The sequence below is a fragment of the Parasteatoda tepidariorum genome, chromosome 1 (assembly GCF_043381705.1).
Source record: "Parasteatoda tepidariorum isolate YZ-2023 chromosome 1, CAS_Ptep_4.0, whole genome shotgun sequence".
Lineage (NCBI taxonomy): Eukaryota > Metazoa > Arthropoda > Arachnida > Araneae > Theridiidae > Parasteatoda > Parasteatoda tepidariorum.
In genome coordinates this window covers 68,565,765-68,709,943 of record NC_092204.1, presented here as the reverse complement: position 1 = coordinate 68,709,943, position 144,179 = coordinate 68,565,765, and the positions used below count along the sequence as shown (strand labels likewise).

The following is a 144,179-nucleotide window of genomic DNA, read 5'->3' as shown; positions in this document are numbered from 1 at the left end:
CACCTATTCTACACCTATTTCCGCTTCTTTGAGGTTTCATTAAATACTGTCAATTCGGTATTGGATTAGATACTTAAATAGTATTTCAAAGGAAGTTTGCTTGCTTGCAGAATTAAAAAAAATAATGAAACTCAATTTTCAAACTAAAGAAAGAAGACGACAACCAAAAATTTTGTTGCTGTTGTTATTGTTAATTTACGTCGCACTAGAGCTGCACAATGGGCTATTGGCGACGGTCTGGGAAACATCCCGGAGGATGATCCGAAGACATGTCTTCACAATTTTGATCCTCTGCGGAGGGGATGGCACCCCCGCTTCGGTAGCCCGACGACCTGCGCGCGAAGTCGAGCACTTTACGGTCGCACAGTTCAACGAGGACCAATACCACACACCCTCGGTCCCTACGCAGACTGATCCAAGTGGTCACCCACCCGCACACTGACCGTAGCCAGTGATCTGCTGGGAACCGTGTCTTAGCGATCAGTCCACTGCGGGACCTCAAAAATTTTGTAAGATGTTGAAAATTAAGAGAAAATGCTGTACTGGGTTCCTTAGCACACCCTGGTTGGAATTGTTCACCCTTTTCTATGGTGGTTAGAACTTCGGATTCAAAGGTCGTGAGTTTGATCCAAGCCGGCGGCCAGCGAACATCTCTTACACAATCTTCAACATTGGTGACCATGGACGCAGGACACGTAACTGTTAAACTTTTCTGCAGATGGCAGCACTATAATTGACTCGGTAAACAAACCGCTATAGCTCGAACTGAGAACTGTAATGGGGACTTTAATCAACCGGGTACACTTCCTCAAGTCTCGTGAGTCCCGCAGTGGACTGATCGTTAAGACACGGTTCCCAGCAGATCACCGAAGTCAAGCATCACTGGCTGCGGTCAGTGTGCGGGTGGGTGACCACTTGGATTAGTCTGCGGAGGGACCGAGGGTGTGCGGTATTGNCCGGGTGCACTTCCTCAAGTCTCGTGAAACGCTTAGGACGGACAAGTCAGTCTTTATCGTTCACTGAAGGGGGAGTGTGTGGTGGCCATTTAAAAAAAATTCCTAACTCTAGTTAAACACAAGAGGAGACCACTTTAAACTCAAATTTATTGTTATAATGTGATGAAATAACAAATAGCGAAATTAATTGTTATTTCACACTGATGAATATTGTGAAGAGTTTTAACTTTCGGCTGCTTTGAATCCAGAAGTGCGGAAAAGAAATATCTCAATAAATTTTGATCTGTTTGAGTTTTCACGCGCTTCTTAAAGAGTAGTCGTAATCTGGAAAAAAAATAATCCAATTAATTAAGGTAGATAAGCAGTAAAAAAATAATGAGCCTCTTATTGATAGTTTCATTTATTTATTTTTTGAGTATTTCTCCACATCCTTGAAATTATTTTTAGTGAGTCAGGGAAACTTCGGCGTAAGATATTAAAACTTGGTAATCCAAAGATAATTAAGTTTTATCTACAAATATTATCATTTTATGTTATTCCGTTTCATTTAATAACAATTGAAATTTTTAAAAACGCAAGATATTGGGGAGAATCGTGTAGGACCGAGTAGTCAGGTGAGACTGGGTTGCTATTTTCCAATCTAAGGGCCTTTAACGACCTGCTCTTCTGCTTGGCAATTTCTTAAACAAAGAAAAACTTGATTCTTGACTTTTGACTTGATTTTGATTTGATTTTGATTCTTGACTTGATTGTTTAGGTAGTAATATTTAAAAAACGAAAACAAAAATCAATGCTTGCATTATAATTGCGACCAACCACAGACAAGTCTAAAATCTCTATAAAAATAGTGCGTGTCGTTAAATGTCGCTGGATTGCAAATTTGCGACTGGGTACCTTGATTGTGTCGAATTTAGTTCGGTTTTCTACTGAACAAAATTCGGAATTACATTTCACTAGTTAAGATAAGACCTACCTTTTTGGCGTGTTGTTGTAGATTAATTCGGGGAGGGGGCTGGGGTTCGTCTGTGTAGATAAGTTCGTTTTACTATGTCAACGCTGTAATGTTCTTTTGGTTTTAAGCTAATTGACCGTTTCAGTTAAAAAATTATTTTTACTCCAGCTTATTATACGTCTACTAAAGATTCATACCCTAACAAACGATAGGGATTTCGTCCAGTGGTAGCATTATTCTTATACGTTTTGATAACTTGTAAGACCTGGTATTACACAGTTTTGCCGCCTTTCCCATTTATATGTGTCTGTGCTGGGCCCACGAAAGCTGCAGGCTGCAGTGCAGCGTAGGAAAAAAATAACTACATCCAAGATTAAATAAGGGAGGACGGACCCAGGACAAAATTTATTCAATGCCCTTTCCTCAAAGCATATTTTGTAGAACTTGTGAGGAATTTTTATACAAAATTGTAGGTTTTATATAGATGTAAAGAAGTTCTTTGAAATTTTCTTTAAAAAAAAAAAAAAAAAANAAAAAAAAAAAAAAAAAAAAAAAAAAAAAAAAAAAAAAAAAAAAAAAAAAAAAGAACCGATTAAACAATTTATTTTTGTAAGTAATTTTGGTTCCCTCAGTGGTTACGGAACAATTGTTCCTCTACAACCAAATTGCAAACAAACATCCAAAAAGAACTGATTAAACAATTTATTTTTGTAAGAAATTTTGGTTCCCTCAGTGGTTACGGAACAATTGTCCCTCTACCCCTTTCTTCTTGAGTACATAGTCAAATAAAATAGCATTTTATTGTCACATAAAAAGAAATTAAATTATTAAGTGCATATCTTCCATTGCGAAATACCGAATACGTCTAGAAATGGTATATTTATTCAGATAAAGTGCGCGTTTGTGCCCGATTTTGTTGTCTGAAATATCATCTCGACACTAATTATTTTAGCATTAAGGAAAAAAGAAGTAAATTAAGAAATTAAATAAACCAACAAATATAATATATATAAATGAAATAAATAAGGCAAAAATACAAGCTACGGATCATTTGACTTGTTGGTTGAAAAAGACAAGTTAGAACTTCTGAGACATTATTTTTATTCAACTTTTCCTAAAACTCTAAATTCAAAGTCTAATATAACGGTCTTATGTAAATAGTGGTCTAATTTCTCTTCTTATTTAGTTATTTATTATTATTATTATTTAAGCAATGGAGTTAGCCACTCATTTATGCTCAAAGAAGTCACTTCTAACTAATAAACTTACAGTTTTTTTTCTGCTGACAGCTGACAAACAGAGGGCACCACAATTCAAACACGAAAATGCATTTTAAACTAAAGCTCTGTATCGATATTCAAACATAGTTTTCATAGTGAGTATTTTTAAATGATGATGATGAATATTATGAAAATTTATATTAATTTTACAAATACATTACATTACATTTTTCTGCTGTATTCACTTAGAATCGATCAACGGTAAGCAATTTTTATTTTAATCACATGACTAAATGCAAAATATTACCTGAGTTTTATTGCCAATGATATTCAACGGCTAGTAATATTCCGTATAACATTTATAAATACTATATCAAACTGAAACTTTTTGAGGCTTGTTGATTAGTTAAAGACAATAAATCGTACGTAGGTAGGCTATAAAAAATTCTAAAATCAGAAAAAAAATTATTATAAAAAAATTCTGAAATATCTGAATCGATTTCAATTGTGAATTTTATTTCGTCATTTCTTATGTAATGCTTCGATTATAATGCCGAGACAATAATCCAATATTTGTTTACAAAAATTGCCTTTCAAATCTTATAATTTTGTTTGTTTTTTAAATGTTGCTTAAGTGAATATTACTTAAAATTTGTACTGCGGTATTAGCAAACTACAAACAATCTAGTCTTAAAATTATTAATTACAATAATTAAATAATCTTTCGTTACAAATAAACAAGCTTATCAATACTGTAATTGTATTTAAGCTTCATACTTGCCACATTGAATAAAATTAATTTTTTAGTCATTTTAACATATAGGCAATAAAGCAAGTTCCAGCAAGAGCTACAGTTTTAAAAGCCTCAAAAGTTTATCATCATATTAGGTTTAAATGTCGAATTTTTTGATGATATCAGATCTGCGTTAGTTTCCCGTAGTAATTTCAGTTTTAATTATCAAGCTAATTGAGGCACATAATATGTCACAATCAACTTTAGAGAACTGTGTATAAAAATTTCATTCAGCCCATGTCTCTATTTTCGGAATTTTAGATGTACAAAATATGTTTCGGATAACTTTTTGATGTATAATTTCTTAAAATCATTAACTACTATAGAAATGAGTAACAAAACACAATAAAGATTACATTTTCTTTTCAATAAATTGTTTTTATTTGAAGATAATACAGAACTGTACAAGTAAGGCAAAGGCCACACCGGCAACAAACCATTATTTACACACCTTATTCCAAATAGAATGTCCCGCACCCTTTGCCAGGATTTGTGCGATAAAAACCATTTTAACAATCATGGACGGAACTATGTATAAATAACATATTCTATAGAACAATAACACGTTAATTAATAAATTAATATAAACAGTGTTTGTGAGAGTATGATTTTTGGGTCGCAGAATGAATATGCATATCATGAGATACCATCTCCTGCAGTAGGCATTTTGGTCCGCATACCCTTGAGTCATACTTTCATTGCTTACAGCGAAGCGAGATAGAAGTATTCACTAAGGAAAAAAGAAAAATATATAATACTTTAGAAGATATTTTGGTTATAAATAAGAGATAACAAAGCTTTTTATTTCTTCCCTTTTATATTTTTATTGGGCAGTTAGGCATAAATCACGTTGATGGTATCATAAAAAATGGGTGATGAATCGGCAAAAAGTATTTCGTGGAGTGCTTTTAATGTTAAAATCCGTCACATCTGCGCCGAGTATAAAGTAAAACGACGAAGACTTAACATAGTTGCATAGTTAGTTTAAAAGTCTTGATACTCAATTTCATAATCAGACTACAATTGACTTAGTGTAGGGCCAGGATAGCCTGGTTGGTAGGGCACTGGGCCCATTTCCAAGAGTTGGTGGGTTCGAACTCCGCCGGCCGAAGATTCCCCGTGTAGTAAAATGGTGACTGATGCGCGTTAAATTTGTCAAGTCGCAAAGTCCTCCATGTTCCCATAACAAATCATCCCTTCTGGGGGTACTAATCCAGAAGTTTCCTTGTCTTCTGGATTGGTTCAAAATTACAAGGCTACGGAGTTGAACATTGGTAGTCGTAAACTCAAAATTGGGTAGGCTGTTCAACGACGGATATAAAATATAAAATTAAATAAAATTGACTCAGTGTATGTTAGCTTTGTGGACAGCGAACCCAGCTATAATCGTAAAGATTTGCACTCGTGTCGCCTATCTCGAGGGGTTGTTCACATTCCTGGTGGAGTTCTGGTGGTCGTGGATTCAAACCTGGCGGCCGCCTAAAAAATCTGCGTTTTATGCAGCAAATTGTACTGTTCTGACTGACTTTCCTATGGTTGTTTATGAGTTAAAGTTTGAAGATAGGGATATCAGCTCACGTACTGTCTACTTCATCTAGCGGCATTAAAATTACTTGGCGTGAAAAGACAGATCATTGAAAAATGGGGACAGGTATCAGAGCATGTTTGGGTGATGTGACGTTTAGTTAATTTCCTTCTTTAGTTTTACCAACTTCATTCTACAAATATAGTCATGCTTGAGCAGCGAGGTTCTTGTAAAGATGAAAGAAGTTAACAAGAGGGAAAAGGGAGCAACATGTCTTTAAATGTTTTTACTCTCGAGCTCTTCCAGCTACCACAATAATGTAAAAATATTCAATTACAAATTGTTTTATTATAGAACATTGAAGTAAAATAAGTTCTGCTTGTGATTATATTTGATTTAATGGCAACCATTTTTAGCAAACGAGCCATAGTTTTGATAATTGGATAATTACACTCCAAGAAGAAGACAGCTAATCTTTATCAGCAAAATGGCGTATTAAAATTGAGCTCAGTTTCTCTACATAAGTTAGAATGTTAATTAATGTTAACGTAAATAAATACAGAGCTTTATCGCACATCGAATTTGTTGAAATATAATTCTTTCTCGTCTACTTCTTTTACCTAACTTAGATTTATTATTTGTTTATGTATTTTATTATAACCGTGATATATTTTTGTTTTGTGAACCTGCCAACTTCGATGCATAATTAGTTTATGTTCTACATGGTTTCATGCCTGTTATTGTTAAGTAAAAAATATATAGTGAAAGAATTGAAATCTTCGTGTAAGAATATAAAATGCGTCACTTAAGAGAATTGATACCTCACAGGCTTGGTTTACTCGAAATAGAATGGAAAGAACAGTTGCTAACGTAAACAAATGCCCCGTTTCCACAACCAATCAGGATCGAGATACCACACTACGTCACTTGCAGGTATCCCATTAAGTAAAGAATTAAGAGTTGCTAAACGTAATAATTTTCTCGAAATAATTTATTAACTTTCTCTTTTTTTTTCAAAAATAAGTTAAATATAGTTTATAACGTTTCAAGCATATTTTATAACCACAATTATAATCCCATTAAGTAAAGAATTAGAGTTGTTAAAGGCAATAATTTTCTCGAAATAATTTATTAACTTTCTCTTTTTTTTTTTCAAAAATAAGTTAAATATAGTTTATAACGTTTCAAAGATATTTTATAACCACAATTATAATTCATTTTATTATACGAAATTTTTTATTAATGACTATTTTTATAAGCAAGGAATGAAATGCGAAATAAAATTATCAAAATAGCGGCAATGTTTTATTTGTTTCTAAATGCCCTTTTAAGCTACAATAGTGTTTTATATCATTATAATTGAAATGAAATTTTTAAAAAAGACCTGAAATGGCCATTAAATAATAATGTTTTTCAAATTAATTAACATAACTTCTGTGTTGCTAATTTAAGTGCATTATTCTAATGTAACAAGTATAACTTAAAAGAAATTTTTTTTTGCATCATTTTAAAATAATGAGAAACTACGATTATATTTTACTAATTAATTTTAGTAAAATAAAAAGATTCGTTGTTGCTTTGAAATAAATTTAGAAAATATTTAATAGGTAGTAATGTATGAAATATTAATTATTTTGAACTTAATAAACTGTATAATTTTGTAAAAGCAAATGTATTTACCACATAATTTAAGTGTGATTCAACTAACATAATTTTCCATTTTTTTCAATTATAAAATTTTTTTACCAGTGTGTAGTTTTTAAACATAAATTGATACCGGCGGTATTACAACTTGCAAGTTAGTATTTTGAAATTTATTTTTCATACTTAAAACTTCATTTATCCTTAGCACCATTACATTATTATCAGTAGTTTAATTTTCTATTATTCAACCACTATTAGAGTAATTTTCAATTATACTATTGATTTGCAGTTGTGAAAACTTTTTAGAAGAAAATATTCTAAAAGCAGTTAAGAGACTGAACAATGATGCATTATATTTTATAAGTATCATACTTTTTTTTATATATATAACCGTCGTTGAACAGCCAACCCAATTTTGGGTTTACGACCACTAATGTTCAACTCCGTAGCTTTGTAATTTTGAACCCAATCCAGAAGACAAGGGAGCTTAGGATCGAGTTTTGGGGGAAATTTGCCTTCGTGGAGGACTTTTTGATGGGACTAACCCGCATTTGCGTTACACGGAAAGGAAAATCACGAAAACCTCCATTGGTTAGCCTGATGGCAAAGGGACTCTATACTATCTGTTCTTACTGTGGGAGCAATGTTGGCCCACCTGATATGGTGCCTCTGAGAGAGTGGCCCACAAATCTGCCCTACTGATACTTGAATAACGAGTGTCAATCTTGTCGACATTAGAAAAACAAATGTATGTTTTATATGAATTTTTATTTTCATTAAAAAGTGACAAAAAATATTGTCGGTGCTACGTTGCAAAATATTTTGTATTTAAATAAAAAGTTTGTTTACAAAACATTTGAATTCTACACAAAATGGTTTATTTATAGCAAAAAGACAAGAAAAAAATATCTCTTCTCCGCTCTAAGCCGATTAGACTTTTCAGTGTCGTTTTCGAACGGTATCGTCAGAACAGTTTGGAGCGGGCTCCAAAAGTTCTGTGCCAGAGAACTGACCTAATAGTTTAAAAAAATCCACAAACTTACCATAAAGCTTATATTCCATAAAACCTAAATATTATATTGTCTAATATCGGGGATATCCACCATAGTGAGGAGCTGGAGCTTGGTAGTGAGCTGGGGAAGCGTGTACTTGAACATCAGCAGGGTTTTGATTATCAGTTCCTGGTTCGTTGGTCTTGACATTAGCACGGAATCCGTAAGCATCAGCGACGTAGTCTACTTGTCTGTAGATACCGTGAGCATCGGTATATCCGTAGCTACCTTGGACATTGCCTTTGCCATCGCTGGATTCTTTGCGAGATTGCTTGAATTCACCATAGTCACCGGCGATGTCGTATCCGAAGTCATATGGGGTTGGTACAGCCTGGAAGACAGATAAATTAATTTAAGCTTTGATGTCTTCAATAATTGCATATTAAAATAATGTATAATCATAATACATTGAGAGGCTATTTAATTGGGACCATATGGCAATTTTGTGCAAATGATATTGAATAGTTATTCTAATCAGTTAATATTCAAAAAAGTAAAAACTAATATAGTGTATGTTTTTGAATATAAATTACAAAACATAAACATAAGCTTGATTCCAATGCAAGCACATTTAAAATTATTGTCAACAATTGTTATAATAATATGTAATTATTGTAATAATTATTAAAAAATATTGTTTTATGCTCTAGGGTCTATACTAATAAAGATAATATAACGTAGAACAATCGCATAGTTATGCAATTCCATACAGATGTTACATTGAAATTGACAAGTATCCTATGAAATAACTAAAAAGAAATGAATTTACCTTTTTTTATAGGGTTTTGTATAGTTATTATCATATAGGTGTTTCGTCGCTATAGATAAGCATCATATAAATGATTTAAAAAGAAATTGTATTTCTTTGCTTTCTGGTTAAAATAATATTTCCGGTTTAAAAAAAAAAAAAACTCAAATCCCGATAATAAAAACCAAAATATACGGTATTTAAACCGTTCATTTAGTAATATTTTCGTTCATATGGTTACGGTTTATCGGTAGATTTGGTTTTCAAAATTATAGTTCTTGTTTTTTTTAATCACACATAGAACAATGCATAGCTGAAGAGTAAATTTAACCGAATAAACTGTTTTTATATCCTGCTCCAAGGTATCATGATAAAATTAAGAAATTTTGTCACATTCGCTAAATTTTTTCACATAATATAAAACTATATTTTATTGTTAATTGTACCAAAATTATAACCAAAGCGCTTTGGTAAAACTTATCGAGATTTTTGGTGTTTCCACAGAGCCAGAAACACGGTACATGTTACCATATACCATAATTTTTTCTCAGTGTAAAAAAAAAATCGTGCTGGAGTGGTATATGTTAGACAGCAATAACAAAAATATTGCATAGACATGGTAGTTGCGTACAGCTGTTTCGATGCTATAGCTAGACATCATAATGAGAACTCGGAAGAGTTTATTTTGTTTATAGGTTCTTATCTATAATCTTCTGGTGCTATTTTTTACATTTTTTATAGGTTTATTTTTTTGCCATTTTAAGACTTTCATCATTGTGTTAGATAATAGCTCTGATCCTTTTAAGAGTGATATAAAAAAAGTTCTTACGTAATCATATGCTGGTGCTGCGTAGGCAGGTGCACTGTATGCTGGTGCGCTGTATACAGGTGCATGGTATGCTGGTGCAGCGTAGCTCCTGCCGTAAGCAGGTCTTCCGTAAGGCCTTGGGGCGGCCACGGCTACAGCGACTAAAACAGCGACAACGGCGAGCTGAAAAATTTTATGTTATCAACACTGTTATTTACTTGAGACGACATAACTTATTCAAATTTTACAGTTATAAGACTTTATAAGAATTATTATTGAAATGTTTCGAATCCTTAAAAGCAACTTACTAAAGTTTGAAATTTGCGTCTTGGAAAGTATTTAAATTAAAAATTTAAATCTAGATAATATTTAACATTATCAAGATTTAACTCGCACCACAAATTAGTTTTTAATAATTTGTGGAACGTATATCTGTTTAATTATTTTTAGATTCGTTCAATCAGTATAGAATTGTCATGTAAGGCTACTGACAATGTCAACCGTCATCTATCAAAATGCACCACCAGATAGAATTGAGTGAACATGCCTTATATAATAGTGAATTGGAACTGAACAATTGAAATGGTAGCTACACTACTATACTCTCCCGCTAGAGTTTAATCTGGGATGGAATTGGATAACTGGATATCTCTAGGTGATTCATTGTTGTTTTGTGAGACTCCAGGAGAGCTGTATCAAGATCACAGGGCTTTGAGTGCTGGTCGTGAGAGTCGTATTAAGATCACGTTTGCGGGCGTAGTTGTTGCTGTTTTACAATTAGCAGCCGAATGTGTATAAGCCCCCGTTGTGTGTGCGATCCAGGTTGAGTAACAACAGCGTGAGGAGGTCAATGTCGGAGTCAAAAATAGCAGGTGAATTGTTTACTGTGTTCCATCCATCATCTCGAAGAGGGCTTTTCTGTTGAGGTAAACGTGTTCAGATAACGTCCGGGTCTAGAATGTGGGCGAAAGCTACCGACAATGTCAACCGTGATCAATCTAAAGGTTACTCTGAGATATAAAATCGAGTCAATCTGTCTTATATACTTGTGAATTGGAATTGAATAATTGTAGTGGTGGCTACGCTACCGAATCAAATGAGAGTAACCTTGCCTCCTGCAACAAATTTCAATTTTATGAATTGGCTGTTCAGCCTTTTGACGCATACTGGATACTGGTGTCACTCTTTTCAGATATAAAAACAGTCTGATAGTTACTAAAAATATCTGTTAGATTATCGGAATTATATTTCTAGTGAAATATGAAAACCAAAAAAAAAGCAGTTTGAAACTTTTTTTTTCCATTCATATTCAAAAATTGATTTTGTAATTTAACTGATAAATAACTGTTTCTCTTTGCATCTAAATAAAAAAAAATGGCTGCAAATTTGAAAAACTATTGTTTTGAAGTGAGTCATGTTTGGAAGAGTTTGCCTTTAACACAGAAAAAGAAACAGACATTTTATGATGTATTTCATAACCATAAATTATTAAAATGCTAAGAACAATACTTTTCACTTATTTCGATCTAAATTAATACAAAATGAGGAAAAAAGCATGAAAAATATGTTTAATTAAAATTTTGCGCCAATGGGTTAAGGATGATGGTAAATTAGAATTTGGTTGAACTCTTGATTAAACTATCTAACATCCAATATTCGATGATAAAAATGTTTTTGAGATTGCTATACTAGTATATCCATAAACAGCAAGTATTTTGTGTATTTTTAAGTACATCATTAGAAAAGAAATTCTTTGCTCCTATAGTTCTCTACAAATTTTTAGAACCGTTATATGCGTCTAATGCAAATTATAAGCATTCTAATTATTGAATACAAATTTTGTTTGCCTTTGAACTAATACATTATAAACGTTTTTAAGATTTTTCGTATATTTCAAAAAAATATTCAAGTTAAAGATAGCAATTGTTAGCAAGTATTTCGTGATATTTTGAAATTCACTATTAAAATTGATAACTATTTAATTTCAACAAAATTAATATTCAATTAATAAACATTCTCAATTATAAAGAAAACTATTAGCCCCATTTTAACATTTTACTACCATTATCTTCATCTATTGCACATCATAAGCATCCTAATTATTCTGTATGAATTTTGTTGTCTGTTTTTGGAATGATGCATTATCTAAGTTATTTTGATTTTTCGCTAAAGTTAAGTTATAAATAGCAGTTGTTAATAAGTATTTTGATATATTTTGAAATTTACTCTTAAAATTGATAACTATTTGATTTCATCAGAATTTCTATTTAATTAAAAAAATATCATTAAAAAGAAAACTGTTTGCCTCTATTGCACTTCATAAATTTTTACTATCATTATTTTCATCTATTGCATATTACAAGCAGCATACTAAATATTCAATACAAATCTTTTTGTTTGCTTTTGAACTGATGCATTATAAACGTTTTTGTGATTTTTCATATATGATAAAAAATAAAGCCAAAGATAGTAATTGTTAATAAATATTTTTTTGATATTTTAAAATTTACTCCTAAAATTGATTTGATTTCATCAAAGCTTCCATTCAATTAAAAAATCTTTAATTTAGAAATAAAAGTGTCTGTCGCTATAGCACTCTAAATTTTTACTATCATTATTTTCGTCTATTGTATATTAAAAGCATTCTAAATATTCCCTACGAATTTTGTTGTTTGCTTTTAACCTGATGCGATATAAAAAATATTTAATTGAGTTAAAGTCGTTCAAATTGAACTATATCGAAAATACAGCTATATTGAAGCCATATGACTGAAAATATCACACTAATTCAATAAAATTTTATCACCAAAGATCAGAATGAGGCTATATTGTATAGGATAATCCTAGTCAAGTACCGTAAATAATCCAAATGATTGGCGATTGAGTTTTGGTAGTCAAAGTAATTTAACTTACCTTGAACATGCTTACTGATTAGGATGTAAGACCAATATGATATTGGATAGCAATCGGCTTCCCTTTTTATATATCATCTGAGTTGGTGTATGTCGGATATTAACTTGCGTAAAAAATTCGAGGGAGGATGGCGGGGGAGGGAGAAAGTAAAAGAAAAGTTTCTATATTCTTCAATTTTTTGATATTTTTATTTCATTTTCACTTTCCCTAGGTCGTGGCCTCATTTGGTATATTCCCTTCGATCTAGTTGTGGATATGGGCCATGCCTTGGGAGTGGTGTAACTACTTCCTGAATTGAAGGGGTGCCACTAACTTCTCTTTTTCTGTCCTAACACCACACCCACCCTTGGAAAAAGTGCTCGAATTTATTGAAGATTACGAATGATCACGATCTTGTCTCGTGAAGGGCTTTTTTTATTCGAAGTTTATTTTGTTTTTATTGTCGAGTGGAATGTTTACAATGTCGGTATACGAGTGCGATTGTTACCATAAGTTTCTCGATGCAGTGTGTAATTGAGTGCTAAATATCAACTTTTGAGTTTAAAAAGTTTTTTTTTCTTACTCGGTGTATTGTAATATGAGGTGTTATTAACGGTTTGAATGGTTCATGAATTATGCAATATGTATATTTTACTGTAAAGTGTTGTGTGGGGAATTACTTTATCACAAAGGTGGTTGTTGATAAAAAGTGAATAAAGAATTTTTATTTTATTGAATTTCGGAGAGATTGAGTCATTGTATTGTGAAAATACTTTTAATATTTAAATTTAAATTGTTGAATGTTTATTTGGTAGTTTGTTTGACTGAGAATGGTGATGTTAGTGCTAACTACTTTAATTTTTTTAAAAAGGGCATTAAGCTTAGTTGAACTTATCGAGTAAATTCATAAATTATTTATATGAAAAATATGGCAGTCTGTTGAGTATGTTTTTAAACAGAATGTTTTTAACCTTTTATTTTTTGAGATTTAAATTTTCCAAGAAAAAAATTCTTTTGAAAGTTTTTTTTACTTTTAAATTCATTTAAAAATATAATTTTCCTACCATCGTGACGTTGAGTTTAAAGTTCAATTTTAAATCAGTTATATTCTACTCAATTTTAAAATATAAATAATTTTTGATTTTGTGTTCATGTATGCATCCAACATCCTCAGCCAACATGCATGCGACATGTATCTACATATTATCAGAAGCCATATGAGTTATGGGAAATAACATAATATTTGTCAAAAATAGTAAATGTTGAAAGTTATATATAAAAAAAAAAGATCAAAACTGATTCCTTTCAAAAATTATTAATTTCTGACAAAATAGCTTATATCCCAAATTGAGGAATAGATTTATCAACGAAAGCTAAGATGTTTTGTTAACTTTTATTGTTATCTATTTCAAAGACTACCAATCAAAAGATTGGTATTTAATGAAAAACCAATCGTTAAATGACATCAGATGTATTTGCAGAAATCTTAAGAGATTTTTTCTTTCCATTCAACTTTAGAACATTCATACAGGGGGAGTGGGCTAAGACCAGGTACTTGGATAAGACCTTAATTGAGTAGCAATTAGTTGGTTTCCAGCGGACAAACTTTGATTTACACTTTATTAGTCAAGAAGAAGGACCTACCATATTGGCATGTTGTGGTTGATTAATTCACGGTGAATGAATAGATGAGTTAGTTTTACCATGTCAACTCTTCAATGTTCTTTAGTTCTTAAACTAGCTTTATTTATTGATTATTGCAGTAACAAAATCCAGTTTATTATACGTTTACTAGAGATTCATACCTTAGCAAACAAGAAGGATTTAGTCCAATAAAAGTCTGTTACGTTTCAATAACTTCTGCTCTTGGGGTAAGAACAGGTACTACCAAGTTTCACCCCACCCCCTTGCTGTGAGTCTTGATGCCTACGAAAGTGCTGCAGTGCAGAGGATGAAGAAGTTAACTACATCCAAGAGTAAACAAAGGTTTTGCGGGCTTCTTCTCAAAGCACAAAAAGCCTTATTTTTTATATTTTGTCGAATTTTTGAAAACCCTTCATACAAAATTTTACTTTATTTTATAACCGTCGTTGAACAGCCGAGTCAATTTTATGAGTTTACGATTACCAATGTTCAACTCCGTAGCCTTGTAATTTTAAACCTAAGCCAGAAGACAAGGGAACCCCTGGATTGAGTATTGGGAGAAATTTGTCTTCGTGGAGGACTTTTTGAGGGAGCTAACCCGCATTTGCGTTACATGGAGAGGAAGACCACGACACCTTCCCACGGTTAGTCTGACGGCAAGGGGACTCTAACCCATGATCCGTCTACCACTGAGGATATTTCACGTCAGCACTGTGGTAGGTGCAAGCCGGATGCAGAGTTCGTATCGTCTGGGATTCGAACCCGGTTCGCCTCATTGGAAGGCGAACGCTCTATTCCCTGAGCCATCGTGGCTCTTCATACAAAATTGTAGTTTCCATGTAGATTAAACGCATTTTTATTTTAAGAAAGCTAATTAATAAACAATATGTTTTTTGAAAGAAAATTCGGTTGGGCCCTCTACTACCCCTGGCCACTGGATAATTGTCCTTCTCCCTTGAGTACTGCTTTGACATCATTAATTACATGTAAATTACATTCACACTTTTCGTAAATAGTCACATAAAATAGAAATTCTTGCTATTTTTTCACTAAGATCTCAGCATTTCTAAACTTTACCAGAGAAGTGTTCTGGCCTTACTAGGTGTTTCAACTTTTTCTAGGAGAAAATCATTTATAAGAAAATAAAAGATAACATTTCAAGAATGATATATTGTACACAACTAAACAATTAATATCTTGTATAAATTTGACAGTTTCTAAGTCGAACAGTTGAGCTCCAACAGGCTTTCAAATCTTAGCTACAGATTTCGATACATAAGATATATATAAAATATATACATAAAATATCGACTATACATAAAATATGTAATTTAATAATTTGAACTTTAAATTACATTTTTAAACATAAATAATTAAATTTGTTTGTTAATGATTTTTCTAAATTTTATGGTGAATCATATAAAGACACTCAGGTTCTTGAATTCTGTGGTAAGACACCATATATTTTTTCTATTACTTATTCACATGAAATTTTTTTACTTCATACACTCTTTAATAAGGGAATCTGGACTGTGGGAACGCACTACCTTCTCAATTAGACATGAATGGCAGTACCACAGCTCTGCTCATCGCCATACGACTCATTGTAGGACAAACTCTAATATTATCCATCATTCAGTTGGAAGGCAATATTAGACCATCTGATCACGGTTATATGTAACTTAAAGAAATTCAACTCGCCTTCTACACAAAGTTGGCAATTTCTTCCAGAAACGTTATTGGCTTTTGATAGGAAGGTTTTTAAAATTTTCTGAAAGATTCAGTTTAATTTCAGGAAATTATGTTATTGACTTTAAGTGAGAAAATATTTTTAAACTAGTGGGCTGCGCCCCCTGCTCGCTAACGCTCGCCAACCTCCGAAAATTGCTACGCGATCTTATATGGTTTGCTTCGCAAACCAAGCTCGTTTCGCTCGCTACTAACTTAGGTACATTGCAAATGCAAAAAATTCTAAGAATTCAAAACAATCATTCAAATCCACATAACAACTTTCTTTTCTAAAACAAATTACATCTTTTTAGTAAATACTAAGTCATTAAAATAAATTTGAATTCAAATAAATGACATGTAATTCGTTAAACCTATTAGAAATGTGCTATAGTATAAAATCTTAAAGCGTAACAGCACGACTCAGATTCATTTTTCACTGAATAACTAATAACAATTATAAAACAAATAAATTCGTGATATAAATCAAAAATCGTCAAATAAATTCGAAATATATAAATTCTTGAAAAAAAGCGCTTTCGACAAAATACTAAAATAGAGATCTATCGACAAAGACTACTCACTTCTGCCTAGCTTAATAGTATGATATTGCCGCAGTTCATAGGGTGAATTTCGGAAGAGATCACATTTTGTGAGAATGCTCTCTCTGGTTCTTTCAGTTTCCGTTTTTAAAAGCGTTATGTTGAGCCACCTCAGGTAGATTTGGCATGTGACATTTTTAGCGGCAATCATTGGTCGATTTTCTAGCGTTGCTATTCGGGGAGTAGTAATGAGCCTTTTTTTTGTCGCCGCGTAAGAGAAATATATATATAGATTTTTATTTATATTTTTTGATGTTGCCAGAAATGCTACTAGTGTAAATTAGGCATATAATTTTTCAGAAACATTCTTCTATTTAGTTTTACAGTGTACATTGGGCCAATCTGTAGGGGAGAGTGGGGTCAATTGTAACAGGGTACAATTGTAACAGAGCAAAAATTTCGAGTGTCGGGTGCTAGATGTGGTTCCTAGGTGGCGCACAAGGTGTATTTAATAAATCTACATGTACACCCCTGNAGAACCTCCCACGGTTAGTCTGACGGTAAGGGGACTCTAACCCATGATCAGTCTACCACTGAGGATATTTCATGTCAGCACTGTGGTCGGTGAAAGCCGGATGCGGAATTCGTATCGACTGGGATTTGAACCCGGTTCGCCGCATTGGAAGGTTAACGCTCTATCCCCTGAGTCATCGTGGCTCTTCATACAAAATTGCAGTTCTTATATTGATGAAAAAGATTTTTCTTTTAAGAAAACTAATTATTAAACAAGATGTTTTTTGTAAGAAAATTTGGTTTGGCCCTCTGCTATACCGGGTCACTGGATAATTGACTGGAATTACTTTCACACTTTTCGTAAATAGTCACTTAAAATAGAAATTCTTGCTATTTTTTCTCTAAAATCCTAGCATTTCTAAATTTTGCCAGAGAAGTGCTACAGCCTTACGAGTGATTTAACTTTCTCTAGAAGAAAATTATTTATTGAAAAAATAAAAGATCTATGACATTTCAAGAATGATATATTGTACACAACTAAACAATTAATATCTTGTATAAATTTGACAGCTTCTAAGCTTAATCACTATAAGTTCTAACCAATCAGGTTAGAGTTCTCTTACTGTCGGACTTACTATGGGTGGTTATGGTTATCGTTTTATTCTCCTTGCCATACAAATACGCATTAGTTTCACAGAAAAAGTTTCTCATGAAAGCAAACTTGCTTTTTAATTGTTGTTAGATCTAAGAGTTACTTTAATTTTGAGGAGTAAAAAATCACTATTTAGGGATAGAATCGTAACATTAAGAATTGTAAAACAGCTCTATAAATTTTCTGTTCAACATTGGTTGTAAGATAAATTTTCTCATCGAGTATTAAAAAGTTTAAGAGATTGTATTGAGGTAGATTGTATGGCCAGTAAATTGTATTAATAGTTATCGGATGATTAAAAATTAAACCCTGATAGTTAAAGCATTTTTCATTCCATCATTGTATTAAAATAATTTTTAAATATCCTACGTTTAACAGAGTCTACATTAATAAATGCTATTTAAAATTTTAGTGAATCAAATGAAAAAATAATTAATTACAAAGTCTACTATTAGCAGATATCACCACTTCATAGGAAAGATTTAAATTAATCATTCCACATCTAAACAGCCATCCCAAATTCTTTTTAGAAACTTTTTTTAGAAATTTAGTTTAAAGAAATAAAAAAAAACCCTAATTATTTATATAGAGGCAGAATAAAATTTCTTAGAACTATATCGTGTAAAATATTGGTACGATAGAAATTAGTAGAATTTTTATGTTGTTTTGTATAAATGTTAGAATACTTGGCCGGGTAATAAATTCAAATTTTACCGGATATCCAGAATAGGTCAGGTAGAAGATTCAAATGTCACCGGGTACCCAGACTTGGCATAATTTCAGAACCCGGTATTTCTCTAGGCATAACATTAGTAATAACTCAAACTATACTTAAGCTAATTTTTTTTTCGCATTCTTTATGAAATGTAGCTCAGAAAAAAAAGAAATCAGTGATAAACTTTTCAGAATATTATAATATATTTTTTTACAGCCAACATTATACTTAAGCTGTATAACCATTAAATATTTCGACAGCTGATACAGCAGGACTTGCTCGTGAAAAAAATCGATTGAAACTGTAGTTTTTGTTTGGTGTCCTTTTAAATCTGGAGAGTGAAAATCAGGCATATTTTGCTTTTTTAACAATTAAAATTACTTTTTTTTAACAATTTAACAAGTAAAAATACTGCTCAAGCAAGAAATTTTTTTTATGTGATATGCATGGAGAAGATGTATTAATTGTACTCCCGTGCCAAAGCTGATTAGCGAAATTTTGATCCGGCAATTTTTATTTTGAAGATGCACCACTTTCTGGAAGGCTAGTTAAAGATGACGAAGGCGCAATAAATGCACAGACCGGTGAAAAACAACTTGCGAGATAGTTGAGCAATGAAATTTATCGAATTCGATTGTTCAATGGATTGGAAACGTCTAGGTTTAATCTCGACACACGAGTTCTTCATGCTCTTCCGGAAAGAAATTTATGTCTTCGCGTTGCGTGTCAAGCGTCAAGAAAATTGTCCATTTTATAACTACATCATCACTGGGAATGAGAAATGGATTGACTACGACAATATTCTAGTCTAGTCCAACACCTCCTAGAAGAAAGAAGGACTCAGCATGGATCAATTTAGTAGTCCGATGTAACGAACATAAACTGTGCAGTTTATGAAAAATGAGAAAGATCGGGCTACTAAGCTGCGAAGTGATGGAAAATACGAAAGATGTCATTACGTTTGGACTACTAAGGAATCAAATTCTTGTTTATGGCGACCCGTGTTGAAGCCTTCTCTTTTTTGTGAGGTATTTTCTAGTCTCTAGAAAATGTTTTAGACAGTAAAACCCTTACACGAATTGAGGAGGTTAAAAATCATCTGGATCAGTTTTTGCCAAAAAAGAACAAAAATATTATGAGTGTGTAATCATGCTACTGCCAGAACGATGGCAAAAGGTATCGAACCAGAATCGACAATATATAATAGAATAGAATATTTATTCACAGTAATAAAATTGTCTTTCGTGTTCATAGAAAGAAAACAAAATTACTTTCCCAACAACCCAATAAATATAGCGAAGAATAGTTGAATAGGTTTCAGTGATCGAAGTCTATAATCATTTACAAGTCTTTTGTTTCTTATAGACACTAAAGTCGTGAGTTTTTGAGTCGGATAAACATCTTTTAAAAAGGAAGAAATGATGGTGAGTTTTGAGATCGGTAGTTGAGGTAACAATTATGAAATCCAATGAAAATTATACCTTCTATATATACCCTTATATTTGCTCCCATTTTAAGCTTTAATTTGAGTAAAGCGTTTCACAGTGGAATTATAGATTTCCAATTGTAGATATTGCTTATCAGTAGCGCAATGCTTTAATTCTAATCGAAGCATTTATAAGTTATTTATATTCCTGCAGCGTCTAGTTTGTAAAGTTTTCTAAGGAAAAAAAACCTTTCAAATTATATTTGGTTGAACTCAAAAATATTTTTGTGATTTTTAAGAAGTACGAAACATTGGTTCTTTATAGAGTATTAAATGATGCTTATGAAGTGTTTTCTATTACTTCACAGTGATAATTTTTAGTGAAACCAGGCATATTTAATTACACTTTTGAGAAAAAAAAATTTGCGAAGACAGTTTGAAAATGTTACAATTTTTGAAAGTTAATTTTGATTACAGTATGCATCAAAATGAAAAAAATACGAGATGTTTATTAAAATAATATGTTATAAAAATGTGTCTAAAATTGTCGAACATCATCGTAATATTTTTTTTGAGAATGTGTAGATATTTGGATTGTGTTTTTTTGGCAAAAACAGAAACTCTTGACAGTAAAATAATAAGAATTTAATGTCCTGAAAAGAGTACGAATTTCATGATGCATTAATCAATATGGCTCAATCAATCGTATAATGATATGATCATAATGTATATGATGGATTACTTAGAAATGCAATAGTCAAGATTAAATTTGTGATGTGTGGTACATCAACAGATTCGTAAGATGGTTTTAAATTTGATAGTTAAGTTTTGAAGGTTAGTTTTTTTATCGTAAGGTACTGGTTAAATTTGTTACCGTAACTGAAGCTTTTAAAACAGTTTTATCATAATTAAATGCATTACTTATTAAAATTTTGTGAAAGAATACAAGTTGATTCTTACGAGTTGAACCTTCATTCATTCACTTCCACAAATGTCATGAGTTTTAGTTTAAGAATATCATCTTTTTGATAGACAGAGCATGGAATGACGCAAAAGCCATGGAGATGAATGAAAATGTAATCTTATAATATAAGTGCAGAAGGAAGTTCTTTTTTACTGACGAAGAAAAAAAAAACGCATGTTACGGTGAGTTGAATTTACAATGAAAAAATAAGTGTGATCAAAACTAACAGAATGCGGTAAAATTCTTTGTGCTTCTAGTCTCATGGGAACACCAAATAGCTTGGCAATTCATATCGAAGTGCTTTTGTAAAATTAACAATAAAAAATGGTTTTATAATATGTGATAAAATTTGATAAAAGTCGTAAATCGTAAAAGTTGCAATTTCATCGTGAAAGTTTAGAATATGGCATAAAACTATTCATTCGGTTAGATTTACTTTTCAGTTTTATATTTTTTGCTAAATGGGTCGTAATAATTTTAAAAACCAGAATGTCTTGTAAACCGTAACCATCTGAACGGAAAAATTACCAAATGATTAGTTTTGTTAAGCCGAATTATGGTTCTCTTTACCATATAGTACGTTAATTTTACCAGAATTTTTCTGCGAATTTTATTTCTGTGAATCTTTGATGAAATCAATTTAATTTAGAAACGAGACTTTTTTTCCAGCCCTCACAGAGTAGTTGTTCTGTGATTATTTAGTCTTCTCTTGGTAACTAACTCATGAAATGAAATTAACTTTTTTCTAAATAAAATACATCTTAACGATTTAACAATCAAGGAATTATATAACAATATTTTCTTTCATGCTCAGGTATTAGTGTCAATTATTCTCAATATTCCCGCCTGATGATGTTATTCTTCAAAATATGCAAAATGATAAATGTCTCCAAAAAAGCATTACGGTTAAATACTTGCTATGATCAAACTAGGACCTACATACAGTTGAAAATTGTTAAATAGAATCAACTAGAGCGAATAAAAATATAAATATGGTGGGGTTTAAAAAATTATGACTGGGAGCCTGATTTGCGGCTAGATTTAAATATTTAATTTTTCGTGTTTCAGAACCTATTATTAAAGGAGTCAAAATAATTGGTATAACAATAAATTATTAACTTCTTCTGGTTAATATTAAAATTTAAATTTTGCTGTCGTTTGAGAACGGCTTGAAAGTTATTATTTTTATTTTTTGAAAAATGTAATGTTTATAATAGTTTTGTTACGATATTTGAATTTTTATGTTTTTCTTAAAATTTTGGGACGCTCTGTATGTGGAAAATGTTAATGTAAAAATCTTCATAGTTTAAGATTTTGTAGTGCTATTTTAGTACAGTGTAGATCATAGCACAGCTTTCAAAACAGAATTCCTTCGATCTTTTCATTTTGTAGTTCCTTCTATAAAGAGAGTTTCTTTCGAGTTTCCTACGAAATTTCAAAATTTTTTATTTCGTTTTACCATAAAGACCAAGAAAAATGTTAGTACCAGTACAAGTACAGCTTTTAAAATAGAATCCCTTTTTATGAAACAGTACAGTTGCGACAGTCAATACTTAGTTATTTACCTCTCTTAAAATTGTTTCAAGAAAAGTGGAAATATATTTATTCATTTAAAAAATGAAGTATTTTTATATTTTGTATAAATCATTTTAACGTACCCGTAAAACTAGAGCTCCATCTTTTATTGCTCGTTGAATGACGTTACATGTATGAAATTGTGTTTATAGATTTTCTTTTGAAATTTCTAAATTTTGTTTTGTTTAACTTTCAAGAGCAATAAAATTCTGTTTATATGCTTTTTACGAAATTCCCAAACTTTTGTTCTAATCAATTACTGCGCCGTTAAATATTTTTTCCTCCTTTGTTAATTTTAATCCTATATTGCTCTGTCCCCAGTCATTATTGTATCTTAAAGCTTGTATAACAAAACATTAACCTCTTTAATAACTTCATAGCCAGAGGATCTGCTTTTATCACTTAGTTCTCTATATTTCTCCTAGTTCTTCCTGAATTACGCAACTAAACTTTACTCATCAATAGTTTAAGGCCCTGGAGCGATCATTGTCTTCTTTGTTTCAAGCAAGCTACATAAAATGGCAATTTTTCTTCTATAGATATGAAAAATGGGTGACATTCTGGTTTTGTAAAAACTCATGGGAGATCTGATTTACGATATTGGGTGCCATGTTCTTCTAGTTTCTGTGGATTAAGCGATAACTGATTGATTTTCTTTTCTCTTTAAAGTGTTGTAACGATGTCAGCTTGTTCAAAGTCTCACTCAGTAATTAATTATTTTGTTCAAAAGACGTACTTGAAGGACTTGTAATTAACAGATTGTAATTGCTTATCTTTTCACATACCGTTGCCAAAGCTATAAATCTAATTGATCAGTTAGTAACTATGATCTTAGGTAACCGATAATTGAGTTTATTCGAAATAATGAAACGACGGAAGTTCTTTACATATAAATGAGATTTGCATTTCATTCCCCTCAGTTGAAGATTAACAATCTATTGTGATGCCAAAAGAATTTTTTTTAAAATGTGAAGCTAACTTGACATAACCAGTATGGTTTTGAATAATTAGCATAATTTCGAAGTGAATTATAGATTTGATAGAATTTTCAAATTCGAATAAATTCTAGAACTTTTAACATTTAATTTACAAATAGTTGGAATTTATTATTAGTTATATAAAATTGAAAGTATATATATATGTTTAAAAAAAAGGATAACAAATGTGGGTTTGTTGTGTTAACTTTTTCAATCATGCCTAAGACATGGATGTGTATTAGAAAATTCAAAATTATAAATTGCTTAAATAATCAGCCTTTATCATGGATATTTGAGAATTATTTTACTTAAAGTTCTGAGCAGAAATCTTGTTCTATATGAACTTTCGTTCATAGCTATTTGCACCAGTGTGTGTGTGCGTGTGTTTGCGTGCCAACAATAATGCTAACAACATTAAAATCAAATTTTAAAGTGAGGAAATATTTCGGTGCAGTTTTTTGATAACCTTGCTATAAAAAATATATTAGATATAATCAATGCGGTTAGATTACCTGGGGAGTATTTTTTTAAAAAATTTTTCTGTTGCATGAGATTTTTAACAGATATTTTCGTATTACTGATTTCAAATCTGCAAGCTGTTACAGTTTTTTTAAATGACATTTTTAGTCTACTTTTTTATCGAAATGTACAAGTTTAAAAGCGTTACATTTAACAGGGAGTCGCTTAAATGTTGCGACAAATTTCTAGGGTAGCTAGGGCATATCATCGGAATCAAAACTGCATGGGAACTCATGCCCGGAAATGCCATCATACTAGGGCTGTTTCTCTATTATGAACTGTTTCTTCCTGGATTTCGGAACAGGCCAATGTGTCGTAAAAGAAATGTCGTCGTAAGTAGCTAGGGGCACTTTTCTTTATTACGACCTGTTCAGAAGTACACGATGAACCAGTTCTTTATAGGGAAGCGTCTCTAAACGCGAAAGCCAAGATTTCCTGGCATGGGTTCACACGCAGTTTTAATACTAATGATGTGCCCTAACTCCCCTAGATGTTTGTCGCAACACTTCCGATACAACTTGCTATTTATTTTGCTTTTAAGCTTGTACATTTTGACAAAAAAATAGACTAAAAGCGTAATTTTCTTAAAAAAATTTGTAGCTCTAGGAAGAAAATTAATTTTTATTTGAAATTCCTGAATTATTCAAGATCAAACATGTGGATAAATGCAACAAAAAATTCGCTTCTCAGTGTTATTATTTTTAATGTTTCGAAATTTATTACAGAGGCGAGGATTGTTTTGGTAGTGCAGATCTCTAAAAAGCAATATTATTCAGATATTTCAATATGTCTAATTATTTTATTGTAATTATTATATTGTAATGTAGGTTGGTTGAAGATCTGTAGAATCATACTAAAATTCGCAAATACGAGTTATTTGCAAATAGTCATCGTTTTCATCGTGATAAATACTATCAGTGTGTTACCAATTATATTCATCATTTTTCATTCCTTGCAAATTCTTATGTTTCATATACCTTTCCATGACTAAAGTGTTTTAATAAACATGCATGAAGACCAAGAGGAAAAAACGGTTTATGTCTATTTTTCACAAAAATGACGATTTCCATCAATCGCTCCCATTACCAAGTTTTGACTACTCAATAACGTGAAAAATCAGTTCTCCCCGAGAGTTATTACACTTTGCTGATGGGCCATTCTGGGGAAAAATGGTTCATGTCCATGCGTAAACAAGGCGAATAAAGAAAAGCACAGTGAAGAAGACGACGGGAGTTCGATTGGGGAAGTATTGACTGGAGAATAATTTCGAAGAAAAACTTGTCCTACCTGATTTTCAAATTTCATTTTTCATCAACATCAAAAATTGTGAACTTTGTTTTGAACTTTATGGGGGATGTAAATAATGCTTGTGATGTTCATATATATTTCAATTTTTACGATTTCAATCGTATGCTAGCTCCTGCATTATCTCAAAACTTTATATTCGTTTTTTTCACAGAATCAGCTCTTGAACACAAACCGTTTCTCTCTCTTTGTTTCCAGCTTTATTAGCAAAGCTAAATTTAAATACTATAATACCAATTTTATAAAATTAGCTAAGAATATTGTGTGTCATTTTGTTTAGCATTATTGAAGTAAGTTTTGCTCTTAATTGAAAGAAAATTGTTTATGACATTAATTCCAAATTATTAATATTAATGGTTGAAGCCTATGTTAATGAGCAATAATTGGTCTATAGAACAAATTAGTTTTGTCCTTCTTTATGAAATATTTCCAGTAAATGTATAAATATAATAAAAAAATTTTTTCATAGTTATAAGCATAATTTCAAAAAGGTCGAAATGGTAGTAAACAATATTTTTTTTTATAGATGACATTTTTGTTCTTATTGTTTATTACTCTCGGACTAGTAGTTTACAAGTTTTTTTAAAATTTTAACTAAGCAACAGCACATTATTTAGTAACATCAAATTGCCTGCACAGAAATGATGGTTCTTTTCTCTCAAAATACTAGCTAACTGGAACAATTTGAAAAAGTTGTCTTATCATTATCTATGTAACAAAAACATTCCATGTAACGAAAACAAATTTTATTTTCTAAAACAATACTTAAGGGAAAAATGTTCTAAACTAATATCTAAGGGGAAACGCTATAGTGAATATTTTGAAAGAAGTTTTTTTGACTATTTGTATCATAGACGCGTTTACAAACAACTGTCATTCTTTCATAAAAACATTCTTCATACTAGTAGACTCAACAACTTTTTCAATTTTCATCCGTATAATTTATAAATTTAACAGCTGTACATTACCAACTAAGTTTGGTAGAACGACCAGGTACTACATGGCTGAGAAACTCTAAATAAGAATATAATTTCCGAGTAATTTCGATATCGGGAGGAATGAAAATTGAAGAAGTTATTGAGAAAGCAAATGTTTTTAGAGAGGAATTTTTATTAAAGAACAAGAGCATTTAGTTTCAAGGAATTTCTTTTATTTGCTGTTCAAAATGTAGGACAAAATGTAGAATTATGCTAAATCAAATATATTTGATTTTATTTCTTATGTAATCAAAACATTTTCTAAAAGAAACAAGACCTTTTCAAGTCGTAAACAGAAGTGTTTTTTCTTATTGCTATTGAAAAAACAAAATAAATAAATAAACAGAAAACTCATTTCCGACTTTTAATTTTTCTATACCTATAGAAATGTTTTTTCCAAAACAATTTCACAAATTCAACTGATTTAGAAATTTCAAAATAGATTTTAATTTTTGGCAATCACTTTAAAGAATGTAAGGAATTTCATATCGTTTGCAACATAGATTCTATTAACTATTTAAGCTTTATTTAGTCTATTCAGAAGAGGCAGTAGACCACCCAAAAAACTGTGAATGCTTCCTCCACCGCGGGGAGCATCCTTAATTTCCTGCGTTAAAATGTGATAATGTGTTTACCCTTTGGGGTATTAAAAAGTAGATCTCCAACTTGGGTGATGCAATTTACTGCATCTTTTTAATTAACGGTTTTGATTTAAGAGGAATTTTCTACTGTAAATTAAATTGGCTGGATATGTAGTATATTATTTCGCTACTTGCAAATTAATGCCTTTCATTGTCAATAAAAATACAATTTTTCTTTGTTCGACTTTAAAGGCGAGCGGAAATTCAGAACCATTAAGAAAGCTGCTAAAAATTGCGAAACTTGCTTTAAGCGTATGTTGCTTTAAGCGTATGTTTACAATTTAATTGCACAGCTAATAAATCCAGCAAAATAACGAATAGGTCAGAATTTTACTTTTCAAATATGCTTTTTCTAGAACAAATGAATTTATTAATCTTCAGAAAGTGACACCCTTTTTTTGCTATTGTTACGATGTTTTTAACTGTATCAGAATTACATTGGAATTTAATTTATATTTTAATTTAATATTTATATTAATTCCACTGTTTATTTACTTGCCTTTTCGTTATTTAAAGTAAATGTTTAAGAGAAAATGCTTTTCCGGTTCTTCCCTGTTTTTGGAACACCTGTTTGGGGTCCGTTATTTATATTTCTGGACTCCTAAATTACAATTCCAACCCCTTAATTCGGAAATACCAATTAAGGGGTTGAGGTTAACCATTGACCAGCTGACCAGCAGGGTTTAATTTGGGTGGATCATTGAACTCTCCTTTCTAATTCAGTATTGGTGAAAGATATTTGCTTGATTAAAAACTTTATTCACATTAAAAATATACAATTAATAACATACAATTAATACTGTACAATTAATAATATACAATTAATAATGTACAATTAATAATATATAATTAATAATATACAATTAATAATATACAATTAATAATATACAATTAATAATATTCAAAAATATACAATGTTGGTTCCCATATTAAACTATTTAGTTCTTCACTAACTCTCCATAGTGTTTGGAAATGCATTTTACACCGATTTGCTCCTCTCGGCTACTGTGGTGTTTCTTGTTCTGTTTTTCATCTGCTTTCCTATCCTGGCTACTGTGATTCTTCCAGTTTTGTTTTTCACTTTATTTTTCACTCCGTCGTTGGAAGCTATAACGTTTTAGATTTCAAACCACTTTCATTTCTTCTTCACGTCTGCAAATCTTGAAAATGGGTGCCTATTTTTGTGAACTTGAAACATATGGACTGTTATTTCAAATTTGTATATTGTTGAGGCGAAGGAAGTTTTTAATAAATTATTATCATACCGCTTCAAATTCTTGGGATTATTTCTTCAAAGATATTTTAGTTTATTGGATCTATACTTTTAACCTAAGATGATTGGGTTCTAACTTTTGAGGGAGGTGGAGTTTTGTATTGGGCAGTTAAAAAAGGATTCTGGGAGTGCAGGAGAAAATCGAATGGAATGGAAGATGTTTAGTTAAAAAATACGAAGAGGAGAATGGATTGTAAATAAAAAATATTTTAATTGTATTTAACAAAAGGAAAGAAAGCGAAAAAGAAGATTCCTACATGATCTTCAAAGTAATAGCGATTAAGTAGTTTCCTTTTTAATTTCTGAATATGATATCTATTAAAGAATTTTAAATCATTTGGAGGGAAAGAACTATGAATTTTGTATACATTCAATTTTCTATTTATTACTTATATTATTTAAAATAAAACGTATGTTAGATTGTAATTTTGTGTAGTTTAATATCGTGCGTAGTCCTTTTGTTCCTCCACTAGTCATGCCAGCCACGCCACTCTATATTTATTTTTAGTGTATTGCTCAAACTAAAAAATCTGAACATCAAGAGTAACTGTCTACATAATAATCGGTTAAACGGATGTATGTACTGACATGCAGACATCATAGTACTTGGCATCGTTATTTTAACTAATGCAAGCGATATTTCAACTAACTAAATCGGGTATAAAAACATAACTTTTCTCTGAATATAAATATGCCTTTTAATCAATTTCTTATGAACTTATCTAATTGTTACGTCTCTGAACACTGATGAAAACTAGTTAAAACTCAAACAAAAAATAACTTTAACATCAATTTATTTTTTCGTATCTGCTGTCATTGAATTGAATAGTTTTGTTTCTTTACAGATTTGAGTGCTTTCGATTCTTTCGAAATACGTAAAAGGTGAAATTAACATTAAAGTGTCCAGTTTTTATCTGCTCTTCTGACAAAGTCATCGTGAACATATTTTTCAGATTACGACGCCCCCCCATCGATAAATTATCTCTATTTTGAGGCTCAAGAATCTGAATCCTCCGGAAAATAGATATATTTATTCGAGAAAGTATGTTTTTGTTTCCGATTTTGTAACTTTAAACATCATTTGTACTAATTATTTCGCATGATTAAGTTTGGGCTCATGAGTCATTAAAACTGGGTATTAGTACGTAAAAATGCAATCGAAAGTTTTTCAAGGTGTTCACTTCTGTATATCCCGCACTTTACAAATAACCGGAGTAAATCATTAAAGTTCGGTTGAATTTGCAAAACTCAGAAGCTCTACTGCGTTAGCTCAACAAATTAAAACGCTAGTAAATCAGCAACATCTAGAGAATGTGTCCTAATATGAGATAGTAACAAAGCATAAAGTGGGCTTTAACTGACTATGTTTAGCTGTAAATAATTTTATAACAAAGAAGAATATGCGAAATATAACAATGGATTCATTCGTATTTGAATAAAAATGATTATTTTATGAATGATAAATGATAAATGACAATTTTAAAATATCAGCGTGTTCACTCATTGGTTTGTCTTCATAATGGGAGTCAGTTTTAAGCGCTCAAAATATTTTCTATCATATCCACCTAAGCTAATGAAGTTTTTTTCATTGAGATGTATGTCTTTACACTATAGTTTTCTCATTTCAAACATCGTGACAGGTTTTAAAAATTTCTAAAATACATTTTGTGCTCGAATATCGTATTTTGTGTAAAAAAAGGTTTTCTAAAATTTAAATCAGTTTTCTTAATTGCTTCATTAACATTCAAAATCCTTAAAAAAGAACTTAATTTTCAAAGATTATCCAAACATTTTATAGAATAAAAAGAAAGCAATTAACCATACGATTTAATCGAATTTTAAAAATCCAAACATAATGTAATATAAATGTATTTATTGAATTCACAAATTATGCATATTCTAAATTAAAAGTCGGAACAAGTGATCATTACTATACAAAGTATTTTGAAATCTTCAATGTATCAATACAAGGAACAGTCACATAACTTTATTGAACTCTTTCAAAATAACCATTTACATCGACTTCATGAAAGAATGTGATTCGAAATCACGGAATTTAATAGATTCGAACAAAAATAAAATTAAGTTGTCATTCAAATTACTTTTGTGAATAGTAATCTACTTTATCAATCTCGCATTTACTTGGGAAAATACCATAATGTACTTCTTTGCCCTTTAGAAATGTTGGGCACAAAGCATTTTAGGTTAATGTTGTGCACACAATAGCCGACCTCAGGTCAGGGTTAATGTTATCTTGAAAATTTACTTGTGTAAATAAGAATCCTAAATAAGGCTTTTACTCATATTTTGTCTAACTGGGAGAGTGATTGATGATTTTAACGAACAATAAATTAAATTTACAAAAGAATTAATCTTTTTAGAAGGTTAATGGTTGTAAAACTTGCTCAAATAAAAGCAATTAACAAAGAAATGTTAAAAAAAGAAATACCTAAGTCAGATATGATAGTTTGTTTTACAATAAAATGGCTTCTTTCAAATGGTAATTTAGTTAATATTGATTTGGTTTTTCATATAAGTTATTAATTTATTAATTTTAGAAATATATTCCATTTTTTTAAAAGGAAATTCCTATTATTAAGCTTACAAAAATGTATTTCTTTTTTAAATTTCTTATAGTTTTAGGTTTCTTGAAAAGGGTTTAAAGAGTCTAAATTGGGTCAATTACAAGCGATAGACTCTTCTTTATGTTTGAAAAACCATGTTACCAAATTTATGTTACCAAATTTAACTAAGCATCATTGAAGCCAATAATAATATGGCGATTTTTTATGGTTTTCCTAGACGAAAAAGTAACTTCGCTCAATTAGTTCAGTTTTTAAGCTTGAAACTTTTTTTCCTCTTCCATTTGTATCATTTATATTTTATAACCGTCGCTGAACTGCCGACCCAATATTAGGTTTACGACTACTAATGTTCCACTTCGTAGCCTTGTAATTTTGAACCTGATCCAGAAGGCGAGGGAACTCCAGGATCAAGTATGGGGGATAAAATTTCCTTCGTGGAGGACTATTTGATTGAATTAACTTATATTTGCGTTACATGGAGTGGAAAACCACGAAAATCTCCCACGGTTATCCTAACGACAGCGGGACTCTAACCCACGATCCGTCTATCACTGAGGATGTTTTAAATGTGATTGGTAAGAGCCGGGTGCGGAATTCGTATCAATCAGCTACAGCTGGGATTCGAACCCGGTTCACCTCAATGGAAGGTGAACGCTTGAACGCTCTATCCCCTGAGCCACACTGGTTCTAAGTTAATTCATTGTAATTCTCGAAACTATAATTAGTATAGACACTAATACCCTTACAATAAAAATATTTTAGAAAATTATTATCGGCGAATATTTTGGAGGCCGTTAGAAAAATCGTCCGAAATATTATTGACTACAGTGATGCTTAATTAAATGGGGATATTAAATACTACTGATATTGTCGTTGTAGGTGCTCGCAATGAGAACCTATTATACTAATATAGGTAAGGTGGCAATAAATTTTTCACCAAAATATCATACTATATTTTTATGGTACCTAACACAAAACTCCATTTTTTATTTTATTTATCACATATCCCGGTGCAGCTTCATACAGTTAGATTTACTATAATATGAGTTATAAGTTCAACTCACCAGAAGAAAGATTAACAATACACGTAATATCATTTAACCTGTGATTTTTAGAATTTACCACACTTTTCTCATGGCTTAATAGATAATTTTAAATTTATTTTATTAGTTGTTTTCCAGTTACCAATATTTAAGTTTATCGAAAAAGGCTTTTAAAACGCCATAAGTATCAGCATAAGAAACAGATGGCTTTTAAAATACGAATTCGGAGACGTAGTCACCATTTGTCTCAAATTCATTAACGTTGATTTTACTTGTGATATCCTCACATAGAAAAAAGTAAATAATTCCTAAAAATGTGTGATCGGAAATTTTTTTTATTGATCGGAGCTGCAGTCTAGCAAATGACTTGTATTATAAAATATTTATTGAATACTATGGAAAACTCTTTTGTCGGGATATTGCACGCAGACAGTTACGTCTACCATCACTTTGAACGTATATATACGTACTTTAGTGTAAATTAGTTAAAAATGCTGATTTGTATAAGATACATACACACATACATATAAAAATTTTGCTTTATTATAAAGATAAGCGTTTTAAAAGTGTAATAACTAAATGACAATCGAAGATATATTAGTAAGTTTCAAAATGATCGAATTTGTGAAAGTTGGTGAAGAATTTGTGAAAGTTGGTGAAAATTGTCTGAAAGATTTTTTTTACTACCGACCAAGCACATTGAAGGAAAGGTTTCATAAAATGTTATTTATAAACAAATATACAGCAACTATAGATCAACTTTTGCACGTGTTTGAACTTGAAATTGCTTGATTATATTAAAGGTTAAGTGTATAAGTTACGACGTTAGATTCGTAAGCTTCCTTTCCCCATTTATAATCGTCTGCGTATAGTGCATGGAACAGATAACATCATTATTATACCCACATACCGTTTGTAAAAAAAATAAATAAATTCCGAAAACCTTTTTTGGTTTTCCACTATAACCTATTACAACCATTTAAAAACAATTTAGGTGAAGACAAAAACCGAATAGCGTTATCACCGCACAAAAAGAGATAAGAAAAATTTATAGACTCTTAAAGATTCCGCTGACATTCAATACCCAGACACCTGCGGTGAGAGAAAAAACAACAAAACCATAAATTACTTTAATCTTTTGGCAACAGCAATTCATTTCTAAGGCACAGGCTAACAGTAAATGTCAATCCGCGTCGAATTTCGTGAAAGAAAAAAGTTCGGGGAAATGTAACTCATTTTCTGGAGGTAAGAAATCAATAAAGTAACGCATAATATTGACAAGCTGACCCAGAGGACAGACACACCCCATAACAATGCACTAAGTTTACATCAGGTGAAAGAATTATAACAAGAAGGATAATTATAAAAGCTGCTCTCATTAAGTCAGTTCACGGGGAAATTTTTGATTAAAAAACACTTGCCACCTATGCCTTCAGGTGAAGTTGTAAGAAAATGGTAATCAATTAGATCGGGGATCTGAAAAACCTTGACTTGCTTTCTGCTTACAGACCGATCACCTAATTTGCATTCAATAATAGGTGATAATCACAACCCCTAAAAGGAATTTCAGCTGTGCTGATGATTGTTTCAATATTTGGTCATATATGCTTCTGTGAAAAGTAACTTTCTTAAAAAGAACATCTGGGAAAAGAATATTAAGAACATTTTAACATGGAATTATCGAAGCATAAAATTATAAATTGCCAGAGAATTTAATCAATCAAAAATTAAGTGCATTTAATGCACTTGTGAACCATTCATTTGTCTGTCGCAATTTTTGTAATTTTTTTTTTATTTTTAAAAACTAATAAGGAGTGCTAAAAAATTTAAATCAATCGGATCTAGTTCCTCCTCTTTCCCCTTTACTTATACTGTTTTGAAACTTTTTATAAATTAATATAAATTAATCAATATTTACTTAATAGGATACCAAAAGAAATATAGAAATATAATTAGAGAAATTATTCGAAAATTTCATCAATTCATCAATAAGGTGCATTTAAAAAGACTTACAGCCTATTAATTTAATATTCAAATGGCAGGTGACTTATTAATTGTTTCAATCTGTATAATTTTTTCAGTGAGAACTTATCAGTGATAGAGGTAATAAAGTATAAATCAATCGGAACTAATTCTTTACTCAGTCTACTTCTCTCCGATGTTTATAATGACATAAAATGTCGAATCTGTTTCGAAGTTTTAATAAGTGAATAATATATTTCTTTTATAAGATACCAAAAGTATAACTACATTTAAATAAATTTTCTTACAGCAGCGATTTTCCAAGATTTTACGTAAAATTTTTTGATCATATATGTTCTTAACAGTACTTACTTCTGTAGAACTCAAGCTCAAGTATCGTTTTTAATCTTGAGTATGATACATGAAAAGATGGTGAGCGAATTTTTTGATAAATGTTGTATTGGAGTCAATTTAAACTTTTGTTCAGACAATGATATGTAGTACATTAAAAGATAAAAGTAGTAGAATATGCATTGAATGAACATGATCGTAATTTTTTAGAAATGGTGCTTTGTAGTCATACTAAACTTTTGTTTGGATCTCGGAAAGTAGTACATTAAAAGATAGCTGTAGTAGACCATGCAGTGAAAGAACATGACCACCATTTTCTGGTGTACTGGAGTCATGTTAAACTTTCCTTTGGACCATGACAAATAGTACATTAAAAAATAGTAATAATAGTTGAAAGTATATTGAAAATTCATGATCACAGTTTTTTCAAAAATTGGTGTATTGGACTCATGTAAAGCTTATGTTGGATCATGAGAAGTAGTAGAGGTAACAAATCAATTTTATTTTAAATAACAGTTCCTTTTTGTTCGTAAATAAAGTTTTTTGTACTCATTCAGATTATTTTCATTTGTATATGAACTAAGCGATATATTTTATCTAAAAATCTTAAATAAATTATTTTAAGTATAAGGAATAATTTTAGAATTTTTGTTATTGAAAAAGAAGAAAAGTTTTTAACTTTTTCGATTTATTATTGTAATTTTTTTTCGATAGCATTTCTGAAATGTCATGGCAGTAAAAAGAGACACTGCATTTTGGATCATGCAGTAAAAAGAAATGTTTATTCCCTTTTCTACACTGATCAAAATGACCAGAATATGGTAAAATTCACCGTATTTTTGGCTCTATGGGAACAACTAATAGATCGCTAATTTTTATCAAAGCGCTATGATAATGATTTCGGTAAAATTAGCAGTAAAATATTGTTTTATAACACTTGATAAAATTTGTCATGTTACCTTAGAGTATGGCATAAAAATCATTTATTCCGTGAAATTTACATTTCAATTTTGTATTTTTTACTAAGTGTGTAATAAGATCTATAATTCTGAAAACCAGCAGCATTTTCGTAAACCAAATGGAAAAATTACCGAATGAATGGTTCAAATAACGTATATTTTCGTTTTATTAACTGGAATTATTTTTTTTTCGTACTAAAAACGTAGTGTGGTAATTTTACCAGATTTTTTTTCCTCCACGCATACATCAGAAGTTTGCATATTAGCTCCATAGAGTCAAAACAATTAGAAACTTTTATTTGGTGCTTTTATTTTTTTTCTTAGATTAGTTTTACATTCTTGCTCATTAAGCTTATACATGGAGAAAACAATTTTAAAATTTCTAGTCAGTTTTTTTATATTAAAGCATTAGACTTTCGTATGTTTAAAAAATCAAGATAGTCAATTATTATGCTGCTTTTTTATTTATTTGTTATTGTTATGCATACTAATCTATTATAACTCCATATTGAGTTTTTGAATATTATGCTACTCTTCTTTTACTTATATGATAGAGATTTGCATCATGTTTGGATGTAATAAATAATATTTATAATTGATAATTGCATCATGTTTGGATGTAATAAATAATATTTAAAATGATAGGCTACTTAAGTTTTAACTTGGACGTGAAACTTTTGTATATCAGTACATAATACCTTCACATGTCAGAAATATATTAAATATTGCGTTGCTTTTCTCAGTGTATCATACTTCCATAGGGTCAAAGCAATTATAAAATTTCTTTTTCAACATTTCAATCAGTGACGGTTAATTTACAAAACGCGTAAAACATTTTGAAACTAAATCAAAATGACGTCTTTTTAATACTGAAACACAAAACAACCTTCCATTGAATCATTATTGACCGCCACTTGATTAAAGCCAATCTCGCTAAAAAATCAGTTAAGTAATACAGAAACTCAATGACACAGTTTTTCCTCTGAAGGGGGATAGTGCGCGTAACATTTTCATCTGAATTAGTCAACATTAAGTTTTTCCTTACTCTAATTAAGTCAATTTCGGGACATTGATAAATGACAAGGTGGTGTTGTCCTTGCTAGCGGAAGATGGGGTGAGGAAAAATGATGAAAGGTTGGGAGCGAATTGAATCAGTTGATGAATCAGCTGAATATCTACATTAAACGAAAAGACTCATCATTATCTGCCTTAGGGTAAACACGTTTTAATCCCCAAAAGTGATTTGACGTTTCTTATCGGATTTATCTGTCGTTTATCCGATGGTCGTTTATGAGACGTTTATCGGATATGTTCTGAGAAATATGAAAGTGCTATTTCGTAATCAACACACGTAGCGAGTTTGTTTTTTTAAAAATAAAAATGAAATTAAATTTAGTTTCGTTTTAGCTTTTGTCTTTTACTGATTCAGATTTTATTTTCATTTGTATTCAGCTCTTTTTTGTGTGTCTTAGTTGGATCAGTTATGATTAATTGATCATAATAAGTGATATGATTGATTAATCAAAATAAAGATTTATAGATTGAAGACAGGTTTTTCAGTTCAACGAAATATTATTGAGGAGAATATTAATTTGTTGTTGTAAGTTTAATGTAAAAATTTCTAAATGACAGATAGTACAATTCTGCACTTTTTGAATATTTCGTCATTTATAATTTGTATAGCTCTAAATCTAAAGGGTTGAAAGTTTGTCTTTTATTTATTTGCTTCGAGTTTAGTATCTGCATATTTAAATACTTTGTAAAAATATTCGTGTATCAGAGCACCAAAAATGGGGATAACTACTTTACATCGAAGTTTGGTCTTATAAGCATACAGGCACACCCATGCTTTTTTTTGACATATCAGAAGACAGCATAGAGGTGAAAAAAGTTTAGATAAGTTAGACTTATGTATACTAATCGAAAAAATTTGTTTGAGAAAGCCGCAGATCGTATAAAATTGCTAAAAAATGCACGCTTTATTCATTTTATCTAATTTTAATAAAATCAGATAAGCTATAGACAACAGTTTATATAAATGTTCACAGTGTTACGTGGAGATTAAGTCTGATGGAGAACAAAGTAGCGCTCTGGTGACGCAGTCCGTCAAGGCACCGCTTACGCCACTGGTTGAAGGGCTGAGGATAGTGAGTTCGATCTCAGCAGCCGACAAAACAACTGGCATGTATACGCATCAAGGTGCATGCTAAATCTGTTGTGACTGAAAGTCCTCTCTCTGGAGGAGGTGTAGAGTTTGGAGAAAGGGGAACCAGCTCAAGAGCTGTCCATGCCCTCTGACCAGGGTCAAAATCAAAAGATAGAGCCTTAAAAATGAGGCTACGTGTTTGGCCATGGTTGGGTGATGTTAGGAACAAAGTCTGATTTTACTATCAAGTGATAAACAGTGTCTCTCTTACCCGAAGACGTTTCCATATTTTAGTGGCACATACTGGGCGTCCTATTCGTATGAAAAAGATAGAAAAATAAGGACATTGAATCGACGAGTCATGAGTGATTTTAAGAAAATTCTTGGATAGATGATTGAGAAAGATCTTTTTTTGATAGAAAGGAAAATAAATAAACATTAGATTTGGTTACATAATGTGTGTTCCTTGAAAATCAACTTTTATTTTTGATGAATTTGACAGATTCGACAATTATTAAAAAAAGTTGATTTTCACTGTCTGCGTTTGCTTCTTTTTCGTGTACTCATAAGCATTTTGATTTCATGGAAAAAACTTTGTCACTTGCAAATTTGATAAGTTAGGTTTCTACAGTATGATCGAAAGTGAAGTTCTACCTAGTATTCGTTGGAAGAAGGGTCTACTTCCATCCAAAAAATAACAGGAGAAAAAGTGAGTTATTGTTTGTTTATGGAAACAACTCCCCTCGCTACAAGGCTTAAAGTCGTCTACCTCTACGGATACAAGAATAGCTAATTTTAAAAAGGGTAGGTTCTAACTAACCCCGATTCCTTTTCTCCTGCCAATCCGAGCCAATATTGACCCAACACCCCTTTTTGAAATAGTCAATCCTCGTAACCATAGTCCCCACCACTGCTCCAGACAAATGGCGAAGGAAAATTTTTTCATACACAGACTATTTGTGCCAAGATTATAAACTTATTCTATGAAGTAAGAGTGAGGTCACTAGTTCTCTAGCTGTTAATTACAGTGAGGGTGCTCATTCTGAAGGAGAGGGGATTTTTGTGAGGGAGATTATGAGGGTGCTCATTTTCTTCAAACACTATGCCGTGTCTTTTTTTCTAATAACGTATGTAAGGCGGGCACTTGAATCACTTTTTGAAATAATTTTATACATATGTTTCTTTTTTTTTGTTTCATAAGTATCTTTAATCACCATTTAAGATAGACGTAAATGCAATCATTTAGGCTGAATAACTGGTTGTTTTATTTTCATTTTGTTATATTTTGTAAAAAAATTTTTTAACTATGTCTATCTTTCCCCTCCCCCCCAACCACCCTATATATTGTTCGTATTTAAAAAAAAATAAAAGTATTAAACTTCCCGTTCTTAAATTTCCTTCATTTATGTGCGCTACACGATTAAATATCCTTTAGTTTCCGTAAACATAATTTGAAAATTCACTTCCAATTAATTAGGGTAAATATTTTTTTGGTTATACACTTATCCACAACAAGAAAATTCTTTTTTATATCCTAAAAGAACTCGGCATTGTAATTGATATGACGGAAATAACTAATATATACACATCTGACACTTTCAAATCGAACAATTTACAACGCGTGAAGAATAATAAAATATTCGATCAACATGCTTTGTATTTTTCAGAATACAGAGAAGATCGATTAATGCGTTAAATGCACCATATCTTGTGTCTCTTAAATGTGTGAAGTCTTTTATGACAGGTGAGATCTTATTTTTGAGATAAACGACTGCTTAATTCAATAATTTGGGTTAAAACAGTGCATGTTCTAGTTTAAAACAAACGCGTGAGCTGAGAAAGTGATTGTTAAATCCTTTATTAAATTGATTGCGATAATTTTTGTTGTTATTTTCTGAAAAATTATACATGGAGCTGAATGCTTCAAATGAATTATCTACTGATTCTCAATTTGAAAGACATTTCAAAGGTAATGTAAACAAAATGAACAATAATTAAGAAATACATTTAATACATTTAACAAATACATTTTACATAAAATTAAATCTTAAACTATTGTTCTGCCAAATTAAGCAATTCCAAACATGAAGCAGGTTATTTTGAAACCAAACTCATACATGATAAAATTATAAAAATATGATTTATATTATCGTAGGTTATTTTTTCGTTTTTATTATTCCAATATTTATTAAAACATTTTAATGCAATACAAAAGGATAAAATGAAAATAAACGAGTTCTTATCAGTGACTGAATTTATTATTTGAAAAGAATTTAACAAATAAAAAATTATATTTAAAAACAGACATATGTTTACATAATGTTACTCTGTAATGTTACTTTTTGTATTTTATGTACTTTTCCGCTTTTCTTGATTTTAATAAGCATTTACCCGTATGCCCTAAATTGGGGCAGGTCGGGGTAAATATTTCATACTTAAAAACAGAAACAGAACAATGTTAAGTTAAGAGCAAGCTGAGTTGTTTAAAATGGTAAATGGGTTAAATGGAACTAGAATGGTCCATTTTGTAAAGTTGAAATTTTTAGCCTATGAAGTTGGACATAATATTTGAAAGGTCTCAAAGTTAAATGAATATTTAGTTTTTATCTGTTTTTTCTAGTTTGTGGTCTCCTTTGTTTGAAAATAGATATAAGCTGAGGGTGTTCTGATTTTAAAATAAGATGGAAATTACTAGAATGAATATACAATATTCTTTTTAAGAAAACACTTGATCGCAGAAAACCTTCAGTATGGCAGCGGGCACTCCAGATTAATTTAATAATCTGTAGATCACAACTTCTCCAGATTATTTTTCACCTCAGATTCATTAAACAAGCCTAAAATATTACTGAGACAAGAAATAGAAAAATAGTTTTTAATTCCTAAACTTACTCAATTTACTAATAACAATACTAATAATTTCTACTACTAATAATAATTTCTACTAATAATAATTATTTACTATTAATAATAATTTACTACCAATAATAATAATCTGCAGAATCACAGCTTCTGCGGATTATTTTTTACCTTAGATTCATCAAACAAGCCTAAAGTATTATTGAGGAAAGAAGCAGAAAAATCGTTTTTAATTCCTAAACTTATTCAATTAACTAATAATCTAATATATATAATTCTCTTACATGGCTCCCAAATTTTGGCTGTATTTCTTTTCCGCTGGTGGCAACAGTTTTCATTTTTAAAGAAGTACTTTGTACAACTAAATAAGATTCTTTTCACAACACTTAAATATTCACTTTAGTTTCCTCATATATACAGAGAACAGTCGGCAAAGAATTCTTTAAGGTTAAAAAACATTTCGCTAAAAAAAGAAAGAATTCTAAAATAAATAAAAATAAACAACTTAAAAAATAAAAATGCTGTTGCCAGACATAGATTTTTTTGAAAGTCAACTTAGCAACATAAATCAAAATGACATAGAAGTGCAACTAGAACGTATCCAATGAGCGAGCAAGGCGAGCATTGGATTGCGAGCAATCCGAAATGAACTACGAAAGCAGTTCCGGGGGATGGCGAGCGCCAGCGAGCAGGGGGCGAAGCCTCCTTGTTATACTAATAATTACTACTACTAATACTAAAAGTTATTACTAATAATAATTATTACTATTTATAATTATTTACTAATAATAATAATTTTCTACTAACAATTATAATCTGCAGAATCACAGCTTTTGCAGATTGTTTTCCACCTCAGATTCATTAAACAAGCCTAAAATGTGACTGAGAAGAGAAATAGAAAAATCGTTTTGAGTTCCTAAACTTACCCAATTTACTAATATTAATACTAACAATTACTAATAATAATACTAATAACTACTACTAATAAATAATTTACTACTAATAATAATAATCTGTAGAAGTTGTCATTCTGTAGATTATTTTTCACCTCAGATTCATTAAATAAGCCTAAAATATTATTGAGAGATGAAACAGAAAAATCGCTTTTAAAAGATAGAAAAAGAAATAGAAGAGATAGAAAAATCGTTTTAAATTCCTAAACTTACTCAATTTACTATCTGTTTCAGATTCCAAATTGCAAATATATTAGCAAAATAAAATTAATGATGGGAAAAAATTAATAAATGAATTCTTAACATCCGAAAATTCCCGTTGCTTATTGATATTTATAATAGTTATAGACTGTATAGGGATTTACTTGATTTTTTAAATTTTAATTATTCTATCTAATTAAAGTGCACAACAATTTTAATTAAAAGTTTAATTGAAAGTAATTCTTGGTCTAATCAATGAGTCTTCAAATAAGAATTTTTCGGTATTCATTTCTTGTAGTGTAAGGTGCTTTCCTGAAACTAGTTAACTAAATTCCGCTAATTAATTAAATTACGTATTATTACAAATTAATTAAACACATAAATAAGAAATTATGAGTAACGAATTTATAATACTTGAAATATTATAACACTAGCCGCCTAAGGCGGCCAGCTGTCCGCCACGCTAAAGGTTTTCACAAATTAAGTTTTTTAAAACATAGCAGGAAATCTGAAGATAAGTGGACAATTAAAGTGTTCCGGTCCTGCAATTTTGACTTAAATTCCTATTTTATATATTATATAGCTACAACGCTTAAGAAAAAAAACTAAAATGCTAAATACATGAAAAGAACACGAAAACGATTTAATTGTTTATTGTATCAATTTCTATTTCTATATAATTTTTTATGGTATCCATTTCTATTTCTATATAATTTTTTATGGTATCAATTTATATTTCTATATCGCTACAAAAATTATCGTCTTCGCTTGAGAAAAAAAATAGAGAGTGGAAAGAAGAAGAATAACAACTTATTAATACAAAAGTTAAACTTTTCCCCACTTTGATAAATGTAAACTAATGCGAACCATACAATTAAATTATTAATTCCTTCGTATATTATTGGTTTAAGTTGTCGAAAATTAATATTTCAATTGTGAGGTTCGCATTAGCATACATTTATAAGAGTGGGGAAAAGTATATGCATTTTTAATAGTTTTTTGAATATGGCTCTTTGAAGACGAAAAAGCAGACGAAAAGCATAGACTTACAAAATGACTGATAACTAAATAACTAATCAAAATTTTTGAAAAAGAAAAAAAGTACTTCTTCATTATGTCAAAACACAATTATGTGCCGAGTTTCGTGCCTGGGCGAAGCTTCTGGGGCGATATATTGTGATTACAGACAGACAGACACACACACAGCCGCATTTATTATTATGTATATAGATGTATATAGATGTATAGATGAGTACATCAATAGAGTATCAGCAATATCATTTTGGACATATTTCAATAATTAACGCTCAATTAAAGAAAGTTTTAAAAAACTTTTGAAAGATGGTTGCAGACTAAAATTATTTTTATAATTATTTTAATTATATTAATAATCAATGGAGTTTAATTTCTAAAAAATATATTTATACACCATTCTAAATTATGTATAATCGCCTATAGAAAAAATCATTCAAATAATTTATAAAAAACATTAGGATAATGGAAAATTTTGTTCCTGGATCAATTAAAACTATTAATTGGCAACACTATAGTTATCATTTCCTTTGCTAGGTTGTCTTAAGTATTAATCTAAATGTTTTTTTTGCAGAAATAAAACCTTAGTCACGAAGCAATTATTTAAATCTATTTTTTATCCTTTCAAAATGGCTGTAGGAATTTTGAGCATTAAACGGTGCTATGGTGTCGCATACAGCTAATTATTGATGACGGAGCTTATCTTTTTCGAGCAATAGCAGATAAATTATTCGATACTCAAGTAATGGCTCGAGTGGAGCGTGAGAAAGTAGTGCAACACGTAACGGAGCATTTGGATGATCTTATCACACGGCAGAGATGAAAATAATTATAATATGTTTATGACGATATATAAATGGACTGTAATTTTAATGATTGGTTTTAATAAAGGACAATACACCATAGACCACAACAAGCGAAAGAACGATATATTTTAGTTGATATCTAAATTTTTTATTATAGTAGGATGCTCGTTATAGCGCATCCTCAGCGAACAACGAACGAAGTAATTATCAACACAAACATTAAGATGCGTTCGCCAAATTGGCGAGCTATCGCTACATGGCGAAACAACACATTTAGATACATGACATTTAACATAATACTTCTGCTGTTTACTATGCTAAAATGTACTAAACTCATGCTTACGGTAGTTTGCGGGATTTAAAGGGTAATTTTAAATTATTACTGGCATCTTTGTCTTAGCATCCTCTCCACCGTTTCTTGTAACCCCAGTCAGTTGAAAATTAATTGTTGATCTTATAGCATAGCGTGCTCGTAGCACCAATCATAATAAAATCTTAAATACAGTTCATATCTATTTTAATCATTTGTTAACAAACGAACCAGCATAGAAATCAATCAATTGGTATCGAACAATTACTAAAATTCAATTCATAACTTTGATAAGATCACAGACATCTCCTAAGAAAAAGTTAAAATTGAAATCAAAGAACTTCCCCGGTGTAGCCGTAGGTCACAGCTAGACGGTGAAAAAATTTGGTTAGTTGTTTAAAACTAATTATGGTGTTAAAATTAAAGAAGGGGTGGAAGAATAAGAGTATTTAAATCTGAAAAGTGCCTTTTTTAGATTCGAAAATTTTGTTCTTTACTGCTCTCTCTCTCTCTCTCCCATTCTTTACTGCTCACAGTCTTCATATATATATAAGTATATATGAAGTTTAAAAGTTAAGTAAGTTTTAGAGTGCATATACGTCGATTTTCCTGTAAATTCCACCAATTCTGGAAATTACATTAGGAAAAGTACATTTTTGAATCAAATATCATTATTTAATTAATATTATAATTTGATTTCCATATTGCATATGATCGCTATAAATCATAAATTACACAACACACTACCTAATAATTTGAACATTTGGTTCATTAATATTCACTTTTGGCTTTAGGCTAACATGATGTTTTTCCTCATTTCACACTTCTTTATCGATATAAAGTAGTAGGTTACTACTGAAATGGGAGCTGGATAAAATATGGAAGATTCTTTTAAGTGTCTATTATATCAGCAAATCACCATTTTAAACACTAGGTTGGGCAATTTTATTAGTTTTAAAATCAAGTAATATACTTTGAGAGTGTTCTTCTTCACTATTTAATTCATCTTGCCTGAAGTCATAATCTCCATAATGACTTGTAACTTGAAAGGGAAGCCATAAACAAAATCCGGATGCCACTGAGAATTGCCACAAATGAGCATACCCCCTTTTACTATTTTCGATCTTCAACTGACACCAGCAGACCACGGTCATTTTCTTCGCAGGTGCGGTTGTGATTACGCAGGTCAACGATGATAATAACTGGAAACTCTTAAAGCAAAAGTAACATCGATTATACCTTTTTGAAATTGTATACAAAGGTCCACCACAGGCAACTCACAAACGAACAGGGCGTTCACTTTTTTGGTTCAAACACTGATCCTTTATCACAAGTATTTAAGGTACGCCTACCAAACTAAACGCTCATGTTTATCAATAACCCTGTTGAATACGCAATGAGGTTTTAATGTGTGAGAATGAAAGCAATAGTGAAGAACTGCCTTTGTTTATTTTCTTTTTTGAATTAAGAAATGAAGAATGGCAACCGGGAGTCCAGTGGAAAAGCGTGGTTTATTTTTGCTGTCATTGCGATGAGAGGTTATGAGGCTTTAATAAATATAATTATAAAATTTTACGAATAATAAATAAATAAACTTGATTAATTACTTACGTAATGAGTCATCTTGGTTTCGCAATTTGCATCTTAAATGGATTTTATTGTTAAGGCTTGTCTGTTTTGTTTCTCGTTTAGAATATGGCTATGGAATATTTTAAATATAACTGACAAGATTTATATGGTACAACAGCATAAGTCATGTAACGCAATAAAATGGATTAGTACATTGGGTTATCATCAAATAATATCGCAATTAATTCAGTTTATTTTGCGAATAATAAACCCATCAGCATGTAAGCAGTTCAGAGCTGCTTGTTGTAAGTCTAATAGAGTTATAAATTGTTTAAAGTATAATCAAATTAGGTTAGTAAAATAAATTCCTCTCCATTTTGATTTTTTAAAAATTTACATTTTTAATATTAATTCAATCGTGAATGTTTTTTAGTGTTTGAAATTGATGAGGAAATAAGTTTGAGAAATCCATCATGTTAATTCACAGACAGAAACAGCTCCAAAGCATCATGTATGAAAAATTTGCGTGTCATTTAAAGTGTCGATTTATGGTTTTAAAAATAGGGTTAGGTACATAATTTCGATATAAATTTGGTTGAGGTGTTTGCTTAGACAGCTTCAAAAACTACAAGACAAGATGGTAAACCATTCATCTTTTTTAAAAAAATAAGAAACTGCCTTTGAAGTTGAAAATTTTCTTTTCAAGGAAATTGATTTCACTATGAGAATACACTAATTAAAGAAATTAACATTCATTTTAAAATAATTTAAGCGAAATAAATATATAATATCTTGTTTCTGTAGTTGTTCTCTTGTTATAATTTTAATTTGGAGGAAATTAGTTAAAATACTCAATCAATATAGGCTCAAATCCATCGATAGTAAATTATGGTTTGTGATTCTATATCAAAAGTGTTATCGGTGGGAGCGAGGTTTTGGAGTAGAGTTTGCTGACCATTGCTCTGGTCAATAGGCCACTAACTGTTTTATTTTTCTGCTCTTAAATGAATGACTAATAAGGAATATTACTTTTCTTATCGAAATATGCAATGATATTACTTTTATAAATAAATTTTATATTTGTGACAAAATTTTTAACCTTAAACGAGTGAAGTTTGCAGTGTCCTCAATTTGATGGAATATTGAATTGGAACTTTTCTGAGGAGGTTTGGTTTCGTTCAAACTGAGGAAGATTCCGTGAAATATGAGCATGAATTTTTTTTTTTTACTGTGCATTTACAAATTCTGAAAACTAATGATCTGGCACATATACTCTCCTATAGGCTAAAAATTTACTCTTTTATACAAATACACGACTACTGGCACCACGTAAGCACATTTTTAAAATTTTCATTCCTGCATTCTGCCTATATCCCTTTTTTTTTAAAAAAAATTATTCATTTTCCTTTTACTATTCCATTCATTCTTCAATTAAAGATAAACTACAACTTTTTCAAATTGAATGTTTATATAATGAAATAATTCTGTCAGATTTCCCCCAAAATCATAAGAAAGTACTACTATTTATGTAGTCTATCAAAAATTGCATATTGATATTAATATAAATCCATGCATATAAAAATAAAACAACTGCCAAATATTAAAATCAGAAATTATAAAAACCTTCAGGTTCTTAGTAAAATAAGTATTTAGACCGTTTTAGGTGATATTTATTATTGTAATCAGAAATTAAGCAAACATCTTGATTTTTGACTGCTAGTTAAAACAAATATTAAATTTTGATTCAAAAGTTTATACATATGTTTTTTTCAAGACAGTTGACTTATTCTTAAATTGCTTATTATTATGAACACATAGGTTATTCCGTACTCTGGAAAAAAGTATGGTACGAACTAGCATAATATGGAAAAATTTAGCGTGTTTCTAGTTTTATGGAAACACCAAAAAGTCCAGTGATTTTTCCCGAAGCTCTTTGGTAATGTTTCTGGCAAAATTAACAATAAAATATGCTTTTTTATTGCTAAGCTAAATTTGGTAATTTGTTCATAATTTATTAGAGTATGACGTAAAAACCATTTATTTATTGCTGTATGTGGAGTAATAAGAACTATAATTTTAAAAACCAAAATTTACGGCAAACCGTTACCATTTATACAGAAAAATTACCCAAAAGAATGAATTAAATACCGTATATTTCATTTTTTATTACAAGAATTATATTTGTTTTTAAAATACAGAACGGTAATTTTACTAGAATTTTTTTCCGTGAAAAATTTCTAAAAATCAACACTGAGTATAGTAATTCTGTTTTTCTGTGTCGTCAATGTTTTTTTAAATTTTTTTTAACAAATGTTAATGAAGAAAAAAAGACTTGTAACAGACCTTGTAACCCTTTTTGTAGCAAATTCGATACCGCAAAAAATTATTTAAAAAAAAGTGTAATTTAAACTTATTTATGTTTAGGTAATATAAGGCTTGAAATATCCAAGTACTCAATACAAATTTTATTTTATTTTATAACCGTCATTGATCAGCCAACTTAATTTTGAGTTTACGATTGCCAATGTTCAACTTCGAAGCCATTTAATTTTGAACCCAATCCAGAAGACCAGGGAACTCCTGGGTCAGTACTTCCAGAGGTATTGATTTGTTATGGGAACTTGGAGGAATTTTTGACCCCGACAGATTTAACGTGTCCCAGTCACCATTTAATATATGGAGATTCTTATCGGCTGGAATGGAACTTTCGTTCTTATGAACACGAGTTCAACGCCCTACCGACCAGGCTATCCCTGTCTGAATATGATTGTAGCTCAAATCATTTATAACTTGGTACTTTTCGTTTTTTGTTGTTGTTGGTATTCTTCGTTTAGCCGGGAGCAAACGAAAAATCGTCAAAAAATGTTGGCCACCGACAACTTTTTTTAAAATTTTTTTAAAATTTTATTTATTTTTTGAAACACACGAAAATTAAATAATATAATAAATAAATTGACATAAGTAAATAAATAAAATTAATTAAAAAAAATAACTAGCTGAATTTTCTAGTGCCCATCTTACTGAAAAGTACCCTTTTTTTTAAATCAAAAATAAAAAAAGCTTTCCTAAAATATTTTTTTAAAAAAACTAACATAACCGTTATCAGAGAAAAAAGGAACATTTTAATCAACTGATCGTAATTCTAAACGGGAAACTATTTACAAAACATCTTATTTTTGAGTGACATTTCCTTGTAAATTTTAATTTCAAATGAGACCAAAATTAATATTCTTATCTTAAAAGAAATAAAGTTCCAAAATGTAGTTAAATCTAATGAATAAATTTTATTATTTAGAGTTTGATTCAGAATTATCATTTACTACATTTAAAGTAACTCATACAACTGGTTTTCTCATAATTTAAACAAAATTAATGATTTTGTAATAAGTTGAGTAAGCATTTGACATAAGAGGTTACATTTCAATAACGTATGACAGGTTTATAAAATAATACGGTACTTCTTAGACGCGTCGGCGACTTAACGCTTATTGAACTGGTGGGCGATTAACCTACAAGTCAAGACCTTTAGTTGAAAATATTTTAAGGAGCATTTACTTAAAAAAAAGAAAATTAAAGAGTGTCTATCAGTGTACCGCCTCAATAAATTTCAACATTATCTTCCTACACTATTGTTACAGGTTCAAGAAAAGATTTCTTCAGGCTATATCTGATCATATAATACAACAGAAACCCACAATTTATAATAGTTACAACCCAAATTTGTTAACTTCACTTGGAATCAGCTTTCATATTTTGAAGCATTTCAGAAAGCTAGATTAAAATAGACATTCATAAAATGATGAAAATTATTTCTAGATATAATTTAATTACATCATATGTCCTGCAGCACTCTTATATTGCTACGATTTGCTACTCTCATAAAGCTAAGAGTAGCGTTATATAATTTATCTAAGCTAAGAACTCCTCCCGCCACAAAGTGTGATGCCGTCTGGTATTATGGAAACAAGAATGGCGCATTTTAGGGATGGTAGCTTCTCTCTAGGACTAGCACAATAGACAGAAGAGATTCCCTTTCTCTCGCAGAGCCGAAACCACTCCAAAACAGTGACACCGCACCCCTACTTGAAATAGTCATACCTCGTTACCATAGTCACAGCCACAGGTCCAGACGAATCTCTGGGGGAGTTCTTATTTTAGACAAACTATAAGAGAGTTCTATATTTATAGTAGTTGCTATCCGATTTTGTTACCATCATCTCAGCTTCATATTTTTAACATTTCAAACAGCTAGATTAAATTAGACACTTGTAAAATGTTGACAATCATTTCTATACATAATTTAAAGACATTATATGTCATGTAACACTCTTATATTGCGATGATTTGCCACTCTTATAGAGCTAAGAGTAGAGTTATAAGAGATTTGTATTTGTGTATCATTAATATTTCATTGCATTTACATTCCAATTTTTGAATTTTTAATTGTTTTTTCTTAGTTAGTCTATCCATTATGGGGCCTCGGGGCAGATTCAGTTTTGGTATTACCACTGACGACAGAAAGGCTTCTGTGTGTTAGCAGACAGTGTGTCCCCTGTGCTGTTTTTGCTAATATACATATCTTTAGGAATTCTTTCTTTTTGTTTGATTTGTGTTTGTAACTTCCTAAATTGTAAAAATAAGACAAATTCGGTTTTAGCTGCTTTTAGCGCTTTTCCATTTTGACTTATTATTACTTTAAAAGTTATTTTTTTTATTTTGCTTTTTTCAGAATTTGAATAAATCAGTTTCATTCTTTAAATAGAGAACTCTATATATATAGTAGTTACTACCAGATTTTTTTTATCACCATCATACTTTGTAGCATTTAAAAAATTTAGTTTAATCTAGACGTTTATAAAATATTCAAAATCCTTTCTACCTATTCTCTCACACTTATATATAATTTGCCAGTCTTATAACGCTAAGAATAGCGTTATAAGAGATCTCTATTTATAGTAGTAACAATCTGATTTTGCTACTTCCATCTAAATTTCATATTTTAAAACATTTCAAACAGCTAGATCAATCTAGACACTTATAAAGTGTTGAAAATCATTTCTGCATATAATTTAATGACATCCTATGTCCGTTGACACGCTTGTATCGCTACGATTTGTTACTGTTTTTATCCTTAGAGGATCATTTTAAGAGAGTACTTTATTTATAGTAGTTACTACCTGATTTCGTAACCTCCATCTCAGTTTCATATTTTGAAACATTTCAAACCACTAGATTAATCAAGACATTTATAAAATGTAGAAAATTCTTTTTACATATTTTTTAGTGTCACCATGTGTCCTGTAACACTTTTATATCGTTATCATTTGCCACTCCTACGAGGGCTGCTATTTATATTTCTGGTCTTGGCAACAGTAAGTGTTGCTAGGCGACCGCAGACGATTTTAATCGAAAGTTTGATATTTTTAAACATAAATTCAGCAGACGATTTACCATTATAGCTTCATTTGTGTTGTTGACAGTAAATTGAAAAGTTCTTCTCTTTCAAAAAATGGAATTGAATCGTGAACATTTTCGTGCCATTATTTTTCATAACTTTCGACGTGGATTGTCAAGACAAGAGTGCTTCGATGAACTTAATTCTTTATTCAGCGATAAAGCGCCATCCTACAGCACTGTAAAAAATTGGTATAACGAATTTAATCGTGGTCGATGTTCGATCCAGGACGAATCCCGTGCAGGTCGTCCAAAATCCGTTGTTGTGCCAGAAAAGATCGATGCTGTGCGTGAACTGATAAAGCAAGATCGTCATGTGACATACCGTGAGATAGAGGCGTCTTTGGACATTAGTATGACTAGCATCAATAAAATATTGCATGAACATTTGAGCGTAAAAAAAATTTGTTCGCGTTGGATCCCGCATAATCTGACAAACGCTCAAAAAAAGGCTCGTGTCGATTGGTGCAAGGAAATGTTGGAAAAATACGTTCAAGGTACATCAAAGGCTGTGTATAACATCTACACAGGTGACGAATCATGGATCTATGCATATGAGCCGGAAACAAAACAGCAATCAACTGTATGGGTCTTCCAAGACGAGGCAAAACCAACAAAAGTTGTTCGAGGAAGAAGCACATCGAAACAAATGATTGCCTGTTTCTTCGGCATTAACGGTCATGTGGCAACAGTGGCGTTAGAGCAACGCAGGACGGTCAATTCTGAATGGTACACGACCATTTGTTTGCCAGAAGTCATCGGAGAAATTCGAAAAAAGCAGAAGAACAGGCGAATCATTCTTCATCATGACAATGCGAGCTCTCACACATCGACTCAAACAAAGGTATTTCTGACGGAGCGAAAGATCGAACTGATGGGTCATCCGCCGTACAGCCCTGATTTGGCACCCAATGACTTCTTCTTATTCCCACACATCAAAAATAAATTACGTGGACAACGATTTTCGACCCCCGAAGAAGCGGTTGATGCATTCAAAACGCATGTTTTGGAGTTACCTCAATCGGACTGGAAAAAGTGCTTTGAAAATTGGTTCAAACGCATGCAAAAGTGTATTGATCATCATGGAGAATATTTTGAAAAACAATAAAATCAATTTCGATCCTACATATTCGTTTTTTCATTATTAGGCCAGAAATATAAATAGCAACCCTCGTATAAGGTTAAGAGTAGCGTTATAAAATGTAAATTATCATTTTAAAGATTTACACGAATAGAAAGTGCTTATTTTAACAAATTTAAAGTACCGTGGTGAAAATTTTTTAAACAATATTTTTTATTGTTCATTGTATAATTTTATATTAAGCAAATATTTCTTGAAAAATTAAGCATATTGTCATCATTTAAAAGATGGACAAAAGTAGAATAATTTCGTATTAAAAATTAAAAGTTCCATGTTGCAAGATTTTAAATTTTTAATTCAATTTTAAATGTCAGTTGTATAATTATTATTGTATTAGTCTTATTTTTCAAATAAATATGCATTTTTTACTGACATTCTCAAATATTTTAACTTTGAAGCAATGTAAAAGGAAAAACACAAGTAAAATCCTTTTATATCAAGAAACCAAAAGTTCTATAGAAAAATTATTTGAATTGCTTTTTAAGGGTATATTGTATCAGTACATATTAAACGAATCATTTTAAAGGTATTAAAATACTAGACCAATCATTATTAAAGTATTTGACCAATTTTTAAATAATAGACCAATCATTAAAATATTAGATCAATTCGAAGAATGTTATACCAATAAAATATTACACCTATTATTTAAACTTATCTGAACTCATTATTTCTAATCTTAAACCACCATTTTAGGAGAAGTTTACAGTGTTTAAATACAGCGAGAAAAAAAAACCCCGATTACCCTGAATAACTTTTGATCTAATGATCAAATATTCACGTTCTATGACTCAGTATTAATGGTTTGAGGGGGTGACCTCAAATATCCTAATTAATAAGTGCAGACGATGTTTTAAAATACGAAAGTAATGTTAAGTTCAAAGGAGTCAGATACTTAAAATTTGATTTCTCAGTAGCTATTCGAACGATTTTGCTCAAATTTTGTATTTCGCCATATAAAATTATCTTCTTTATAAGTACGTAAAATATTGTATACCTTACAGTTCAAATTGTTTTTCAAAAGTAATAAAAAATATTATTATGAAATTTTTAAGTAAATTATTAAACAAAATAATAAAAAATAATAAATATTTACTGAAAGTTATTTTCTGCGCGGAATTATCTTTATATAAACTAATTTTATAAATGAGTGCAAAAAGTTTTCAATTCCCTTAAAAAATTCTGCAGTTATAATGAAAAACGTTATAGTGAAAAACGCGAAAACTAAAATTAACATTAAGGGGTTTAAACTTTCGGGCAACCTCCTGACCAAATTTATGGGACCATATTTCCTAGATAACGGCTACCCCCTATACTTTGGGGGTCAGAAATCTGAATCCATCGCATGTTTATTCAGAGAAAGTAAGTTTTTGAGTCTGATTTCGTATCTTAAAATATCATCTGCATTTATTAATTAGTATGTTTGAGGTCACTCATTTGAGCCATTAGGAATGAGTCTTAAAACGTGAAGATTCAATCATTAGATCGAAAGTTATTCAGAATGGTTCGTTTTTATGGCGTACTGTACTTGAAAAATAAATTATATTGATTTGAATGAATAAATGCTAACAATAGTGTGCTGTTAACATAAATATATATTGAATCACAATGGCACAATGTCAATCACAATTTGAGCTGGGATGGCTCAGAGGATAGAGCTTTAGCCCTCCAATGAGGTCTACCGGGTTCGAATCGCAGTGATGGCTGGTCGATACGAATTCCGCATCCGGCTTGCACCGACCACGCTGTTGACGTAAAATATCCTCAGTGGTAGACGAGTCATGAGTTAGAGTTCCCTTGCCGTCAGATTAACCATGGGTGGTTTTCGTGGTTTCCCTCTCCATGTAACGCAAATGTGGGTTTGTTCAAAAAGTCCTCCACGATGGCAAATTTCTCCCAATACTCGATACAAGAGTTCCCTTGTCTTCTGGATTAGGTTCAAAACTACAAGGTTACGGAGTTGAACAAGAGTAATCGTAAACCCAAAAAATTGGGTCGGCTGTTCAACGACGGTTATGAAATAAAATAAAAATCATAATGGCCAAGGAATTGCTCTAGAGATAGCTTGTAACTTTTGTATTCATCTGTGATACACTATAAAAAATTCTTGATCAAATTATGATATAAAGTAACCGCTTTGGGTGAGTCATTCCTAAAATTCATTTTACCGTAAATTATTATACCGTAATTTTTACAGTAACATTTGTTTATTTAGAGTGATGCAGTGATTTTACGGTAAATATTACCATAAAAATTACAATGTATCAGATTTTTTGTTCAGTAATAATAGGTTGAGGTAAAAAGTAACGGCTTCCTGAGTGTCAATACTTTTTAAGGAAATTTGATCCAGAATAAAATTTCTACTCAACTTATCATATCTAATCTTATCATATCTATTAGGAACCAGAGTAAATATTAGAAAATTGATACGGAAATTTAATGCAAAAAAAGGCATCTTTAAGCTTAGAAACGAAATATAAGGTACCATCATAATGATAGTAAATAAAAATGCAAAGATAGTAACTTTTCTTTAACTATTAATCATAATTTAATTAAAAGTTTCTATCTATAAAATGAGATAATAAGTTGTTTGTTTAAATTGTTACCATTAAATTTGCGGTTTTATACTGTTTAATTTTATCTTTAAATCTACTCTTATTAAATCTTAGCTTGTAAATATTAAGACTGCTCATATTACACATCCACATATTTGGCTCATAATAGGAAATTTAAATTCTTTTTACAGCTAGATGAGTTGATTAGTTTTGTTAATAGAAAGCATGTTTTAAGATAAGGTAAGTGATATTTTTTTAAATATTTTTTTCGTAAGATTTTTCATTTTGATTAATTTTTCATTTAAGATTTTTTTGGCTGACAGGGGAAAGGAGAAATCAACATCTGTTAGTAATCAATCCATAAAACGTTGAACAAACAATTAAATAGTAATTTGATTCATATGTAGAAGAAAGTTATATAAATTTGACACATTTGAGTGAGAAGTTAGTGGCAAGTTAGCTTTTAGGAACGTTGAATTGACATGTGAGCGTTGAACACAGAGGAAAAAAAAATCTGGTAAAAGTACTGTACTGTATAGTAACGACATTTTTGGTAAAAAAAAACAACAACATAATTCTTGTATTAAATACCAATATATACGGTATTTAAACCACTCATTTGGTAATTTTTTATTTCCAATGCTCACGGTTTACCGGATATTCTGGTTTTCAAAATTATAGTTCTTATTACCACATACTTAGAAAAAAATACAAAACTAAAAAGTAAATTTAAACGAATAAATAATTTTTATGCCATTTTCTTAAGTATCATAATAAAATTACTAAGTTTTACTTCATTTTCCAAATTTTATTGTATACTATTAAACCATGTCTTATTGTTAATTTTACGAACACTAAGTGTTTAGATAAAATTACCGAGGTTTTTGGTGTTCCCATAGAGCCAGAAATACGGTAAATTTTATCATATTTTAATATTTTGACCATACTTTTTTCTCAGTGTAGTAAATATTTCTTTTAGCTTTTGTATTTAATTTTTAAAAGTAATATGTGAAACCCACACCAGTTTAAATCCTGCACAATGTAATAGATTCACTATAAGAGTTCATCATAGAATAATCTCATAGCTCATCATAGAATCTTTCTTTCATTTTTGTTTAGACATAGTTATTGATCCTACCACATAAGAAATCGTTCAATCTAAGAAGGTTCACATGATAAAGTTCAGTTTATTTACTTATCTTCAATGACAGAATAAAAACACAAATTGTAAATAAATAATTTTATTTTGATTACTTTTCTTTTTACAAAATCCTAATAATAAATAACAGCAGCTTTGATACAAAGCTAAGCACTTTTGAAGATAGATTTAGCAAAATGTGCTTGGCGAAATGTAATAAATATAACTAATTTTTACAAAATATTAACAACAATGACTGTTTTTAAAAAAGAATTTGCGTTCGTTTCATCCATCTCATTCCAATGTGTGTACAGCTTCTTATCATTCGCTAGATGACATCCTTTCCAATTTCTTAGAATTTCTTTAAATTTTAAACCTGTAAAAAATAATTCAATGAGATCATAAAATTTAAAAATTATTTTTATGATTATTCAAAATTTTTACGAATTTTTAAATTAATCATTTTGATTTCAATTCTATAAAAGCTCTGAAAGCTACTTCTGAAATAAGAAGTTGATTTTAAGTAATTTGAAAGAATGTAAGTAAGAAATACACTGTAAGATCACTGTAAGATCACTATAAGATCTTTTTTCTCACTCGGCTATTACCATTTTTCTAGTTTTGTTTCTCACCTTTATTTTTTATTTTTTGTTGGCAACTTTTAGTTTTATATTTCAAATCATTCTTATTTCTTTCCTTTCTCGTCTGACAAGTGTTGAAAGTGAACGCCTGTTTTTGAGACATGTCGACTGTTATATCCAAATTTTATATTTTTAAACAAGTAATACTATAAGATCTTTAGTCAAATAAAAACACAGATGGTTAAAGTTTGATTTATAAAATACCAGTGTGTGTTTATCTGAAATATATTCTGCTTAAGATTTCTATTTTGAGAAATTTTTAAATAATATTCTCAATCAAATTCATGGATATTTACAAAAACAAACGATATTGCGACATTTTCGTTATTTTCAAAATCCGAAAAAGTATTCTTGTTATCATAAGTATTAAATTTGATTCAATTTTGATGTTAGACATTTTACAATGAACAATGAGAATAATTAACTGATTCATATTTTTAATAATTGCTTTGAAATATTATTTTTATCTTCTTCTTGTCTTTGTCTGAATGTGTGTCAGTCTTAGAATAAAACGATGAAATATATGAAAAAGTATTCAAAAATAAAGCTGTTTTTATAATTATTATTAAAAAAATTTAGGAAAGTCAAAGTTATTCATTGTGAAGTTATTCAAAGTAATTTATTCAGAGTTTTTTAAGGAGATAAAAAATGAACGTTAAAGTAAATCAATTTAAAATTCATTTAGAATAAAGAAGAATTTAAGAGATTAAAATAGTTTTATTTTCTAAATTTAACTTATAAGAGCCCAAAATAGTTATTTGTGTAAGAATAATTTAGTTTTCACCAGATTAGAATAATTTGTTATTTTATGTAAATTTTTTAAACTAGATTAAAATAATTTAGAATATACCTAATTAATAATGTCCGTATCCATGTCGTGGAGCAGAGTATGATGGTTGGTGGTGGGCTGGGTTGGCATGGAGTTCAACATCAGCGGGGTTTTGGCTTTCGGTTCCTGGTTCGTTGGTCTTGACAGAGGCACGGAAACCATGTCCATCAGCTACGTAGTCAACTTGTCTTTGGATTCCATGGGCATCAACGTAGCTGTAGCTTCCTTGAACGTTGCCGTGTCCATCTCCGTGCTCTTGTCTGGTTTGTTTGAATTCACCATGGTCACCGGCAATGTCGTATCCATATTGGTATGGGATGGGTTGATGCTAAAGTATAATGAAATAAATATTTATTGGAATTTAATAAAGATCGTGCAGAACTATGACGTAATCAATGACGTTATTTTATTAGCTTTGAACTGTACGTTTAAAACTGAGTTTGAGAGAGATCACTTATACAATGAAAAAATTAAAAATTGTGCTTATGCCATAATTAATTTTCTATTTAATTATTATTATAAAAATATAAAGTGTAAATTTTGCAAGAATGTATTTGGCATTCTTCACTGAGATAAAAATAGGAAATTTGAAAACATTTATTTATCTATAATTTTCTCTGAATAACTTAAGCATATGCCTTAAGGATATTACCCTTAATAAATACGATTAATTAAAATAGAGTATTTGCAGTCATATAATAATTAGAGTAAATTTCAGAATTAAAAATGCGAATAGTGAAATACTGGATATAATTCATGTTTTACCAAGCTAACAAGTGTCACAATCTCTTAAAAATTTTTTTGAGAATCAGTAAATATAAATTATTTTATGAATATACTAAAATAATAAACTTTTAAAGAAAATTAAATGTAACAGTAAATTTGCATAAGGTTTAAGTAGACATGAAGCCTCTAATCAAGATTTCAAATATATAGTCAAGATTTTGCTAACATAAATATATGATAATAATAAAAACTTAATTAAATGCCAATGGATTTTATTATGCATTGATTCTTTGTTAAAATGTAATAAAATATATTTCCAGGAATAAATTATTTAATCTTTTATTAATACATTTCTAAAAAGAACTTCGTTTATGATCTTTAAGAGAACTCAAAATATTCTTACAACAAAAAAGACAGATTTTCAAATTTAAGAATTAATTTGGTCTTTGAAGTCAAATAGAAAAATTATTATTTTTTATGACTAAGAAACTTTATTTTTCAGTTTTAATTTATGATTATTTATTATAGAAAGTCTACTTACGTGTGGTTCAGGTGCATAACCATGTCCATGTCCATAGCCGTATTGTGCTAAAGCAACGGCGGCGAGAGAAGCAATAAGAAGTGCCTGGTTTTAAAGAAAATTAAACAAATTTTTATTATATAGTATAATAGTGTAATAAATGCTATAAGTTGCACTCGGCAAGAAATATCCATTGAGATTGACGGAGTATGTTACTTGAGATAAGATTTTCGGATGGTAAGATTTCCTCATTTGTAACAGAAATTTAACTTAGTTATAAATTTTAGAAGTTCTGGAAGTCGTATTAGTCCCAATATTTGATTTAGAAATATTTGTATCTCTGCAAGTCAATACATCGAATTCAATACGTGTTTATTAATGATAATGAACAATATAACATGAACAATGATAATGAACAATGATAATGAACAATATATTTGTTAGATTGCCTTAAATAATAATTTAAGTAAATTATGTGCTGAATAGTTAGTTATAAGTTAAGTATCTATTTAGAATAATTTTTTTTTCTGTCGAAACTTAATTTGCAAAGTAATTTTTTAGATTTATTTTTGATCCTTTCTAAAATGGCTGTGGAAATCTTTACATAAACGTTGCTGTGGGGCCGCATACTTTCATACCAATTACTGGGGATAGAGTTTGCTTTTTTTGTGCAATAGCATATATAATATATGATTCTAAAGTTATGGCTTGAGAGGAAGTAGTATAGCTCGTTATGGAGCATTGGGATGATTTTTCTATCCTATCTCACCACAGAGATGGAAATAATTTTAATACTTATGCCGCCTACTGTGCTGAAATGTCCTTAACTCATACTTACAATGGATTATCTGATTTAATAGCTGACGTACAGATTTTAAATCATTACTAACCTTCAATATATAAAGAACTCACACAATGTCACGAAAATCTATTGAAAATAGTTAAAATTAAAACCAAAGTACTTTCGCGCAAGCAAAGCTAGACGGTGAAAAAATATGTTTAATATATTGTTAAAGTATTCGGATTAGAGAGAGAGGTTGAAGAATATTTAAATATAGAGCTATACATTCGACTTGGTTACCAATAAAATTTATGTGTTGTACAAGATAATTTTTAAAAACGGACAAGCTGATTGCCAAAGGCTGGTAGCAATATTATAAATGTAGTGTTCCATTATGTGGCTTTAAAAGATCACCGACAGAAAAAGTAAAATATAAGTTACGTCATTTAAAGTGTATTCTTTACTATTTAAAATTTTTATTTATGAACTCAGAGCAACTTTTTGTCTCTGACGCTTAGCCATGAGGCCATTTTGGTTCATTTATTGTACCAGCCGCAAGAAATGGGTTAACAAATTTTGATTTTTCATTATCACATAAAGGAGCATATAAGAGTTTAATGAGTATTAATTTTTATGTGTCTTTTTTATGAAATTTTACTCATCTAAATTTCTAATGTGATCTAATAAAAAATAATTTGTTACCCAAAATTATAAAACAGTCAGAATATTTGATAATTTAAAAGATTTATAGAAAATTTAAATTATTTCTCTCTGTAGTAACAGCGTTGCAGTAAGTTATCATAACACTAGTTTGTACTATACATTTTTCCTGGAAATTAATTATCAAGTCAGAAATAAATGCATACATATTTTCAAAGAGTATTTAAAGATATTCTATAAATATATCATTAATAGTTATTAACTATTAGTATTATCTGCATTAAAGTTTATGTTTAAAACATTTTTACGGACATTAACGTTTATATATAATTATTAGCAAATTTTTCTACTGAAGAAACTTAGGGTAAATTAAAAATTGTGAGCTCGAAAATGTGAAACATTTAGAATAATTAAAAGTGTTAAAGGTACATAGAAAATTTAAATATTATGTTCTATAACTTTATTGCAAAGAAAATGATAAAAAGAGTTTATATTCTTCATTTTTATTGGAAATTAATTATCAAGCCGAATGCAACTGCATACATATTTACAATGGGAATCAAAGTATATACAGTAAATAAAAAATTAATAGTTATGAATTATTAATATTACATCCATTAAAGTTAATATTTAAAATATTTCAACGATATTCACGTAATTATTATTGAATTTTTCTTCAGAAAAAATTTAACGTAAATCAATAATTGCGAGCATGAAATTTTAAGACATTTAAAGTATCTAGGTGTTAAAAGTTTATTAAAAATTTAAATATTGTATTCTATAACATTATTTTAAAGAAATATAACAAAAAGAGTTAATACTTAATGTTCACTGATGTATTAAATTAAAATGTTCACTAAATGTATATTTCAAAACAGTCATTTTTACATTCAGTACCTTTAACATTAAAATCTGCTAAATATTTAAAACATAATTTTAAAAATAAAAAACAAAACTTATGAGATACTATATACTTACCTTAAACATCATATTGAAGTTTAAATGAGTGTTGTTTTCTTAATGAAAAGAAAAGTAGTTTTACGAGCAGAACGATTCGAATGATTTTCACTCCATTGATCAAGATGTTTATATACTACTTCGGAAACTAAAGAAAAATAGTAAACTATTTAATTTTTTCTTTTTGATCTCGTGACATTAAAGTGGGGAACTGTCACACCCTATTTTGATAAGGCTGTTGGGCGACATTTTGTAGTCCAAATTGAACTTTTGAACAGACTGGGGGAGAATTGGAATAATCGAGGAAATAACTTGTCTGAGAGGGGAAAGTTTATTGATGGGTAGGTGTTAACGGTAATTAGACAACTACTTTCGATTCTAAAGAGTGAAATATTAATTATGCATTAAATAAACTAATTAAAATGCAGTTGTTTTAAACGTCAAAATTTATATTCTTTATCTGAATAGAATATATATAAAATTAAAAGGAAAGTTGCGGCTCTTTAAATACTAGGAAGTTAATTATTGTTTTAAATCAAAATGAAAAAGTCCCTCAGGCTGCTTTTCTTAAGAATAATTTTAATTTAAAAAAAAAATGATCCGAAATAAGAACAGTTTGATTTAAGCTGGACCGAACGTTTGATAATGCTTGGACTACGTTTGGTCTAAACAAGCTTAGAACAAATTTAAATTGAAATACTTATAAATGTAAAAAAGAAACTTTTATATTTTTGTAGAATTTCATCATAAATTTTTTTAAAAAAAAATGTACTTTAAATTAAAATTTTCGGAATCATTTTGTGTGATATTGGTTCTGAACTTATATTTGTGATCAAAAATATAAAAAAAAATGAAACTGTCATTTTGTATATTACTTTTTTACATTAATTTCAATTATATTAATTTATTTGTTACTAACTGAAACACATTTTTTTGAAATTTTGAATATAAATATAACTTGTATATAAATATAACTACTTTCAGAAAGTTTTTTGTCCAGATGAAGATTGCTTAATTTTGTACAATCAATTAATAACACAAATTTACGTTTTGTTCCATTATTTGTGCTTTATTCAAGATATCTTATACATGTGTAGCTGATACAAAAAATTTGGTTTGTGTCACGGTTTTCATAAACGCAATATAGTCATAAAAACAAAAAAGTTATTTCATATAAAACTGAATAAGTTTTGATATTTTTTTATTCAATAAACTCGGTTTTGAATCTACGCATTCCAGTTGCAAACACTTATAAGTTGTGTGACAAATATGAATAAAATAATATCAAGTATTGTAAAATGTCAGTATTAATATATTTTGACATTATAACCATTTTGTTTGCCCATATCTTATTCAGATTGCATTTTTATTTTTGAATTTTTACACCTAAACATTAAATTTTAGGTATTTTATACCTTAAAACTGTGATGTAGTACTTATCCGAATTTGATGTTGAAAAACTCTAAAAATTATGTGAATGATTACTTTATTTCAAGTCAATACCAAATCGGACGTTCGTACACATTTCAAAGGATGTTGTTAAATCTTAACACCACTAATTGGTAAAGCTTATACTAATTAGCAGCTGGTTGCTGTGAGCTCCGTGAATTTGGCGAAAAGTAAGCGTTTATTTAAATTATTTAATTATATTCTAATGCGAAATGTTGGTAAAGCAAGTTTTAAACCTATAACAACTGCTATTGGACCATTATTTGCTAAAAGTGATTATTTCAAAAAAGGCGAATAATTCAAAATATGGTAGACTAGAGGGCGGGTTCTTTGCATGATGTGTACTTTTAGTCAATTATATCTTGTTGGATATAATTGACTAACTCGTCATGTAAAGAGCATTTAATACCACGTAAGTATCAATCCTTTTTCTTGATTGATTCAGGAGATCGATTTACAAGATATTTTATTTTATTTTATAATCACCGTTGAACAGGTGACCCAATTTTGGGTTTAAGAGTATTAATGTTCAATTCCGTAGCTTTGCAATTTTGAACGGAATCCAGAAGACAAGGGAAATCCAGGATCAAGTATTGAAAGAAATTTCGAGGAGGACTTTTTCATGAAATTAACCTGCATTTGCGCTACATGGAGAGGAAAACCACGAAAACATCCCACAATTAGTCTGACAGCAAGGGGACTCTAATGAACCGTCTGCAACTGAGGGTATTTTACGTCAACACTGTGGTTGATGCGAACCGGATGCGGAATTCGTATCAACCAGATATCACTGAGATTCGAACCCGGTTCACCTCATTGGAAGGCGAACGCTCTATCCATTGAGCCATTACGGCTCTTACAAGAGATTTGTCGAAAATGTGAGTCCCTGTAATTTTTGCCCTCTTTGTAGTCTAACCTTATATTTATAACTATTGGGATGGCAATTAAGTTCCCACAGTTTTTTTCTTCTAAAGTTTAAAATGGGTGAGCATTCTATTTTCACTGCTAGTTGTTCTCTTGTTGTTTGATGTGGATTTTAATACTAAAGCTGATTTAATCGCTCCCCTTCGAATTCAACTTGATCCCAAGAAAGAGGTGCGTCTTTGAGGTCAAAACTTCCATTTAAATAATTGGCATATCAAGCACGGCTCATTTTTCTCAATTTCATACTTCATTATAATCATATTAAAATTAACATAAATTATCTAAAAAAACATAGATAACGGTAGTTTAAAACATTCTATTTCGAATGATCTAAAACATTAAGCCCAAAATATTTGATTACATGCGGAATATTTAAAAATATAAATAAAACCGTTGAAACTTATTTACCAACCCAATAATTAAACAAATTTAAAAAGGACAGATTCATAAAGTAACTTTTATAATCACTTATAATTTCGATTTAGTTACTCATTAATGATTAAAATCTTTTTAAATGTTAAAATATAATCCCTTTTTTTCTGAATTTTAAATTATATAGTGGGAGGTTAGATAAATCCGGATCTTTATGTTTTTTTTTTTTATGAAACTCCATGAATAAAATTTCTTAATTTATTTTGAAATAGAAAATAGCTATTTATCTAAAAGGAAAATTATTTAATGAAAAATATATATTTTGGTGAATAAATTAACCTAATTTAGGATTTTTCAGGATAAGTGAAATCCCGATTTTACACGATCTGGTCAGATAAAACCTAGTTTACGTGGAAATAATAATAAAAATGAGTTTTTTCTATTGAAATATTTATTTATATTTAGCAATATATAAATTAAAAAAACCCTTCTATGCTAAGAAATATAAAGGGCTTTCTTATGAAAAAAAATATATATATTTCAAATTCATCGTAAAATAAGTCACTTGATCAGGTCTAAGAAAAAAAATCTCACTGTAAAAAATTCCAAATTAAGTTACGGTAAAAAGTGCCAACACTTTGAAGGAATATACTTTTTATCGTAAAATTTTACGGAACAAAGAATGTGATATACCGCAAATTTTACAGTAATATTTACTAAAAGATCATTGAAATCACTGTAATTAAATACTGTAAAAAATTAGGGTATAAAAGTTTACGATGAAAATGGATTTGGCGGATATTGTACCAGGGATGTCAATATTTTTTACCGTAAATTGATCCGGAATTTTTTATAGTGAACAAATAAAACTTAGTCTACGCACTTTTGAAGTTGAAAGATCCAACCTTCCAGGAATTCTGAAGAATTTATTGAAAAATGTGGAAATTTCATGTAGTTTTTTTTTACTTGCATTTTTTGCTATATACTGAAAATAATAGACATAGCAAGTGAGAATTCGTTGAACAAGTGGAGAAGGCGAAGGAAATAACTTTTTCTAAATCTAAAGAGTAAACTATTTATGAGCTAGATTTTCCAAAATTAAAATATTTCAATTTTTCGAAGTATTACTTTAACTTAGCAGTTCATGAAAGGGCGCGATTTAATTTCTATAAAGCTCATTAATAACTATGATTGTGCTCATAGCAAGTACAGTGATTGTTACATCCAAAATAAAACTAGTATTAGTCTTGATTTCTAATTTCAAGTGTCTTAAACAAAGATTTGAGACAGAAACTGTTAAGAATTTATGTTTTTTTTTGTTATCATACGTTAGCTTAATGTAACATATAACATAAATAACGTTTACTAATATAAAATATACCAACAGCCTATATACCTATAATAGCCTATATAACTACTAACCAACCGAATACCAACGTAAATACCAACACATATAGAATGAATCTAAAATTATGGGATTAACTTGGAGGGGTGGTTGGCATATCAGAAGGATTAAGAATTGGATCATAAAGATTAAGATTGCAATTGCCATCGTAAGCCTCTAGTGGCTCTTCCATAGTATGACTGTTTCAATGTGTTTCTTTGAGTATGTATTTTTTGTCTTAATTATCTTGATTTCATCTAAATGTTATATTTTCTATATATTTTCTATATATAATGCTATATTTTCTATATATTCTTAATTTCATCTAAATGTTATAATTATTGTCTCCATTTGCATTTAAATAGGTTACAATATCAAATTTTTTAGCGTAATTTAATGATCTGGCTATCAATTTGACCAGCTTGCCAAATCATTGAATTACTATCAAACAGTTTCAGAATCAACATACTTTGAGTGAGTGGGGAAAATAACAGATTTGCCAATAGTTTTATTTGTATCAAAGGGGGAAAAAAACCAATGAGAAAATTTCTTTTTCGAAGAAAAAGTTTCTTTTTCAGACAAAATTCTTTTTTTCAAAAATTTCTTTCTTTCAGACATCTCTTCCTAACGATTTAAATGAACTTTTAAACATTTTTTGAATAATATAACAATTTTTAAAGTTCCCCTTGCACCCAGTGCCGGCGGAAGATGTTGTCATGCCCCGGGCGATATATATATATTTTAAAAAATATTTAAATTAATTTAAAAAATATTTAAATGCATTTTTTTAAAATTTTAAATGACAATATTTCTATCAGATAATTATAAAATCTATATCAATTCTAAATATTGATTTAAAAAACATGCTAACAAGATAAATTACAATTAATGTATTAAAAGTTAAAAAAGAATTAGTTTAATTAATGAGAATATTATCTCAAGTATTCTAGAAGTAATTTATATTATATGTTACATGTTTAATGAACATAATCTTTTATGACATACAAATTTATCAGCATAAACATTAGAATCTATTTTTTCCGTGCTTTAGTAGCCGCAAACAGTTTTATAGACTCTTCAAAATCAGTTGTTTTTGTGGTTTCATTACAATAGACATTATCTTTGTAATTTTCATTCAATCTGGCCGCATTTTGTTAAAAATTATTTTGAAAATGAAGAATTTTGTTGTCGACTTCCGGATATCAATTTATTTTATGCATTTTTAATGATATTTTTCATGCATTTATAAGCTCATTCATTCATTCGACTACTCACTAAAATGTCCTTCAATGATTCGTTTATAAACAAATTCACTGCTATTTATTGCTGACTCGTACTAATTCTCCTATTCACTGATCCATTTATTGGTATCTTTTCATTTCTCATTCTTACTTTATTCACCCGCTGTACCTAAAATTGTTCATGATGACAGTTTTCGTGACGAAGCGAAAGAAAATCTAAAAAACATATAAAAAACAGAAATAAATTGTAATTTGCTTAAAGGAATAAATTGTTTATGTAATACACTGTCTTAAAAATAAATTAAAATTGACCTCGTATAAAACAAATTAAGAACGGACTGTCGTCATAGTAATATTAAAATATCAAATGATTATTCCTTCCAAATAACTTTTGGAAAATATTAGTTATTCTCTACTCGGAGTAATATTGGTATATAAAAATAAATAAATAAAAACCTACGAGCAATGCTTACTACTACAATAATAGACATTTAGATAAATCAGATGAATAAAGAAGTTATTGAGCCAGCTATTAGAAAATATTTTTGGAGAAAAAAGTCTTACTTCAGCTTCCCAGAAAAATCTTCTAATAATTATTTTAAATGCATATCATAGAGCAAAATATGCAAAATATTGTAAACGCGTATAAATGTTTCTTGCTGCTAACTTAACATTTACTAAGATCTTGGTGATTATTTAATTATCTTAGAAATTAGCCTTTTTGTCTTGTTTCTAAAAGTCCCAATATCTCATAAAACCCAGTCAAGATTTGAGTAAGAAACTGAAATTTAAATTACATTTTAAGACGAAATCGAAGTATGTTCTACATAAAATATAAATATTTGTATCAAAAAATTCATATTAAATTAGGAGTACTGAACCATAAATCTCTACAGAAAAGATCCTTCCTGAAAAATACGGAGCTCATTCTATTCAATGTCAAGCGAGTGGTTTTTCTGCTGCACACTCTTCGTTCCATCTTAAGTAAAACTTTTTCTTAGAAAACTTTAACCATAAAAAAAGTTAACCTAAGAATATATAATTTATAAAAAATTATATATAAATATATTTTTAAAGCAAATAACACTTTAAAAAAAAGGAGGAAATAAATAATTTACGGAACATTACTCTGGGTTTTGCTCGGCACCACCTTTACCTGTCGCTCTGGGCGGATCGCCCGCCCCTTTCACCGGCCCTGCTTTCACTTTCTGATTAAATTTTTAAGGCTAATTACATAAACGGTTCTGGAGCTATAAGTGAGACACACAGGCGAACTCTTCAGTTTATTGTAATGGATCGATATAATTTTTAAGCTATTTTTTTTAGGAGAGAAATAAAAATCATAATAAATTGAAATTTAACAATGTTTTTTTAATGGATTAACAGATCCTACGAATCTATGATGAATAAGGAAAGTGAACTGCTATATGTCAAGCAAAACATTATATCAGAGAACTTATCGAAAATTATATACTTATTTGTATTGAGACAAACGGTGGTCTTTTTTTTTTTCAATTAATAAAATTAATATATTTTTCTTTGGGTGTGCCTGTCTTCATTTATTTGAAAATTATTGCCAATTTAGATAACTTCCGCTTAAGATCGGAAATAATAATTATGTCTGAAGGAACTTCTATGATATCTGATTGATTACTAAGATTATATTTGTAACCTATTTAGGAATATTGAATTGAATAATAATTCCGTTTTCTAACAAAATGGGAAGAATTTATGAAAAATCAACAGTCACACAAAGACAGCCATTATTGATTATATCGCGCACGGAAATAGAATATTCGCGTTTCTAAATTTTGCATACAATAGAAGGTGCGCTTTTTTTTCTTTTTACTTTCTTCTCCGCATGTTTTCAAATCAATTCAGAAAAAATGCTTCGATTTTCAAAGTTTGATATTAAAGATTAAGAAAGGCAATTATTCAAAAATAGTAAAGAGGAAAAAAAATATTGATTTTTCTTTTAAACTGTGAATCGTGATTTGCAAAAGTTAGTTTTGGTAATGCACTGATTACAATGTTTGTTCAGGATTCTGAAAAAATATCTATATAGGACTGTGATAATGGAACAACTTGTATAGATCTTGAATTGGAGAATAGTTTATATTCAATATTGCTTTTTAAAATTTGTGTGTGATTTGAAAATTCACAATTCACAAAAAAAAGTAGTTGAACAACTCATTCGACGGTAGTAAAAATTCGACCGAGTGGAATTCTTATTTTTGATTTTCTAAACACTATACACTAAAACTGATAGGAGCCAAATTCTCATCTCAAGATAATGTGGGGGTTAAGAACTTAAAAAAAAAAAAAAAAAAAAAAAAAAAAAAAAAAAAAAAAAAAAAAAACTATGCAAGAAATGTAAATAAACAAATACTTTTATTTGTCTATAAATCTTATTCATTTTTAGATCGGTGTCTGTAATGATAAAGGAAATACGAATGAATTAAATTATTAAACCCTTTAAGAAATTTTTTTGAAATTTAATAGCATTCTTCGCTGTATCTTTTTAAAATCAAGTATAATATTCTTATCCACATTTATTCTCTGTTCTTCTACTTTCTTAATTCGTGGCACCATCTATGTGTGGTTTTAGAAAGAAGTTTTTTCTTCTTCCGCGCTGTTCAGTTAATTATTTCTGTCATAAATGTAGAAATATTTGCTTAATTATGGTATTCCTTTTCGTAAAAAAAAATCGAGACATTTGTAGTCTTCAAGTAGCATGATTTATAAAACTTAAAACACATCAACAATTTTTAAAGAAAATTTGGAAAAGGAAAATATAAAACGATGAACTTTTCTCAGTAATCATTGATTTTATTTAATATAATGTTAAAAGTTCTGGATCAAATTGCGGTGAAAATTACCAGCACTCATGATAATGGTACTTTTAACCATGAAATCCATATTACTGGAACATCTTACGGACAAAAAAAATCTGATGAATTGCAATTTTTACAGCAATAATTACGTAAAATACTGAATCACTGTAATTTAATAAATATATTGAAAAAATAACGGCACAATATATAACGATAAAAATGGATTTTACGGATGATCCACCCAAAGTTCCGGTACTTTATAACGTAATTTGATCCGAAATTTATTGCAGTGTATTTTACAGCGAAATTTATAACATTTTGAATGCTCAATATTACTTAATTGATGCTCAATATTAATGAATGCTCAATATTACTCAATATATTACTTAAAGTGACAGAATTTTTTAGAGAGACAGTGTACATTTTAAAAATTTTGAAATTGATAGCTTCAAATCGTCTAAAATTTCTCGAAATGTGTTTAACTTAATAAATTACAAATAAATTCTATTGCTGAATAGTATAGTCAATAAATATATGCCACAATTGAAAATAAATTAATTTATTGAACTAAATATTTACAAAATAAGGTGATAAGCCATAAGGCTGTTTTTGTTTTCATGCAAAATTAAAAAATTAATTCTTGAAGTTGATTATAAACGAAGGATTAGGCTTCATGAAATAAATAGAAGTGTTGATCACACGTGAGAAATTCCACACTAAATGATCCTATTTTAGAATAGCATAGAATTCTTTTGTAAATTGTAAAATCCTAGATGATTTATCTGAAAAGAAAAAACACTTAATTATTAGAAATATTTTACTATAAAACTCAAACAGTATTCCATTTTAGAACTCTCAAATGTAAAACAATTCTGTAATAATTATAAAGAATATCGAATGAATATTTCGTGTGTTTTGGATACAGATTTTGCTTAATGAATCTGATTTTCATATTGCCTTAATATGCTTAATGTTAAACTTTTACATGATATTTAACATTGCTATAAAACTTTTAGTATGAGGAGGGGATATTTACTCTATTACTGTTAAAACACTAAAGTTGCTATTAGTGAAATTATGTTTTTTTACCATATTTTCTTTTTGTATGTTTTTTCTACTAAAAAAAACCTTCAATTTTGGAAGTAGCATAAGAAAACAAAATCAGATTTAATTGAATGCATCAATCAAATTGAATGCATAAGATATCAACTTTAAATGGTATTGAGAACTAACTATTATGATTTTATTTAAAACTTTCTTTTAAATATCTGAAAAAGTTCTAGTAATTTCAGTAAATTCAAGAAAAATAGTAAATTTTATCATATTCCATAACTTTGGTTGATAGTTCGAAGGCAAAATACTATTAAATAAAAGCAATTTTATATTTAACATGAAAAGATTAAAAAAATAAAATTTTTTTATGCAAAACCTAATCAACCGAATTAAAGCTTAATCAATTTATGTAAAATTTACCCAGTTTTTGTAAAGATTGAAATTATTTTGTAAAAAATACAATCAACTGATCAAGTCAATCAACTCAAGTAAATTAATAATCAACTTAGTAAAATATTACTCATCAAATCAAAATTTTAAATAAACAAAAAATTTAATTTAATTATTTCTGAATTTTAGATCAAACTTCAAAAATAATGGTTTTATTGAATAAGTGAAAAAAATTATCAACATTTTACAATTGTATAAATTGCTAAATTCAAAAATATCTTTGTGGTAAAAATGTTTAATTATCACGTTTTACCTCTTTGTCAGAAGTCTAGTAGTACAAACTCAAAATTATTTCTTCTAACGAAAGTCGAGTTGAATTGTTTTACAGCAATGTGGGGCCCCTAGTATGTTGTCAGAAATTGTTTTTGATCTCTAATAAAAAACAGACTGCTAAAATTAATTTTAAAATAATTAATGAAATAAAATTAAGAACTAATTAAGAAATTAAGAACTAAGTTTGAATTCTAAATTAATGCACCAGTATGGTTGTTTACATTAAGACTGTTTAGTCAAACACCTCATGTTAACAATAAATAAATAAATAAATTTTTCATCGAAATCGTTAATAAAATGTTTGCGTTTCTATACCTATACCTATTATATACCTACATATCATATTTGTTCATACCTATTTAATAGTGTCCGTATCTTGGTGCAGAGTAGGCTGGTTGGTGTACTTGAGCAGGTTGGGCATGGAGTTCAACATCAGCGGGGCTTTGGTTGTCAGTTCCTGGTTCGTTGGTCTTGACGGAGGCACGGAAACCATGTCCATCAGCTACGTAGTCAACGGGTCTTTGGATTCCATGGGCATCAACGTAGCTGTAGCTTCCTTGAACATTGCCGTGTCCATCTCCGTGCTCTTGTCTGGTCTGTTTGAATTCACCGTGGTCACCGGCAATGTCGTATCCATATTGGTATGGGATGGGTTGAGCCTAAATTGTAGACATATATAATTTATTTAAGAAAGACTAAAAAGTTTGAACCAGAATCCTTAAAATATTGAAATATCAAAATTAATAAGAATTTAATGGGGTTACTTCGCGTTTTGCGATCAAAAATCTCATACCTCATTTTTTATTTTATAAGAAAGTACAATTATTAACGATTGTACATTTTTTCCTCGATATTTCTCCTTTTTTGTCTTATATCTATAGATTCTATTCATCTTTATTAAAAATATATTTAATTTAATATTCAAAATATTATACTCCAAAAAATATACAAAATTATATAATATAATATTTAAAAGCAATAAAAAAATTATATTTAAATTTCACAGTGTAATTAAAATTAATTAGCGATATACATAAAAGCACATTACACTGTAAGAAATTCCGAACAAAATTTCGGTGAAAAGAACCGGCTCTCAGGGTGTGGTTAATTTTTACCTTAAAATCCATTGTTACTGGAACATATTACTGAATAAAAAATCTGATATACCTAAATTTTTACAGTAATATCTGCGTCAAATTATTGAATCACTCTAATTAAATAAATATTACTTTAAAAATTACGATATATTTTCTAAAAAATGGAACGGGTAAAAATGGATTTACCCAAAGTGCCAGTACTTTATACCATAATTTTAATCGGTATTATTGATAGTGCAATTAAAAAAAGTCATTGGAAGTGAATTTAATAAAATTTTAGCTACGAAATAAAAAAATATTTGATAAGAACACTTACGAACTATTATCAAAGAGCTTCGATAAAAATTATGGAGCTTTTTGTTGTTCCCATAGAGTCAGGAACACAGTAATTATTGCCATATTCTTGCAGTTTTAACTATATCTTTTTTTCAGAGAGTGTAAATGCAATTTTTATAATGGTATTTGAACTTTTTACTCATTGCTTTTCTATAATTATACTTTCCGTTTAAAACTCGGTACTTTTATTCCAGTACTTGTACTTTACTCGTTACTTAAGAAAAAACTCTTTACACTAATACTCAACTGTGTTATTTTTCTTTTAACAATTTTTAACTCTTTTTTCTTCAGCAAATATTCGAATAAAGTATATTTTTTCATATCTTTAAAAATATCTTGTTCAAATAAAGTAAATAATTAGGAAATGAAATTGTATATTTTTTAATTTATGTAACTAAAATTTTTTCTGCTTTAAAACTGCGAAAAACTATACTAGCAAATGCAGACTAGCTTTAAAATTTAAATATGGAGATCTTTTTTCAGTTCTTTATGTCTAAAGCTTATTAACGTCCGCTACGTACATTCCGAATATAATTAAAACTTATTAAAACTCTCACAAATAATTTATTTTTATACAAATTCATGAAACATCGAATGAAAATCATAAAGTAAACTTACGTAGTCATCATGATGACCATATGCAGGGGCGTGACCATAGCCGTATTGAGCTAATGCAACTGCGGCGAGGGAGGCGATAAGGAGAGCCTATTGGAAAAATATTTTTTTCATTAATAATTAAATCAGTTATGCTGCATTAAATGCTGATCAAATGTTGACTCATTTTTATACAATTTTTTCCTTTTTATGTCTATGTATTAAAACATATGTTAATAAAATGAAAACAATTTTTTCAGGAATACGAAAAAAAAGGTAACGGATATTTTTTTCGAAACTTTTAAATGAGAAATAAAAATAATAAAACTTTAAAAACACAGTCAAAATTATTTTTGAAGAAGGAAACTCTTAATTATAATAATATTTCTAAAATTTATTATCTAAAAAATTGTTTTAGCCCTTTCTTAAAAATGGGACGCTGTTGTCCCTCAAATATATATATTTTTTTCAGAAGCACTAATTACAAGTAAAACTATTTTTTGGTATTTTAAATTATAAAAAAAATCTAATAGTTACTAAAATTATTACTATATTTATTCTAAAATGTGAAATCCAAAGAAAGTAGTTTAAATTGCTTTTTTATTCATAATCATAAATTCTTCAATAATTGAATTCGTAAATTAAAGAAATTTCAATGATAAACAATTGTTTCTCTAAGATCTAAATTACAGCAAATAAGTGTGATTTTGAAAAATTATTGTTTGGAAGTGTTTAGAAAATTGAAATTTTTTACCTTTAACGTTATCCTAAGAAAATTTTACCTTTAACGAAAAAAGGACACCGTTGTCTGAGGCCGTATTTCATAATCAAAAATTTTTAAAATACTAAATACAATACTTTTTAACCTATTTTGGCCTTAAATTAATACAAAATAATGAAAAAAGTACGATAAATATGCTTCATGAAAATTCTGCGTCAAAGGGCTGAGTAAAATTATTATTACTATCATTATTATTTTTATAATAGTTTCTGCCTAAAGAAACATTACATTTTAGTTTGTAAAAATATTGTGCGAACCTGCGAATGTAGTAAACTAAGTAAGCAAACTATAGTAAACTATAGTAGCAAACTATAGTATAAAAGCTATAGTAAGTAAACTGAAAGCTAATTGCCATCATTGAAATTATTTATTAAATTTATTTTTTCAGACCGTTTAATTACGTATTTTAAAAATCCATTTTTTAAAATCATGATAAACCTTACCTTGAACATCATGTTGTATGCTTAAGAATGTTTTTCTAAAGAAAAGATAAACTTCAGAGCTGTTGAGATTGAATGATTCTGAGTCAATCGTACGAGAGTTTATATACCTACTTGAAGCAAGAAAAAATTTAGAAAATAATTTGAATATTTTGATCGTGATCTTGCGACAGTTAATTAGGTAACGTCACACCCATATTTCTCACAAGGCCGTCAAGCGACCTTTTCCAATCCAGGTTGAAATAAAACTATAAAATTAGAAATAACATATAAAATTATTAAAGAATCAAAACGAAATATATAAATTTACAATTTGAATATCTTTGCACTAATTCAGTAAAATATATATTTATTTTTTCATTTTATATACCTCGCAGATTGATTGTTTAACTTTCATCCGATTGATAAAATTAACATGTTTTGTTTTTGAAATTATTTACTAAAATAAAATATTTACCGTGCAATTTTATAAATACCCAAATAATATATTTCAATCAAAGTGAATCCATATAAATTTAAGAGCTTTAACTCTTATGTTTGTGATATTGATGAGAGTATAAGGTAATACAATTAAAGACAAGATTATTTCTGAAAATATTAATGCTGTTCAAGTGAGTTAATTGGTTTTATATTTATAATATGTTTTATAAGTACTTTTCCTTTTCGCCAGTGCTGGCGATAAATTCACCAATGCAAAGTTACCAAGTGCAAATAAATTCAACTGTTTATTTTGTTAACATTTGAGGTGACAAACTATTAAAAAAAGACATAAAATAGATGAATTAAATATCTTTATGTACTTTATAGGGTAAAATAGTACGGTTTTATATTTAATTGATAAACACATTGTCATTTTATTTAATATTTTAAAAATTAAACCTCAATTTTGAAATATTTTTAGATTTTGTTATTGGCATCTAAAATTATAATTGAGATTTCATTTTAAATTTAACTAATTGTACTTTAAGTTTTCGTAATTTTTTTATTCTAAAAGAGCAAATAGCAATTGGTATTGATAAAGAAGAAAAAGATTTGAAATATTGGGGAAACTTTTTCTTTAAACACGATAATAATGCCCATAAAATTCTTTTAAATTCTTCAAAATTGATGGGTTAAATTCTCAAATTATACCACCCTTTGAACCTCATAAAAAAACGACAGCAAAAAATTGCAGCAGTTTATGAAAGACAAAATGATAAAGTTTTAACTTATAGATAAGGTATTATTTCCAGTGAATAGAATAAAAATAAAGCATATAATTTCAGAGAAAAAAATAAAAATGAATAAAATGTTAAAAATTATGATATCTTCAAGAATAAGAAAATATTGATCAATAAAAATTGCGTTTAAGAACAGAAAGTCCGGTCAATAAGATGGTGTGTCGCTACTTAATCTACGTATCCAGGGCTTTAGACTGTTCAAAGACGGTTATAACATGAAATTTATGAAAATGCATTCATAAATAGAGAGAATATCTTTTAAAATAAAAAAAAAGTGTAATCTTGTTCAATTTAATATATTGTTCAAAGATGATGTGCTTGGTAACTATTCTCAGCTATCCCATCTCAATTTTCGAATCATCTCATGCAATCAAGTCACATAAGTTTGATCTTTCCAACTAAACGTCAGCAACCACCTGTGAAATAGTTCTTATTTTCAGGTTTCTCTGAAATTTTTCAATAGTATAAAGGGTAAGTAAAAAGTTAAAAATACCATTTTTTTTCTTCAGCAAGCCGTTTTTTTAAAGCATACCATTTCTACATAAGTAATTCGTTTTTAATAATATCTAAGAATGTTGTTTGCTAATTAAAGTGTAATTTTTTTGATTTTTTTTTTCAGTATTTCTGTTTCAGTTCAAATAAATTTTGTTCATCTTTAGTAACTGTTGTTTTGCTGTTTTAAAAATTTGTCAATTATTATCTCTCCTTTCTCTATTTTATTTTTTCTTAGGTAATTCCAATTTTTAAGTGAATTTTTTTCCTTCAAGTTGAAAAAAAATATGCACGGAATTCCTTGTGTCTCTTATATTTTCGTATTAAATGTATAACTTAAAAACTACTGAAAAAATAAACTTCAAAAATAACAATTTTACTGACTTAAAACAATTAATATTTGTGATTTAATTGAAGATGTAATTATTTTTCATTATTATTGAAACTTAAAAGTTAACGCACTTTAATGGTCAGTTCAAATGAATGAAATTTCAAGCAGTTTTTTTGAAAGAACAAATGATAAGGTTTTTGGGTTAACTTAAAGGTTTTAAAGAGCAGTTTTCTTTTAATAATTTGTATTTTTTAAATTTCTGTAAATCACGCTTAACTGGAATTAACTATTTTAAACATTGTGGCATTATTACTTAATCTATTATCAATTTTGATTAATATTTGATTAGCTGGACCTCAGGCAATACAGATATTTAGACTGTACTATACTGTACTGAACAAGTAATATACCGAATTAATTTTGTAAAAACATAATTCTGATTTAGGAAGCATAACTAAATAAGATCGGCTCTTCTTTCTTACTCTAATTTCCTACTTAAACATAAAACAAGGACTGTATATATTCAAAATATTATTGGATAAATGACGCGGCTGTACACGGTAGCAAGGGCAGGGATGCCTCTAATGCTAGTGGGACATCCGCCTAATATTCAAATAAATCTTTCCTAATACTTTCCTTATAAAATGGAATATCATGAGTTTTTCTTTGGGGGGTGGGGGTAAGTGAGACCATTTGTAATATTGCATCAATTTTCAAAAGAAATTTAATGAATAATTTTGATAATTTAATCAATCAACTAAAATTTAAATTTAAAAGAAAAGTGACGAAGCTTACATTATTATTTCCGAAGCCTACTTATGAATTTAACTTTCATTGAAGTATAATGAAATAAATAATTTAAGTAAGACAATAAATGACTTCCACCTTCAAATGATTTTATTCATTGTGAAAACTGTGGTGTATCGCGATCGCAACGAACTATAGGGGGCGCTGTTGTATGAGATGAATACTTGCGATTTCTAAATGAACAGTCATTCAGTTACTCTGGAAACGTCTTTAATGTAGCGTGTAGCATTGTAACGTTTCTTCTTTATTGTGGCTTATTAAATTTAAAAAAAAAAAAATGCTTGATATTCTTTCTTATGCAAACGGAAACAAAATGGNTATCTCTTTTTTTTTTTAGGGAAGGAACATCCAAAACACATCGGAAAAATATTTGTAAATAAACAGGAAAGAAATATGTATCTTCTTATTAGAGTTAAAACCTCCTGAGAAATAGTTTCACTAAATTTAATGATATAACATGAAAAGCCTATTTAAACTTTACATTCCATAGTTTTAAGAATCATATTACTTCAAACATTAAAAAAAAGCAAAAAGTATACATAAGCCTCAAAATCTTACATGCAATTTAATTTTGTAAAAATAGTTTTTTGACAACAATTTTAATAAAAATCATTATTTAGAAACTAAAAAACCTAAAATAAAGAATGATTACGAAACAAACGAAAAAAACAATTCTAAAAATTCTTCACATTAAAATAAAAAAACGTTCATGTTTTTGTTTTATTAATAATCGGACGTAGAAAACCATTCTATAGAAAACTATCATCAAATAAGATAAAAAATTATTTACAAGTAAAATTTTTTATTTTATAAATTATAACACTTACCTGCTTTATAAATCCGGAGAATTCCAAAATGATATGTTCTTCAATTTTTGACTCCATTTTTTAGTGCTACAAAAATGCGTCTTTGGGATTTGCCAAAAATAGAACAAGATGCAATTTTATTTTTTCAGGAGCGAAATATTTTACCGAAAAAACGTACCTATTCCCNCGAAAATGTACCGATTCTTATGACATGAAACTTTATTATGGTAAACGTACGTTTTGGAAATGTAATTTCATTTGGAATCTTATTTATTAGAGTTCATGTGGCGACAGCATGAGGTGAAAGAAAATAGAGATTGTTTAGAATCTATGTTAAACTCTATATCGGCTCATTTTCCACCGAAATCCGATTAACTACTTTGATTTTAAATAAAGTGTTCTGAATTTTGAAAGTGTTTTGATTTTAAATAATAAAGTGTTTTATTTTATGATTTGTCGCAAAAACTTTAGGTGTAGATGCACTTAACAACCACCAAATCTGTAGTTGCGGTGGCGTTAATACGCAAGTACCGAATTTTTATTCCTTATTTTTCTGAATCATATTACTTCAAACATTAGAATATGCACGAAGTTTACATAAGCAAATAATGTTATACCATTTAATTTTTCAAAAAAATTATTTTAACAACAATTTTTATCAAAAAATTATAAACTAAAAAACGTAAGAAAAAGAATTCATAGAATAAAAAGACGATTTTAAAAATTCCTCATACTGAAATAAAAAACTTCCATATTGTTTCTTTTTTTTTATTCTTCTAGTTTTTAATCAAACGTAAAAAATCATTCCGTAGAGAATTATCATCAAATAAGAAAAAAAAATTACTTGCAAGCAAATTTTTTATTATAAAAATCATAACACTTACCTGATTATTATAAATCCGGAGAATTCCAAAATGATATGTTCTTTGTTTGAAAACTTTATTCTCCAATAATATATACATAGTTTATCCCTTCATTACTTTTAGATAACAAACCACACAGCAAAATTTTATAATTGTAAGATCTCGATATGAATTTTAATATGTAGCTTAAAAACAGAATAGCTGAATTCTAGTTGAAATTATTCCTTCAAAACTAAAAGACACTTACCAAGAAAACGATAAAAATGTATGAATAATCAGTACAAATGATACTATTTCAAGTAATTCTGATAATTCTTCATTGTTGTTTTCCGAATTATATAGATTCAGAAATATATACTATTCTATAAAAAGAAGAAGAATATTCTATAACTATTACAGTTCTGTACGTTCTGAATTCACATTTATTCATTGGAATATAGAAAACAATATTGACTTCACTTTAATTTGTAATGAATTGAAGACAGCAGCAATGTATTTTTCCGTAATACACATCTGTAACAGTGATCAGCGATCCCGAAATCGGAAGTTATCAGTTGCAAGTTTTTTGATAATAGAAGATAAAAATTGTTGAGGAATTTTTCTTCAAATGTTTGACTTGTTCTGTTTCTGAAAGATTTACCAATATTCTGGAGAGTTTTTTCAAGTTCTTTCGCCTTTTCCTTAGGGGAATTTTGCTCCTTATTTGCTGCTAAGAAAATGGCGCCTGATTCTGCCAATGATTTCGATGGAACTAAATGAAAACTTAGTAAATTAATGCTTGCTATTTTCAGACTCCTGCTAGAGGGCGTACTCGAGCGTTGCGGTCGCGAATTGCGCATTGAAAAACTATAAAAATTGTGTGAATGCTTACTTTCTTTCAAGTTAACAACGAATCGAACGTTCTAGCACAATTCAAAGGATGTAGTTGAATATTTAGACAAATAATTGATGAAGCCTACTCTAATTTATAGCTCATTGGTAAATAACAGCAGACACGATTATGAGTTTATGACTATAAATGTTCAACTCCATAGCCTTGTAGTTTTGAACTCACCCCTGAAGACAAGGGAACTCTTGAATCAGAGACAAACTAGAATTCGTGGAGGACTTTTTTATGGAACTAACTTGCATTTGCGTTACATGGTGTGAAAATTCACGAAAAACTCCTACGGTTAACATGACCGCATCTGCTGTTTTTCGGAGGTCCGTAAATTTGGAGAGTAATAGATGTATATTTAAGTATTTAACTAAACGTTTTTATGAAATAATGGAAAATCTAGTTTTAAACGTATAATAAAGGATCTTTGACTGTTATTTAAAGTTTAAAGGCGAATAATTGTGCAATTTTAAGATATTGTAAATATAGAAGCCAAGATGGCCGTTTGTCTACATGAAACGTATTTCTTATCACATTTATTTGACAATCTTGCCATAGCCGACTAAATACCATGTGAGTTAGAATTATTTCCCTGAATGATAAAAAATATTGATTGTTGTCAATTATTTGTCAAGTAATTTATCTGATCGTTAACCTTTTTGCATTTATTTGATAAACAACTGATATAAATATTTATGAAATGCGTGTACGTTTTTAGCTTTAGTTTCATAAGATTTACTTAAATTTATCAATTGTATAAAATAATTTTTAAATATTTAACTTCTATTCACTTCAGTTTTGATCGAATTCATATTATTCTGCCTCTTCTGTGTGTTTGTCTGATTAACCAACTATTTTTATTTTAAGAAAAACTGTAAATATGTCTCAAAAATTTATGATCTTTGCTTTAAATTGCATCTTTAGATTCTGTTTTATATTGTATTTTAAAAGTAACTTTACTGATTCTTATGTGTATGATAGCTTACTGTCGTTATAATATTTACTGTTACTAAATAAAAAACATGGTGTTGGCCACTTTACACCAAGTAGTGTAAAAGAACATTCTAGGGGCTTTACTACACTAGGAACTATACTTGGTTTTGGTGTAATGCAGCGTTTCTCAACCTTTTAGTAATCGCGGTCCAGTTTCTAATCAAAAGTTTCATCGCTCCCCCTGCTTACAGTAAAATGTATACAACAATAATGTATATTGAGTATTTTGAATTCTGTCTTTAAATTATTTTTAACTCTCAAAACGAAAGTAAAGTAAAAGCTAACAGCAATTGAGACTGTAGAAACTATGTTTGGTAATAATTTTTCTAAACAATTACAGTCCACACCTCTTTCAAATGATACTGTTGCTCGTCGAATTGATGATATAGCTGAAGATGTAAAATGACAGCTTTTCTCAAAATTGCGAGTCAAATTTTTTTCAATACATCTTGACGAAGCTACAGATATTAATATAGATGCTCTTTTAATTGCCTATATTCGATTTTGTGATAATATGTCAGCAAAACTACTTTTCTGCAAATCAGTCTCACTCAAAACAGCAACGCTCGCATTATTTGTTATTTTAAATGATTTTAGGAATGAGAAAGACATAGAATGCAAAAATTGCGTCGGAATATGCACCTATGGTGCTCGTTCAATGTTTGGAAGATTCGAAAGTATACAAGCAATTGTAAAACAAAAATCACCTCAATGCGTTTGGACACATTGCATGATCCACAGAGAAGTTTTGACTTCGAAAGAAATGAGTCTTGGTTCGAATATTGTGTTAACTACTTTTGTAACCATAGTAAATTATATAAAAATGAGACCCTTGAGATCGAGAATCTTTTCCACACTTTGTAAAGACATGGGTTGAGTACATTCAGCGTTACTATTTAATTGCGAGGCAAGATGTTTAGCACGTGAGAAATTTTTGCAACATGTTTATGAATTAAGAGAATAAATCGCCATTTTCCTAGAAGACAGCAGACCGGAAGCCGAGAACTTTCGCGATTGTTTATTTGTGATGAAATTGAGCTACTTGTGTGTCATATTCAAGAAATTAAATAGCTTGAATCTTCAACTCCAAAAAGCAAATACACATATGTTGGATACGAGTGATAAAGTTAATGCTTTTTGTAGAAAATTGGAATTGGGTGGCATAAATTTAACGCAAAAAAAATCCTAACAATGTTTGCAAGTGTGGATAATTGTACTAAAACTTATAAGGCTGAAAAAGAACATGTAAATGTTGTTTTTGTAACCATTGAAAATCATTTAGCCATGCTTGGCAAAGAATTTGAAAAAGTACTTTCTTGCTGACGACAAACTGATAGCAAGTTACGAGTGGGTTAGGGATTCATTTCATAAGACTTCCGAAGGACTCTCAATTGATTGGGAAGAAAAATTCACAGACTTCACGACAAGTGGCGAAACCAAAATACAATTTAGTAATAAATCACTATTTGAATTTCGGGCTGGAGTAGAGGATGATTTTCTGCACTAAAAACAAGGGCATTTTGTATTTATTACCATTTTAACATCCTACTTTTGTGAAACAGGATTTTCTGCTGTCGCTTCTTTGAAGACAAAATATAGATCTCGGCTAAATATAGAAACAGAACTGAGAGTGGCTATTTCTAATATTAAGCCTTACCTCGAAAAACTTTGCTCTGCAAGACAGGCCCAAGGAAGACACTAATAATTATTAAATTTGTTTTTAATTTAGTATGTTTTAATTAACACGTTCACGCCGAGGTGACCCATCGGTGGGTCATGCTAGATTGTCTCATATTGGCAGCGCTTCGGAGTAAAAACTGGTAACAATAAATTTCATTTTGTAGTTTTTTTTCCGGGAATAATAAAAAATTATAACTACCAATTGTTTTTAACGGATGCAATTTTTATATTGAATTGCTTCTTCGCCGCGATAAATTTCCTTACAGTGAATTGTTATTGTTGAGAATAGATTAACTCCTCCCGAATATTATCTAATATTGAAATAGTTCTTCTTATTTTCTCTTTTCTCGTATCAGTATTTTCACTTCTCCCGGTGTGAACGTGTTAAGTAAGGTGGGTGAACCAAAGGTGGTTAGTGCTCCTAACGTAGCTCATCCCCCAAAAGTAGAATTAAATTTATTTCGAATCACAAGATGGCCTTGCTGCATTGTATATCTTGTATCTGAGGTGCACGTGGCTGAATTGGAAGATATTTCCTTCAATGACCTCCGTTCTATGAAGTGATTTTATTTTTTGCAGTTGTCGTTCTAATTTCCGGGTATATAAAAAGATATTGTAATTTATATATGTTTAAATTCTTAGAACTTTGAGTTAAAATGCGTTTTCTGAGACCTTATTTCTTTTTATTTAACCACATTACTTAAATTCGAATTAATCTATCAGATTAGTAGTTCTAAGTCGTGTAAATGGTGACCCTATGCATGTTCCTAAGGTGGCCAGACAAAGGCGGCGGACACGTGGGCCACCAACGGAAACAAACATGAAATCTATAAAAGAGTTCATCATAAATCATTGCGTAGTATATTATTTATCAAAAAGGAATGATTTAATTGAATTCCAATTGATTTATTTCATTTTAAGCAAACGTGGAACTTCAGTATTTTTTAAATGTTTGTAATATTTTGACGTTCTGTTCTTTAGCAGAGTTTGCGATACTTTGCTTCAAATTTTTTGTTTTAATTACATTTTAAAGTGATTTTTCAAGTATTTTTTAGAATTTTTGTGGTAGTTATGAGTGTGTTTGTGATAGATTTTGGTATTTTCTTGTAAATTAGGCTATTTTTATAGTTATGGGTTAGGTTAGTTAACTCTTGTATGGTTATTTAACTCTTACTTATTAGTTATGGTTAGTTAACCCTTTTGACACAATGAAATCAGTAATTCTTGATTTACTCTAATGAGTTTACTCAAGAGAATCGCTAGTGACTTCACACAAGAACTATATCACTGTAAAATATTTATGTACACTCTAAAATCAAATATCATTTTTTATAGTCCGTAAGACTTGTCCCCACCAGCGAAAGACACTTAAAGTACCTTTTTAAAAGTTTGCCAGTCCAAGTGTCTTTTCTAAAGATAATTTGAGTAAGTGAAAAAGTGATTTCAATATATGGCTCACCTTTGGAACATGCGGGAAACCTTAGGAGCAGAAGCTACCATTTTGAAATTGTACTATAAAATAAATGAAATTTTATTTTTTAATTAAAAGTATACGTGATATGTACTAGAGATAGTTGTAAGATGTTACAAAAAAATTTCAGCCACACAGCCAGAAAATTAGAAAAAATCCTCAAAGCAAAGCCACCTTTGGCTCCCCACCTTAAGTTTTGATTTAATAAGTTGTTATACTTTAATATAAGTTATTAAATATGTCGAAATGTATTTCGTTTTCTGTGTGTATGTGCGCTTTCCCTCCATCCAGTTAATTAATATTTTAAAAGAATATTTTCTCTTGGGTATTCTCGCGCCACCCCTCAAGTGGGCTAGCGCCCCCCTAGGAGGGCGCGCCCCACAGGTTGAGAATCGCTGGTGTAATGGAACACATAGTGAAGCACCAGTTTGTTGTAAAGTAGCTGCCATCAGAAGCTTGAGAATTTTTTACTGCTTTGTTATTTTAATAACTTGTTTGTTGGCTTAGTATTAATGCATTTATTATTCTTTACCTTAATTATTGAATTTGCAAAAGCATTACATTAAAAAAATTCGTTCTTTTACTAAGATATATTTAGATTGTAGGAGTTTTTAGACTATTTAAGTTCTTTTCTCAGAAATATTCTAATTATTTTGAAAAATTATAATTCTAAACAATGTAAAACCAACTTTTTTTAAAGCATAATTGTTAAAAATTCAAGGAAAATATACTTAAGGTAGAGCTATATATTATATCATTTATATATTAAATATTCTCAAAATGATCAAAATGTTTTCCACTTCGTTTCCAACTGACGTAAACCATTAACCGTGTCCATCATGAAAAATTTTTCAAAATTACTTCTTATTTTCAAGAACTTTTTTGAAACCTGAATGCAGCATTTATTACACTTCTTTTACTCTGAAGGGAAAAGTAGTAAAATAAAGCTAGAATATCTTACTTTATCCCTTCAACAGTTTAACTAATATTATGTACTATCGACATAAAATGCAGTTTAACGGTTAAATTATAAATATTTTTATAATTATTTGAGCAAAATTTAATAATATAGCAATGTTGTTACATCCACAAAATATAATTAATGCTTAAAAACATTTTTTATCAATATTTTAGAACAGTTTAAATTGAAAGTTATATGTTAAAAAAATTTAAAATTGCTTTAAAAAAAAGACAATATTTTTTAAATTATCTTTGCGTACATTGTAATCGCTTTCGTTATAAAAGTATTAAAACACGAAAATAAATATTTTCTTTATTGCGAAAGTAATAGGAAGATCACAATAAATGGAAGTTGTGTTGAAGAATATGTTGTGACTTATTTTAATTATAGAAATATTATTTTGAATGCTCCATATTTGAATATATTATTTTAAGTAACCGGATTTTGTTTTATGGAAAACATGTATATTTTATAAATTTTAAGGCTGATAGCCTCAAATCATCTAAAATGTCTCGAAATGTGTGAAACCTAATAAATTACAGGATGAATTCTATTGCTAAATAGTATAGTGAATAAATATATGACACAATTAAAAATAAATTAATTTATTGAACTAAATATTTACAAAATCATGTGATAAGCCATAAAGCTGTTTTTATTTTCATACAAAATTAAATAATTAATTCCTGAAGTGGATTAGAAACGAAGGATTAGGCTTCATGTAATAAATAGAAATGTTGATCATACATGAGAAATTCTATAATAAATGATTCTATTTTAGAGTAGCAATAAATTCTTTTGTAAATTGTAAAATCCTAGATGATTTATCTGAAATGAAAAAAATATTATTATTAGAAATATTTTACAATAAAACTCAAATAATATTCCATTTTAGAACTCTCAAATGTTAAACAATACTGTAATAATTAAAAAGAATATCGAAGGAATATTTCTCTTGTTTAAAATACAGATTTTGTCTAATGATTCTGTTTTTCATATTGCTTTAATATGCTTATTGTTAAGCTTTCGCATGATATTTAGCAATGCTATAAGAATTTTAGTAAGAGGAGGGAATATTTTTCTATAATTGTTAAAACACTAAAATTGCTATAAGTGAAACCACGTATTTTAATCATATTTTCTTTTTGCATGTTTTTTTCTGGCAAAATAATCATTCAATTTTGAAAGTAGCATGAGTAAACCTAATCAGATTTAATTGAATGCATCAATTAAATTGAATACATGAGATATCAACTTTAAATGGTATTAAGAACGAATTATTGTGATTTTACCTAAAATTTTCCATTAAATATTTGAAAAAATTTGAATAGTCTCAGTAAATTCAAGAAAAATAATAAATTCAACATATTACATAACTTTAGTTCGAAGGTTAAATACTATTGAATAAAAGCAATTTAATATTTAATTAAAAAAGATTAATAGAATTAAATATTTTTATGTAAAATTTTATCAACTGAAATGAAACTTAATCAATTTATGTAAAATTTACTCAATTTTTGGCACTTTCTGTAAAGATTGAATGAATTGAAATTATTGTGCAAAAAATACAATCAGCTGATATAAACTCAAGTAAATATATAATCAACTTTAAATATAACTCATGACATAAAAAATTTAAATAAACAAGCATTTAATTAAATTATTAATGAATTTCAGATTGAACTTTTACAAAAATAATGGTTTTATTGAATAAGTGTAGAAAAATAATCATCATTTTCTTAATTGTATAAATTGCTAAATTAGAAAAACATCTGTTCGGTAAAATTGTTTAATTATCACGTTCTCTCATTGTCAGAACTGAAATTAGTCTAGTAGTACGAACTTACAACTATTTCTTCGTGCGAAAGTTGAGTTGAGTTGTTTTATAGTAATGTGGGACCCCTGGAATCTCATCAGAAACTCTTTTTTATCTTTAATAAAAAACCGACTGCTAAAATTAATTTTAAAATAAATAATAAATTTAAATTAAGCACTAATATCATAAGTTTGAATTCTAAATTAATGCACCAGTAACGGTTGTTTACATTAAGACCGTTTAGTCAAACACCTCATGTTAACAATAAATAAATTTTGCATCGAAATCTTTAATAAAATGTTTGCGTTTCTATACCTATACCTATTATATACCTATATATATTATGTGTTCATACCTATTTAATAGTGGACTCTAACTCTTTTAACTCTTTTAACTCTATTAACTCTTTTTTTATGATTTCCATATATGTCACAATGACATTTTTATGCATTTACTAGTTTTTGATATATTTTGAACAAATTGACATATAAATTAAAAAAGAAAAGGTACCTTTTTAGTAGTGTCCGTATCCTCCGTAGTGTGGGGCTGGGGCGGCAGCGTATCTTGGTGCAGAGTAGGCTGGTTGGTGTACTTGAGCAGGTTGGGCATGGAGTTCAACATCAGCGGGGTTTTGGCTTTCGGTTCCTGGTTCATTGGTCTTTACGGAGGCACGGAAACCATGTCCATCAGCTACGTAGTCAACTTGTCTTTGGATTCCATGGGCATCAACGTAGCTGTAGCTTCCTTGAACATTTCCGTGTCCATCTCCTTGCTCTTGTCTGGTCTGTTTGAATTCACCGTGGTCACCAGCAATGTCGTATCCATATTGGTATGGGATGGGTTGAGCCTAAATTGTAGACATAGATAATTTAAAATTTTTGTCAAATTATGTACGATTATTATTCTAAAACTCATAAAACTTTAAGAGTGACTAAAAAGTATAGATATATCAAAACTAATGGGGATTTAATGGGGTTACTTCATGTTTTGCGATCAAAAATCTTATTCCTCAGTACAGTTACTAACGATTGAGTATTTTGCCTTCGATATTTTTACTTTTTTGTCTTATATCTATAGATTCTATTAATTTTTATTAAAACTATATTTAATATAATACTCAAAGGTAATTTAAAAATCATATTTACATTTCACATTGTAATGAAAATTAAAATTAATTAGCTATATACATTAAAGCACATTACACTGCAGAAGTTTCGGATAAAATTCTGGTAAAAAATGTCGACACTGAAGGTGTCAATACTTTTTACCGTAAAGTTCATTGCTACTGGAACATATTACTGAATAAAAAATCTGATATAACTAAATTTTTAGAGTAATATCTTTCGTGAAATTATTGAATCACTCTAGTTAAATAAATATTATTATAAAAATTAAGATACATTTTCTGAAAAATGGAACGGGTAAAATGGATTTTAAGATAAAATGGATTTTATGAATGATGCACAAAATGTGCCAATACAAATATACCGTTATTATGTGACCTGTAATTTTTGATAGAGTAAAAAGAAAAAATCATTACAAGTAAATTAAAAAAAATGTAAGTTACGATATGAAAAATATTTGATAAGAACACTTGCGAATTATTATCATACCGCTTCAGTAAAAATTATCGAGCTTTCTGGTGTTCCCATAGAGCCAGAAACACGGTAAATATTATCATATTCTGTGAATCGATTCTTACTTCTCAGTATGTAAATGCATTTGTTATAATTGTATTTTAACTTTTCATTCGTTGCTTTTCTGGAACTGTACTTTCTGTTAAAAACTCGGTACTTTTATTCTTGTACTTGTATTTTACTCGTTACTTAAGAAAAAACACTCTACACTAATACTCAACTCTTCTATTTTTCTTTCAACAACCTTTAACTCTTTTTTTAGCTAATATTAAAAAAAATATATTTTTTCACATCTTTAAAAATATAATGTTCAAATAAAGTAAAATTGGAAAATGAAATTTGAAATTTTTGAATTAGTGTAAGTAAAATTTTTCTGCTTTAAAACTGTGAAAAACTATACTAGCAAAGTGCAGACTAGCTTTAAAATTTAAATATAGAGATTTTTTTCAGTTCTTTATGTCTAAAGCTTATCAACGTCCGCAATGTACATTTGAAATATAATTAAAACTTATTAAAAATCTTACGGATTATAAAATATTTTTTAATAAATTCAAGAAACATGGAATGAAAATCATAAAGTAAACTTACGTAGTCATCATGATGACCGTATGCAGGGGCGTGACCATAGCCGTATTGTGCTAGTGCAACGGCGGCAAGGGAGGCGATAAGAAGAGCCTGTAAGAAAAATATTTTTTTTCATTAATAATTAAATCAGTTATGTTATATTAAATGCTGATCAAATGTTGAATCATTTTCATACAATTTTTTTTTATGTCTATGTATTGAAGCATATGTAAATGAAATTTACTTTTACAAATGAAACTTTTTTTACAGGAATACAAAAAGAAAGTAACGGATTTTTTTTCGAAACTTTCCAATTAGAAATAAAAATAAACCTTGAAAAAGCAGTTAAAATTATTTTTGAAGAAGGAAACTTTTAATTGCAGTAATATTTCTAAAATTTATTATCTAAAAATTGTTTTAACCCTATTTCAAAGATGGGACACCGGTCTCCCTTAAATATATATTTTTTCCAAAGCTCCAATTACAAGTAAAAATATATTAATTAATTCAATAACGCTATACTAAATGTTGATCAAAACTTGAGTCACTTTCATACATTTGTTTTCCTTTTATGTCCGTGTATTAAAGCCTATGTTAATAAATGAAATTTTTTTTATATGAATACAAAAAGAATGCAACGAATATTCTTTTCGAATCTTTCAAATGAGAAATGAAAATAATAAAATTTGAAAAAAAAAAAAACCTGTTAAAATTATTTTTAAAGAAGAAAACTTTGAATGGCAGCAATATTTCAAAAAATTGTAGTCCAAAATAATTACTTTAACCCTTTGGCGTAGATAGAACACCGGTGTCTCTTATATATATATATTTTTTCTGACTCTCTAATTAGAAGTAAAAATATATTTTGGTATTTTTAATTATAAAAAATCTAATAGTTACTAAAAAAATCTGTTAGATTCTTGGAATTATATTTGTTCTAAAATGTAAAATCAAAAGAAAGTAGTTTAAATTAATTTTTATTCTGAAAATTTATCAGTAATTGAATTTCATCAGTAATTGAAATATCAGTAATTAACAATTTATTAGTTATTGAATTTGTAAATTAAAGAAATTTTAATGATGAACAATTGTTTATCTAAGATCTAAATTATTGCAAATAAGTGCAAGTTTAAAAAACTATAGTTTGGAAGTAAGTCATGTTTGAAAAATTTTTCCGTTAACGAAAAAAGGACTTAGGTGTACGAGGCTGTATTTCATAACTAAAGAGTCAGAGGGTTAAGAAAAATTATGAATCGTTTCTGCCTAAAACTTGACATTTTAGTTTATGAAAATATTGCGCAAACCAGCGAATATAGTAAGCTAAGTAGGCAAACTATAGTAAGCAAACTGAAGGCTAATTGCTATCTTTGAAATTATTCATTAAATTTATTATTTTAGACCATTTAATTACGTATTTTAAGAATCCATTTTTTTTATCATGATAAATCTTACCTTGAACATCATGTTGTATGATTAAGAATATTTTTCTAAAGAAAAGATAAACTTCGGAACTGGAGAGCTTGAATGATTCTGAATCAATCGAACGACAGTTTATATACCTACTTGAAGCAAGAAAAATATAGAAAGTAATTTGAATATATTTGATCTTGATCTTGCTACATTTAATTAGGTAACGTCACGCCCATATTTCTCACAAGGTCGTCAAGCGACCTTTCCCAATCCAGGTTGAATTTCGGGTCATTTTTGAAAGAATTTAAAAAGATTTGTAATTATCATAGTTGTAGCAGTAATTAGCAGAAATTAATTTAAAGTGGTATTCGCAGGCAACTAATTTTAAGCAAGCAAGGAGGACAAAAAAGTGGTATTGCCACACACTTGAGAAAGCTGAAAAATTTTCAGGAAAAATAGCAATTGCATCAGAAAGAAATATTCATTTGGATTAAAAAAGGCTATTTTTGAATCTTTCTGCACATGGTCGTTATCCTATAAGGAAAATTAGTTAAGATCACCGCCATAGGTAAACGTCGATAATTTTTTTATAATAGTTAGCAGTGATAAAAATAACTGGCGCTAAGTTGTTAAGTATGTAATTCTGTAGTTTTCTTGGTGTTTACAGAATAAATTTAAAAAAAAAAATTGTACGTTGAGAATGGATCACTACGATGAACTTCGATAACTTTCTTTCAACATTACTAGGAGTGATAAAAATAACGCGTTTAGTTGTTAGATACGCACTTCTGTAGTTTTCTTATTTTTAGAAACAATTAAAAGTGATTTATACAAGGAAAATGGATTAGCACCATGTACATTGGTAATTTTCTTTTATAATACTTAGCAGTGATAAAAGTAATAGGCGTAAGGTTGTTGGATATGCAATTCTGTAGTTTTCTTATTTTTGGAATAAATTAAAAAAAGATTTGTATACCAATAATGGATCACAGTGATGGTCGTCTTTATTTTTTACAACAGTTAACTGTGATAAAAATAACAAGTGCTAAATTGTTAGGTATGCAATTCAGTAGTTTTCTTATTTTTAGAATAAATTAAAAACCGATATGTATAACGGCATGTAACGATATGTATGTATAAATTAACAAACGGATAATGAGTCACTGAGGTGGACGTCGATGATTTTTTTAATAGTAGTTAACTGTGATAAAAATGACAGGCGTTAAGTTGTTAGGTATGCAATCCTGTAGTTTTCGTATTTTTAGAACAAATTAAAAAATTTTAATGTATGTCGATAATTTTTTTATAATACTTAATTGTGATAAAAATAACAGATGTTAATTTGTTATGTATGTAATTCTGTAGTTTTCCTATTTTTAAAATAAATTTTAAAAAAGATTTGTATGCGGATAACAGATCTACATGATGGACGTCTATAAGTTTCTTTTTTAATAATTAGCAGTGATAAAATAACTGGCGTACAACTCCGGTAAAATTACCGCTCTGAATGGTAATGACATTGCTGATTAAAAGAACCCCCATAATTCTGGTTAATAAAAACAAAATATGTGGCATTTAAATCAATTATTTAGTAATTTTTCCGNATTGCATTGCTTTATATTTTTTGAAACGACTCATAATAATTTTAAAGAGTAAAGGCCATATCACACTCCATTTAAGTCATGTCATAAGGCATTTTTAGCGCAATTTTCGCATTTTAAGGGCATTTTTTGCACTTTTAAGGGCATTTTTTGCACTTTTTAAGGGCATTAATTGAGATTTTTTAGGTCATCAAAATCCGGGCTCTAGTAATGACATTGCTGATTAAAAAAAACCCCATAATTCTGGTTAATAAAAACAAAATATGTGGCATTTAAATCAATTATTTAGTAGTTTTTCCGTCATATAAGAACGGTTTAACAGAAATTCTGGTTTTTAAAATCATAGTTCTTATTACTACATATTCAGTAAAGAATACAAAACTAAAAAGTAAATTTAACTGAATAAAGGATTTTAATGCCATGCCAAGATATAATGATAAAATTACCAAATTTTATCACATATTATAAAACTATATTTAGTTGCTAATTTACCAATATCATAACCAAAACGCTTTGGTAAAAAATACTGAGCTTTTTTTTTCTTCCTTAGACCATACTTTTTTTCTTATTATAAAAACAATAATGATAAAGCAAATTTTTCTATTGAGTCGTATATGTATGGAGTAATTTAAATAAAGTTTTATTGAAGCAACGATTTTCACTATCACAGATTCAATAACTACTTGAATTTTAATTGGTTTAATTTAATATTGTTAAAAAATATATATAAATAGAAAACATTTCCTGTTAGGAATTTTGCTATGTTTAATGTATCTGATCAATTAATTATTTCTTTTAATATTTTTGAGAAAAATTAAAAAACCTCATAATTTTATGGAAGTGACAAAAATGGTATAAGAACTTCTATTAAATTTTTAAGCAAATCAAATGAAAGAAGAGATTATAGAATCTGCCTCCTCCTGCCTTAAAAAAAACACTTATATTATTGTTAAATGCACTTGTAAAACTTAGCTTTATATAATTTATAATGAGAAAAAAATTTTTTTGTAAAATAAGTTATGAAAAACATTAGTTTTAGATAATTTAATTTAATTATTATTCAACTTGATTTTTGTAAAGAAGCTGTTTGCAATTTGCTGCTCGTAAATATAAAAATGTTCCGTTATGATCGTGCCATTATGATCCTAATTTTAATGAAAAAATAAATTAATACCCATATCTTAAATTAGCTCCCCAAATAATTTAAAAATCAGTCAACAATTCATTGCGAACAAATTTTAATAACTCAAATCTAATATGCGTGTATTAATTTGTTATTAATTCTATTTCATAGGAAAGGTAACAACAGGCAAAAATATTTCGAGCCACTTGTTCATTTCTGATAATTTTTTCAGATTTGAAAGTCTAAAGTGAAATGGTTTGATACTGATACTAGTTATACTGAAGGTAGACGGAATTAATTGTATGAATTCAGAAATAAGAAGACAACGTATGTCCTATTCTAAGAATTAATAAACTATCTGTACCTTATGAAAAATGCGAATTTTTGAACATTGCATTGAACATTTTTTAATCCTCTGTCGAAATTTATTTCACAATTCTTAACTTTACTTTTACGTGAACTTAATTTATCTTTTATATTTTAACTTTTTACATGTTCTTTTTTGCGTTTAATGCGTGTTATACTTTAACATTTGACGTGTTATATGAAGTCGTTATTTGAATAGTGGGCCAAATTCATTGTTCGTTTTAAGATATTAGGAGTCCTTAAGTCTGAAGAATTTATTGATATAACTGCTTTGACAATCACGTGGTCCTTAGTTTGGCAGAAGAGATAATCGTGAAATGCACGAGCTTTAAAATGAAATAGGAATAACTTGTTTGAATATTTTAGATATTTAAAGTACAGATGGCTGATTTTAAATGAAATCTTCGTACTATGAACTTCATGAAATATTTTATTTTATAACTGGCGTAGAACAGCCGACCCAATTACAAGTTTACGATTATCAATATTCAACAATCAATTAATATCAATATTCTTTTTGATGGAACTAGCCGGAGATGTAACACAATCTAAGCCATAAAAATAACAGGCGTTAAGTTGTTAAGTATGCAATTCTGTATTTGTACGGGGAGAATGGATCAGCACGATGAACTTCCATAATTTTCTTTTACAATTGCTAGGAGTTATAAAAAGTACGCGTCTGGTTGTTAGGTATGCACTTTTGTAGTTTTCTTATTTTTAGAAACAATTAAAAGCGATTTATAAAAGGAAAATGGATTAGCTCGATGTACATTGATAATTTTTTTTAATAATAGTTAGCAGTGATAAAAGTAACAGGCGTAAAGTTGTTAGATATGCAATTTTGTAGTTTTCTTATTTTTGGAATAAATTAAAAAGAGATTTGTGTACCAATAAGGGATCACATTGATCTTCTACATTTTTTTATAACAGTTAACTGTGATAAAAATAACAAGTGTTAAATTTTTAGGTATGCAATTCTGTAGTTTTCTTATTTAATAAAGATTGCGTTACACGGAGAGGAAAACTACGAAATCCTAACACGGTTTTCCCGATGTCAAGGGGATTTTAACCCATGAACTATCAATCAATGAGGGAACTATCAATCAACTATCAATCATGAACTATCAATCAATGGGGGAACTATCAATCAACTATCAATCATGAACTATCAATCAATGAGGGAACTATCAATCAACTATCAATCATGAACTATCAATCAAATTTTATCCCTTATGTTGCATTTTTTCAGTTTCACAGTACTTGTTTAGCACATTTCATACTTGATATTCTTGAAAACTTTGAATTTTATTTATTATTCCTTAATAAAAAGCAGAAGTTTGATAAATTATAAATTAACTGTTTTTGAAGTGATTTTTCAGGCATACATTTTGTATGGTAAAATCAAACTAAACATATTATAATTGTTCATTAACAAGCTAATTATTAAACTTCTTGAACATCATTTCAAAATTTGATTGAAATGTTCCAAAAGAAATTTTTGATAAAACACCTTATCAATGGTACAATAATTATAAGCTTCAATATCGTAAAATTATTCGTCAGCTATTTAATTAGGTTCTGCATATGTCGCATAAGGCAATTCAATTTTTTAAAACATTGTTTGGCGTGACAAGTTATTTATAAATTATGTTTACATTTTTGGAAAGAAAGCGGTGAAAGAACACTGTAAATCAAACTGTTGTTATAAGTTACAATTTTGTAAGGTTGATAGCTTTATAATTAATGGTATTTGACTGAAATAAATTAATTTCACACTATAGAATGCAGTTAATTACGAAATAACGTAATGGGCGTGAGCCTGTTATATTTTGCTCTTATAAAAATAGGCGTAACTATTTCTTGATGAAACTAGATTTAAAAAAAAAGATAAGAAAATATCATTTTTCAATATTGAGATCGAAAAAGAATGGAACCATTATCAATACCAAGTTAGATGCTTCCGGTCAATTTTTTATTGTGCATGATCTACTTTTAAGGGCTTAACTGAATGCAAAAGCAATATTTTGAAATTTTGAATGAAAAATGCATAAAATTTCACATATCATTCTTTTTTTAATAATTGTTTTAAAAAAAAAAACAGTTGTTGTGGATTTTATTTAAGGAGGTATTTAAATAAAATATCCGTTTATTAAGTGAAATAGTCAAAACAATCTTTAAACCAACAAAATATTTTGAACTCAGTTGTACACTGTAAAAGAATTTATCATCAATTTAAGATATAAAGTATTGAACTTTGGGTGCATCATCTGTAAAATCCATTCTACCATAATATTTATTTTTAGTGTAAAATCTTATACAGTAATTTTGACAGTTGCGTTGATTTAATTAGAGTCATTAAGTGATTTTACGGTAATTATTACTGTAAAGATGAAGTATGTCAGATTTTGTTTTGTTCTGTAACATTTTCCGATAAAAATAAATCACCAGAAAAAATTGATCCGTAAAATCAATTTTTTTTCAGGGTGCAGGAAGTCATTACTTTATTTTGATTTGAATTTCTTTACATTGTAGTAGCTAGTTGATTTTTGCTTAATTTAAAGTTTAAAAGGAATTTAAAGTTGAAAAGATCGCTCTCACTATCGTATTATTAAAAAAAAATGAATATTTTCAGATGTTCTCAAACAAAAATATACAGATCAAAAACTATTAGTGTAAATCTTCTTACAGCTTTTTTAAGAATATATACGATATAAATTGATTTTTTTTTTCGATCTGTCTCTTTGCTCAATAAATTTTTTTTCTTCTTTTTTTACAAATTAAGTGCTTTAGTTTGTAAAAATTAACAAAAATACACGAATATATGCGCGGGCAAAATTGTTTTTTGTTGCATTTATACAAATACTTGATCTTGCCTAATTCGGGTGTGATGATTTCAATCTGAAATTAGTTTTGCTCTTAAAGTTACTTATTTTTTTTAAAACGACATTTTTGGTCTATTTTTTGTCGAAATATGCAAATTTAAAAATGGTGGTCGTGTAAATATTGCGACTAATTTCGAGGGCATTTAGTACACATCCACAGGATTTAAAATGCATAAAAACTTATGCCACGAAATGTCGTCGTAAGTAGTTAGGGGCATTTGCCTAATATAACCTGTTCAGAAGCACACGAAGAAACAGCTCATGATAGGGAAGCCTCCCTAGCGGCGTATGACGATATTTCCTGGAATAGGTTTTATGTAATTGTAATCTTGATTATGCGTACTGACTCCCTGGGAAATTTATTACTACATTTATGCGATCCTCTGTTATATATAATGTTTTTAAATTTGAACCTTTCGACAAAAAATAGACGAAAAATGTCATTAAAAATGTAAATCAGTGACATGAAAATATCCAAGTTCCGGTAATAAATCACCCGAAACAAGAGGAATGATGTAATATACAAATTTTTTTCTAACGTAATTATGTTACTTTATAAAATAATTTAATTACAAAAATAATGATTTAGAGGGGAAAAAATGAACATGTTTGGGAAAATGGATTAATTGCTCATTTTTATTCTCAGTATTCTCAGTTTCGCAAATCGAGACAATAAGCATCATGTGAAAATTCGAATTAGGCAACCAATGAACTTAGAGAATTAATAAATAGGTTGAATCAATGAAACGGCAAATAATTCTGAATCAGTTAAACAATAAAAGAAGGAATAAAGGAATAAGCAAATAAATATAGAATCTAATTACTGAATCCGATGACAATTGTTGGAGCTAATCATTGAATCAGATAATAAATAAAGAAGCAAATTAGTGAAAAAATAAGTTGGTGAATCGACAAATTAAAGAAAATCAGTGAATTAAGGAACCAATCTTTCAATGGGGTGTCAAATCGATTGATAAGAAGACCAGTAGGTGGACGAATCAGCAAATCAACAAACCAATGAATAAGCAAATCACTTATTCAATAATTGAGCAAATAAATATAATCGAATTAACAAATGCGTGAATTAGCGATTTAAAGAATAAAAAAATTTGAATCAGGGAACGAAATTGTGAGTGAGCGAACCTGTTAATCAACTAAAAAATGTAATAGCGAATCAGTGAACCAGAGCTGCTAATGTAATTCCCTAACTCTCAAACATTGATTATCTTATTTGCTGAACTATTAATTCAAATTGCTCATTTATTGGAATAAATAATTATTCACATTCAGAATGAATATCTTCGTAAATATAATGCATTATTTTGAAGATAATATTTTAGTTAAATGATCGTATGAAATGCAAGACTTATCTAAATGTATTTATCATCTCTACCAACTTATTTAAAAAACAACCACACAATATGAGTAAGCTCTTCTCGCAATATAACGAGTAAGCTTAAGAGTTTCTATGAGGAGGTACAATCTGAGATCGGAGTTAAATGTTTTTTAATATTTTAAAGTATCGAAAATATCACACCATTATACATATTTATCGAGTTTAAAATCTTATTTAGTAGTTATTAAAATACCTATTAAGATTAAACTAAACATATAATAATTGTTAAAATGGAATATACCTTCATTAATGTTAGTTAATGGGAATGTAGAAGTGAATGGGTGAACATATTAATATCATTTTAAAATAAGCTTCTTTCAAAAGATAGCTACAATAAAACACATAATTATACAATATTAAGAGGAAAAATTATTACTGAAGAGGAAAAAGAATTAATCTAATTTCGCAGGATTTTATCATTTTTCATAAAAAAATTTCAAGCGTTCAGAGTAATTTCATATTAAATCACATTTTAACCCAAATAAACAATTATATTTGATCCCCATTTAGTAAAATTTCGAGTAAGAAGCAAATTAAAAGGTCCCACTTTAAGAGGGACGCAAGTAGAAAATATTTATCATGAAAAATAAAATATTACTCATTGAAATTTTTTAAATAAATTTTTCTGAGTTCGTTGTAAAATAACACATTTTGCACCATTTATGGAAAGTAAAAAAGTTTTTTTGAGTGACATTTTTAAACATTCATACATGCTAAATGCAAAGTAACATTTCAATAATGGACGTTATTAGAAAAATTATCTCAAAAATCTAAGTGCTTTTTTATGCAAATGCTTAATAAATTAAATGTATTATTATGTATTAAATTAATGTATTATGTCATTATTATGTATCAGTCTAAAAAGCAAATTTATATCTCGTTTTACTTTGTTCCTATTTCTTTAGATGGGTTTTTTTCTTTTAAATTGTCTCATAGAAATCTAGAAAAGAAAATTGCGAGGAAAACAACTTGATTGAAGAATTGTTCACTTTTTACGCAAACTAAAAAGCAAAACTAATTTTCAAAATTTATTATTAGAGTTATTACATGCTCTCGTATTGTTTAAAGGTATTGTTCCTCTGGCAACAATAGAGAGACTAGTTTCAAGTGATTACTCTTTGTATCATTTGTGTGTACTTGAATAATATTTAGTTTAGTATTGTTTGATAGTTGAAACTTTTTTTTGGCTGAAATGCAATTAAAAACTTCTTTTAATCTCAATTGCATCATTACACAATTATTAACTTATATCATAATACTCCAAATTTGCATGGTACCATCTTTAAATGGTCACCGGTAGAAAATTCCTGCCTCAAAAAGCAAAATGTTCGGTAATAAGAAATTTCAAATAAATTATTTAAGTGTTTATTGTACCTCCATTGTTCCACAAAGTAACACTTATTTTTAATATCCATTTTTAGAAAAATTTGCTATCCAGAAACAAAGTAATTAAGTATTATTTTACATTTTGAAAATGAATACAAGTAGAAAGTATTTATCCAAAAATAATCTTTCTACAGTTCTTCTTTTTTTTTACAAATATTTAAATGTCCATTATGTAATTCACATTAGACCTCTTTTTTTAACAAAGTAAAAGTTTAAGAAAGTTTAACTGTGATTTGTCGAAAAGTTTTCAAATCAAAATCTAAAAAAAGAAACTGAAAGTTAGCAGATTAATATTGTCGAAAAACTGAATGCTCTGTAATGCAAAGGTTTTTAATAAATTATTAAAATGACAATTTAGCCAGTATATTGNCGGTAGAAAATTCCTGCCTCAAAAAGCAAAATGTTCGGTAATAAGAAATTTCAAATAAATTATTTAAGTGTTTATTGTACCACCATTGTTCCACAAAGTAACACTTATTTTTAATATCCATTTTTAGAAAAATTTGCAATCCAGAAACAAGTAATTAAGTATTATTTTACATTTTGAAAATGAATATAAGTAGAAAGTAATTTCCAAAAATAATCTTTTCACAGTCTTTCTTTTTTGTACAAATATTTAAATGTCCATTATGTAATTCATATTAGATCTCTTTTTTAACAAAGTAAAAGTTTAAGAAAGTTTAACTGTGATTTGTCGAAAAGTTTTTAAATCAAAATCTAAGAAAATAAACTGAAATTTAGCAGATTAGTATTGTCGAAAAACTGAATGCTCTGTAATGCAAAGGTTTTTAATAAATTATTAAAATGACTATTTTAGCCAGTATATTGATAAAAATGTATTTTTTTCTTTTTTTCTTTTAAATCTTTCTGTTCTGTTTTAAAGATTGCTGTTCTCCTCATTTTTTTCTGTTCACGAACATTTAAAAAAAATAGATTATTTTAAAAATTTCATATTTTAAGAATAATTCGTATTGTTTCTAGTTACAATGTGCTACTAGGACAATATTACCAGTTTAATTTCAGTAATTGACATTTGATTGTTCAGTGCTTTGCATTTTTTATTTAAACAATGTTTAATATTTATAATTTTCATTTAGAAAACATTCTGGTAAAATTACCGTACTGTCCTTACCGTATGGTAAAGACATTTCTGGTAAAAAAAAATCTAGTTAATAAATCTAAAAATATGCGGAATTTAAACCATTCATTTAGTTTTTCCTTTCATATGGTAACAGATGACCAGAAATTCTGATTTTTAAAATTATAGTTCTTACTACCACACGTTTCTAAAAAAAATGCGAAATTGAAAAGTAAATGTTTTTGTTGCCATGCTTTAAGGTATCATGATAAAATTGCCAAACTTTACCGCATTTACTAAATTTATCATGCATTTTAAAACCATATTTTATTTTTAATGTTACAAAAACCATTGCCCATGCACTTCGGTAAAAATTTCCAAGCTTTTTGGTGTTCCAATAATTTCAGGAAGACGGTAAATTTTACTATATTCCAGTAGTTTTAACCATGCTTTCCTTTCTCAGTGAATATTTGTACTAGTATCTTTACTAGTATATTTCTTTAATAATTTTCAAGGGTTCTTTTCTATTAACACATATTCGGTCACTTTTTCAACTGAGTAAAGAATTCTTTTTAAATAATTTTGAGGAAATAATTGCAACTCAGTACCCGAATTTTAGGTATCATTTGAAAGATAGACAACTAGTTAAAAATATTTATTACAATAAATTAAAAATTTAAATGGGAATTTACTTTTAAATTGCTTTCCTCATTATTCATTATGCAAGTTTTTCATTAAAATTAACGCTTCCTCTTGACTAGAATTTTTTAAACAAACTCATTGAATAGATGCAAGTTACCACTTCAAATATAGATACGAGTAGTATATATCTCAAGAAATTAATATTTACCTGATGTAATTGATTTTATATGTTATGAAAGTCTTTGTTTTACTACTACATTGTATACTATTTGCAGACATAGGAAATACGTTTTTAGAATACAATTCATATGGAAATTTACAACTCAGATGAATAGTAAGAATCCTTTTTAAAGATAGTCCCAAGTCAAAGAAATATTTCTAACAGCATAAAATTGAGATACAATTGATAATCAATCCATGTATTCCCATGGACAGATAAATCATGAAGAGCATTTCCTACATGAAGAGCAATATTTTTTCCGTTGTCATCAGTAGAAAATTAATGAAAATAATAAAGGTATTGTTTACCTGTTCAATATTTCTTTATCTTTAATTTACCGGTAATATTTGCTTATCATCATCATAAATTTAATAAACAAATGTTTCCCCGGGGAGAAATTTTTAAATACATTTTTCAAATATCCATTTTATTTTATCTTCCGTGCAAAATTTTATCACGAAATTAAACGTTTCTTTTTTACCTTTATTATTAATTGAAAGAATTTGAAGGAAAAAAGTTAAATGCAAGGTAACATCTTAAAGATGGACAAAAGCAAGATTTTTTAAAAAATTAATCCCGTGTTGCAATTGTCTCAATGGGATGCCTGCAAGTGATGTAGCATGGGTATCTTGATCCTGTTTGGTTGTTGAAAAGTGGCATTTGCTTACGTTTGCAACTGTTCTTTCCATTGCATTTCGAGTAAGCCAAGCCCGCAAGTATCAATTCTTTTAATTATTCTTTAAATTATTTTTAAAGTTAATTTTATCACTATATTTTAGATTGCTTTTTCACTAAAATCATTCTTTAATCACCATTTAAAAAAATAAAAATTTAAAAATATTCTACCAAAGAAGAAAGAACCATTTTATTTATGAACTTATTGTATTATTACATGAAATTATGTAGAAAGTATTTTGTTTCAAATATTTTCTATATTGTTCATTCAAGAAAATCATTTTGGGGATAATTTTTTTATAAATTTTTCAGTGTTCATAATAGCTTCCTTCTTATCTTCAAACGTTTTATTATTAATGCAGAGATATTGAAAGTAGCTACAAAATTTGAACAGAAATGTTGATTTTGATGAGAAAGTATTTTAATGGGCAATGTCATATTAGCTACGTTAAAAATTTCTTAAATAAAGATACATTTATAGTTTTAAAAAGTACGTTTAAAGTTATTGTTTCTAGCAGCAATGTGTTTGAAGGGAAATTTTCTTAGTTTTTTTTCTTATATTTAATAGTTTTTAGAAAAATGCTTGGGAGCAATTTTTAATTTTTAACAATGCTTAATTTTCACATTCTGCATTAAGATAGGAATAATTCTTTTTTGAATAAACACATTGATAACCTCTTTTTAAATGTTCAGTTATGAGTACATATTGGACAACCTTTTATTTTATGTAAACATTTCAAAAATAATGAACAGAAAAGTCCTTTTTAGCTTTCATTTTCAGAAATTTTTGCTATTTTGAAGAAAAAAATGTCATTTTAGAGACATAAAAAAAAGAAATAAAGAGAAATATTTATCTGAAAGAAAAATTTTAAGTTCCGGTGTACAAACTTTTTTTATAATAAATTTGGTGAAATCTACATTAGGCTTTTTTTTCACCATAACCTTAACATCTCTTTTTGACTTAACTTTCATTTTAAAAGAATTTCATCTTAGGATCAAAATGTAAGTTACCATTTTAAAGAGGAACGCGTGTAGAAAACATTCGTTACAGAAAATTAAATGTTCTGTAGTGTTTTTTAAGCGTCTCTTTTCAAGTGTCTATTATATCAATTCGTATTATGCAACTTTGTATCAGTTTCAATGTAAACTCCGCTTTTGGACTGAAATTTTTGGAAATCTAACCTAAAATCTTGCATTTAAAAATAATTTTTAAACTTTTCATTCCTTGCTAAACTTTTTATACTTAAAATATATAAATATATACATTTCCCAAAGGTTCCTCGCTTTGTTTTTTCATTTTAAATTCTTTTTAGAAATCCTCAAAAGAATAATACTGACAAGCAACACAGTTGTACAGTTTTAATTTTTTTTAAACTTTCATTAAGAATCAAAGGTAACTTTTAAAGCTGAATTTTATTTACTTTTAATGGAATGAAATGAAATTTCTATGGAATGACCACGATGGCGCAATAGTTGAGACTCTGAACAGTAATTGATAATATTTAACTGTAATATGAGCTGTGTAATGAAGCTGGAATAATGGGGACTTAGGTCAATTCAGCTTCAAATCAACGAGTATTAGCTTGCCCAGGGTAGGTGGCTGGCGAGCAATGCTAACCACATCACACTGCTGTTCATGATATATTGTGGTTGTGGTATATAAATTATACGTAAACCCCTGACCCACAATAGGCTATTGCAAATATGCTTGCTTAATGATAATGCTATTGTATTCATGTGGCATATATTGTATTCATGTGGCATATATTGTATTCATATGGTTTTCTCTACCATTCATACCTCTTCGTCTCGTCCTTTTGCTTGTTTTCTAGGTTCTTTAATGAACTTGTTTTTATGTACAATACTTCAGAAATCAAAATTATCTTTACATCATCAACAAATAAATTATGAAAAAAATCCTATTTAAAAGGTTTATTATTGTTTTCAAAGGAAATATTTTGGAGCTTTTATTTAAGTACGAATCATCAAATATTACCCATTACCTTTGTTTGAATTGAAATAAATCCACATCTTGATGTATTTGTTTTCTGAACTCGATTCAATTTTTCGAAGGCTATTATTTCCTTTTCAGTTTTTTGTAAATTTTGTCCTTACTCTCTGATGAAACAAAAATCTTCAGTTCTTACCGAAGTCAGATTTTTTTATGTTTTACAAAATATTTCAAATTCAAAAATAATTAAAATGCGATAAAAACCAAATCTGTTTTGTTAAAGAACTGAATTCTTTTAAATTTTTCTTTATCTTTTAAATCATTAATTACTGTTTATTTAAGGTACACTTTCAAAACTAAGATTCGTATTGTTGTTTATATTTCATAAAAATTAATGATTAAAAATAAGCTTGCATAAAATGCAATTATCGTGGCATAAATATATTTTCACTTTACATACTTATAAAAACTGAAATGTTTTCACTGATTAATAAAATCCCAATCTCGCACTCAACCTATATATAAAATTTAGAAAAATTAACGAATCAATGTAAATTTATAAAAATTAACGATTAAAAATAAGTTTGCATAAAATGCAATTATCGTGTCATAAATATATTTTCACTTTACATACTTATAAATACTGAAATGTTTTCACTGATTAATAAAATCCAAATCTTGCACTCAACCTAAATATAAAATTTATAAAAATTAACGAATCAATGTAAGTTTATAAAAATTAACGATTAAAAATAAGTTTGCATAAAATGCAATTATCGTGGCATCAATATATTTTCACTTTACATACTTATAAATACTGAAATATCTTCACTGTTTAATAAAATCCAAATCTTGAATTCAACCCTAATAATCCATAACTTTGCTTTTTCTTAAAACAGCAGAAGTGTTCTCGACAATTCACAGTGGCTTGTATAAGTATTTTTCTTATTTTCTTTCTTTTTTTTCTTTGACAAAGCTCCTGATGATGGATTATATGGTGTTTAGAATCAATGTATATTTTTACATTCCTTTTCAAAACTGTAGTAAAAAGATGTTTTCGCATTATTACTCTCAAATAATTTAGTAAGGAAGACAAGAAAAAAAAAAAAAAAAGCTCGTCATCAAAATCGGAAGAGCCATTAATGTAGGAGACAGTTTTCTTGCTGGTAGAAGTTTAAAGGTATTCGTGATAGTCTTTCCTCTCTCCTAATTTTTTCCTGCAGTCAAACAGGTTTTAGTTTTTTTAATCCTAAATTTCTTAAGAGTCATTTGTCGGAATTGGATAAAGTTTTCTCATTTTTCTTGTTTAAATATTAATTCCTGGCTCTTAATATGCGAATAATTTTGACTACATCTTTCGACAATATTCTAACCAAAAGAAAAAACTAATTTCCATTGCAGTTATTACATACAATATAAGAAAGCTTTCTTACCGGAATTCAAATGGTAAATTTGACACGCCAATAATGCTTAAAATTAACAAAAGTATGTTTGCCAAATAAAAATGGTAAAGTCACTTCGTAAATATTTTATAAAATAAATGGAATCATTTTTAATAAAATCTAAATGATAAAAATTCACTTCCTCAATATGACACAAAATATAATAGCTGTTTAATACTGTTTTTAAAATGGTAACTTTTCTTTGGTCAAATTTCTTGAAATATACGAAAACAATATTATTGAAAAAATTGGAAAATTTGTTTAGTTTATATTACGTTTAATAAACGGATGCTTTGCTACCAAAATATATATGGTAAAATATACATCAGCATTATACCGTAAAATATGCACCAGCATTATACCGTAAAATATTCAAAAGCTTTTTCACCTAAATTTAAATGGTTAACATGCTTTGTCAATAATATGTAAAATAAACAGAAGCATTTTTACTAAATCTGAATAGTAAATTCACTACTTTGTCATACGTAAAATATACAAAAGTATTCTTACTGAAAAAAAACTGTACGAAAGCAATCTTACCGAAGTCAAATATCTAATAAAAATTCTATTGGTAAAATCCATTCCATCTATATTATATAATAAATATATATATATATATACNNNNCTTTTTAATTATTACCTTCTATTTAAGTATACTCTATCCTTTTTAAATCCATATTTTTAAGGTTTCAAGCCTATAACAAAATGTAATTTGAAATTGAGCTCTTTTAACTCCTATATATATATATATATATATATATATAAACTTTATTTCATCAAATATCTCAATGGTAAAATCCTTCCGTCAATGTAACGTAAAATTTACGTGTGAAACGTATTGCCTTTACCAATTTCCCCAATATACGTTTAATTTACGTATCATGTTACATGGGATAAAGATGGTGTTCACTGTGTATGAAAAACTAAGTTCAGAAACAAAGACTTGATTTTCTTTAATGAAAAAATAATTTATTTAACTAAATTTTTACAAGAAAAGTTGCCTCCTTGGAGAAAGAGAAACTTTTGTTATAAAATTTTACAGTGTTGGATAAAGCATCTCACCAAAAATAGAAATCAGAAATTATGTAATAAATAAGAATGGCATTTTACGTGAGACACAATATCGTCAAGTTTTCCCTGATTCAATGATTTGACGAGACGTCAAAGAAAATTTAAGATATTTGACCTTTTATAGTGTTGAGTCCTAAAGCAGTAACCTGAAAATAGAGAAAGAAAAATTTTTATTATACGAACTAAGCTATACATTTCATAAATTCATTTTTATAACAAAGTCATAAGTTCATTTCTTTATGACAAACGTGTAGATTCATTTATAATTTTACTTTTATCTCTACACAGAACTATATTTGTTTATTTTTAACAAAGACATAACTTTCTTTTTTCAAACAAGCTCATAAATTCATTTCTTTATAACAAATTCGTGTTGATTCGTTTTTAAAAATATCCTAAATTTTTTACTTTTAAACAAATTTTTTACTTTTAAACAGGTCGTAAATTCATTTCTTTATGAATTTACTAATACTTCAATTGCTACTTATACTGGAATCTACAAATACTATGTATTGAAATTCATTTTTCATAGCAAAATTATAAATTTAATTCTTCTTAACAAAATCTTAAATTTATTTCCCTATAAAATTAATATCAATATAATTTATATCTAGCTAAACAAAATCATAAATTCATTTATTTATAATTTTACTAAATGACAACGGCATAAAATACGTTAAAAGGAGAATCACCGTCTTCTGTTTAGTTTCTAATACTTTTTTAATTGGTAAACTATTATTGGTAAGGACACACATTTGACGATTTACATATGTTATATTTTGTATATTATATGTGCTACAGTATATTTGTTATATTATATATGTTATATTATGTGTGGAGCCCACCTTTATCTAGAAACACACCTGCTCCCGTTTTGTACTCAAATATATCATTAAAAATTTTTATATGAGAATTTATTGAATTTATATTGTAGGTATACTACCTAACATGAGATATTTATGATTGGAATATTTAGAAATAGATTTGAAATGCTATAACTAGATGAACTCTAAAGGTAGCACTATGTACCACTTAGTGATAGATTTTAAAACTGGACAACTCATAGACATCAATCTTTTCATTAAAGTTGTCTTAGAGTTATTTATTTTCAGTACTATACCTACTGTAAATTCTATATGTGCCTTTTTAAAATAAATATATCTGTAGTACTATAAATCGATACCTTAATGTGTTTCAATTTTGAGTTCTTTGGACATTATTGATTAGGTTATTTATTTATAATTTCAAAATACAATAACTGGAACAATCGTATGTGGAACCTACCAGCAAGTATTGGAATTAGAAGACTTGTTTAATAAAACAAAACATTAATTTAAAACATTTTTTAAAACAAGTATTTTACAGCTATATAATTTTAATGTACTTAAAATTTTAAGAATGAATGTTAATTATATGAATTACATGCATGAAAAATTAATGAATTCAGCTTATGAACATTTAATGAAGTGATATCTATGATAAAATTTGTGTTTTTATAAAAAAATTCACGTAAGAATATTTTTTCTCTGATTGCAATAAATAACTGTATATAAAGAACTCATTTTTTCATGTTTTCCTCGTAAATTATATCACGCTTTTCTTAAAAAAAATAATTTTTCTTTCAATTTTGTAGACAGATTTTCTTAAAATTAGAGACTTATAATGTCATAATAAAATATTTCTAAAAATAGTTGCTCGGAGAAACACTTAAATTTTAAATCCTTCTTTAAAATCATAACAGCTAAAACTATAAAATAATTTTTCAAGAAGAAATTTTATTTTTAATTCACAATTTATAAACATACTTGAAAAATTATCATAAAGATAGGTATCTAATCTGATTAAGAAATAATATTTAGGCTTTCTAAGCTGTCACTTAATATCTGGTTAAAGAAACCAAAATATTAAGTTGCAGCTCACGTTTTTTACACAAAAAGGATTCATAACTTGCTTAATACGCATATTTTTAGCTTGTAAATTCAAAAAAAACAATTTTCAACTTAGCAATCCCTTTAAAGAAATTTTGAAAGAAAAATTATGTTACACTAAGAATTTTTTTTTAAAATTATAAACTGAATTTTTTTGATAATTTAAATTTTACCTAAAGGCTTTGTATTTTAACCAGATAAACTGTAAAATAAACATAATTTAAAAATAGGCTATCAATCTATCAATAGACTATCATCTATATATCAATGTTTATACTATCAATGTCAGTAATTCGTAATTTTAAATCTATTCTCTTTTTTTTATGATTTCCACATATATCGCAATGACATTTTTATGCATTTATTAGTTTTTGATATATTTTGAACAAATTGACTTATAAATTAGAAAAGAAAAGGTACCTTTTTAGTAGTGTCCATATCCTCCGTAGTGTGGGGCTGGGGCGGCAGCGTATCTGGGTGCAGAGTATGCTGGTTCAGGGTTTGGGACTGGGCTGGCGTGGAGTTCAACATCAGCGGGGCTCTGGTTGTCAGTTCCTGGTTCGTTGGTCCTGACTGAGGCACGGAAACCATGTCCATCAGCTACGTAGTCAACGGTTCTTTGGATTCCATGAGCATCAACGTAGCTGTAGCTTCCTTGAACATTGCCGTGTCCATCTCCGTGCTCTTGTCTGGTCTGTTTGAATTCACCGTGGTCACCGGCAATGTCGTATCCATATTGGTATGGGATGGGTTGAGCCTAAATTGTACAAGGACACTAAATTAAAATTTTTTTCGACAAAAATCTATCTAAAAAAAATTTGAAACTCGCACAATTTTTTGTTATATTCCAATACATATTTTTTTATATTCCACTACTGCCCCCTGCATGCCCAAATAAATGCTTGTCCAAAATATATTGCATAGGAGCGTACTCTCTATGACTTTAACACATTCGGCATTATGCCTTTTTTATTTTACCCCATATGTTCCTATATATTCTTTGTCCCATATGTTTGTTTCTTGCATTTGTGTTTTACTTATTTTGTTCAAAATTTTTTATTCCTTACAGGAATATGTTAAAACTTTATTTCATTCGAATAGCATATAATAATTTACACACAATCTAACTTTTAATAACACCCTTTATTTATCCTGTAAATAGTTTTAATTTCATATAATATTAATGGTAAATCAACTTAGATTTTAAAATCCATGTAGTGCAATTATTTTGATAAATAAATGAATAATTTCTACATAGAATTCATATTTTAGATTTTAGTCTCTTTTTTCTTTGAATACCTTTAGATTTATATTCCCGTTGAAACATTAACGCTGCAATGGATTTTCAGTTTTTGTGTGAGCATTTAGAAACGTTACTTTTACAGTTAGTACTTTTTACTCGTCCCTTTCCAAAAATTTTATTTTTTCTTACAATTTGGAAATTTAACTATAAATGTTTACTTTTACTCGTCGTTTTTCAAAGTCACATTTTCATGGATGCCAATATCAGCTCTTTTATCATATTTTATTCAATAATATTTCATTGTTCTTTTAACAAATTCTAACAGATAACACTTTCTGTATGTTAAAAACCACCTTGATTAAACTAAAGAAATAATTCAGTTAAGAAAGTATGAGCTTTAACCTTTTGAATTTATAAACATTCCATAAGTTTTTACTCCTTTTTTTTCTAAATTTTTTAATCATAAGTTTTTACATTTCGAAAATATAGCCTATAAAACATATTTAAAACAATAATATTTCTCAACTACCCTTAAATAACATAGATTGAAAATATGAATTAAACTTACGTAGTCATCATGATGACCGTATGCAGGTGCTGGAGCATAGCCGTATTGAGCCAATGCAACGGCGGCGAGGGAGGCGATAAGGAGAGCCTGCATTAAAAAATATATATATAAATCAAATAATAATTAAAACAATCAAACGTCATAATAATAAAATAATGACGTCATAACGAAAATAAATAGCGTCACTCATTTTCTTACAATCGTTTTCTTACATACGGGCAAATTTTGCATGTAAATTGTCTATGAAAAATTTTAAAGTTAACTATCAACTCTCGCTACAGAATAATCAGAGGACTTTTTCACAAAATACTTTAATGAAAACATTGATGATAAAAAACTCTAAAACAATTTTTTTTATGAAAACGATTCAACGAGAGGCAGAATTTTCCAGAAATATTTTTATTTATTAAATTTTTTATTTATTTAATAGTTATTTTGTTTGCTAATTTTCACGTGCTTTTTTTTTGCGATTATAAAGATATAGTAAACCTATATTTTAGAATGAGGGATGAGAACTTTATGTTTATAGTGATAGCTTTAAAATAGATATTTTACTAACAAGGCTTAATCTCTCAGTTTCTATGGATTTAACAAAATGAATTCAATAATATTGACAAGTCTATGCTTTAGAAGAAAAGCTTTATCAATTTTTTTTTATCACTCTTATATTATTTATAATTAGAACTTTATGTTTATAATGATAGTCTATAAAATAAATAATTTATTAATAGTTGGTTTCAAGTTCTACGAATTTAATAAAATATTTCAATAACATTAATTAGTATCGATTTTTAAAAAAACAGCTTTAAAAAAGTTTAATACTGTTATTTTACTTAAATTTACTTTAATATCTAAATTAAGCTTTGTTTATAGTTTTATAAATTTAAAACATTTACTGAATATCTCAATCTATAGAAAGATTAGGAGAAAATATAATCCAAATTTTTCGTGCTTTCTAAAATACTTAAAAAAATTTATAATAATTATTCTTGCAAAAACAAATTAGAAATTACTCTGAAATAATTTAATGAGGCAAAATTATTGAATGTAGAAGCTTAATGAACAAACAGTCTCATTTAAAAACTAGAGCAAACAATCTAACTATAAAGACTATGACAATTTAATTCGAATTATTCTTACCTTAAACATATTGAATGTTATAAAAATCGTTTTCTCTACGAGAGAAAGAACAAGAACTGAAAGAATGAATTGAATGATTTGCAACGATCGATCGCGAGCTTATATACCAAGTAATCAGAAGGAAAAATTAAAGAGAACATTTTAATTTTCTTGCTCTTGATCTTGCCACACTTTACTGGGGGAACTGTCACACCCTATTTTTCACAAGGCTGTTGTATGACCTTACGTAGCCCTGCTGAACTTTGGGACAGACTGCAGTGAATTGGGAGCAATTTATGGGAGGGGTGGTATCTAATTAGAGCTTGTTTAGACGTGTCACATTTTGAAAAATCCCCCCCCCAGTAATAAAACTTAAATCCCTTCCCGAGGACAATAAAGAATTTCGAAGTATCTTTTGTTCAATTAAATAAACAATAGTTTAATCAGCCAAATCGATCGATTCATTAGATCCTTACTCTTTGAAAGACTTACGATTTGAAAGGCTTAACGTGTCGTTTCTGTGACATGCCAATAAGATTCCTTAATGCAGAAATCAAATACCAATCGGAAGGATTATTTCCTCAATTGTACTTGAATGTTTCGATTAAAGAGAACGTTTAATATAACTCCTAATTCTAGCACATTAAATGTTCGGAATAAAAAATTTTTCAGTTTGAAATTTATTAGAAAAAACGAAATTATAAATTTGAATAAACACCCGAACTTTTATTTAAAATCAAATATAAACTTTATTGCATTGCTTATATCATGCTGATATTTAGCACACGCGCGTTTTAAGGTCTCAGTTTGTTTACACTCTAAATTTAATAGAAATTAAATCTAGCTCTTGTATTTTTATTTTTTTTTACAGAAAAAAGAGCATTCATAAATTTTGAATCTATGAGGAGTATTTGAATATTGAGGAATATTTCACATGGCTGAATACATAATTTTATGATGAATAAATATTTCATAAAACCATATACCTAACTTAAAACATAATCCTTTTTTATTTTAAATTAAGTTAATAAAATTGTTCTGGAAATATTTCTAACCATTAAAGGGCATTTTCGAAAATAATGACGCATATTCCTCAACTTACAGTTAGTTTCAAATAAATTCTTTAGAACCAAGTATTATTATTCATAAATATCAACCACATTGAATTTTCCAAAAAATTAACTCGTTTTGGGTGGATAAACTCTTTTATAAATCTTTTACAAATATTTCTAGACGTGCATTAGAATTGTGTCCCCTGCATGGCGTTTTCCACGGATTTCTTTGTTATGTACAGTAATAAATATTTTTGTTTACATGTTACACTAATATTTCGTGGCGGGTAAGGATATTTTCAGAAAATATAATGCACATTTTTTTGACTTGGAATCAGTTTCAAACGAATCCTGCTGTGCAACATTTTATTGCAAATTCCTGAAGTGTCTGCTACATTTTCGACAAATTTTACTTAGTTTGGACAGAATTAAACACTTTAAAAATTTTCTACAAATATTTCTCGGTACATATGTCAGTATTTTCGGAAAATATGATGCCCATTCTTTGATGTAGTGTCAGTTTTAAAGCAATCCTGCTATACCAAGTCTTATTATAAATAAATAAAATGTCCAGCACATTGTATTTTCAGCTTATTTTATTCATTTTGGGAAGAATTAAAGACTTATAAAAATTTTCTTCAATATATAAGGCATATACGGGTATTTTTGGGAAATAAGAAGTCTATTCTTTGACTTGGAATCAGCTTCAAATAAATCCTGATGTGCAATATTAAAAAAAAAAAAAAAAAANAAAAAAAAAAAAAAAAAAAAAAAAAAAAAAAAAAAAACTCATGATGTCCGCCACAGGCATTATCAGCAAATTTTACTCGTTTTGGAAAGAATTGAAAATGTGCTAAAAATATTCCATTCCTGTGCATTGCCGAATAATATGGAACTAATTCATTGATTTAGAGTCAGTTTCAAATGAATTTCGTTGTGCCACACATTTTTTGAACCGAATAAAGTGTACGGTACGTAGCACTCTCCCAGGTTTTTTTTGGTGCGTATAGAAATGAGCTCTTTTAAAAATGCTTTACAAATTTTTCTTGGCATGCATGGGCATTTTCGGAAAATATGTCTCCCGTTCTTCGATTTAGAATCAGTTTAAGAAAAAAATCTTGTTTTAAATATTTTCTTAGAAATGCATGAATCACTTGTCCTCTTCAGGGGCGTGCTTAGGGTTTTAGCGGCAATGGACGAAGCATTGTGGCATTTTAGCATAGTTGATTGCAGTCATGTTTTATTTAAAAATATTGGATTTTTGGCACTGGATAGGAAATATTGGATTGGCATTGAATTTTTTTTATTTCAATCTGATTTTTGTAAAATTCTCTTCTTGTTTAGCGATCAAAACTTAGATATAATATATATAAACTAGTGGGCTGCGCCCCTCGCTAACGTTCGCCAAACCACGAAAATTGGTACGCAATCTTATATGGTTTGCTTCGCAAACCAAGCTCGCCTCTCTTGCTACTAACTTAGGTACATTGCAAATGCACAAAATTCTAAGCATTCAAATCCATATAACAACTTAATTTGACAACTTTCATTGGAAAATAAGATACGCATTCTTTGATTTGAACCTATTTCAACTAAATCCTGCTCTAAAAATATTATTGCAAGTTTCTAAAATCACGAAGTCTTACCATAAAGTCTCAATCTTATACCTTCATATAGAACATATGGAAATCAGCGTCTGGTGTTAAAAATAAGATGTAACTTAAACATATATGTTTGAAGTGTAATATAGGTTTTGTATTTACATTTTATAAAATAAAAAAATAAAAACAAGCAGTCTTTTAAAATACATATTAGTTTCTGCGGATTTACAGCATTTGAATGAAATTCTTTTGCTTCGAAGTTTTTTTAGTAACTCAATTTAAAATACAAACCAATTGAGGTACGAAAACTGTAAGGTAAAGTTCACAAAGGATTTCATTTAAATTCAAATTAACCTGCTTCATAAATCAACATAAAAAACAAAGGTCATTTGAAGGGCAATAGAATCTAATACAGAATTGACCATTACAAATTATAATTTTAAATTTGTATAAGAAATAAGGACCATGTATGCGTTAGGGTCATGTACCCTTAAATTTTTATTCTTGGTTAACATTTAGGTAAAAAAAATTATTATACATTAAAGTTTCTGAGATACAAACTGAAACTTTATAACAAAATTGAATATGACGAAATTGTAAATATTTAGGGACAGAATTTTAAATATTCAGGGAAAGGCGTTATTCTTGTGAATTAAATTGCTGTGCACACTACAAAACTTCCGTTCCAAAATAAACAAATAACCAATTAACCACGATACCTCTGAAGAACTTAAAATCAATTCTATTTGAAAAATACGACTATTTATTTGTAAGCCTTTCTTACCTTAAATAGTTTGAAAATTATCATTACAGAGCTTATTTGGTTGAGGTTAATTAGTGGCAGTTATATGAGTGTAAGTGACGCACGGATTTAAATTAATTTATTTAGAAATTAATTTACTTCATTAAGGGTATCAACTTGAAATATTTTGTAAAAATTGTAAAAATGTACTCTTAAAAACTCTTAATTTTCATTTCAATTGCACGGATTTTGTCGTTAAATCATTTTTATAATTTTTTTTCTCCAAAAAGTTGTATTATTCCTATAAATTATTTTTATAATTTTTTTAAAAAAAAGTTTTATCATTCGTTTAAATTATTTTTATAATTTTTTTCAAAAAGCTGTATTGTGTTCGCTTAAATTATTTTCTGAATGTTTTGCAATTATAATGTACTGAAAGCTATAAAGTTTTCCCCAGTTGAGTTTCATTGTCGGTCAATACATCCATAATGAATTAATTTGAAAACATTTTTTGGATTTAGGAGTATTTTTTAACATTTTACAGCTTTGATAGTCTACCGTTTATAGTTATGAGTCTTATTTCCTAAAAGGCTATTACAACAACTGAAATATTTACAAACGAGATTTTTATTAAGGTAATAGTATCAAAAGGAAAACTTTCTACGTTATTGAAAAAATTCCTATTGAATCTTCTTACAAGTATTACAGATAAGCATATTAGAATTCTGCAGATATCAGATACTACAGTTGTTGCAAAAATTGCATAAGCCAATTTTGTATGTTAACCATAATTCAAAGTTTTGGTTATTAGAGTTTTTTCAGCCAGAATATGATGTTTTGATATATTTTTTTAGAATAAGAACAAAAAATTTTTAAGCTTAAATTTTTTATTGAATACTAATGCTTAATGTGCTGATTATAGCTCAATCTTGTCAATATACTTCTTGTCAATATGTTAGCTTTTTTTTCTTGTTATGAAAATAAGGTGAAATTCAAGAGTATGACTTTATTCACAAAACCTTATTTTTCCAACGTAAGAAATTGTGTCAAGAAAGTAATTTATCTTATTCACAAATCAGTTAATCAGTTCTGTCAATAACTGCCTACATACATGTCATTTTACAAGTGTCAGCTAATTATGTTTGCATATGTTTTAGATTCTGTTTCTTAAAGTTCAATTTACAGAACATAACAGTAATAACCAGATTTCACTCAAAATAATGGGGTTAATATGAATGTTAAACCAATTTTCATGGTTATAAAAATTGAGTTTTGTGTGTGTTTTTAACTGTACTCTGAAAATATGTTGCACATATCACTACCTGTATTCCGAATATATGTTGTGTACATTGGGAAACAATGATTCGCAGAACAAAAAATTTATCGAATTAATGAATCAGCTACTATCAATTAAACAATCTTAGCTTAAAAAATACAATTAGAATTTGTTGATAAAAGATAAACTTTTTATTTTGGACATACAATGAATTGCGTGTTTGTAAAAATGAATATAACTCAAAATGCGTAGATCTGAAAATGAACTTAACTTTTTCAAGTTTGACAAAATTAACTAAAATTGCTTACTTTATAAATTGGAACTCTGGAAATATGTATTTTAATGAGTGGATCTAGCTAAAAACGCGTGTTTTAGAAAACTGTTATATCTTGAAATATATGTCTAAAAAAACGGACATGGCTTAAAATGCGTGTTTTAGAAAAGGGAAATATCTTGAAATGCGTATTTTAGAAAATAGATGCAGTTCAAAATACGGAATTTAGAAAATGGACAAAGATATTTAAAAAAAATTGACCTGACATTTGATTCAGTTTCCTAAACCACTGTCATTGTTTATCAAGAGTAAAGTAAGGATTACTGTTTAACATTTAAAATGCATATTTTGTGCATTGTTCAGTTTTAATAACTCACGTTTTGAGCTGTTTTTCTTTTATCAAATACTCATTTTGAGCTATTTTCGTGTTCCCAACCTGGCTGTTTGAGTTTTGTGCAAAATAAAAGAGCTTACCGAAAGTTGTTTGTGCTGCATGTTACACAACCTCTGTTTATAACTGTAACTTTTTAAAAATTTAAGAAAGTCATTCAAATTATTTTAGCAAATTATTTTATAGCTTTTAGAAAATCCTATTCTAAAAAATAATAAATTTCCTGAAATATTAATTGTTTTCAAAAAATATAAATACTAATTTTTGTTAAGTTCAGAGTAGTATTTTCCCTAAAATTTAGCATGTTTAGTTGGTAATGGGTAAAAGTGATGATAAAAATTAATATAACGATTTTGGTTCCCTTTTCACTGAAAAAGTTTTAATATTAATTTTAAGTTTCAAGCATCATATTACTATAACGTTATTCCTTATCAACTGTTTTTCGCAAATTATTATTTCTGCCTTTTGGCCAGTTACCTTTTTAAGAAAACATATTTAATTACTCTTAATTAAGAAACGATAATCTGGCACATGACTTTAGTAGTGAAGTTTATGAGAGTTTCCCAACGCTTTACTATATTCGATTAACCTACATTATTCTTTTCGAAGGTAATGGTCTTAAAATCATTTGCATATACCGTGGATAGAATATCGAGAAGATTGAACGAGGCACTTTTCTACTGTTATTTATAGATGATCAGTTGCTTCGAACATTTAAATGTGATAAATTACGTAAAAATAAAAGATTTATTCTTTAAATAAATATTTACTTTCGTCATTATGCTATTTTTAGTTCAATGATGTAACTTCTCTAGTTTGTTTTGCTAATTACGTAACTTTTAAAGTTCATGTACCAGTTTTTTTTTAAACGAGCTGAATGGCACGTGAATTTCACGTTTTATTCATGTTCACGTGTATTATTATCGTTTTATTATAGCTTACATATTATCTTGAAATGCGTTTTTATTGTACCAGCGATGGCTAGAACGTAGGATTTAGGACTTGTAAAACTATTGAAAACTTGTAAAAAAGAAGGGTATTAATATTTTATTTCAGAAAAAAATTTTTGATGAATTTTTTCCTGAATTATAAGCAATGCAATTACAGTGTGTCCCACTTAATTTGAGCCACTTTGATTTCCTGTTATAGTTAGACGCAAAGAAAATCAAAGTGTGTCAAATATGATATATTAAGAAAAACGGTATCCAAAACATATTCACAAAGATCCCCCCCCCCCCCGATTTTCGTAAACTTTTAGGGTTTTGAAAAGCTAACTAATACACCGGGATATGGGATATATGGTATTAAGAAAGTCGTTATCCAAACACATATTTAAAAGGAGTAACTCTCTCCCAGTTTCCTCTGGACAGGAAAAAAAAGCGAATAGATGAAAAAAGGTGGGAAAATGTGTCCCATCGAAATAAAGCCATTTCTGATCATAGCTAAAATACCCGCTTTCACTGATGGTAGTATTCAATTCCATCACAGACTGAAACTACTTCCTTTTAATAATAATAATAATAGCAACAATGATATCACACGTAAGACGCTAATAAGTGACACGCTGACATGTAAAGCAGAAATTACTGATGATTTGGCTTGATAACATTTTTAAAGTGGTGCACATCAACTAAGTTGGAATGTTTCAAAATAGTAAAAAAATAAGAATAACAAGAAACCGGCAAAAAAAATTTCCGAAAAAAGGACAAAAAATTAAAAAAGGAGAAAAAAAATCCGGAAAATAAAAGATATAAACTTTTTATCAGCTCACACGATTATATCCGCAAAAAAGAGTGCTTTCTAATATTGTATCATCATAGCCAAAGCAAAATATATCAATACAATAGTGTGAGGAGCACTCAAAAAATTTTTCAGAAAAATTACAGCAAATAAGAAAGAACAGAATAAGTAAAAATATCACGTAAAAACAGAAAATAAAATATAAAGAAAATGAAATATAAGGATATATATTCTTTATATTTTATTAAAATATTTTGTAAAATATAAAGAAATTATATTTTATAAAATATATTTTCTATTTGTATATTTAATATATATTTTATATATCAAATATTTTATATTCTTTATATTTTATAAAATATAAAGAAAAATATAAAGAAAATATAAGGATACATATTCTTTATATTTTATTTTCTGTTTTTACGTGATATTTTTACTTATTCTGTTCTTTTTTATTTGTTGTTAATTTCTTTAAAAAATTTTTTGTGTGCTCCTCACACTATTGTATTGATATATTTTGCTTTGACTATATTGATGCAATATTAGAAAGCACTCTTTTTTGCGGATATAATCGTGTGAGCTGATAAAAAGATTATACTATCAATTATTTTCCGGATTTTGTTTTAAATTTTTTCTCCTTTTTTTCGGAAATTTTTTTCCTCCGGTTTCTTGCTATTTTTATTTTATTATTATTTTTCTTTTTCCCCTTTTTTCATTGTTCAGTAATTTTTCCTTTTGTTTTCTCTACATTTTGAACTTATTTTATGAGTTCTATTTACTTGCAGCTTATGCGCAATAAATAAAACAAATTGATTTTCATAAAAACGTAAAAGTTGCAGTATAATGTACAGAGCTCGATGGCATGAATGAACAAGTGAAATTGTGTGCTCACTTAATTTATGGATTTGCTCATTCCTATTGAAACATTTTAGTAAAATACAATCACTTTATTTATTTTGCTTAAATAATTTATTTAAATTATACACCAAAAATAATTAATAGTACTTTTAATGGAAATATTTGAAATTGGTCAGAAAGTAGTTAAGTAGCAGGTAGTTGAAATTTGCAATAGTTGAAAGGTTACAAAAGCTTATTGCTAGTCAGCTTTGGAACAATTAGAAATGAATATGGACCCAGCAGTCAAGAATATGCTCAAAACAAAGATGACAACAGAATTTCGAGTCCTACTCCAAAAACACATGTGGTTTCACGTGAGAGTAGATCGACAAAAAAAAGAGTTATAGTAGCACTTGATTGACTGCTGAAAATGATGGAGATGGTATGAACCAGGTATTGATGCATTATAGTTGCAAAATTTTGCTTAGTTATATGGATTATTTATCATAAAACTTTAAACGCAATTTTCTCAAAACTATGTTTCTCTTATTTGTTGTATCTCCAATACTATTTTCAACCGATTTACTTCAAATGTTCACAATAAATATAGTTTTCGTTGAAAGTAGAGATTTTTTTAATTGGGTAAACTGGTTTTGAAAAATCCATGGAAATGTAACCTATTTTATGGCATATTGTGATTCCCCCCCCCCCCAAAGCACTGTCATTTTGTGAAAAAAAAATAATTAAAAATCTTACATGCAATGAATCATGTAGTTTAAAAGAATCAAAATGGAATCAAATCTGGTAGATTTTGTTTTCTTCTACTTATGAGTACAGCAATTTATGGATAATTTAAAAAAATAACTTATGAGCATTATTTTATAAAAGCGATAATATTTAATATTTTTGTACTAACAAGATAAAATGAAGATTAAAACAAGTTCAATAAGATGAAAAAAAAGGATATTAAATTAAATTTATCATAATCGTTGCAAAATTCAGAAAAATCCTTCTGTTTTACAAGCTTCTCCTATGCTGTTTTACCTTAAGAGGAATCGAATTTTATCCCTGCCCATGTTAAAATAATCAAATTTGGTATACCTTTTCTTAGAAATTACTAAATGATTTTCAAAATCTTCGTTTTGCTCTGTTACTCTTAATGCAAGTCTGGTCTGACAGTCTGATGCATATTTTAACATTATAAATTCTTGGTCATGGATTTTTTATTATTATTATTATTATTTTCTTTTTAATTAATGCGTGTTTTATGTTAAAAATATTTCTAATTGCCTTTCATAAAATTTCCATGGCTGTATGGGTTTTTCAAGTCACGAAATTTCTTAGTTCTGAATTCTTAATTAATTCGTTTACATTATCGAAAGTGTTTGAAGACCGGTTCTTAAGAGACGGTGAGGTGCAACGTAGGTATACTATATACAACTATACATAAACTATAAGGTTGCATTTTGGTGTTTGTAACAGTAATGAATGATAATTAAAGCCAGTTTATTTGACTCTTTGGACACGTTGCACAACCCTACTTTTATCATTGAAGTACAAAAATTTATCAAAAACCGGAAAATACTTATCAATATTCAGTAAAGGCATTATATTTAGAACCAAGAGCTGCAATTAACTTCTAAATTATTTCCACCTAAAACAAGTGAGATCAAGGTTAACTTCAAGCCTATCTAACCTCCTTAACTATCCGGTGTTAAGAACACTATCTGGGCCGATTTCGGGGAGGAGTTGTCCTGTTCTTGACAACCACGCACCTTTTTCAACCAGAATCACTTTCACTTGTTTTTACTTTTGATTCAAGACAAGACACTTTCACTTTCATCTAACGCCTTTCCCTTCGTACCACGCCCGAACTGACTCGGCTTCAGTCTCAATCCCAAAGAAGAATAAGAATAGCAAAGGGGAAGCAGTATGTCCAACACCATTTCTGTGGCAGACTGGTTTCGAACATGGGTTTTGAGGTCAGAATGTCTGATACAGGAAGAAGGGGTCGAGTTCAGGGTTGAAGAATATATTTTCGCCTCTTCTATCTCAGAATGCTCCCTTCCTGCATTCGAAGCAATTCATGCATTCTTTGGTTGAGTTACTTTTTTTAAAAATCTTATTTTAATTTTTTTATGTCGTCTAATATGCGATAAATATACTTATTATATTTAGTTTATTCATCTGTTTCAATTGCTTGCATTCAACTCAACTCTGAACGAATTGCTCAGCGATTTAAAACTGTCCTTGTGAAGTGTGATTGTGAGATTACGCAGTATGCTTCAAAATAAAATGGGCAGAATTGATGGGTAAAAAAAGGCATACATAAAGAATCAAAAATCAAAATCTGGTCAAAAATCAACATCAAATGTTACACGGAGACTAGAGTGGGTTGCAAATTATGCGTAATATACGATAGCAATAAAGTGAAATCCTTACTAATCAGTTAATTTATACTTTATTCCGCACATGTTATGATCAACGCAACAAGAGATGCTCAAAAAATTTGCTAGAAAATTAAAGACAGATTTCACATATTTTGCCAGGAATTGCACATCTTAGCTCCGGAAAGTGTTTACGCTCTCGTGTTTTGATGTAATTTTCGATCATTTTTTTGTATTCTTATTTTGTTTCTTCATTTTCCTTACATTATTTTTAAGTATCCTGCATGAGCAAGAAAATTCACAGGGAAATTTTATTTTTAATTTTTATTTTATTTTCAGAAGATGTAGTTGAGTAGATATCTAATGTAATTTCTTATATGTAATCTAATTTAAACCAATTTTATATTTTCTACAATCATAAACAACCTAGGAGAATTTTTAAATCTTATATTAATAAGTAGAAAGAAATTGTTCGATATTAAAAGAGTAGGACAAGTTATATAATTATATTTAAATATTCGCAGAACTTTGCATTGCAATTGTAATATACATTATTTTAAAATTAATTTTTAATTGTGTTAAATTATATTGTTTAACAAATTGTAACGTTGTTAGCAGAGATATATTACTAATCTGATTCTAACAATTGACAATAGGTTTTTTGAAAGAATTTTTGCAGTGGTTTTCTTGCTCTAAACCAGGGATGGGCAAACTTTTCTGGTCGAGGGCCAAAAATCGAAGGAAAAAAAATTTGGTGGGCTAAATAAAAACATCTAAAATTAAAAAAAAAATACTATATGCAAATTTCAATGTAAATATTTAATGAGATGAATAAAATTGCGATTTCATTTTTAAAAGTTCCTTATATTAAGGTTCCAAGTGAGATGTACTTATTTTCAGGGACAAGGGGAAATGTTTGTCTGTTATTCTACATCTGAAATGATTTTTTCTCAGGTTCGTAGATGAAAACACTTGTTCACACATAAATAAAAGGAAGCAAACATAGCCCTGATTTTCTAGGCATGAAATATTTGGGAAACTAGCTTTTGGTAATGATTTGTAAAACTCAATTTTTGGCATATTCAGAAACAATTGCTTCAGATGGCACCAATCTACGGCTATTCTATAAAGAACTTCTGCTCATTTCACCAATTGAAGCTGTCTGTGCTAGCCTCCATCAATTTATTATTTTGTAGAACAAAAATAGAGAAAGTTAAAAGGTCCGCAGTACTTAGTTAAAAAAGAAAGAAAAATAACTTTAAACGAAGTAGACAAGAAAATGGATGTATATTGTTTATATTCGCCACAGATCAGCAAGTTAAAATTCCATCCGCGGGCCGGATAAAACCTTCCGGCGGGCCACAGTTGGCCCGCGGGCCGTAGTTTCCCCATCCCTGCTCTAAACAATACTTTACTTTCTTTAATGGTGATTCTTGATTTGAAAGTATTTAGTATTTAGTGATAATTTATAAAAATTTTTGAAGGGTTTATATTATGATGTATTAGGCAATTAGTTTTTTTTAACAATGAAATACCATGTATTTTTAACAGTCCATGTTACGTAAAACAGTCACTCAAAAGCTGAGTGAGGTACAAGTTAAAAGAGAGAAGAGAGATTTCTCATTTAAAAATAAATTAATGAATTAATTAAATAAATTATATGGTATCTATTGAAAATACAATTTGGATAATGTCGCCAATATAATCCAAAGTGAATTAAATACTTCATTTTTTATTTAAATAAGTTAAAAAAAATAAAAGTATATAAATAAACAAATAAATAAAAATGCTGAATTTACTTTTGCCGGTGAAGCGGATAAGTATCAAATAAATAACGAAAATAACGTTATTTTAATGTTGTTTCTTAAAGTAATGAACGAACATTGCCACAATTCTAAAGTTCTAAAGTCGTATCAATAAATAATTGAAGCAATTAAATAGCAAATAAATGAATGAAAAATAAGCTTTTCAATGATTGAATAAACCAGTAAAATCACTAAACCAGTCAGTGAAAATGAATCAATAAACCAGTGAAAGCGTAATCAGTAAATTAAATCAACATTGAGTAAGCAAATAAACGAATTAGTATCAATAAATGAGAGAATAAAATAATCAGCAGGTTAACGATTCTATAACTAAGAGAATTTTAAAAAAAATATTGAGGCATAGCAGCAAAATAAGAAAAACTTGAATTAATATGTTAGAAAATCAGCAGGCTATTACAGATTCCTTGATTCGCTCATTCATCAATACGCTTATTCATATTTTTCATTCATTCACTTATTTATTCGCTGATTTAATAATTCAGTGATTTATTGAAATACTGATTCGATGTTTTTATTTTTCATTCTTTGATTGAGCTGAGTGTCTTATTCTACGATTCGTTAAAATATCAATTCAACTCATTTGCTGATCCGTTGATGCACAGATTCATCAATTTATTTTATGACCGTTGTTGAACAGTCGATCCGCAACTACCAATGTTACCGTTGTTGAACAAATACCAATGTTCAACTCTGTAGCCTTGCAATTTCTTACCCAATCCAGAAGACAAGGGAATTACTGCATCGTGTATTGGAATAAATTTGTCTTCTTGAAGGACTTTTTTGATGGAACTAAACCGTGTTTGCGTTACATAGAGAGGAAAAACACGAAAACCTGCCATTGTTAGCCTGACGTCAAGGGAACTCTAATCCATGATCCGTCAACCTCTGAGGATATTTTACTTCAGCACTCTGGTCGGTGCGAGCCGGGTACGGAATTCGTATCGACCTGCCATCCCTGGGATTCGAGCCCGGCTCGCTTTATTTATTATTTGATATCTAGTATCAAGCTCGATTGTTTCATGTAACCCGAAGTAATATAATATTAGCCCTAAAGAGCATCTTCGTTTCTTCCAGCAATCAAAGAGGTTTAGATATTTCCAATCCCGTCTTTTTCAGAAATGATTCCTTAGATTTAGAAAACGCTTTTGGTTTTTCATTGCTTAAATATTTATTTGCACTCTCTAATGCATGTTCTCCTTTATTTCATTTTTTGACAAAGATTCTTAGAATATCTAATAAAAGTAGCCATTACGGAATACCCACCCTGTATCCGACTCATACGATTTGTCATTTTATGGAATAATTAGGTCAGTGGTTTGCATCCTATGAGTCGCCATCCAAATATGAGCAGTGAGGTATTCTTATTTGGGTCACCATCACTATAGCTTCTCAAATCCAGCAATAAACTTTGAATAATTATTTTTATTTTTTGTATGTTAAAAACATAAAAGTAATAACAAGCAGCAAATATAGATTTAGTTTATCAATCCTATTATTTGTTATAATTTTAATACTATTAGTATACAGATATCTCTTATTTCTATGCATGTTTATCTACACTGTAAAAAAATTCCGTATCAAATCACAGTATATCGTCACTTTGAGTGCGTCATCCTTAAAATCCATTTTTACCGTAAAATATTATACCCTCATTGTTACAGTAATATTTATTTAATGAGAGTAATTCAGTGATTTTACAGCAATTATTACTATAAAAATTTCGGTATATCAGATTTTTTGTTCGTAACATGTTCCGATAAAAGCTGATTTTACGGAAATGAATATTTTAAGTAACGACATCCTCAGTGTCAGTTATTTTTCCGCAATTTGATCTGGATATTTTTACAATAAATTTTAAAGATAACCCATCGATTTAACAGTTTAGTCATCCACCTTTTTTTCTCCTAAAATGCAATTTTTTTATATTATAGTTTATACTATTTTAACTATTTCCTTAAACAATTTCATTCCAAAGTAGACTTTTAAGTCTCTAAACCAGGGGTTTCCAACTTACACGTGGCCGGGGGCCGCAATTGAAAACACCAGTCAAATGGCGGGTCACAACTTTATCAAAATTTTATATGGGACTCATTTATGTTTTGAGGAACATTAAATATTTCTGTCAGATTTTTTTAATATTAGAAAGCAAAATAACAAGCAATACAAATAATGCTTGTTACGTATCATTTTGAATCTTCTCTTTATCAGAAACTTAGTGACAAGATTTCTTTTTCTTTTAAATTTAATTCTGTGATAAATTAACATTTTTTTCGACTTATTAGAAATCATAGCAACAAAAAAAAATTGCCTCTGAAATTAATTTTTTCTTCTTTTCCGCTCATGCGATATTCAATTCAAGGAATTTGAATAAAACATGGTATTCATTCCCTCTTTTATGCATTTTAAAATTTACTAATGTAAATAATTTCGTCCAAAATGAGTGGTTTCAGAAAGTTAAATGGGAGAATTTCTTCGAGAAAATTTCTGATACTCGCATGCTAAATTATATTCACAAAATATGAAAAAATGAAATAAAAAAGAGCAACATACACGATTATTTTTGTATTTGAATAAATATTTTTCTTGTATCTTAACCTGAGAAATAAATATTTTTGCACCGTTGGTTTGTTAAATTTCACAGAAACGAAGAAATTAAGGTTTTTTAAACGAAAGAAAAGTATTTTAAACCCATATATATTTATTACGAAAATTGTCCGCAAAAAAACAACTAATATATTTTAGTTCGTTAGCCGGTAGAGGCTCGCGGGCCGCCAGTTGGTAATCTAAACCGAACTAGACGATCATTTTGGATTGCTGTATACCTCTGTAGTAATTGCATTATACACTGTAACAGCAAAATATTTATGGTCAACTTTTTTGTGACACTATGCTTCTAGGACTCGGGTGTAATAAAAAAAAATCGATTGAATAAAGAAATAAAAGAAATTAAATTGGATAAAGAAATGTCGATACCAATAACATCGAATAAATAAACTTAAATTTTAACGAGCGTGATAATTATAAACAATACATTGTTACATTGATTTGAATAAACGAATCAGAACACAATTAGAATACAAGAAGAGAACAGCTTTTTCCCACCGACACAAAGATCTATGCAGATTTATTTGCTACATGTTCCACTTAGATGTTTATCTAGTAGCTGCTGATAAATGCAACACCTGCTTATCAAACTTTTATGATTAATGTAAATTACCTAGCTTGCTTCCATTATTATATATTTTAGCAATTATGTATATTTTTTTTCGAAAAATAATTAGCAGGAAAAAAATACTAAAACTAAATGTTATTTGAACTGAATAATTTATTTCAATTAAAGGACAATGTAATTTTATTTCAAAAAAATAAATAAATGAAAGTTTTGTATTTTGAAATACCACTCCTGTGTTTTTTGTTAAACTTTCAAGAAATTTATTAGTGTAATTATTATTTTATACTTTGTTTCACGTAATTCTATTTGTTTAGAATAAATTTTCAAACTTTTAAGTGAGTACTTCATTCTTTTTACTGACCTATGGGCGATTCCACAGCAGACAGGTATTTCTATGAATGTGAATATTTTTATTCATTTATTCACGTTTATTAAGATATTTCAGGCATAGATACACTTTTACAAAATATTTTTTTAATAAATCTACAAACTAATTTCATGCTTGACGAGGCGGAACAAAATCGTTCATTGATTATTTGCAACTCGAGAAGAAGTAAAGTGATTATGCCTAACATGTGATTTAAATCAGATATAAATGGATATCTCTAAGCGACGTAGGACTCTGAATCTTCAAATGCCACGATTTACTTACACCTGCAGGTATCCGATGTCCTCTATGTCTGAGAGTGGTGCTTTACCCAAATTTACATTTTAAGCTGCACAACTTTCTTCGAATTTTTTCCAGCTTTTTTTTCTTCCATGGTCGCTCAGTATTTTTGTTGATCCACTGTGTCGAATCTCTTAGAACTCCGAAACCATTTCTACTAGGGCAGTGAAATTTGAACAGCGTCCACGAGTTGCATCCTACAAGTAGCGTTTACGACTCATCCTAAGACTCATTTAAAAGGTTCTATTAGTTAGTACGTTTAGAATCGAGGAGATGTGTGAAAAATAAATGAGCCATTATCATTAGTCATTGTTATTAATTAAACTGCAGATGATATTTTTTTTTACTATTTGAAAGTTAATATCAAAGATGTTTCCTAGTTTACAATTGCATTCAATGAAAAGAGTTTATTTGTTCGTTCTTTATTATTTAATTCATCTTTGTTTATTATGTTAGGCAAGTTCAATAATCGACGTGAACGACATGTGAGAGGATTGGTATTTCAAAATTAAGTGTTATTTTAATAGGGACAAAAAATGCAAGGTACTTAATTTAGGTGTGGTAAAAAAGTTTTTGCTGCCCTTGAAAAAAAAAACAGTGCTGAAGAAAAATACTTGATTGTGGTAAATTTAGATTCTCATGAGTTGTGGTGAGTGAGACGGTAGCTTGCCGCTTTTTACCCCTGCTACAAATGGTAGATACTGCATTTATCGCATTTTTTAAGAAAAGTTGTATTTAATTTAAATTGTTTTCAAATTTTGGCTGCGGATGGTGCTTGCGGAAACGTCAAGTGTTATCTCTTTGGGGAAATGTTTAAACTGTATCTGTAAAATTCATTTATGCTCCTTTTTCAAGACGTTTCCCCCCATCGGTCGGGAAAATTCCTTTACCAGCCCTGATTTTGTTCAAAATATAAAAATAATGGAGAAATTAGTATGGACTATGCTTCATTTTGTAAAGAAGTTATATATTAATTATTATTCAAACATTAATATCTATTTACATACAATGAACATTAATATAACATACAATGAATTTTTGTACAGATATTTTTCAATAAATTTTTATTCAAACTTTTAAGGCATTGCTTTATAAATACGAGATACTTATTTATTTAATCTTAAATAACGAAAAAAAAAATCATGAATATAAAAATTACGCTAGTAAGAAAAACCTTAAAATGAGGAGAATGGAATTTTTTTTAAACCCCCACTATAAAAATCATATGGGATTTTTTCCATGAACAAGTTATTTGTAAACAGTTAGCAACAATTTGCTTGTAATATCATCTATATTTAACATGAAGAAAGGCTTCTTTTTCTTTTCTTTTATTTTTCTGTTTTTTTTTAATTATTTTTTTATTTTTACTTCTTTTAAGTTATCTTGGTTGCAATTACGTTTATAACATTATTCTAGCAAAAGGTTTGAACACACATGAAGTTCAATTTATAAACTTCAAATTAACACGAGAAAAAGGGAGAATTATAATCTTAACATGCTAGGAAAATATTTCCCACCTTAACAAAAATTTCATTCCGATTCATTTCATTATTTCCATCAAATGTAAGGTTTCTTTAACCGAATACAGTAGATTAATATAGTTTAATTAATGTATTAAAATAAACACTTCGTACCTTTTTAACATGAACTAAAAACAAAACATATGAAGAATTAATGCATATAAGTACTGTGATTACTACTTGTCGTTATTAATGTATTAATGTAAATTCGGAGATTGAAAAATGCAGATATATCCCTCAAAAACGAAACCTGAAAGGTTAACCTTCGTGCCATTATGGAACAATGCGTCTTGCGGAGTTCAAGGTAAATCTTATGAGGGTTATTTACGTCGAAATATGGGCGTTGTTCTCTATGCCTCTGTCACAGAATTCCATGTTTGATAAGCAGAAGTTTATAAAGAATTAATGACACTAAACATAATGAAATAGGTTCTATATTGTGATTGGAATATAGATATAAATTTCGTAAAGAAAACGTCAAATATTTATTTCAATGTCAATCCCAGTTCATTAATAATAGTTCGAAGAGCAAGTAAGTCTCATTCTGATACGAAGGCTAATTAATGACTCCATATTCGAACTATTCAATGAAACAAACTGAGACTTGATTCTATTTATAAAATAAGTCAAACTTGATTTGTTACGAGGGATTGCGAAAATTACCGATTTCAGCACAGATGATTGATTTTGAAATGTTCTAAAATAGACAGATGCGATGGCAACATAAAATTTTAAAAATGAATTTCTCGCAAGTCCATTTTATTCTGTTTTTAATCAATTTCTTTAAAAAGCATGTTTGTCTGAAAAAAATTATTCAGTAATTTGCCTTTCAAATCATATCCTTATGAAATATTTAAAAGCAAGTCGTAAATAAATAAAAATTTATGATACTTGTCAATATTTCTTGTTTAATATGTATTTTCAGTCAATTATAAGCATAATTTATTGATTTAAAAGCCATAATTTTATTATTGCTTTTTCGATTAAAAGTTGGAAAAATACACCTTGTTAATTTACGCAATTAGTAATGATGATAGTTTAAGCATAACTAGTACGTTATTGTTATTTCAAAGGTATTATTATTTTTCTTTTAGGCTTTCTTGATGTAAGGGAAAAACTAACAACAGTAGAATTAAAAAAGATTTTTACGTCTTGTCTGGTTGGTACGTCCTTGTTTTTTTAGAATATTTCTTATTCTTTTTTTATCCTCTCTTTTTTAATTGGTTATGCATATAAATGTTATTTATTTGCATAATTGTTATGATATTTTTTCTTCTTTTTTTTATGTTTTCGGTGTTTATTAATGAAATTCATTTCCATAATGCTGAAAATTTGTATCCCCCCTTTCTTTTCTTGGCAGGAAAAAAAAGGTCATAGAACACTCATTGATTTAATTTTTACTTTATTCTTAAATTGGTGGAATCAATATTAAGTAAAATAATATAAAGAGATTTTAAAATCTTCATCTTTGGCTCTTAACTTAGGATTTCTATCAACATGACCTCTTCTTCCTTGGCAAAATGCCAATTTCTTCGTTTGAAGAGAGTGAGTTAACCGTTTCTTTTTTCCCTACCTAGAAGTTTTCTCGCAATTTTATTTTTAGCTAAATTCAGTTACAAAATCTGCTGAATAGTGCTTTTACAATTTTAAAATTTTTTTTAAAGCAAATTCTAAAAATATATTGTAACTGAAATGTTATGTAATGTAACTGAACTGAAATATATTGGCTGTTTTTGTGACACTATTAAAAGAAAGTTAAAAGATAAAATTCGAATTCCATAAGCAACTTACAGCAGTTAAATTTTTAGGATGTTCGCTTCGATTTTTTAATATATTTATTTACCTATGGATAATTTGTATTATTGCCACTGTAGGTCAGGGAGATGAGAGGAATAAGGTAAACAATCTGATAAGAACTATATATAAGAAGTTACAAGCGTTTTCAGCGTTTGAAAGCCAAGAACTTTGGGCTGAATCTTCTAGCATTTATCTATATTATTTTAAAATGTGTGTAGATATTAAGACAATTTTTAAGTTTCGAGAATATTATCGTCCGCTTGAACCGAAAATCTTTTTATAGTTTCGGTTCTTTAGTAACTTATAACCCATCAATGCTGAAAATTCACAGTCTTCACAAGCCTTTATTTAACGTTATTGTTATCGAATAATTTTAAAATTGTTTACTAATTTAATTTTAGTAGTATTTTAGAAAATTTTTGTGATTTAAAAACAGAAACAAAAAGCGCATTTGCCGGTTTACCAAATTCATATTTATTGGCTATTGGATCAGAGGTGTGTTGAAATTCAGCCAATCACGCTAAAATATAAATTTCTCTTTTTCCGGTGGCATCAAGTGAGGGTGACATGTCATTGTGTTGACCTTCGCACGTTTCGGAATTGTCAGTGTTTGGAATCTCCTGAGGGTGACCGAGGCCGATAAGTTTGACAGCCAACTCTATTGAAAATTAGTTTTCTTTCCTTTACTGTGCTATTTAATAAAAAGTGAGAAATCTTTTCCGTTTTCAACTTTCTAAATTACGTTAGAAGGAGAATTCAATTTGTTTCTTTCATTTTAATGTTTTGGTAATTAGGTGATTTTCAATATTACTCCGTAAGTTTTATAAATTATTTTTTTTCATGTTTTCAGGTCATGTCTGACCGAAAATTTTTCGTTGGTGGAAACTGGAAGATGAATGGAAGCAAGAGTAGTATTGATGGAATCGCCAAATTTATGTCATCAGGTCTTGACCCAAACACCGGTAAGTAAAAATTAACATATATTAATCACATCAGAATTTTAGCGATATTGAATATTGGGGAGGGAATATAGCAACCATATCCGTTTAATCGCCTATAATTTTCATGTTTTTTTACTCGAATTTTATGTTATAAGCAATTGAGTTTTAATAATTACAGCAAAAGGGTTGAACCTTGTTTCTTTTCAGCAAATACCCATCTCACTAGATTTTTCAAGTGTGTTTCTGTAAATTCCCCTAGCTAGGAGTCTTACTTCATTGATAAATGCTTTTTAATTTCTTTATAACCTACGAATATGTATTTTTTTATTATAATTTGTTATGAGAAGGCTATTCATAATAATAATTGTGTTAAATTTTCTTATCAATGTCATATACATATGGCATTGATAATTAGTAACAATATTTTTCAGAATATTAACAAGGTTTAAATGTTTCTCAAACATTTGCTTACATATTATTAGTACGTAATTGGTGTCTAAAATGTCTTATTGCTTAATTGTTTTTATTAATTTAGTTATACTTAAAAATATCATTTGTAACTGCATGCAACAGTATTCACCGGTTTCGAAAAATAGCATTTTGAAATATATTTTTATAAATTAAACTAATAATGATCATACGTATTTCATTGAATTGTGATTCCTATATTCTATCCTGTAGTAGATGACAGTTTGATTTGTGTTGTGAATTGGTATCCAGAACTATTTTTGTGTGACTATAATTTGCATTTTCTTGACTATAATTTGCTCTTAATTTGCATTTTCTTGTTATACATGCCTTCAGAAAAGTTTTTTTAAAATAATAGAATTAATTTATGGGCATAAATTTTGCATTTTCTTTTATTGGTGTGTAATATCAAATGTAATTATGAAAAACCTTAATTTAGATTCTTCAAATAGATTTTTTTTTTTTTAAACCTTCTTGTTTTTTCTTTTCAAGTTGGGAAAATAATCTTAATTTAGTGGAAAAAGACTTAATATTGAAAATTATGTAAATCTTATATTTATGTATTGTTATGTTTAAATTTGTGTCTGTTTGGAGCTTGTATTGGTATTTACATGAATATATTTATTATTTAGAGGTTGTCGTGGGATGTCCTAGTATTTATATGGCTTATGCTGTTTCTAAAATGCCTAACAATGTTAAAGTTGCTTCTCAAAACTGTTATAAAGTTCCAAGTGGAGCATTTACTGGTGAAATTAGGTAATTCATTGGATAAACAATTAGTGTAAAGATCCATCTATCTGTGAATTTATTGTTTGTATCATAATAATATGTATACTGCAGTTTCTTTTTTGTTGTATCTATATGCAATTTTTACAGTTCTAAATTTGCTGTTTTGATTAATAAGTAATGTGCTATAAAACATTTACTTCGAAAACTCTAGATATCTGTGATTGAACTGTAATAATATTTCAAGTTAACCATTTAAATACCTACTGAAGTAAAAAAGAGTAAACCAAATAACTTTAAATTTGATAAATTCACTACTAAAGAGCATCTAACTACTACTAAGAGCAGTGAAATAAAAATTTAGGTTTAAAAGTAAATGTGCGTTTTTAAGAATGTCCCATTTTTTGAAACATTGTCGTTTAGCAGGAGCTTTTTTAACAGTGACATCCAAGATTCAACTGCATTCCAGTACATATCTTCAGTCGGGACAAGATGGTATCCCTCTTCTTAGAAGTCGAAGGAAATATGAAATAACATTTTGAGAAAATATGAATTTTTTTAAGCATTAAATAATTATATATTGGTGAGATATTCTACATATTTTCGAGAATGCTTTTAAAAATACATCAAGAGGAGCATAATTCAATGGAATTATACTCCTCTTGGCATATTTTAAAAAGCATTCTGGAAAATATGTAGAATATCACGATGAGTATAATTCAATGGAATTATACTCCTCTTGTGGTTTTTCAATTTTGTTGGCTCATCAAATTTCACTTTTTCGATTTTTTTTCATAGGGCGTTTACTTTTATTTTATTTTATTTGCACTTGAATCTAGGATTTGATTTCTCATTTTATCTCCTCCAATATTACTTTTAAAAACTATTCTACAAACGTAGAATGAAATAACAGGCGATGAGTTATTTTGCATGTTTTCCATGTCAATTAAAACTTCTGGGTTCATCAGGCTATAACTGACATATATCTAAGTCTTCCAAATCTAAATCAGAAAATGTTTCGAATAAGGCCATTTTTGTGTCATTATTCATCTCTTAGACATGGTGCTACTAAGAGCAAGAAAAATTTTTTGAGACAAATAAATTAAGAAATGCTTTTTCTATCTCTCAGTTGGTGACAGCAAATGTACCGTCATGTGGGGCTACTTTGTGCAGGATTTTGCAGTTTTTGAACTTTGACCTGTAAAAAAACTATGTTAATTCAAGCTTTGGTAAAATTTATCGATATTATATTCATAACTTGACTCAGATGAGTGAATTTGATCAATATTGGCATTATTTTTATGTGATATGTACAAATAATAAGTCAATACCTTGCACAAAGTAGCCCCCAAGTGGGGCTACTTTGTGTAGCGATATGAATTCAGTTTAATAATCATGTTTTTAGTAAAATATTGATATAAAATTGTTAAAAAAGTTAATTGTTGACATTTTTAATAACAAAAACATCAACATATGTAAAGATATTAGTTTGAAAATAATTTTCAGCGTTAAAAAACCCATTTTTTATAAAGAATTTTTTCTTAAAAAGAATGTTTATTTCAAAACATTTGAGTTTAAACAAAAGGAAACCATATACATTTTTGAACATTAAAATGGATGAAATTTCAAAAATAATAATTATTACATATTCATTAACATTTATAATGATAAATTTGAACATAACATGCTTGAATGAACATGACAGAACTTGCTCTTCAGTTTCTGTCAAAATCACCTGATGTCCTAGAAAATATATTTTTATGCATTAAATCATTAGATTAATTCATTAGAAAAATCTTTGTAGAAGAAAAATAATAGTTTACCAGCACGTTTCACGTGTTTCTTGTAAATTTTATTATCAATAGTATTTCTGTGGATTTTGTACTTGCGAGAAGCTTCTGCAATCGACATACCACCAGCAACTGCTTGCAAAGATTGTTGCAACTTTTCTAAAGTGTAATCGCGGTAGTTTCTTGTTCCAGGTATTTTTTTTATAACGTCTGACCATTTTTCTGTCGAAAAAAAAAACTAATGAAACTTTTTGCACAAAGTAGCCCCAAAGTGCATTTTTTTTTCATTTTCCGTTTATTTGTTATAAATTTTCAAAATTTTTTAACGCTAACATGATATAATTGTTTATTAATATATATAAATAAAATATTTTGCATTTACGACAATTGTTTTATCAACGTCTTTGCATTTCACAGCTACAGTTTCCACGCACACTTTCGACGTTCTCGGAAAGTTTTTGACATTTGATAGACAAAACACACTCTGAGATTGTTTAAAAATTCGAAATTTTTTTTATAGTAATAGAGGAGACCTCTATCTTCAAATTCCATACATTTTTATTGTGAAAAAAGCGTAATACTGAATAGCAGCACTTGAAAAGTGCCAAATTTGAATTTGCACTAAGTAGCCACCACTGCACAAAGTAGCCCCACTTAACGGTATCACGAAAGTAAAATAAATCGCAAGAATCAGAAAGGAAAAACTATTTCTGTCTAGTAGTTTTAATTTCAACAAAAGAAAAACACTCAAAAGAATACATATCTTACATTACTTTCTAAGAATACTGTCACTATTATCAGCTACTTGCAGACTCGTGTCAAAAGAAGTTGATCCTAAACATTTACATTCCCTTTTTTCCATTCAAACATCATTATTAACTTAAATAAGTATCATTGTGCAAACTGAATGTAATGCACAACATATGACTCAATGAATCACTTGAAATCTAAAAGTAGAACCCTTGAAATGCCAATGTTCCAGAAATAGAAAGCTTAATTTAGACTAATGTTGACTTTAAGATTTTTAAATATAATTTCCCTTCAAAAAAAATATGCTTTAAAAAAAATCTAATGAGTTGAGAATAATCCTAACAAAGTAAATATTTGTAATAGTAGTAATAAGAATTAAATCCGTAGACACAGATAATTTTTTTCAAAATTGAATATAAATAAGAGGGCAGTGTTTTTAAGGAATGGTAGTTTATTTGTACAAAGAGGGCACATTTATAGGGTTCAAAGGGCAGCAGGGCAGGCTGCCTTGATGCCTGCCCTGCAGGCAGCAACGCTTTGAGAAAATAATGAGAATATAATGCATTTGATGAATATTAATGCAATTAATGAATATAATACCCTCCAACTTATGAGGACTTTGAAAATAATTCTTTCTAGTGGTAGCGAACCAAAGTAGAAATTTTTAAAGCAAATGGATCTGTCATAAAACTTTTATCAGAACTTAAGAATCTAGCCATATGGCCTGCACTTTTATAAGTAATAGTGGACAAGTTACGCTAAAATTAATTTTTTTTAAATATTAAGACATTAATTTTGCTACCGTCTGAAAAGAAGATTTCTGAAACTACGGAAATTCCGTAGCAGTTGGAGGGTATGCATTTGCATTCTAAATTAAATAATTTAAAGACTGGTATATGTGTGCCTTTTTTAGTGTTTGATGTGTAATATTTTTTAAGATTCAATGATATTTAATTAGATATTTTTTACCAAACAGCTATTAAAAAATTTTACAGAATAAAAATTATGTAAAGAAATAAATACTTTGGTTATAGGATTAATCATAATCTCTTTTGTTTGTTCCTCTATCTATTTCTAAAGTAGTTTTAACAGAAATTGTTTTTTAAAAAAAAAATTTATAAGGAATGCAAAATTTTAACAGTAATAAAATTAATAACTGTAAAATATTTTTCTAAGTTACTACTTCCGAATAATTAGTTTCTTAACTGGAAAGGGTATGAGCCCCCACATTTTAATAATACTATTACAGCAGTGTGTGTGTTCAAGACAGTCTAAATAAATATGTACATAATATTTTTTATTTAGTACTAAATTTTAAAATATGCAAATATTTATCCTCAATTATTATTTTAAACATTGGTGTGTCAAAAATAAACAAAATGCAATTTTACAAAACTACACGCAATGTTATGTTACTGTGGTATATCGTAAACTTTTTAATTCTAGTGCAAAAGTAGTACTAATATTCTTTTAGTCCTGTTTGGCAATAGTAAAATTTCATTTAAATATAAAGAGCTGTATTTCATTATTCTTTGCTTACCTATGACATTATAGTTAAAATTTTATTTAATATTTTTTTAGCCCTGCCATGATTAAAGATATTGGATCTGAATGGGTTATATTAGGCCACTCAGAGAGAAGGAATGTATTTGGAGAAACTGATGCGGTAAACTGTTTAGTTTATTATCTTGCAACTATTCTTTTTATTACATTACTAACAGTATTAATGCAAAATATGCATATAAATTTAACTTTTATTATATTTTAACTAAATAAAGTAAAAATCATAAAGCACATTGTGTTAGTTTTAAAACTATTTTTAAAATTTGTATCTATTATGTATTTAATATCTATTTTTTAAGTAATAAAAATTTCTTATTATAAACCTAACTTTTTTTCCTTTAACTTTTTTTCCATAATTTTAAAGCTGATACATACTGATCTCGAACTTCCTGAACTAAAGAATAATTATATTTTCTTTTTATGCTTTTACCTAGTAAAAGCATACAGTAACACAAATCTTTGTTTTTAAGAAACCTTTTTAATTTATATATTGTGAGTATTGATTTTCAATTTAGCTTAGGAATAAATGGAGTATAATGAGCTAATTAGGAATATAATGAGCTGTTTTAGGCACACATTTAGTATAATTTAACAATTCTAATGTCATGCTGGTGTCTGGGTTGACATAAGTGTTAACATAGTATATATAATAACATACATACATGCATTCTATCAATTGTTTAAGTTACTTTTTAGAAACTAAAGGGAATTGTGTAAATAGTTAATTAGCTGCTACAAGTTTTTTACTTAATTTCAGAAAGTCATTTCAACACAAGCTCTTTATTTTTTTGCTTGATATAATATACTAAATATAATATATAACATAATATAATAAATAATTTTGGTTTAATTTTATTTATTAGAATATAACCAAGTTTAAATTTTAGGTAAATTAATTTTATAACTTAGATTTTGAAAATAGCTTTCAAAATACTTGGAATTTAAATTTGATAGCAAGGTTAAAAAAAAACAACACATTTCTAGGAATAAATTAAATCAAAGTGTACTAAAAATATTAATTAGTTATTAAAGCACTCCTGCAACAGTTTTTTTTTTGTCCACAATAAATATGGGGTTTTACCATTTAGTTACCAAAGGCTTCATGATAGCAATATACAAGGTGTCTTATTAAGTTCTCATAGTATTTATGTGATAACTAGCTAAATACCTGTTCTTCGTAGTCACTGTGAAAATATCACTTTCCTGGTTCTTCCACTAAGTTTTTCAATTAAAGGTAAAATAATTTCTTTTTTTATTCATATTAGTTGCCATTCCTGGTGCCATTACTTAATTAAATTAAGCAAAAAAGTTTTTGAAGTTTATCCGAACTGAAAAGAGATTAACGGTATTTAACATCACTTAGCATGATGCTATTGCTCAGGACAAATCATAATTGTCAACATTTATCATTATCAAGTAATTTTCTCCGGTACATATTTCATTCAAGGGACCGTAAGACACTTATTTCCACAGTATTAGTATTAAAATTGCTTAGTATTGATGCATTATCAATATAATATACTTTATTCCTATGTTATTATTTTTGGTATTAATTACATGACCCTTCAAAATTTGAGTTTTGTTAAAAATATATTAATCAGTGGTAGAAAGTTAAAAGATAACTTGGATGATTCTACATTCTACATATATTTCTACATAAAATTTAGTAAACTGTGTTATTTAGTATTTTATTAGTTTTTCAAGTATTTTAAAAAGTTAGTCATTACTAACATGATTTTATAACGTTTTTCAATTTTGAGTTGGAGTTTAATGTTTGTAATATCTTGTGCTTGATTTTGGTATGGATCATAATGGTTATGAGGAGTAGTTATACAGTGCCCGCCGTTTATTAAAATCACTTTCGTTTTATGCTCTTTTGATTTTATTAAGCGGCTGATTTTATTAAGAGGCGATTCAACATGTGAAAAAAAAATTTACGATATATCCAAAATGCACACACTTTAAAAGCTAGTTGAGAATAATCCTAACAAAGTAAATATTCNGCATTTTCTATTATAAAAGACACAGTTTGTGCTTTTCATTTTAGTAATTATTAATTAGTTGTAATGTTTTGTCTTTTATATGCCTGATTAGACCTTACTTTTACATCCAAAATAAGTGATACTTCTTTAAAATACATGAAATTGTAGATACTCATAAACTTTAATTTATTTTTTTTCTTGCATATTTAGAGTATATTTCTGCGTCCACATGCTTCTCTAAATTACATAGAGTAATTGATGCTTAGAAATTTTAATTCAAGATTTGGTATAATATTAACTCCCCATTTATTTAAGCTCTTTGTTTAACATCCTGTAATAAATTTTAATCATGCATAAAACTTAAAAATTCTCGTAATAATTTCAGTTAATTGCTGAAAAAACTGCACATGCGTTAGCTGAAGGATTGAAAGTTATTGCTTGTGTTGGTGAACTTCTAGAAGAAAGAGAATCTGGTAAAACTCAAGAAGTTGTATTCAAGCAGACTAAAGCAATTGCAGGTATGAGTAGAATTATTATTTATTTATTTTTGTAACCATGCATTGTATTTGCAAGAAAAGTCTTAAGCTTATTACGAAAAATATGCTTCCCTCAATTTCATTAAAAGTTGTAAGCTCTGAAGAATACAAGTGCAATATTTTGAATTAAATGCTTTATATGCTGTTGAGGCTTGTATCACTTAAAAATTGTTTATTATTTTTGTGGAATGTTTTAAAGTTTTTATGTATTTTTCCATTCTTTAGCTTAATGCTAAAAGAGAAATAAATTTACTTGTAATGCCAAAATATGTTAATTTTTATATATTGTAACCATTTTAAGTTTTTGTCTTGCTTAAGAATAAATAATTTTTTTAAAGCTTCTGAGCAGAAGTTCAGACTAAGCAGCTGTCACTATGATATGCTTATACAGCCTGTTTTGAAACAAAATGTCAGTAAAGCAAGAACTTATATCAGTGTCATTATTGAAATCTGCATGTGGAAATAATAACATGAGTATTTCTTTGCATTAACAATCATTGAAATTTTCTTTCAGTCTTCTTCAAACTTTGAAGAGATTATGAACGTAGTTGTAATAAAGTGATTGACTTCACCTTGCCCAAAAATGACATTTACTTTAAATTTTTAACAAAACTAAAAAAAAAACGTAGCAATTTTTACTGAAATTAACTGTGATCCTTCTCTACGGTTGGATTTCTTTACTTATATTAAGGATATCCGTGCACCTGGAAAGTCATGAATTTCAGTATTGAACAAAATTTGTCATGAAATGTCATGATTTTAACTATTTTTTTAAGAAAATCATGGAAGTCTAAAAAATCTAATTTTTAAAATGGAATTTAAAAATACCCCCCTCCCCATTTCGTGGTATTCCGAATCTTTAAATTTGTAATAAAATCCCCACTCACTTTCATATTTTACTAAAATTTAAAGAACATGCTAAAAACAATTTATAAGTTATGGTGTTCTTTCAAAAAAAAAGAAAGAAAAAACATTTCAAGAGCGAATTATCTTTTAAACTTCTGTGGCTTCAGAATTTTTGTTACTTTTTTGTTTTATCAATTTAAAATTCTAGCTGAAGCAAGCCAGTCATTGGCGAATTTTTTTAATTCCGAAATGAGAACAGAAAAATCAGGAGTATTTCTTTCCTTTGGGATGAACAAGAAAAGTATATTTAGAATATAATTCTTTTGAAAAAATTTTTTTGCTTTTGTATTTTTTTTAGCTATTTTATTGCTTTAACTCTTTTTTTACTCTGTTTTTTTTTAAAAATTTAAAATCTTTAAATAAGAAGATGCAGAGTATAACAGTTTTGGTTATACATTTCATTTCAATTTATGTTATTCTTTTTAACAATTCTTGTTGTGTTTTTGTTGGAAAAATAGTAACTTCGATAAGTCTTGAAAAATTCTAGAAATTAGTCATGAAAAGTCATGAATTTGGGAATCTAAAATGTAGCAGATACCCTGTATATTGGAACATATGTGGCCCCAATAATTTCTCAAATTTATTGCTTTGCTCCTAAGGCACAAAAAAGTTAGAGACCCCTAGTTTAGACTGTTGAAATTTAATTTTTAGTGAATTCAACAATTCTTTTATGTTGCCTGATATGATTTAGTACTTTTGTTTTAAATGAGCACTAATTGTTTATTATATTTCAGACAAAGTAAGTGATTGGAGTAAAGTAGTTATTGCTTATGAGCCAGTCTGGGCCATTGGAACTGGAAAAACAGCATCCCCAGAACAAGTAGGTTTTAATTATCTTTTTTTAAATTGTAGATTAGGTAGTTCTTCCTATGTTTATTTTTATTATGTCTTGTCTTATATTTGCTGTAGTTATTTTATAATTTATGAAATGTAGTAATTTTATAATTATAAGGTTTTCAAACGAATTAATGTTTATATACCAGCTTTTTAAAATGTGTAATATGTAAAAACTGATATTACTCCTCAACAATTTTTAAATCACCTTCTTGTCCTCCCGATTAAGAGAAACTCATAAAAATCTTGCTAGTTGAGAATAACATTATAAAGAAAGACGAGAATACAATTAAACATTTGTAATAGTAATCAAAATTATACATATAAACACATATAATTTTACCAGTGGGTAATTATTTTTGAAACAATGAATAAATTTTTTTTAAGGAAATACAATATGAATAAAAAGCTTACAGTGTTTTTAAGGGATGGTGACTTATTTTTACAAAAAGGGCATATCAAAGGTCAGACAGGGCAGGTTTCCCATCAAAAACGCTTAGGGAAGTACACTGTTTTCACGTATTCATAGATATTGTAAATACCACCTATTATTCAATAAGTTTGAATAGCAGTTGAAACTAACTAACCCAAATATAAAAATATTTTGACAACTCTTAGTTTTTTAAAACCTTTCTTGTATGTTGCTTTTAATAAATTATACCAGGGTGCGTAGCGTTTGTAAAAAGTACTTAAAGGTGCTTTTTTCAGCTGCCGTTTTTAAAAAGTGCTTTTTTGTCATGAATAATTTTTTTCTTCCTTCAGTGAGATCTGGCGGATCCCCTGCATTTCACGAAAAATGGGGTGTTTGCTACGTAATCATTCACACGGACTGCATGTCGTACCCACATTATGACTTGCGCATGCGCGCACACTCGAAACTGAAACCCGAGTGCTCCAATTTGGATATAGTCAGATCCTTATTAAATGTTCTTCTTTTTAATTTATAATTTTATTCTTGTTTATTTTATTTTACTTCTAGCACTTTTTTGATGTATGGGGTAAGGGTACTTTTGTTCAGAGTCAAGTTGAATTTACTCGGTGAAGTGGGAAAGTACTGATTGTTTCGATTTGCGTCCGTTTCTTTTTGAGTTTTTTTTTAATGCTAAAGCTGTTCATAAAAAGTTTTTGTTTTTCAATAATATCATTGATTCAATATGAGTGCTTGAAAATTTTTGTAAAGTGCTTGAAAAGTTTTTTAAAAGTGCTTATTTTTGATTCAAAGATTTGGCTATGCACCCTGTATACTCTTTATTGAAATTTGAATTGTAGTGATAAAATAATTTCAAATTTTTTTTCTCCCTAAGCTTCTTTGCAAAGGCCTCTGGTCAGGTTTCAAACTAAAAAACGGTAGACTTTAAATAATTGAAAAGATAAGTCAAAAAATTGATTGAAAAATTATTTTGACTTATGCAGAATGAATCCTCAGTTGATTCTTGTTCAAACAGAGCTAAATTATGTTTATTCAACCATCCAAGTGTTAAGTCCCTGAGTAAAATTGTGCAGAAATTTCTTGTTATGCATTAGTCCTATTAAATAGCATGGAAAAAAAATGTTTTTTTCCCTTCTCTTTTTGCTGGAAAGCCTGCAGTTAAAAGTTTAGAAAAAGCAAGAGCTAATGCTCATAGGGTTAAATGCTGTTTGAATTAGACTGTTTTATGCTTTACTTTTCATTGGCATGCATCTTGATTGTTGCATATATTTTTACCTGTTGCTTTCTTCTATTCTACATTTCTATCTATTTTGTTTCTTATTGATCTCATATATTTAAAAAATAGATGATAATAAGCTTGATTAAAGTTTTCGGATAAGAAAAGGTTAAAATAGCAATATAAGATGCATATATTTATTTTTAGAAACAATAAAGATAAATATTTTTTCTTTCCACAGGCTCAAGAAGTTCATGAGCAGTTAAGGCAGTGGCTAAAACAAAATGTATCTGCTGATGTAGCAAATAGCACAAGAATTATTTATGGTGGTATGTACCTTTCTTTTTTTCCCCGAAGATTTATTTACTGTTAAATAATGTTCCTGTTTCTCTTCTTTAATATTTTTTTTCATAGATAATTGAACAAGTTAGAGTAGAATAATCTGCTGCATATTATTTCTTATAAATATATTTTTAATTGATACTCTTATGACTATATTTTAAGTAAACTCATCAGGCATTTCATTATTAAGTGTACTGGTTTCCAGTTTTAGACTTGTTAACTTAGCTTTTCAAATTTACGAATCTTGAATTGTACTGCAGCCTCTTAATGAAATTTCACTTTAGTTGTGACTTTTGCCTTCTGGCTGTTCCAGTGTATGCTTTGCTAAAAATTTTCACTAAACTCGATACTCTTGAAAAATGATTTATGCTAGCATTTTAAATTACAGTGTTCCATGAATAGCTATTAAAAGATTAATTAATACTTTTCCATTTTGCTGGCATAGGTAACTTTGGCAGTTTTATTATTTATTTTAAACAAAAAAAAGTCTTGACTTCAAAAAAAGTTTGATTTGCCTGCGCCTGACAACTTTGCCTCCCACGCTATAAAATAGAAAAGCACTGATTAATAAGGGCAAAAATATAGTTAATATTTTATTTCTTTATTTAAAATGAATTTATAAATAGACAAAATAATAGAAACTGATAAAAAATTTTTGTATTTCTAAAGAAATACTTAAAGAATCTTTTTATAACTTAAGTGTCAAGATTATGAGATTTCTTATACTATTTATTCAATGAAGTTTAAAGTTTTTAGAGGTTTGAGGTACCGACAATAAATTACAAAGGAAATTAGTGTGTTTAAACACCCTATGGCAAAAAAATGTAGCAATAAATTTGTAACACTTATTTTGGCTATTATATGCAATACTTGCACGAACTTTCGTACGCCTTGCTTAAGTATTTATGGATGTATGGAAATTTTTAATAAAACATTTTGTCTTAAGTTTTTTTTTTGTTGTTCTTATAACTATGAAAATATTCAATAAAAATTAACAAAATTTTTAGAGCAATTTAAAAGTAATTACACAATTATTGCTATAAAATTTGTGAAGAATTATTTTAAAATTGCACAAGATATGAGTAATTAAAATAGTTCTTTTATATTGTGCATGCTTGGGAAAATTTAGAATTTTTTTTCTCGCAATTCTTTAGAAAATCATATTTGCCAGCTAATAAAAAGTCCGATTTCAATATCTTAAAACATTAAAAAGTTTCAAGCAATTTTCTGAGTAGTTTTTGTTCTTTTTAAAAGTAACTCATAATGATAAGGGGTTTTCCACAAATTTTATTTTGTACTATTAAATAAGATTTATAAAAAATGACACTGACATTGTTGGGGATAATCCCTGTAAAAATTTTTTTTTGTATTTTCTTTCCTTATACAATCATATTTCGGTGTATGAACCTTTATTGTAAGGTATTATCATTGGTTATTTAATTTGTCTTATGTAAGAAAATATTTGTAGAGAACTCCCTTATCATTTTGAGTTTCTTTTAAAATTTACAAAAACTACGTAGAAAATTGCTTTGAACTTTTAAAATGTTTAAGATATTCAAATTGAATTTTTTTATTAGTTGCCAAATGCCTCTTTGCCTCTACGAAGTGAAGAAATTTTTTAAAATTTTTCCCGTGTATGCACAGTATAAAAGAACAACTTTAATTACTCATATCTTGCACAATTTTGTTCAACTATTGAATATTTTTAAAGTTATAGCAAATAAATGTATGACAAAAAAGTTATTTTTAAAAATCTCCATTATTTAAGCTAAGCTTACAAAATTTTATGCAATTATTGCATACAATAACCAAAATAATTTCTACAAGTTACAAACTTATTGCTCAATTTTTAGCATAGGTTGTTCAAAGTGTTTGTAATTTATTGTCAATCCCTCAAACCTCTAAACTTCATCTGATATGTATGAACAATCTCATGATCTAAATACTTTTGAAGTTATAAAATTATTCTTTGAGTATTTCTTGAGAAATGTAGAAAATGTATAAGCATAGAAATGTTTCCATTATTTTGTCCACCCCTATAAATCGTTTTGATTATGTTATATTTTTCTGTATTGAATTTTTGGTTTACAGGATCTGTCACACCTGCAAATTGTAAAGAATTAGCTAAGAAACCAGACCTTGATGGATTTTTAGTTGGTGGAGCATCACTAAAACCAGACTTTGTTGAAATTATAAATGCTAGGAAGTAATTTTTTTTACAAATATGTGTGCCATCTATTCGAGTATTAATGTTAAAAGAATGACTTGAACTATATACATACCAGTGGAAAGTTTTTAAAATCTGACAATTCATTCCAAATCTAGTGCAATAGTTACTGTATTGAAA

The 144,179-nt window shown here is 28.5% G+C and overlaps 4 protein-coding genes across 4 annotated transcripts in view; 1 reads left to right on the top strand and 3 right to left on the bottom strand.

Moving 5' to 3' along the window:
* Positions 1-4,278: 4,278 nt before the first annotated feature.
* On the bottom strand, positions 4,279-12,858 carry LOC107438988 (cuticle protein 10.9). Its single transcript, XM_016051422.3, has 4 exons — positions 12,612-12,858; positions 9,720-9,881; positions 8,134-8,473; positions 4,279-4,651 (listed from the first exon to the last, which is right to left on the bottom strand). The coding sequence occupies exons 1-3, from the start codon at positions 12,618-12,620 to the stop codon at positions 8,174-8,176; spliced, it is 471 nt and encodes a 156-aa protein (XP_015906908.1). The 5' UTR covers positions 12,621-12,858; the 3' UTR covers positions 4,279-4,651; positions 8,134-8,173.
* Positions 12,859-55,199: 42,341 nt separating this feature from the next.
* Positions 55,200-110,237, bottom strand: LOC107438980 (uncharacterized). Its single transcript, XM_071185629.1, has 11 exons — positions 110,088-110,237; positions 108,948-109,034; positions 107,563-107,893; positions 73,451-73,470; positions 72,251-72,337; positions 70,562-70,858; positions 66,746-66,797; positions 60,241-60,278; positions 57,843-57,926; positions 56,597-56,903; positions 55,200-55,481 (listed from the first exon to the last, which is right to left on the bottom strand). Exons 1-10 carry the CDS (start codon positions 110,094-110,096, stop codon positions 56,601-56,603), a joined length of 1,308 nt encoding a protein of 435 aa, XP_071041730.1. The 5' UTR covers positions 110,097-110,237; the 3' UTR covers positions 55,200-55,481; positions 56,597-56,600.
* Positions 84,538-89,519, bottom strand: LOC139425792 (cuticle protein 10.9-like). The gene is made up of 4 exons (XM_071181743.1): positions 89,418-89,519; positions 87,990-88,076; positions 86,275-86,611; positions 84,538-84,776 (listed from the first exon to the last, which is right to left on the bottom strand). The coding sequence occupies exons 1-3, from the start codon at positions 89,427-89,429 to the stop codon at positions 86,279-86,281; spliced, it is 432 nt and encodes a 143-aa protein (XP_071037844.1). The 5' UTR covers positions 89,430-89,519; the 3' UTR covers positions 84,538-84,776; positions 86,275-86,278.
* A 19,649-nt stretch (positions 110,238-129,886) lies between the features above and the next one.
* The window catches only part of LOC107438987 (triose phosphate isomerase), a 14,381-nt gene continuing 88 nt past the window's right edge, over positions 129,887-144,179 (top strand). The window contains exons 1-8 of the mRNA XM_043045150.2: positions 129,887-130,053; positions 130,199-130,310; positions 131,390-131,513; positions 135,605-135,689; positions 137,954-138,086; positions 139,745-139,830; positions 141,732-141,819; positions 143,924-144,179. The exon at positions 143,924-144,179 is cut by the window's right edge and continues 88 nt beyond it. Of these exons, the coding sequence (XP_042901084.1) occupies positions 130,202-130,310; positions 131,390-131,513; positions 135,605-135,689; positions 137,954-138,086; positions 139,745-139,830; positions 141,732-141,819; positions 143,924-144,042 (744 nt within the window). The 5' untranslated portion in view covers positions 129,887-130,053; positions 130,199-130,201 and the 3' untranslated portion in view covers positions 144,043-144,179. The remainder of the gene's footprint in view (positions 130,054-130,198; positions 130,311-131,389; positions 131,514-135,604; positions 135,690-137,953; positions 138,087-139,744; positions 139,831-141,731; positions 141,820-143,923) is intronic.

Coding starts and splice junctions, on each gene's coding strand:
- LOC107438988 (XM_016051422.3), bottom strand. Junction 8,474..9,719: donor CAGCACCAGCATATGATTAC/GTAAGAACTTTT, acceptor TCTGTCTTCCAG/GCTGTACCAACCCCATATGA.
- LOC139425792 (XM_071181743.1), bottom strand. Junction 86,612..87,989: donor ACGGTCATCATGATGACTAC/GTAAGTTTACTT, acceptor TCTACAATTTAG/GCTCAACCCATCCCATACCA.
- LOC107438980 (XM_071185629.1), bottom strand. Junction 66,798..70,561: donor CACCAAGATACGGACACTAT/TAAATAGGTATG, acceptor AAATTTAATCAG/AAAGTGAAAGCAGGGCCGGT. Junction 57,927..60,240: donor ACTTCAATATGATGTTTAAG/GTAAGTATATAG, acceptor CTTTAAAACCAG/GCACTTCTTATTGCTTCTCT.